The sequence below is a fragment of the Oncorhynchus tshawytscha genome, linkage group LG12, assembly GCF_018296145.1.
Source record: "Oncorhynchus tshawytscha isolate Ot180627B linkage group LG12, Otsh_v2.0, whole genome shotgun sequence".
NCBI classification, from domain to species: domain Eukaryota; kingdom Metazoa; phylum Chordata; class Actinopteri; order Salmoniformes; family Salmonidae; genus Oncorhynchus; species Oncorhynchus tshawytscha.
Window position 1 is genome coordinate 38,234,379 of NC_056440.1, and position 144,179 is coordinate 38,378,557.

The 144,179-nt window shown below is 43.0% G+C and overlaps 2 protein-coding genes across 6 annotated transcripts in view; one reads left to right on the top strand and one right to left on the bottom strand.

The window, feature by feature from the left end:
• The first annotated feature begins 11,481 nt into the window (after positions 1-11,481).
• On the top strand, positions 11,482-103,456 carry LOC112263146 (cAMP-specific 3',5'-cyclic phosphodiesterase 4D-like). Of its 3 annotated transcripts, none has more exons than XM_042330615.1 (14): positions 11,482-12,310; positions 72,262-72,453; positions 79,003-79,039; positions 79,235-79,311; positions 80,000-80,049; positions 88,834-88,946; positions 96,293-96,386; positions 96,614-96,792; positions 96,991-97,089; positions 97,179-97,343; positions 97,516-97,615; positions 98,834-98,988; positions 99,171-99,476; positions 99,573-103,456. In XM_042330615.1, exons 1-14 carry the CDS (start codon positions 12,225-12,227, stop codon positions 100,050-100,052), a joined length of 2,133 nt encoding a protein of 710 aa, XP_042186549.1. In that variant the 5' UTR covers positions 11,482-12,224; the 3' UTR covers positions 100,053-103,456. The 3 variants fall into 3 exon arrangements, with proteins under 3 accessions (XP_042186549.1, XP_042186551.1, XP_042186550.1); XM_042330617.1 differs by lacking the exon at positions 11,482-12,310 and adding an exon at positions 50,253-50,541; XM_042330616.1 differs by lacking the exon at positions 11,482-12,310 and adding an exon at positions 61,973-62,603.
• A 28,885-nt stretch (positions 103,457-132,341) lies between these two features.
• The window catches only part of LOC112263148 (leucine zipper putative tumor suppressor 1), a 13,341-nt gene continuing 1,503 nt past the window's right edge, over positions 132,342-144,179 (bottom strand). Inside the window, exons 1-5 of one of the 3 annotated variants that reach the window (XM_024439160.2) lie at positions 137,919-138,238; positions 136,477-136,949; positions 134,401-135,243; positions 133,984-134,178; positions 132,342-133,766 (exon numbers count right to left, since the gene is read on the bottom strand). In XM_024439160.2, coding sequence (XP_024294928.1) covers positions 133,263-133,766; positions 133,984-134,178; positions 134,401-135,243; positions 136,477-136,827 — 1,893 coding nt within the window. In that variant the 5' untranslated portion in view covers positions 136,828-136,949; positions 137,919-138,238 and the 3' untranslated portion in view covers positions 132,342-133,262. Of the gene's footprint in view, positions 133,767-133,983; positions 134,179-134,400; positions 135,244-136,476; positions 136,950-137,918; positions 138,239-144,179 lie in introns of those variants that run through there. The other 2 variants (XM_024439159.2, XM_024439161.1) reach the window with 2 other exon arrangements.

The window sequence follows — 144,179 nt, forward strand, 5'->3', positions numbered from 1 at the left end:
GGTTTGGCGACGAGTATGAAGCGAGGGCCAGCCAACGAGAGCGTACAGGTCGCAATGGTGGGTAGTATATGGGGCTTTGGTGACAAAATGGATTGCACTGTGATAGACTGCATCCAATTTGTTGAGTAGGGTATTGGAGGCTATTTTGTAAATGACATCGCCAAAGTCGAGGATTGGTAGGATGGTCAGTTTTACAAGGGTATGTTTGGCAGCATGAGTGAAGGATGCTTTGTTGCGAAATAGGAAGCCAATTCTAGATTTAACTTTGGATTGGAGATGTTTGATATGGGTCTGGAAGGAGAGTTTACAGTCTAACCAGACACCTAAGTATTTGTAGTTGTCCACGTATTCTAAGTCAGAGCCGTCCAGAGTAGTGATGTTGGACAGGCGGGTAGGTGCAGGTAGCGATCGGTTGAAGAGCATGCATTTAGTTTTACTTGTATTTAAGAGCAATTGGAGGCCACGGAAGGAGAGTTGTATGGCATTGAAGCTTGCCTGGATGGTTGTTAACACAGTGTCCAAAGAAGGGCCGGAAGTATACAGAATGGTGTCGTCTGCGTAGAGGTGGATCAGAGACTCACCAGCAGCAAGAGCGACCTCATTGATGTATACAGAGAAGAGAGTCGGTCCAAGAATTGAACCCTGTAGCACCCCCATAGAGACTGCCAGAGGTCCGGACAGCAGACCCTCCGATTTGACACACTGAACTCTATCAGAGAAGTAGTTGGTGAACCAGGCGAGGCAATCATTTGAGAAACCAAGGCTGTCGAGTCTGCCGATGAGGATGTGGTGATTGACAGAGTCGAAAGCCTTGGCCAGATCAATGAATACGGCTGCACAGTAATGTTTCTTATCGATGGCGGTTAAGATATCGTTTAGGACCTTGAGCGTGGCTGAGGTGCACCCATGACCAGCTCTGAAACCAGATTGCATAGCAGAGAAGGTATGGTGAGATTCGAAATGGTCAGTAATCTGTTTGTTGACTTGGCTTTCGAAGACCTTAGAAAGGCACGGTAGGATAGATATAGGTCTGTAGCAGTTTGGGTCAAGAGTGTCCCCCCCTTTGAAGAGGGGCATGACCGCAGCTGCTTTCCAATCTTTGGGAATCTCAGACGACACGAAAGAGAGGTTGAACAGGCTAGTAATAGGGGTGGCAACAATTTCGGCAGATAATTTTAGAAAGAAAGGGTCCAGATTGTCTAGCCCGGCTGATTTGTAGGGATCCAGATTTTGCAGCTCTTTCAGAACATCAGCTGAATGGATTTGGGAGAAGGAGAAATGGGGAAGGCTTGGGCGAGTTGCTGTTGGGGGTGCAGTGCTGTTGACCGGGGTAGGAGTAGCCAGGTGGAAAGCATGGCCAGCCGTAGAAAAATGCTTATTGAAATTCTCAATTATGGTGGATTTATCAGTGGTGACAGTGTTTCCTATCTTCAGTGCAGTGGGCAGCTGGGAGGAGGTGTTCTTATTCTCCATGGACTTTACAGGGTCCCAGAACTTTTTTGAGTTAGTGTTGCAGGAAGCAAATTTCTGCTTGAAAAAGCTACTTTAGACCCACCCATCTCTTTAAGGATTCACATCTGAGGCTATGTACTAAACAACCAAAGATTTCAAGACTTAAGGCTGGTTTATACTACGGGTGTGTTCATAAATTTAATCTGGAGTGCCAGAGTGTGCTCTGGGTGTTTGTAAACTCAGAGCGTTGTCAGATTGTCGATTCGTAAATTCAGATAGCCAGAGCAAATTTACCAGCTATGTCTATCGACAGTTGTTGCTGTGACATCATAAACATTCTTTTGAGTAGTTACTTGCATTGTGGAGTCTTTTGTTTAGACATGTAGCTAGCTAGCGAAACAATGAATCATAATCCCAATTTATAACGTTACTACCCTGCATGAATCTGCAAGCAGCTAACCAACCAGGTTCAATGTTTGTTAGCTAACATTAGACTATAACTAGCAATGCAAATGGCTCTGAGTTACGAATAATATTACTACACAGATCATACACCCTAACTAGCTAGCTAACAGTACACTTTAACTTGAAATGAAAATTACTTTCTGACAAAATTAGTAATGTGTAATATCTGAAAATGTAACTAGCCAGAGTATCTAACCCATATACATGGATGGATGCTTCTCGCTCTCTGTCACGGATGCCATGACTGCCCTTAGTTTGAAGATGTAATCCGGAGATGTGTTTTATACAACAGCCTTCTGTGTGTTCTCTTTTCGACTCGTCTGCATACTTGCAATCAACCATACTTTTCTACATCTCCTTAGCTATCATACGCTAATTGCACTTATTTCAAAACTCGATCCTGCAGAAAGTGGGGAACAACACTTATGCAGTTCTACTCCCTGATATCTTAAAAAAAGCTGTGTTAGAAAGGATTACCTACACATACTGACCATCTCGTGTTATAGACAGAAGTGTGCTACATGGCAGACCAATCCCAACTAATCTCTTGGCATGTCCAGCCCACTCATTATCTCAACTAATCAAAGCTAGCGGGAAGGCTGCTCGCTTTTTCCGTGACTGAACCAGCTAGGCTCATAATGTAACAATTTATTTGTATTTACAGATGGCATACAGGTTTGTTATTAAGGCATATGTAAGTTCACATGTTCTAGAAGGCATTTCTGCCACAAAAAAAGCATTTACATTTAAAAAAAGTTTACTTTCAAATGGTGCTCCTGTGAACTAGTAACGTGCGTCATATGACTAGTTTCCTGAAACGAGTCACATATGAGAAATGTTTTGTTCAATGAATTGCCATTATGCAAATAGCCCTCAGACAGGATTATTTCATTCACCGAACCACATTGTTCTCTAACAAAGAGCCTGAACCAGGTCTAAATGAGTTGAGGATTTCCTCCTGCTTCACTCTGCTCTTCCCTGGAAGGACAGGACACACAGTTATAGGGTTGAAGGAAGAGGTCTAGTCAACTTGCCAGCTGTTACTAGGCAGGATCACCACATATTTTGCAAGTCTCACAGTACCAGTGTCAACCACTGATGGTTTTGCAAAATAACATCTGATTCTATCACGTATCATATGAGTTTATCATCATATGAAGAAAATCAAATCCAAACATGGTTTTGCCATAGCATTTGATGTGAAGGAAATTGAAGTTGCACATAGATACTGAGGCAACATTTTGGCTTGCCCCTCCAAATGGTAATGGTTAGGATTTCAGGAGGGAATGCTGATATAGTAGATCTGTTCCTAGGGGCAACTTCATCCTACTCCTTTGATTATTACCATATCCTGGAGATCATTGGGAGATCATTGCATCACTCTAAGGCAGTACTAATCACACCCAGATAGATGAGTGAGGCGATTCAGAACCATGTGGTTGGTCAGTGATTAAAATCCAGACTGAGAGCAGTGCTGGGAGAAGTAAACCAGCATCAGGCAGGCAGGGCTGCCGTAATGACACAAAACTGGTGCAATGCAAGAAAAAATGTATTTTTAAGGTGGGGGGGTCTGGTTCCGTCATAGGACAGAGAGTGAAAGCTAGGAGTGGAGGGGTGATGGGGGCTGTAGGCCCGAGGCTGGAAGCCAGGAGGGGTAGGCTCAGAGCTGGCTATAGCCAGGGATAGAGTAGGGTTAAAAATGGCAGCATAGACCTGAGCCTTGCACTGACCTCTTAAGTTGCACACTGACACCACCTGCCAAACAATGGATGTGCCCTCTGTCACCCCAACTGAGATAGAGATTCAGATTGGCCACAGCTCACACTTCCAACTGGTCCCGACTGAATTAGAGGGAGAGTACGTCTTATTGAGATGCAGCAGCAACTGTTAGTTAGCTGCAGCAGATGGTACTGTTCTGGAGATTGCCTGCAGTCATGGCTCATTGATATTTAAACAGCTTCCCATCTGTACCTGCTCCAGGGAGAGGCAGAGAAAGAGATGAACAACAGCCAGGGAACTGCAAACCAGTTCCTCTCCCGCATGGTGCTTGATCACGCCATACGATTGTGTTTTAGCCACTGAAGCAGTATCTTTCTCATACCACTTGCTTAAGTCTGTGAGTCTACTGTATGCAATGCATACGTCAAGGCCTGAATGTTAGAGGATCTATGGGGTAAACGGTGTGCTATTAAAATGATTCAAGTATTTGTCCCAATGTTTTCCTTTTGGTGCCAAAATGAACTTTTCAAATGTGACTGCTGTCTTCCTAACAGTGACAGGGATTTTTACCTGAGCCGTTAAGAGTGGAATACATTTCTTGTCGGTCTGCAACTGAAGTCTATGCCACATCTAGTATTGGGACCCTCAAACCCATTATTTCTCCAACCAGCGCTTGATGCTACCAAACCCCAGATTAGGTTTTGTGTGTCTAAACACCAATGTATAATTTGATGGGTAAAGGAGTTAACGCTTAGTGAAATGCCACCTCATCACAGGCTATGAATGACAAGGAGGGTGAGTGGGGGCCTTGGCATTTCTACAGCTACCCGTTTGACGGACATCTAGCCAAGATAGCCCACCTCCATCTCACCCTCTCTCAGGCCTGATGGACAGAGGGTCCGGCACTCTTTCTCATCTGTACTCACATTTCTCTTGTATTTCCATTCGAAATTGAGATGAAGAATACTTTGATAGATATGGCAGCCCCTTGCATCTGTCAATAAGCCAACACCACCTTGTGGCGACTGAGAACTGAGCAATGACATAGTGAGAGAAATACTTCTGTGTAAATTACTATATCATGCCCTATGGCAATGGAAAGGCATTCTACTATATTGTACTGTATGTACCTTTTCTGTTGTACTGTATGTACCTATTTTGTTGTACTGTACCTTTTCTGTTGTACTGTATGTATGTTGTCTGTTGTACTGTATATACCTATTTTGCTGTACTGTACCTTTTCTGTTGTACTGTACTTTTTCTGTTGTACTGTACCTTTTCTGTTGTACTGTACCTTTTCTGTTGTACTGTATGTACCTTTTCTGTTGTACTGTACCTTTTCTGCTGTACTGTACCTTTTCTATTGTACTGTATGTACCTTTTCTGTTGTACTGTACCTTTTCTGTTGTACTCTATATACCTTTTCTAATGTACTGTATGTACCTTTTCTGTTGTACTGTACCTTTTCTATTGTACTGTATGTAACTTTTCTGTTGTACTGTACCTTTTCTGTTGTACTGTACCTTTTCTGTTGTACTGTACCTTTTCTGTTGTACTCTATACCTTTTCTATTGTACTGTATGTACCTTTTCTGTTGTACTGTACTTTTTCTGTTGTACTGTACCTTTTCTGTTGTAATGTACCTTTTCTATTGTACTGTACCTTTCCTATTGTACTGTACCTTTTCTATTGTACTGTACCTTTTCTATTGTACTGCATGTACCTTTTCTATTGTACTGCATGTACCTTTTCTATTGTACTGCATGTACCTTTTCTATTGTACTGCATGTACCTTTTCTATTGTACTGCATGTACCTTTTCTATTGTACTGCATGTACCTTTTCTATTGTACTGCATGTACCTTTTCTATTGTACTGCATGTACATTTTCTATTGTACTGCATGTACATTTTCTATTGTACTGCATGTACCTTTTCTATTGTACTGCATGTACCTTTTCTATTGTACTGCATGTACCTTTTCTGTTGTACTGCATGTACCTTTTCTGTTGTACCGCATGTACCTTTTCTGTTGTACTGCATGTACCTTTTCTGTTGTACTGTACCTTTTCTATTGTTTGTACCGGCACTGTTCTCTCAGCTATTGATCTAGAGATGAATAAAGAAAAGGACTAAATGTCAGCGCACATGAAATCGATATCCGCTTCCCCTGGCATCCATTTCCGTTCCAAGTGTAGGAATCCATAATGTGCTGTTTTGTTGTGTTAGCAGCATGGCTGGTTTAATGAAAGTGCTGCTGTAGAATGAAATAAGATTTCATGTTTCATAAAATAATTTTTTGTCAAGTTCTGACGATCATTATATTCAGATGATAATCTGTTGTCAAAATGTGAGTTGATGGAATAATAATAATAATAGTAATATTATGGTACTAAAGGATATAAATAGGTTTTGTCACTGACAAATGCTTGTTTTTTCTTCTGTGGTTTTGAAAAAGCTCAAAGACTTGCAAGTCTCCCTCCCTCTCCCCATCCTGCTCTCTCTCCCATCCTTAAATATCTCCCTATCCCTCTTTCTCCTCTTCTCTCTCCCCATCCCTCTCTCTCTCTGAGCCTTGCAGTCGATCTATGTTTACCCACTGTGACCTTTCCCATTTCCCATTTCTCCAATCTCCAGTCGATCTATGTTTACCCCACCCTCTTTCTTTCTCTCTCTGTCTCGGTACCAACCACGATGGCCTTTTCCATCTCCCCTGTCTGTCTGTAGTGTGGCAGGCTGCAGGATGGCTAGTGACAGCTCATCATGTTCAGTAAAGCAGGGGTACAGCCCCACAACTGGGACCTTCGTTATGTAACAACACCACAGACGGACAGGGACAGGCTATTTATAACCTGGACCCACCATCAATTTAAACACAAAGATGCTAGATGAGATAGAGTACTGTTTGGATGATTGTGTGTGTGCGTGCAAGTATATGTGTGTCTATAATAAATCAAAATATTACAGTTTACACAGTACACTATGTATTATAGTCAAAGGAAGGAAATTCCTCTACTTGGTTACTTCCCAAATTAACCCTTTACCACCCCTTCTTTCCACTCCTTTCACCCCTCCACCCCTCTCTCTCTTCCTCTGACGGGTGGGTGATAGAGAGGGTTTCTGGAGGGGGAGGGGCAGTCTGACTCCTGGCAGGATTTGAGAGACTGCTGATTTGTGCGTTGGGCAGGATGTGTGTAAGAGGCAGGACTGAATCCTATATTTCAGAGCACAACAATTGGCTGAGAGCCAGGGCTGTTTTATATTTAAACACCACTTTAAATGTCTACATGACACTAGAGGTTGACCGATTATGATTTTTCAACACCGATACCGTTACCGATTATTGGAGGGCCAAAAAAATGGCTGATAGCGCTTAATCGGCCGATTAATAAAAATAAAAAGTGTAATAATCACAATTACAACAATACTGAATGAACACTTATTTTAACTTAATATATTACATCAATAAAATACATTTAGCCTCAAATAAATAATGAAATATGTTCAATTTGGTTTAAATAATGCAAAAACAAAGTGTTGGAGAAGAAAGTAAAAGTGCAATATGTGCCATGTAAGAAAGCTAATGTTTAAGTTCCTTGCTCAGAACATGAGAACATATGAAAGCTGGTGGTTCCTTTTAACATGAGTCTTCCATATTCCAAGGTAAGAAGTTTTAGGTTGTAGTTATTATAGGAATTATAGGACTATTTCTCTCTATACGATTTGTATTTCATATACCTTTGACTATTGGATGTTCTTATAGGCACTTTAGTATTGCCAGTAACAGCACAGCTTCCATCCCTCTCCTCGCCGCTACCTGGGCTCGAACCAGGAACACATCGACAACAGCCACCCTCGAAGCAGCGTTACCCATGCAGAGCAAGGGGAACAACTACTCCAAGTCTCAGAGCGAGTGACGTTTGAAACGCTATTAGCGCGCACCCTGCTAACTAGCTAGCCATTTCACATCAGTTACACCAGCCTAATCTCGGGAGTTGATAGGCTTAAAGTCATAAACAGCGCAATGCTTGAAGCATTGTGAAGAGCTGCTGGCAAAACGCACGAAAGTGCTGTTTGAATGAATGCTTACGAGCCTGCTGGTGCCTACCATCGCTCAGTCAGACTGCTCTATCAAATCATAGACTTAATTATAACATAATAACACACAGAAATAGTCTTAGGTCATTAATATGGTCAAATCCGGAAACTATCATTTAGAAAACAAAACATGTATTATTTCAGTGAAATACGGAACCGTTCCGTATCTATCTAACGGATGGCATCCCTAAGTCTAAATATTGCTGCTACATTGCACAACCTTCAATGTTATGTCATAATTACGTAAAATTCTGGCAAATTAGTTCACAATGAGCCAGGCGGCCCAAACTGTTGCATATACCCTGACTCTGCGTGCAATGAACGCAAGAGAAGTGACACAATTTCACCTGGTTAATATTGCCTGCTAACCTTTTTTTTAGCTAAATAGGCAGGTTTAAAAATATATACTTCTGTGTATTGATTTTAAGAAAGGCATTGATGTTTATTGGTAGGTACATGTTGGAGCAACGACAGTCCTTTTTCGCAAATGCGCAGCGCATCGATTATATGCAACGGAGGACACGCTAGATAAACTAGTAATATCATCAACCATGGGTAGTTTTAACTAGTGATTATGATTGATTGGTTGTTTTTTATAAGATAAGTGTAATGCTAGCTAGCAACTTACCTTGGCTTCTTACTGCATTCGCGTAACAGGCAGGCTCCTCGTGAGGCAGGTGGTTAGAGCGTTGGACTAGTTAACCGCAAGGTTGCAAGATTGAATCCCTGAGCTGAGAAGGTAAAAATCTGTCGTTCTGCCCCTGAACAAGGCAGTTAACCCACCGCTCCTAGGCCGTCATTGAAAATAAGAATGTGTTCTTAACTGACTTGCTTTGTTAAATAAAGTTGTAAAACAAAAAAAATTAGCGGCCAAAAATACAGATTTCCAATTGTTATGAAAACTTGAAATCTGCCCTAATTAATCGGCCATTCCGATTAATCGGTCGACCTCTACATGACACTGAAAGAAGATTTCCCCACGGGAACAATAAAGTCAGTAAGGGTGATGGTTTTAATGCTCAGCGCCATTTTAAGGTACTGTAAAACCTCTATTAAACACTGAGTCTCAGATTGTTGCATGTCCTTTCTAATAGCCGGGCATCGGCACAAATTTCAGCTTATAAATGCCGGGTCTAAAGGAATTGTTTATATTTCTGTACATTAGTAGGCACTCTTATCCAGAAAAACTTCCTATACACTTTCATACTGGCCTCCCATGGGAATCGAACCCACAACCCTGGTGCCACAATCGCAATGCTCTACCAACTGAGCTACATTGGAGTTGAGGTTACCACAGTGCTGATATTCCCACTGTCATCTGCATAAAACATAAATAAAACTATTTTGTCATTGTTGCTAACCATAGTGCCACCAAAAGGAAAACACAACATCAAATTCAAGCTCTCCATGGTGAGGAAGCACAAAATAGGCTGGGTGTATGATACTGTATGCAGCCTCTGCGAGTCTGATCTGCAATGGATTTGTTATTATAATCTTTATACTGGTCATACTGGTCACAATAAATAGTGTGGTAATCTTTTTTTAAATTATTAAGCGCTAATGCTGTTTTGTTTAATACCGGAGCTTCGAGTCACGCGTCGAAAACGCTAAGGAACTAACTTCGAAGCAGTGTGCCGATGCGTGTATCAGTTGATCAGAAGTACGTCATCAATGATGTCCGAAGCTTCGTTTGATCATATGCTTTTTCAAACCGTGTGTTGCAAAATGGGAGATTCTATGGATTTCGCTGTTCCCGTGCTTTCTTCGAATCTATGCTGCTTTCAAACTTGAATCTCTACTGAACACCGTAGAAGCATCATACAAAGTGAAAGCATCATACAAAAGGTTGGTTGGGTTGTGTATCGGAGGACGCATGACTTTCAACCTTCGTCTCTCCTGAGCCCGTACGGGAGTTGTAGCGATGAGACAAGATAGTAGCTACTACAACAATTGGATACCACGAAATTGGGGAGAAAAAGGGGTAAATAAATAAATAAATAAATCCATAGATTCCATTTTTGAAAAATAGTCAACTTGAATACAAAAAAGGGATGCATGATATATATAAGATGCAAACCTGGTATTCCAACTGATTATAGGCTACTGAAGCGAACAACTTACCATTGCGCCACGGAGTTTTGATGAAAACAGTTGTGGGGGAAAAAAACTCGATCTGATAATCATACAAATTATTGCTGACCATCAGATGTCACTAATGTGCATTGTGAACAGACAATGAAGCTCAAGAGTAATCAACTATTTTTCGCCACACATTGGTGAAATCACCGAAGCCTTCAGAAAGCCTTGGTTTCCCATCACTAACATTCGCCGGTTGTGTTCAGTGATTGAAGCAAATAACACCCGGGCTAATATTTGAAGTTTTATGACAGTACATTTTCTTATTATTTTTATGTTTGAAAAAATCTAATATTGGTGATTTATAGCCGCCACCTGCAGTGCTGGAGTCTTGAACCAAATCTTGTTGTTCATTTATTGTGGCCACTAGATAACGGTCATATAGCTTAAAGCCATTTACAAACTAGGGAAACCAATTTACAAACCAATACAATGCTCTGATCATTGGCTGATCGCTTCCAACCCATAGTAATCCCCACCCAGTTCACTACTTTAAAATGTCTATGCAAAAATGTGTTATTTCTATGTAATGATCTACATACCTCTCTATGACACGCACTCTCACACACAAGAGAGTGAGATGTCTACAGTCACAGATGTCTACAGTCACAGATGTCTACAGTCACAGATGTCTACAAGGTACAGCATATTTTACATGCTTATTGATGGAAACACTGTCCTGTTTCACTATTCTTTTGTCCTATTTGACATCAAGAATTGTAGTACATAAACTCCAGGGTATGTAAAATCATATGTAATCAGGGGTTTGAGATTAGTGCCTGGAATTGAATGAGTTTAGATATAGTTAGGCATCTCTCAGAAGACAACTACATTACAGAGAGATGGATGTTGCCTTGGTTCCTGCTAAGAACATACCTAAAGAGGCCCAATGCTTGATAGTACACACACATGCACTTGCACATGCCGACACGCAAACACACACACACGCACGCACGCAAACACACACACGCAAACACACACACGCAAACACACACACGCAAACACACGCACGCACGCAAACACACACACGCACGCTAACAGAAACATACAGATGCAGAAACATGAGCCAGCATTAGTTCTGCAGTCTGAAATGTCATGGTTCAATGGTGTGTGGGCACACAGTGAGAGAGAGAGAGAGAGAGAGAAGGGAGGAGTAGGGAGAGAAAGTGTGTGTAGAAGGGTGGACAGATAGTGAAGGAAACATGGTGAGAGAGAGAAAATAAGTGATAGAAAATTAATTCCCCAAATGATGGATGTCACCACTTCTCCACACACACACACACACACACACACACACACACACACACACACACACACACACACACACACACACACACACAGGTCAGCAACACCAAGCCTCAGAGGACTGGAAAGCTTCCCTCCTGCTTTCTTCTCTCCTCTCCCTGCCAGTTGTAAGCTGAATGAAGCCCGTGAGCTGTGAGTTCTAAGAGGATCAATAGGTTTAACTCACTGTACACAGGAGGAGCAGGCACACACATAACAGGGTCAGGACATCCCACTGACTGACTGCCTGTGAGGGTGGGAGGGAGGGAGTGAGAGAGTGAGAGAGCGATAGGGAGAGCAGGGACAATAGCGCAGCGCTCCACTCATTTTCTTCCCCCTTTCCCTTCCAACCCCGGGAGCTCATGGGGACAGGCAAGATCTAGACATAGCAAAAGAGAGGGAGATAGCGATAGACAGAGAAAGAGGGAGAGAGAAAGAGAGAGTGTGACATGCCCTGTCACGCTAGTGTCGACTGCTCCCGTGCCGACCGTCTTCCCTGTCTGTCAGGAAAAGGAATGTTTTCCGGAGAGATGAATCCCTGAACCCGTTCACCATGAGGATGTGGGACAGCGATTTCCAGATCCTCGCCGGAAGAATCCCTCGGAAAAAAGAGCAGCCGCCTGAGAAGCTAGTAGCTGATCCTGTGTGGACTCCTGGGTCACAGTGCTGAGGACTCTCTTCCATTCACACCGCTGAAGCATTACAGCACTGCTTTCTTGTTTTGCTCGTTGTCATATTTGGTGGATTTTGTTAATAGTTGTGTTTACCCTGCATTTTTTTTTTGAGGATTTGTTATGCTCCAAACTGCTTTTGTTAATCCAAGCTGGGGTGGCCTTGCATTATGTAGTCCATTCATATTCCAGCTGCTGACAACATGACTCCATAAAGGCTGACTTTGTGCCCAACACTGGAATGACTAAATGGACCTCCAGTGCCATTACTATGGTATAGAGCACAGAGCCGTCTAAGGGGCAGGCAGGCATGATGTTGTTTTGGGAGTGGTCACAGTGTGTGGAGGGCAGTGTGTGTAGATAGTCTTAAAGGTTAGAGGGAAGATTCATCACGCGGCTTCATGAAGCCTGGACTCTGCCACGGGGCGAGGGAGAGGACTATGATGCACCTCAGCAACTTCCCTTTCAGGAGGCACTCATGGATTTGGTGAGTTTGTGCATCTGTGTGCGTGTGTGTGCGCGCATGTGTCCAACATGGCGGCAACCGTTGTGGACATGAGTTCTGTTCTCCTGCATGTTCTCCTGTGTCCTATCTGTTCCCGCTGGCCTGTACCATTCCAGGATGGTTAGAAACCCCGACAGGCAGCCCAGTTCTACTCTGGAAGATTTCTTGTTCAATGGGCCAGACATTTCCTGCCATTTTCTCCCACATAAGCCTGTGGAGGCTTATGGAGCTAGCTAGCCATGGCTCCCCTGCTTTTGATTCCCCCTCTGCACTTTTCATCAGCCACTTAAATAGAGGCTCCTTTTGGGATGTGGCTTTGTCAGGGCCATGACAAGATTCCTTGCTGATTGCTATCTTCAAATGGTTTGTTATTAGAGCTAGTCATATAACAGTGACTCAATTTTTGGACCATAAGGGTCTCTGTCAGATTATTGACCCATACCTCAACGCTCCTGCTTCCTTCCTGTCCAGTATTAACATGCAGTACACTCTTCAACACAAACAGGCTTCTGCTTTTCTTTGTGCAATGACAGAAGTGTTCTGGAGAGTGAGCTCAAACGCTGGCTGTAGCACACGCTGTGCAGATTCATACTGTAGACATCATTTTGCTTCTCTACGTGTGCGCAGCCAAGCATTGTCTCAGGTCAGGAAAACTCCATACAAGACAATGGAACAATAATATAGCACATTTTTCTCAATCAATTTAGAGCGAACACATGTATTCGGTATAGGTGGCCGACGTGGGAATAAAACCTCTAGTGTCAGCTGTTGAGTTTCTCTAGGTCAGGTCACATGGTTAGGAAAATATGTACAGTAGTTCCAACTCATTGTTTACTTGATCAGTATTAGATTAGAGGCAGTGGAGGGATGCCACTAGACTGTGACCTTTAGAGAGGCCAAACCAGAGACTGTGGCTGTCTGAGGGAACAGCTGACAGACAGACAGCGGTCAGGAGGAATGTTCCTATCTAATCCAGTAGTAGCTACTTGAAGAGAAACAAACTATCTCTCGCTCTCTCTCTCTCTCCTTCTCTCTCACTTTCTCTCTCTCTTTCGCTAAAACACACACATGCTCAGCATTGCCGCAAGTTATCCTTTGATATCGCTAGCTAAAGTCACACTTCAAACTTGAAGTTGATTACTTTTGTCATACAGACGTGACATCATAGGGTTGCTGAGAAAGTATTTACCATGACATGCTATAATTTGTGAGGGCAACTTTGAAAGAGTTGACCTTGTCTGAAAGACTGTGTTGCAGATGCTTAAGGGTACCTCAAGATTTGAAAATACCAAGCCAGAAATTATAGTAAAATATTGAATTGTTTAAGGCTGTTCTTCCAGGAGGTGCTATCTAATCCTCATCCTCAAATCCATGGCAGTACAGTTAAGTAGGGGGATGTATAGTAGTGTACATGTAGGTGTGGGTCATAACACCCTCAGGTCACTGTTGCCTTCTATGTTTGCATCCCAAATGGCACCGTTCTGACCCGTGGTGTAAAGTACTTAAGTAAAAATACTTTCAAATAATACTTAAGTCGTTTTTTGGGGTATCTGTACTTTACCTTACTGTTGATATCTTTTCCTAAAGAAAATAATGTACTTTTTACTCCATACATTTTCCCTGACCCCCAAAAGTATTTGTTACATGTTGAGATGCTTAGCAGGACAGAAAAATTGTCAAATTGACACACTTATCAAGAGAAAATGCCTGGTCATCGGCTCATCCCTACTGCCTCTGATCTGGCAGACTCACTAAACACAAATGCTTAGTTTGTAAATGATGTGTGAGGGTTGGAGTGTGCCCCTGGCTATCCTTACATTTGAAAAACATTTACTTTTGATACTTAAGTATATTTTAGCAATTACATTTACTTTCGATACATAAGCAGATTTTAAAAACTTTTAGTCAAGTAGTATTTTACTGGGTGGATTTCACTTGTACTTTTTCATTTTTATCAAGGTATCATTACTTTTACTCAGTATGACAGTTTGTTACTTTGTCCCCCACTGCTTTTGACCAGGGTATATAGGGCTCTGATCAGAATAGTGCACTATGTAGGGAATAGTGTGCTGCTATTTTGGACATAGACTATGTAGGGGAGTTAAATAAGGATGCTTAAGCCTTTCATTTAGTCATGAATTGATGCTCATTATAGAGATTTAATGTTTTGGCTTTAGCAGGCTACTCTTAATGTATGGCAATAATTTGGCATTGCCATGTTAATTGGTTAGATAATCTAAATGGGTAATCATTCCTCCTCAGAGTTTCAGTACACAAGTACCGTTCCAGTATAGTACAAATACATAGTACAGTACAGAGTTTCAGTTTAGTATAAATGTTTTATTATTTTTCAATCATGTGTTTCCCCTTTCATGGATAGTCCCAGGGGTTTGGTGGGATATAACAGACAGATTGAGTGACAACATGGCCACGTTGTCATGGTTGTCTGAACAAAGACTTTCTTCTCATTCCTTTAGTGATGAGCTGTCAGAACTCATTTTGACGGTGTGTCTGTTTGCTGCAGGGGGGACCGAGCACTGTTTCAGTCCCCATAGAAGAGGAATGCACCATCCATCCCCTACAGTGTGTGTGTGTCTACAGATGAGCTTTCAGATGGATGGTGCATTATTTATCACTAGTCTTCAAACTTCTTGAGCTGGCAGCACTTTGGCACTGTTTCTCTATGGCTGCATTCATCTAGCAAGAGGGCAATATTTATGTCTGGGAGGGGGGGGGGGAACACCTTTCAAACCAAATAATCTAGTACATAAAAGTATAATAAAACATAAACAAATTTGATGATATCATAGTAAATTCATGACGTGAATGAATAAGCCTTTTCATACTTTGTAAAATGTCTATATTATACTGAGCAAAAATATAAACGCAACATGCAACAATTTCAAAGATTTGACTGAGTTACAGTTCATATAAGGAAATCAGTCAATTGAAATACATTCATTAGGCCCTAATCTATGGATTTGACATGACTGGGCAGGGGTGCAGCCATGGGTGGGCCTGTGAGGGCATGGGCCCACCCACTTGGCAGCCAGACCAATCCTAATTAGTTTTTCTCCACGAAAGGGCTTTATTACAGACAGAAATACTCCAGCAAGCGACCGTTGTTTGGTTAGCGATGTTTCTGTAGCACTCGTAATTACGGAGTTTGCAAAACAGATGGCCACTGGATTTATGTAAATAATCCTGATATCATTCTGCCAGGTAGGCATAGGCTACTTTGTAGTTAACATTGAATTGAGAAGGCTTTTGGCAAAACCTTTCCGTCTCTACCAGAGGAATGTTACCATTAGCATCATCGCTAATGGCACACGCACAGAGAGAGACATGGGCATTCATGTGTCATTTCAGAAAGTTGCAGGAAAACGTTAATCACATGCATTTTGTGGGCAAGTGAATGAATGTTCTTATCAGTTCCATAGATTTAGTTGATTTCCTACTAAGTTCAATACATTTTGAATATTGTTGAATTCCATTATAATGTCTGTATTCCGTGATTCTGTCTTATAGGGTCCTAGGGAATAATGGCCATAATGCGTTGAGTCTGCCTCCAGCATAAAAAAAAGCTTTGGACTTCCATACAAAATTACTTCTTCACTTATTTTAGGTTAAGGAAGTTTGTACAGTAGGCATCATTCTTTATCACACAGCTGTATAAGTTATATGTATAGATCCGTGTGCTAGAGACGAAAACAACGAGTGGTCTGTCTTCGCTCTGCTGTGTAACAGAACGTTTACGCTATACAAGCAGCACTCACCTAGCCATGCTATCCTCACCTTCATGTGGGTGCTAACAAGCTAGCATGCAAGCTAGGTAGTGTTACGTATCAACAGCCATTGCCAGCCAATCCAGTAGCGGTTGGAATCTATGGTGAGCTTCAAATGGTCACTTGCGTCGCAATATCATAGAGGATTTGTATAAAGTCCCACCCTGTTCAGCTCCCTCGCCCATCCATCCTACATAGCTCAACGGTCCCCCACTCACTCCACTTCTCTCTTTCATTCCATTGAAAGTGAATGGGTTCCAATGTTTAACCTTGCGATGTGGTTGTGTAGTGTGAATGCACTGTAAGGGCTGCTGGGGAGCAGACATTTTCTAAGCACCACTCACTTGAAGAAGCTGGGTGGTGACATCAAAGTTTTCAAACCCAGAGGCACAACATCACGATACTTCCGGAGCAGACTCGACAGACCAGACTGGGGTTTGGGAAGTCAATGGGAGAAGTGAAAAATGTGTCCTAATATGCTGACCAGACCGGACACGTCGCGTGTGCGAGCGTCGAAAAAGTTATTCAATTATTGCACCCACACAGCTCGCGTGCGCCAATGAGTGCCTGCGATGCCAAGGGCTAAAATAGAACTCCTTTCTATCTCTGACGCAGATCGCGCTGAAAGTCCTGCCTCTCCCATCTCATTGGTTTATAGAAGCAAAGATGAACTGTTTTTCCGGTAGTCGTGGTAATACTATGAAAGTTTAGATGCCAATCACCATATAAGTTAAAAGATGAAAAAGCCTGGAAGGAGGAGAGGTGACTAGAAACGATTCGGTTGGCCGTTTTATGTGTGGATTAATTGGCGGAGTAGAGGAGCTTGTGCATTTCAGGTAAAATAACTCAATGTTTATATCCCAGGACAAATTTGCTAGCAACAGCAAGCTAGCGAAATAGGACAAATTAGCTAGCAAGCTAGCTAGCTAAATTGCCATACATGTCCCCAAATTAATGTAATTGGTTCAGAGTTTGTTTTGATATTTTAACCTGCGTGTCGTGATCGCGTTTGGTGTTGGGGAACAAAATAAATGTATGCACGATAGTGCATGATGGCCACACGCGCAGCCGGTTTGGGTTCCGTATTAGGGAAACATTTTCTGGAATTCTGAAGGCAAAACCTAGATACATGTCTTAAGTAGTCAAACCTGTCATTACTTAAAGTTTGCGAAAGTGACAAACTGAAACGTTTTCATTTTGGTCAAAAACAACTTTTTATCAAATGAGTGCCTTTTAATATGTTTAGGTTCATTATTATTATTATCATCCTCATCTTAGAATTTTAATTGTTGGACCTAAAATTCCAGAAAACACTAGGAAATCAGCTCCAACTGATTTATATTTTGTAGTATTTTATGTCCAACAATGAAAATTCGAAAACAATAATAATAATAAACCCAAAAATATTTGCTCAGAAAAATTGGTAAGTATTCCCACTGTAACGCTCGTCGGAAGAATTGGACCAAGGTGCAGCGTGGGAAGTGTTCATATTTTTATTACAACTAAACACTAAACAAAACAAAAGAACAATGAACGTCACGTTCTGAAGGCTACACAGAGCTAACAAAAAACAACATCCCACAACGTAAGGTGGTAAAACAGGCTTCCTAAGTATGATTCCCAATCAGAGACAACGATAGACAGCTGTCCCTGATTAAGAACCATACCCGGCCAGAACATAGAAACACAAAACCTAGAAATAAAGAACATAGAATGCCCACCCAAAATCACACCCTGACCAAACCAAAATAGAGACATAAAAAGCTCTAAGGTCAGGGCGTGACACCCACGTATAATAATGAGACACATGTTATTTTATACTGTCACGTTGTATAAAAGATTGGAGACAGGGGCAGGAATACGTAATAGGGGGTTTTAATACTCCACCCAAAAATATACAACATGCCATGAAAAGGCACGGGGACGAAGCCCAAAACAAACACGTATACAAAAACACAGGGATGTAACCCAAACAAAAAAGTGAGGTTAAACCTCTAATAAAATACACGGACGAGACCCGTAATAACACTACACGGGACAAGACCCGTAATAACAAGCGTACAACAATACACGGGACAAGACCCGTAATAACAAGCGTACAACAATACACGGGACAAGACCCGTAATAACAAGCGTACAACAATACACGGGACAAGACCCGTAATAACAAGCGTACCACAATACACAGGACAAGACCCGTAATAACAAGCGTACAACAATACACGGGACGAGACCCGTAATAACAAGCGTACAACAATACACGGGACAAGACCCGTAATAACAAGCGTACAACAATACACGGGACGAGACCCGTAATCACAAGCGCACAACAATACACGGGACGAGACCCGTAATAACAAGCGTACGAGAATACACGGGACAAGACACGTAATAACAAGCGTACGACAATACACGGGACAAGACCCTTAATAACAAGCGTACGACAATACACGGGACAAGACCCGTAATAACAAGCGTACGACAATACACGGGACAAGACCCGTAATAACAAGCGCACACGACAATACACGGGACAAGACCCGTAATCACAAGCGTACAACAATACACGGGACAAGACCCGTAATCACAAGCGCACAACAATACACGGGACGAGACCCGTAATAACAAGCGTACCATAATACACGGGACAAGACCCGTAATAACAAGCGTACCATAATACACGGGACAAGACCCGTAATCACAAGCGTATGACAATACACAGGACAAGACCCGTAATAACAAGCGTACAACAATACACGGGACGAGACCCGTAATCACAAGTGCACAATACACGCAGCACGAAAGCCGAAACAACAAAGCACAGATACTCATAAGACCAACGGATATGGGAACAATAACCGACCAAGAAAATGGTGAACAAAGGGCACAATTATACAATTACTAATCAGGGGAAATGGGAACCAGGTGTGCGTGACGCCTAGAGGCCGGTGACGTAGACCTCCGGAACATGTGCACAGAATGAGCAACTGTACCGGGGGAATCCATGACATATACAAAAATAAGCAAGATTTGAAATTATTATATTTTAGTCAAATATTATATCTGTTTGGGCTTCTTGTGATTAATTTGCAGTGAACAAATTATTTGTAATTATGTTCTGGCCCCCGAACATCCACTCAAGAAAAAATTTGACCGTGGCTGAATCTAGTTGATGATCCCTGCTCTAGGACAAAGTCACCAAAAACAGAAGCTCCTAACATACGTCAAGTTTTTTTGCATTCTGACTTTGAATAATTATCATCAGTAATTCTAGTGCCCAATTTCAGGTACTGTAGTCTTAGGAGGTTTAATAATGGACCAGCCTAATCCTCTCTGTCCCTGGTTTCCCAACACTACCAAGCCCCTGCTGACTGAATGACTAGAACTTCACCCCCCTCATCTTGCAATTGTTTTACGGGATTAACATGAGGCTTTAGTTTTCCTCTTTACTTAGGTCTATCTCTTCAACATTAATATATTCAAATTCAGTCTTGCTATTCAAGGTATATTTATTTAAAGATCTCAAAGTACATGTTGCGCTCTGAATTCAAGCCAGTGTTGTAATTTTCTGAGCGTGTCGTGTTGTTAACATGTGCTCTGCGGTACAATAGACTAGAGTATGTATCTGAAAGCCCCATGGCTCCTGGTCCAGTAAGACATGAGCACAAGCAGATGCCAGACTAAATCTGCCATTTACCTCCATGACAATAAAGCCTCACCTGGCTAGAGAGAGGCTGATTGGCTGTTACACAATCCCAGTTCACCTTGGATTTGGCACTCAGCAGGCAGGCACACACACACACACACACACACACACACACACACACACACACACACACACACACACACACACACACACACACACACACACACACACACACACACACACACACACACACACACACACACCTACGTAGGAGAGTGATTTTTCATCTATACTCCTCAGACCAGTGCTATCTTTGTCAACAGAGGACGCTCGGTTGTCTTTGTCATAAGAGGACGTTGGGTTTAGAGCAATAGTTTGTCAGTTAGATAGTCGAGACTTCACAGCTCTCATTGAAGGGATTAATGAGTGGCTTAGTGTTAGGTTGGCAGACTCACTTTTCATTTGTCACAAACACATTTGTCGCCATAGTGATTTTTTTGGGTTGGACTTCGGAGAGCTAATTACTGTTCTTGTCTTTCTCTGCCGATGTTCAATATTATTACATGGCTATAAATACTTGAAGACAGAGCATTAGTTTCAGGAACAGAGTTAATGTGGGAATAATAACATTATTGTAGCTGGCACTGACAATTTGACTCAATCTAAAGGCATTTTCATCATGCATCACTATTTGTCATGTCCTGTTATTACCATTTTTGTGGGCTTGGGTCTGAGCACTCTAATAATGGGAATGAAATAAACATTGTATGTGGATTTCTATTTGCAGAAATATGAAATAATCAGAAATGTAACAACAGCTGCAGTGTACCTACAGTAATCATATACAGTGAATCCTAATACACTTTGATGTACTGAGCGAGGAGAGGAGAGAAGAAATGTGAGGTATATTTTTAGATACTGTACCATGGTACAGTAGGAGTTGAGATGGAGCTCTGCGCTTTATTTGCTCCCAGAGGTATTGGCACTGTGAGGCCTCAAGAATCAAGTCAGACAGGTGGTGAAACTGGATGAAATGAGCTGCTCCCTTTCTCCCCAAGAGCTCTCTTTCTCCCCATTTACTCTTGTGCAGGATCAAATAGTGTATACCCAAACTTAGAGAAAATTGCCTCACTCTCAGTTACTTTGCTGCGACCCGAGGTGGAGGTTAAGAAAATTGGCTTTTGGTGACGTCGTAGCGCTGCCAGAATCGCATCCTTCTGGAGGCAAAGCCATCACTCAGTGTACCCATAGGACCAGCAGAGACGAGAGAGAGAGAGAGAGAGAGTGTTGCTGACGCCTCTCCTGCAGCATCAATCTCTGTCATCCTGCCGTGCTGCTTGTGATACTCAGATCTTTATTAAGGTGGGCTATATAGAGCCAGAATGGGGGGCAGTCTACTGCAGAGCTGCATGGGGGCAATAGACAGCTTGTTGGAGAAGTGTGTGCGTGCCGTATGCATGTGTTGCACGTAGTGATGTTCCATGGAAAATGACTGTTCGTCTGGATAGGAGGAGCATCAAAGCAGCATAATACTGTGCCATTTCTAAACAATAAAATACTTTCCTTGTTACTCAACTCGCTACTCACCGCCTATACAGTAACTGTTGTTTGCACATTCACAGCTTGTTTTGTGTCTTTTGGTAGAGGAGTGTTTCATGCCGGGGAGTGAGTCAGTCAGTCAAAGCTGGCATTAGTCTTCTTACCAGATGTGAAGCTCGTCGTTCTCAGGATGTGCTGTTCTCTCCTCCTTATCCCTCTCTTTCCCTCACACACGCACGCCGAATGCACTCACAAACACACACACACACACACCTTTTCTCTCACTCTTATTTCACTCACTCTCACACACAGGTACTCAGACTCAGACACGCACGCACGCACGCACACACACACACACACATACTCAGAGCTTAAGTCAAAGGAGGTGCAGTGAGCCATGGCTGGAGATAATGTTCCCTTTACTCACGATAACCAGCAACAGCCAAGATCTAATGACTCATCCAGCACCCCAGATCTGCATCTTTTTTTATGTGTGTAGTGTGTGTAAGTGCGTGCACGTTCGTGTGTGTGAAAGTGAGCATTTATCAACCATTGTACTGGACAGAATATGTGCTTGGCAGGGCCAGTTCCTTTGAGTAACCATGCATCACTTTGTCTGGGATCCACTGTCAGATTCAATACTCAGTATATTTTCCTTAAAGGTGATAGCTTTACAAAATCAAATTGTATTTTTTTAACTAGGCAAGTCAGTTAAGAACAAATTCTTATTTTCAATGACTGCCTAGGAACAGTGGGTTAACTGCCTGTTCAGGGGCAGAATGACAGATTTCTACCTTGTCAGCTCAGGGATTTGAACTTGCAACCTTTACGGTTACAAGTCCAACCCACTAAGCTACCCTGCTGCCCCGCCATATTGCTCACATACACATATTTAGCAGATGTTAATACGGGTGTAGCGAAATGCTTGTCTTCCTAGCTCCAACAGTGCAGTAGTATCTAACAATTCCCAACGATACACACAAATCTAAAAGTAAAATAAATATATAAATATTAGGATGAGCAATGTCGGAATGGCATTGACTAAAATACAGTAGAATACAGTATATACATATGAAATGAGTAAAGCAGTATGTAAACATTGTTAAAGAGACTAGTGTTCCATTATTAAAGTGGCTAGTGATTCCATGTCTATGTCTATAGGGCAGCAGCCTCTAAGGTGCAGAGTCGAGTAACCGGGTGGTAGCCAGCTAGTGATGGCTGTTTAACAGTCTGTTGGCCTTGAGATAGAAGATGTTTTTCAGTCTCTCGTTCCCAGCGTTGATGCACCTGTACTGACCTCGTCTTCTGGATGGTAGCGGGGTGAACAGGCCGTGGCTCGGGTGGTTGATGTCCTTGATAATCTCTTTGGCCTTCCTGTGACACCGGGTGCTGTAGGTGTCCTGGGTATATACATATGAAAGGTGTCCTGCAGTATGTCCTAAAAGTGTTCTACAAAGACACCAAATTAAAGTGGCTAGTGATAAATCAATATCAATAATTATCAGCAGGATATTACTAACCGGGTCAATGATGATATAAAAACGTTTAATTCATTTTGATAATGAGATATAGAATTTTTCAGTACAACCGTCCATTTCACCTCTGACCTCGTCTTCTGGAATGGGAGAAGTGACAATATGCACGTGGAGAGGTGGTTGATGTCCTTGATAAAACCACTTAGCACCTCGGGTGATGGAGTAGCCACTATTAACCACGAAAAATGAGTGATGTAGGTGAAAACAGTGGCAGTGATGTACAAAAAGAATAGTAGTGATGTAGGGCTGAAAACAGTGGCAGTGATGTCAATAATTGAAAACAGTGGCAGTGATTTATGGTAGTGATGTAGGTGAAAACAGTGGCAGTGATGTAGGTGAAAACAGTGGCAGTGATGTAGGTGAAAACAGTGGCATTTGATCTGAGGTGAAAACAGTGGTAGTGATGTAGGTGAAAACAGTGGCAGCCCATAGGTGAAAACCAGTGGCAGTGATGATGGGTAGAAAACAGTGGTAGTGATGTAGGTGAAAACAGTGGTAGTGATGTAGGTGAAAACAGTGGTAGTGATGTAGGTGAAAACAGTGGTAGTGATGTAGGTGAAAACAGTGGCAGTGATGTAGGTGAAAACAGTGGCAGTGATGTAGGTGAAAACAGTGGCAGTGATGTAGGTGAAAACAGTGGCAGTGATGTAGGTGAAAACAGTGGCAGTGATGTAGGTGAAAACAGTGGTAGTGATGTAGGTGAAAACAGTGGCAGTGATGTAGGTGAAAACAGTGGTAGTGATGTAGGTGAAAACAGTGGCAGTGATGGCCATGGAGAAGGAGCAGCTTCCAATGAAGAAAATATTGATAAAAAGGGTTCAACTGTTTCAGTTATTTGAAAGTGGTTTGGCTTTTTGAAGTCCGATAAAGAGCAGAGCAATGTTCGGTGCAAATTGTGCCGTAGACAGGTGGCTACGAAGTAGCATGTGAAGCAAAATCAACATCTAAAGCAAAATCACTCTTTGGAACATGCTGGAAGTTTGAGTTTGCGCCACGGTATTGATAAATTCTCCTCAAGCACCAGCTAATCTAGGGATGTTCGCCCGAAGCAGTCAACACTGGCAGCATTTATGCCCTACAAGCAAACATCGGAAAGACAAAGACATCACAAATGCTATTATGCATTGCATTGCTATGGACATGCTACCAATTAGCACAGTCAAAAAGGAAGGTTTCAAGAGGCTTATCAATTTAATTGACCCCAGGTACCCCTGGCCGCAAACATGGAACAATTTTTCTTGGGGCAGCAGGGTAGCCTAGTGGTTAGAGCGTTGGACTAGTAACTGGAAAGTTGCAAGTTCAAATTCCTGAGCTGACAACGTACAAATCTGTCGTTCTGCCCCTGAACAGGCAGTTAACCCACTGTTCCTAGGCCGTCATTGAAAATAAGAATTTGTTCTTAACTGACTTGCCTAGTTAAAAAAAGGTAAAAAAATAAAGGTATAATTTTATGTGTACCTCACATATTTTAAAAACAATGTAACCTTTATTGAACTAGGCAATTCAGTTAAGAAAAATGTATTAATTACAATGACAGCCTATCCAGGAACAGTGGGGTAACTGCCATGTTCATGGGTAGAATGACATATTTCTAATTTGTCAGCATAGGGATTTGATCTAGCAACCTTTTGGTTGCTGGCCCAATGCCATAACCACTAGGCTACCTGCCCAGTGGTTTGTTCAGGCATTAGGCATTCTTGAGTCTGAAGCAGATATACACCTTTTAAACATTACTTGATTAATATCGTGATAATTATCGTTATCGTACGAAAAAATATATTATTTTACATATCACCCAGCCCTACACCATAGACCATATATGCACTATTTGACTGTCAGGTTGTCATTCTAATGATTTTGGCTGCAAGGCCTTTTTAATGCATGTCCCTGTACTTACTATTGAGATGTGTGCAGCCATCCTCATACAGAAGAGAGCCATTGCGACTGCATAGCCCCAACCCTCACATCCATTTTATTGAATTCCCTCTGCTCTGTTTCCCATGTATCCCCAGTAGCAGATGTAAGATAGAGCATTCAATCTTCTGTATCTCTCTGGAACATTTGGAACACAGCAGTCAGATCAATAAAAATGCAACCCCGGTGTCAGATCTGTCAGAGGAGAGTAGAGATGGCCGCAGGTGGTTCATGACTAAATTCACCATAAATCAGATCTATCTTTTCTATCTCTGTGTCTGAATGGTTGAACCTCAGAGCAGGGGCACAGTAGGCTGGCAGGCTGGCATCATGTCATCTAACAGCATGACACCTGCCCTCTGCCCAGAAAGGGATTGGAGATACACACAAGGCAAATACAAATATGAGCACGATTAGAGATTAAGCTCCTCCTTAACCCAGTCTCACAGTAAAGGTGCTACAGCCTAGTTGTCTGGTATCTGTTCATATCATTAGTGAGTGTGAGGTCAGAGATCTGGTGCTGTGTCCATGCGTACGTCACCATTAGACCCCAACAATGGCCATCGGATCTAATCAGACAGGCCTTTCCTGCTGGAACAAAAAAAAAACACTGAGACCGGTGGCCAATAGCAGTCACACCTCACTCACAAAATAAACAGATGTAATGAAACAAAAGCGTTGATTTCATTGACTTTGAAAAGGCTTTGACAGTATAGACCGAGAGAAGCTGTGGAAAAGTATGGCACAATATGGAATCCCACCCAAATTCATCAACATCATTCAGCATACCTACCAAGGAATGCAATTTCAAGTCCATCATGAAGGAAGTCCAACAGAAAAGTTCCAAGTCCTTAATGGCATGCGGCAGGGCTGCCTGCCCTCTCCCTTCCTCTTCCTTCTTTGCGTAAACTGGATCATAAAACAAACAACCAACAATCAAACCGGTATTCAGTGGAGCCTGACTGAACAGCTAGAGGATCTAGACTTGGCTGATGATTTGGTACTATTAGCACACACTCACCAGCAGATAGAGAAAAATCCCATACTCCAAAATAGCGATTCTCAACTGGTGTCTCGCAACCCAAATTTGGGACGCAGGAGGTATTGAATGGGTCTGAGAAAAAAAAATCTAAATATATCTATATTCTTTTAATGAAAAATACTCCTGCATGAACTTAGACGTGTTAAGCCTCCCCCTACTTTTCGGAAATTCTGTTAAAAATCGCGCAACATTTTGGCGTCCTGCTACTCAGGCCAGGAATATAGTATATGCATATGATTAGTATGTGTGGATAGAAAACACTCAGACGTTTCCAAAACTGTTTAAATCACGGCTGTGACTATAACAGAACGTCTGTTTCATCGAAAAGCGCAGGAAAATCTGATCACTGGAGATGGAAAAAAATATCCATGCGCCACTTCAACCCATTGTTAAAGGTGAACCGTATTAAATGAGGCCGAGGTTGCAGTACCTACAGCTTCCACAGGATGTATAGAGTCTTCTCATTTGATTCTGATTTGATTCTTGGTAGAACCGACCAAAGGGAACCGATTCCCTCCGACCACCAACTTGAGGCATTGTCTCTGTGTTTTTCCGGACATTTTTCCACACGACCAGCTATCGAATTTACATCGCCTCCTGATGATTTTTATAGCTTATTAACGTGTAGTAATACCTAAAGTTGCATTAGAAAGGTATTTCGAAGTGTTTTGTGAAAGTTTATCGTCGACTTTTTAACTTTTAAAAAATGACGTTACGTTATGAAACGCTATTTTTTTCCGTTTATCACACAGTCTTCATAGATCGATATCTAGGCTATATATGGACCGATTTAATCCAAAAAAGACCCAGTATTGATTATGGGACATCAAGGTGTGCCAAGAAAGAAGATGGTCAAAGGTAATGAATGTTTTATATTTTATTGTGCGGTTTGTGTAGCGCCGACTATGCTAATTCTTTTGTTTACATCCCCTACGGGTCTTTTGGGGTGTTGCATGCTATCAGATAATAGCTTCTCATGCTTTCGCCGAAAAGCATTTTAAAAATCTGACTCGGTGGCTAGATTCACAACGAGTGTAGCTTTATTTCAATACCAAGCATGTGTATTTTAATGAACGTTTGCGTTTTAACTAATACTATTAGCGTGTAGCGTAGCGCATTTGCATTTCCAGAGCTCTAGGTGGGACGTCTGCGTCTCAAGTAGGATCAAGAGGTTTTAAACCAGGTCGAAAGTGTATAGAAATTAAAACGAACTTATATTTTGTAACAATTTTATATTTTTTCTTCAATCACAGTATTTTCAATATAGAATTATTAGAAGCGCTATTTAGCGTATTTGTTTGATTTTGTGGTCTCAAACCATTGAGTTTAACATTCTTCATCAAGAATATGGGCAAAATTGAATTATTGACAATGAAAAAGGTGGGACTGTCGTTGCTGGTACATGAACCACACAGTTCTGAGTAGTTAGAACATTCTGGAAAATGTAAAGACATCCTATAGCCTATATCCGGTATCCTAACCAGGATTTCTGGAAAACCTGGGAATTTTTTGGAAAGTTACAGGAATTTTTGCAACCCAAGCTGAGTCAAATCAGGGCAAAGCAGAACATTCCAAACAATAGGCCTACTGGTCATCCCTCTTGTCCCAGCCCTTCAGGGTAGGTGGCTTACTTGTTTGTGAATGTAGGTAATTTGGGAACAGAATGTGAACAATGGATCGTTCAGCTGATCTGTTATACTGACGTCTGTATCGTCCGATTGTTTCTATCCGTTGGCCTGAGTGTTACATCACTGGGCTAATCACGTTAGGATTCACCTGCAGAAAATGTTTATGAGAACAGCAACAATAGAGGCCTATTGCTTATGACGAACAAGGTGATTAGGATCAGTGTGATGGCAACAATGGACGGAGTAGCTTACCTTGGCTTATCATCAGAGAAGGAGTCTGTGCCGATGACGTGGATGTCGATTAAGGCAGCCCTCCCCGAACTGCTTTGATTCAGAGGGGTTTGGTTAAATGCGGTAGACACGTTTCGGTTGTATGCATTCAGGTGTGCAATGCCCTTTCCCTATCCCCAAACACGCAGACATGATATGTCCATAATACAGCACCAGTGGGCTAATGCTATAGTCAGGTACATAATTATTGGCTCCCTTGATAAAAATGAGCAAGAAAGACTGTATAAAATAAATTATACAAATAGTGAGACATATTGTACTGTATGCTCAATTAACAATATATATATATTTATACTAATACAATTGCTCAGCAAAATAGATTTTTTAAACAAGTTAAAAAAATCTCAAAAAGATATGGGTCAAAATTATTGGCACCCCTGTTTTCAATATCTTTCAGTCCCTCGCTTTGTGTGGATAACGGCACTGAGCCTTTTTCTAGAATGTTTAATGAGATTGGAGAACGCTTGGGGAGGGATCTTAGACCATATCTCCATACAGAATCTTTCAAGTTCCTTGATATCCTTTGTCTGCGCTTATGGACGGCCCTCTTCAATTCAAACCACAGGTTTTCAGTGGCTTTTTAAGTCCGGAGACTGAGATTGATGGCCATTGTAAAATGTTGATTTGGTGGTCAATTAACCATTTATTTGTGGGTTTTGATTTATGCTTGGGGTTAGATTCCGGACCTTTTAGCCAAAAAACCTGGTTACTTCTGCCAGGAGGCTGAATCTTGGCCGCAAGTGGATCTGTACTGGAGAGCTCTTCTTTGTCTATACCTTTTCAACATCATTCACACCCTCTTAAGCCCCACAGATATCTTTAATGATTCGCATGTGAGTAAGTAAGTGTAGTAAAAAACCAAAGACTTCAAGACTAAAAGTGGTGAAAGTAGTAGCCTACAATAAGGAAAAACTCCGGGTAAAAAAATACACTATCTAGTCCTTGGCCTATATCCTCATCTGACTTTAATGCAGGTCATGTTGTTCTTCACATTACTGTCTCTGGTAAACACACACTATATCAAATACAATCTTATTGGTCAAATGCACAGGATACATAAGGTACAGTACAATGAAATTGTTACTTGCATATTTCCATAGCAGCAATATCAAAAATAGAATTTGTATTCTATAATCACTTTATAATTATTAGATGATGCTTACCCAGACACACTTGTCTAAATTGATGGGTCATGTGAAATAAATGATATAACCACTCCTCATCCACATCTAGCAAAGTGGATGGGTCACTATTGTCTGGACATGTACATATTTTCATGAAATAGAATAGATGACCGTAATCACTTCAGACACACCTGGCTAACTTGATGGGTCACGTAATCAGTCTTTTGTTTAGACATGTAGCTAGCTAGCTAAATAATGAACCACAATCCCAACCCATACTACTAGCGATAGAAATGGATTGTCATGAAATTAATCTTCAGCTAGTTAAAGCTAACCAAGTAAGTGCAATATTAGCTAGCTGCGAACAGCTCATTCCATCTCATCCAACTCACTGTCATATTCAAAGAGATGCTCTCCACTCCTCAATTTTGCAGCATTGGTGATTGCGTGCCCATTGGAGACGCTTTTTCTTGTTTTTAGCTGATAGGAGTGGAACCCTTTGAGACTACAACAGCCCATCTGTGGACCGACGACTTGTATGTTCCGAGTTGCCGTTCTGTGCCATTATTTGTATGTTTGAGGTCCGCCTGTTAGCTTGCATGATTCTTGCCATTCTCCTTCGGGCTTCTTTCATCAGCAAGCAGTTTTTGCCCACAGGATGGCTGCTGACTGGATGTTTTTTGTCTGTCGCACCATTCCCGGTAAACCCTAGACACGGTCATGTGTGAAAAGCCCAGGAGGAAGGACGTTTTAGAAATAATGGATCCAGCGTGCCTGGCACCGACAATCAAAGTTGCTTAGGTCACCTATTTTAACCATTCGTTCCATTTTTTTCCCTTCATTTTTAAAAAACATTTAACCTTTATTTAACGAGGCAAGTCAGATAAAAACAAATTCTTATATACAATGACGGCTTACCCCGGCCAAACCCGGGCAACTCTGGGCCAATTGTGCACCGCCATATGTGACTCCCAATCACAGCGGGATGTGATACAGCCTGGATTCAAACAAGGGACTGTACTGACACCTCTTGCAGTGCCTTTGACCGCTGCCCCACTCGAGAGCATCCGAAGTGTAACAGAATGCATAGACGCCTGTCTGCCTGCTTTATATCGCAAGCCACCACCACGTGACTCACTGCCTGTAGGAGCGATACATTTTTGTGAATGGGGTGGTGTACCTAATAAACTCTCCGGTAAGTGTACAGTATATAGCTGTGTTACACTTAGAATGACATATTAGAACTCGGGTGTGACATCACAACATCTATTATAAGGTGCATATAAGGTGCATCTGCATACAACCATAGGAACTCTCAGGATGATGACCCTGTTGTCGTGTTTATGACAACAACACAGCTTATGACGAAGTATGATTACAATTACCATTGTGTCGTTGTATTATAATGATCATCATGGTGGCCCTGGTGCTCTATATTCTGTTTGGAGAACAGCTTAACCAGGCTAATCTCCAGATTATTTTGGGATCTTCGGGAATCCTTGATCGTGGCAGCCCCTTACACACAAGCACACACACACGTTGTCTGTGCCCATATGCCCTTACTCACTCTCCCACCTCCCAAACACATGCAGTGACACTACGCTGTGATGATGTCATCAGGGTTTTAAAGAGGGATTACTCTGACATCACTGAGAGGGGTGCCAGACTAAACCTATTAGCACAGGCATGTGCTGGCTCTGCTGTGTGTGTGTGTGTGTGTGTGTGTGTGTGTGTGTGTGTGTGTGTGTGTGTGTGTGTGTGTGTGTGTGTGTGTGTGTGTGTGTGTGTGTGTGTGTGTGTGTGTGTGTGTGTGTGTGTGTGTGTGTGTGTGTGTGTGTGTGTGTGTGTGTGTGTGTGTGTGTGTGTGTGTGTGTGTGTGCGCGCGCGTGAATGTTTGTTTTCCCGGAGATTAGAAAAAAAGAAAAGAGAGTGTCAGAGTTTGATTGAATGATTGATTTGATTATTAATGTCATTAATCTGTCATTACTGTTGAGGTTATTGTAATATGTTATATTGTATTTAAATTCATATATGCACATGAGGTATGTGGGAGGCTGGGGGGGTGTAACTCGTAATATGTATAGGTAATAGGAATACATCAAATTGATGTATTGTTTTTTTTACATTTCTTAAGGACTCTTGAAAGACTAGCCCTTGGGCTAAAACAGATCCTAATAAGATCAAATCAAATCCATCCATCTTGACACTTTGCATCCCATTAGCTGTGATGTGTCAGAGTGGTGTTGAGTTGATATTGGATTTGACCTGTAAACAGCTTACTGGTGCTCCATGTGCTTCTCCCAGAGACAATCAAAGATGTTCTACGTGAGGACATCACAGTGGTAAGACACTACCCCCTGTTTTGTCTGCTCATTTACTCTTCATATATTGTAATTGCAGATCTGTTGGTATTATCACCTTTTTAAAAAAATTATATGTGTTGGCACACTAGTCTTGTTGTTTTGTGCACACTAGGATTCTGTCTATCCCTGTGCACTGACTGCAGGACTGTGACTGAGTATGGGAGACTCAGAGAGCCATGGTGGTTACATGTGTTCCTGGGAGACACTGAGTGAGATTACTGTACTGTACGCCTGTCTGCGTCTGCTTTTCTCATATTCATGGGTATGGTTTTGTTTCACACCTCTGTAACACACACACTCGTTTGCACACACACACACACACACACACACACACACACACACACACACACACACACACACACACACACACACACACACACAGAGAGAGAGAGCTGTCGTCTGCCTAATCCCCTAGTGTGTTACGCTTGTCCCATCATATTTATAGACATGTCAAAAGATTTTGATACAGTTGATTGTTCTTTCTTATTGGGGAAGTTGTCTGTGTTAGGCCTTGGCACTGATGCCTGTTTGTGGTTTCAGAATTATCTTAGTGACAGAACCCAGACTATTATGATAGAGACGGGGTAAAATCTGAATTCCTTGAAGTGCTTAAAGGGGTACACCAGGGATCGATTTTGGAGCCATTGTTGTTCACGTTGTATATAAATGACATTGGGAATACTGTGAACACCTGTAACATTCATCTTTACGCAGATAACACAGTTATTTACTCCTGTGCCTCTTCAGTGCAGCAGGCCATTGGTGACCTTCAGCATGATTTTGACTCAATCCAAAAATCACTTGCTGATCTTAAATGAGTGTTAAATGCAAATAAAACCAAGTTCATGCTGGTCTCTAGATCTCGTAATGTTTATCCTGAGGACTTGCGTATTTGCACTCCAAATGGAACCTAAATTTAGAATGTTTTTCAGTATAAGTACTTGGGTATCTGGTTTGATGACAAGTTGTCTTTTGAAAAACTTGACAAAGAAGCTGAGATCTATGATTGTTGTTTATATAGAAATAAATCCTGCCTCAGTCCTGAAAATAGAAGGAAGATTGTTCAAACAACGCTTCTCCCTTTAATAGACTATGGTAATATTATTTATATGCACGCGACAGCCTCTGTTTTGAAACCATTGGACTCAGTATTTTATTACCCCTGGGGACGGTTTTAGGACTCACCATTGTATTCTTTACAAACATGTGGGATGGACCTCTGTCTGTCTGAAGAGAGCTGCACTCTCTTATTTATTTATTAACAAAGGAGTCTTGCAGAAACTTCCTTTGTACATTACTTCATTGATTCATTTTAGACCTACAAATGACCAAACCCATTCACAGGGATGGATAACTCTGGAGATCCCTTTGGTCTCTACAGAACTAGGAAAATCAGTTTTTCATTTTTTCCCCCTTATTTGTGGAACAGTACACATAATTCCTTGCAATTAGATATTCTGGTGCCTTTCAGGAATGTTCAATTATTGATTGGAGACTTATGTTACTGAATGTGATAGATTTTTACAAATATATTTAATGTTGTGTATTATGTGTTTAATTATAGTGTGTTTAATTATAGTGTGTTTAATTATAGTGTGTTTAATTATAGTGTGTTTTATTATAGTGGGTTTTATTATAGTGGGTTTTATTATAGTGGGTTTTATTATAGTGGGTTTTATTATATTGGGTTTATTATAGTGGGTTTTATTATAGTGGGTTTTATTATAGTGGGTTTATTATAGTGGGTTTTATTATAGTGGGTTTATTATAGTGGGTTTATTATAGTGGGTTTTATTATAGTGGGTTTATTATAGTGGGTTTTATTATAGTGGGTTTATTATAGTGGGTTTATTATAGTGGGTTTTATTATAGTGGGTTTTATTTGCAATGTATATGTAGGGCTGTTGTTATTTATGGATTGTGATTTATTTGTAAACGTATACAGGGCACTTTTGTAAAATAGTTTAATATCAATGTGACTCCCTGTTTAAATAAAGGTTAATAATAACATTTGAAGTGTGGAAAACGTTTTGACTGCTTTGTGAACCAGTGAGTCAGTGTAGAGACTGAAGGCTCAATTTGGCTGGCGTTAAGGGTACGCTAGTGTCACTGGCGCCAGGGTTAGTAGGGCCATAGGCAGCCTAGCAGTTAGAGTGTTGGGCCAGTAACCTAAAGTTTGCTGGTTAAAATACCAGAGCCAACAAGGTGAAAAATCTGGCAATGTGCCCTTGAACAAGGCACTTAACCCTAATTTGCTCCAGGGTCACTGTATGGCCAACTCTGTAAAAAAACAAACATTTACTACACAGATTCTGTGTATGTGACAATAAAACATCTATATCTTTTTTTTTTTACCCAACTTATTGTATATCAGCTCGCTCTGTAGGACGTGCGTACTGGCGGTAGAGAAGTCAGGCGCAGGAGAGCAAAGCCTGTGTTACAACGGTTTCATGATAAAAACAATATATACAATGGGGGGGAAAAAACAGACAAAATGTGCACAAGCACTTACAATAAACAATACCGGACAAGGACATGTGGGAACAGAGGGTTAAATACACAACATGTAATTGATGGAATTGAAACCAGGTGTGTGGGAAGACAAGACAAAACAAATGGAAAATGAAAGGTGGATCGGCGATGGCTAGAAGACCGGTGATGTCGACCACCGAACGTCGCCTGAACAAAGAGAGGGACCGACTTCGGAGGAAGTTGTGACAGTACCCCCCCCCCCTCCCCTGACTCCAGCAGCGCTTCGACACCGGCCTCGGGGACGACCCGGAGGGCAAGGTGCAGGGTGATCGGGACGAAGACGGTGGAACTCCTGCAGCATCAAAGGATCCAACACGTCCTCGACCGGAACCCAGCACCTTTCCTCCGGACCGTACCCCTCCCACTCCACGAGAAACTGAAGGCCCCTCGCCGGACGCCTCGAATCCAGTATGGAGTGAACGGAGAACGCCGGGGCCCCCTCGATGTCCAGAGGGGGTGGAGGAACCTCCCCACCTCAGAATCCTGGAGCGGGCCAGCCACCACCGGCCTGAGGAGAGGCACATGGAACGAGGGGTTAATACGGTAATTGGGGGGAAGCTGTAACTTATAACAAACCTCGTTCACTCTCCTCAGGACTAAATGGCCCCACAAACCGCGGACCCAGCTTCCGGCAGGGCAGGCGGAGGGGCAGGTTTCGGGTCGAGAGCCAGACTCGGTCCCCCAGTGCGAACACCGGGGCCTCACTGCGGTGGGGGTCTGCGTTCTCCTTTTGGCGCAGCATGGCCCGCTGAAGGTGCACACGGACAACTTCCCATGTCTCATCTGCGCGCCTGAACCAGTCGTCCATCGCAGAAGCCTCGGTCTGACTCTGATGCCAAGGTGCCAGAACCGGCTGGTACCCCAGTACGCACTGGAAGGGAGAGAGGTTAGTGGAGGAGTGGCGAAGTGAGTCCTGTGCCATCTCGGCCCAGGGCACGAACGCCACCCACTCCCCCGGGCGGTCCTGGCAATAGGACCGCAGAAACCTGCCCACATCCTGGTTTACTCTCTCCACCTGCCCATTACTCTCGGGGTGAAACTCTGAAGTTAGGCTGATCGAGACCCCCAGACGTTCCATGAACGCCTTTCAGACCCTAGACGTGAATTGGGGACCTCGATCAGACACTATATCCTCAGGCACCCCTTAGTGCCGGAAGACGTGTGTAAACAAGGCCTCCGCAGTCTGTAGGGCCGTAGGGAGACCGGGCCGAGGGAGGAAACGACAGGACTTCGAGAACCGATCCACAACAACCAGGATCGCGGTGTTACCCTGTGAGGGGGAGATCCGTTAGAAAATCCACCGACAGGTGCGACCAAGGCCGTTGTGGAACGGGTAAGGGGTGTAGCTTCCCTCTGGGCAGGTGCCTAGGAGCCTTACACTGGGCGCACACCGAGCAGGAGGAAACATAAACCCTCACGTCCACCAGTACCTCCCGCTCAAACAGCGCACTGTCCGACCGATCCCAGGATGACCAGAGGAGGGTGACGTGTGGGCCCAATAGATCAACCAGTCACGAACAGCAGACGGGACATACAGACGCCCAGCGGGACACTGGACAGGAGTGGGCTCTGCACATAACGCCTCAATGTCCGGGTCCAGCTCCCACACTACCGGCGCCACCAGGCAGGAGGCGGGGAGTATGGGAGTGGGATCCATGGGCCGATCCTCTGTGTCATACAGCCGGGACAATGCATCTGCCTTCACGTTCTGGGAGCCTGGCCTGTAGGAAAGGGTAAACACAAAACGGGTGAAAAACACTCCTTGCCTGGAGAGGGTTCAATCTCCTCGCTGCCCAGAAGTACTCCAGATTGCGGTGGTCAGTCCAGATGAGGAAAGGGTGTTTAGCCACCTCAAGCCAATGTCTCCACGCCTTCAAAGCCTTGACGACAGCCAGCAGCTCCCGGTCCCCCACATAATAGCTTCGCTCCGCTGAGCTGAGCTTCTTCGAGAAGAAGGCACAGGGGTGGTGCTGGGGTGGCGTACCCGAGCGCTGAGAGAGCACAGCACCTATTCCAGCCTCGGATGCGTCCACCTCCACTATGAACGCCAAAGAGGGATCCGGATGGGCCAGCACGGGAGCCGAGGTAAACAGAGCCCTCAGGTGACCAAAAGCCCTGTCCGCTTCAGCCGGCCACTGCAAACGCACCGGGCCCCCCTTCAGCAGTGAGGTAATGGGAGCCGCTACCTGACCAAAACCCCGGATAAACCTTCGGTAGTAGTTGGCAAACCCTAAGAACCGCTGCACCTCCTTTACCGTGGTGGGAGTTGGCCAATTACGCACGGCATAAATGCGGTCACTCTCCATCTCCAACCCTGAGGTGGAAATGCGGTACCCTAGGAAGGAGACTGACTGCTGAAAGAACAGGCACTTGTCAGCCTTGACGTACAGGTCATGCTCTAACAGGCGACCAAGCACCCTTCGCACCAGGGACACATGCTCGGCGCGTGTAGCGGAGTATATCAGAATGTCATCAATATACACCACTACACCCTGCCCATGCAGGTCCCTGAAAATCTTGTCTACAAAGACCTGGAAAACTGATGGCGCATTCATCAACCCGTACGGCATGACGAGGTACTCATTGTGCCCTGAGGTAGTACTGAAAGCCGTCTTTCACTCGTCTCCCTCCCAGATACGCACCAGGTTGTAAGTGCTCTTGAGATCTAGTTTGGTGAAGAAGCGCGCCCCGTGCATTTACTCAATCTCTGTGGCTATAAGCGGTAGCGGGTAACTATTCCTCACAGTAATCTGGTTCAGACCCCGATAGTCAATACACGGGCGCAGACCTCCCTTCTTCACAAAAATTAAACTTGAGGAGGCGGGTGAAGTGGATGACTGAGTGTACCCCTGACCCAGGGATGTGGAGACATATGTTTCCATAGCCTCCGTCTCTGCCTGTGAGAGGGGATACACGTGACTCCTGGGAAGTGCAGCGTTTACCAGGAGATTTATCGTGCAATCGCCCCGTCGATGCAGTGGTAATTGAGTCGCCTTCTTATTGGAAAAGGCGAGAGCCAAATCTGCATATTCGGGGGGAATGCGCACGGTGGAGAGCTGGTCTGGAATTTCCAATGTAGTACCACCAACGGAAACCCCTAAACACCTCCCCGAGCACTCTCGCGACCACCCTGTGAGAGCCCTCTGATGCCAAGAAACAGTGGTGTCATGACAAACTAACCAGGGTAGACCTAGCACCACAGGGAACGCAGGAGAGTCAATAAGAAAGAGACTAATTCTCTCCTTGTGACCCCCCTGCGTCACCATGCCCAGAGGAGCGGTGGCCTCCCTGATCATTCCTGACCCTAATGGTCGACTATCTAAGGCATGAACGGGAAAGGACACAGCCACGGGAACAATGGGGATCCCTAAACTATGGGCAAACTATTTATTTATAAAATTCCCAGTCGCGCCTGAATTGACAAGCGCTTTATGCTGGGAATGCGGGGAAAACTCAGGGAAAGTGACATACACAAACATATGTGCAACACAGGGCTCTGTGTGAGAATGGTACCGGCTCACCTGGGGTGGCATCAGAGCGCCCTGCCTGCTGCCTCGATACCCAGAGGAACCAACCCGGCACCGACCGGCAGTGTGACCTCTGCGGCCATAGATGGTGCATGAGCTGGAACCCCCTCTGGTCTCCCTGCGCACCGCCCCTCCCAGCTCCATGGGTATTGGAAAGGGGTGCGAGGGGATTTAACCAACAGACCCTGATCTGAACATCCGCGGGTAGCCAGCAGTTTATCCAGCCGGATGGACAGGTCCACCAGCTGGTGGAACGTGAGGGTGGTGTCTCTGCAGGCCAACTCCTGATGGACGTCCTCGCGCAGACCGCAACGATAATGGGCGATCAGGGCCCTGTCGTTCCATCCCACGCCGGCAGCCAGGGTCCGAAACTACAGGGCGAACTCCTGGGTGCTCCTCGTCTCCTGCCACAGATGGAAGAGGCGTTCACCCGCCGCTCTACCCTCGGGCGGGTTGTCGAAGACTGCCCGGAAGCGGAGGGTGAACTCCTCAAACTGGTCCAACTCTTCATCTCCCTCTCTCCACACGGTGTTGGCCCACTCCAAGGCTTTCCCGGTGAGGCACGAGACGAGGGCAGACACCCTCTCACGGCCCGAAGGAGCTGGGTGGACGGTTGCCAGGTATAGGTCCAGTTGTAATAGGAACCCCTGGCAGTTCGCAGCCGTCGCATCATATTCCTGGGGAAGGGAGAGACAAATCCCACTGGGACCAGGGGCGCGTAGTGGAGACCCCGGTTGTGCTGGTGGAGGCACTGGAAGAACTGCCTGTCTCTCCCAGCGGTCCATTGTCTGGACAATACGGTCCATGGCAGTGCCAAGATGGTGGAGCATTGCTGCGTACTCCCGGACGCGCTCCTCCACCCCTATACCCGGGTTACCTGCTCCTGCTGATGCCATAAGTTAGGTCCGGTATTCTGTAGGACGTGCGAGCAAAGACTGTGTTACAAAGGCGCAGTTTAATGATAAAAATCACTGTGAACAAAAACAATATATACAATGGGACAAAAAACCCAAACGAAATGTGCACAAGCACTTACAATAAACAATACCGGACAAGGACATGTGGGGAACAGAGGGTTAAATACACAACATGTAATTGACGGAATTCAAACCAGGTGTGTGGGAAGACAAGACAAAACAAATGGAAAATGAAAGGTGGATCGGCGATGGCTAGAAAACCGGTGACGTCGACCGCCGAACGTCGCCTGAAAAAGGAGAGGGGCCGACTTCGGAGGAAGTCGTGACAACGTGTGCCAATGTGCCAATTTCAAGCTGCTCTATTGGTGATATTCAAGGTTCAAGTAAAACTGGTCTTAGCATCACTTAAAGGAAAACTATTTTGGTATTTGTTTCATTAGTCCATTGTTGACACAGTCCCAAAAATACAGAAATCATCTACGTATGAGGTATTTTGCATTGTATGATGCTGTGTTTTGCATCATATGATGCCAAATGCATCATACAGGGATGGTTTCTGTATTTTAAAAGTTACATGTCTTGAAACTGTAATTTTGCTAATGTTTAGAAAACATCCCTAACCAAAAGAAAAAAACACATTTAAATCACAGTGAAATTATCACAAAACTACCACTAGCCGGTCCCAATCATTATCATACAGAAAAAAACTACACGATTTTCAAAATCCTAAAATCGCTGAGCCTCTCACATTGAACAACGTCTTTCTGTATAATTTTTTTGGTCTTGCCAACATAGTGATGCACACACTAAACAGTGTGACACAGACAGGGAGTCACACAGTATAAGATTCTTCATTTGGTCATGAGGATTCTTGATACCACGCTGTCTCATGAAAACAAATGATGTGATTAGATTTAACGTACTGTAGCTACAATGAGCTGTGGCTCTAAGGTCTTAATTTAAGGTTAAGGTTAGGGTTAGGCATAAGGCTAGCAGTGTGGTTAAGGTTAGGTTTCAAATCTAATTTTTTAAAGACACATTTTAGAAATAGGCAGGCTTTATGACTTTGTGGCTCTGGTAATTAGCGACAACTGGTAGGTACTGTAGGTAGCCAAGACTGTGGTAGATTGAACTGCATTAACCCCTAGCGGTCATATGCAGAAGCATATATAAATTGTGAATTCATGTCATTTTATGATAAAAACAATTTTAAAAATTGCAGTTAAAACGTTAAGAAAAGTTTTACATCCCTACTACATGTTTGTTATAATTATGCCTATTGTAGGATACTATTTAATAAACTATCTTCAGTGGATAGGACAAGGATTTATGATATCATGCGTCTGACCCTATCCTATTGTTGTTGGTTTAAAAAAAATGATTGATTGTTTTTCATTTAATTTGAATGCAGTGCAATTACTTCTGATATTTCTGGAGAAGTGCAAATATGATCTGTAAGATGGTTCCATTATGTTTATAAAACATTTCATTTGGGAGCAGTGTAATATATATATTGGCTCTTTGTCCAGCTCTTGTGAAAAGTTGGGATGTGCGTGAAAAACCCTCCATAGTCTAAGTTGCCCTGTTTGTATTTTAGTGTACGCCCATGGGGAGCAATTACAGTATGGTGCAGTATGGTACAGTATGGTGCCTGTAACTGTATTTAGACATAGCCTATTTAAAACAAGTCCTTGTTTCATTTTTATTATAATTTGATTTACAATTATACACTGTATGGTTGTCGACAATACCAGAATTTTTACTTCGATACCAATACCAGGTTTAGTATCACAATAATCGATACAAAAACGATACCGCAACAACAACAAAAGAAGGCACATTAGCCAAAGTCACAGAGTGGCACTATCCAGACAAATAATCTAGTCATTCAATCAATTTGACTTTGTTTTTTACCAATCTAACTTCAAAACAGCAGAATGGTAGTCATTTACTTGAATGGTAAATCTCTATTGATAAACTGTGTAAATCAGGATGTAGCCTAGGTCTATTCACAATGCAGGTGAATGCATATTATTCAATAAGAGTGAGTGCATGCATTGAGTTATTGAACTTGTTTTAGCTGATTTCATGGGGCTACAGATTACAAACCATCCCTTTCCATTTAGGACTTAATTTATTGGCAACTGCTAGGAGAACATATTATTTTATTGAGCTGATCAACAACATTTGCATAGAATAAGCTAAATCTTCTCTCTACCCCAGGCCAAAATGTGTGGAATTGCAGCAAACTTACGTTAAAACTGCAAAAAAAAAAAATGCTGTCAAGAGGAGTGGCTGCTAAAATGTTTTGCGCGCAAAGTGGTGGGCCCCCAAAAGACTAGGAATATTGGGCCCCCCAAAAGGCTAGGGCCGGCTCTGACTGTTTATATCAGTATGGATGTGGGTAGGCAGACAGATCCACCACTTGTTTATTCATCAAAACCCAGCCGTTTCGCGCCACTGCCAGCTACTGCGCCTATAATTTAAGTTGTGAAAATAGCTCAAATATTTCTGACGGTGTTTCGTCTGACACATTGGTGCGGCTGGCTTCCGGATTGGTGGCGCTCTGTGTTAAGAACCAGTGCGGCTTGGTTGGGTTGTGTTTCGGAGGACGCATGGCTTTTGACCTTCGTCTCTCCCGAGCCCGTACGGGAGTTGTAGCGATGAGACAAGATAGTAACTACTAACAATTGGATACCAATAAATAATAAATAAATAAAAATAAAAATAATTGAGCCCTGGGAGGTCATACAGCTTAGCTCCTCACTGAAACATCCAACTTAATGGCTGTGTTTACACAGGCAGTCCAATTCTGATATCTTTTTTTGACCAATCACATTAGATCTTTTCACATCAAATCTTTTTCAAAACACAAATTAATGGAAAAAAAATATCAAAAATGGGCTGCAGGTGTAAACGTAACCATGGCAGGTAGACTAGTCATGAACTGTCCCTGGATGTTGTGACCCTTGAAGTGTTTGTGCTTTTCACATATTGTTCTCTTCAGGAAACCTGTTTTACTTGGGAACATCTTCAGAAAATATTGATAACTGTACATTTATATCATTCATCATGTCTTGTAAACTCACTGTCAACTGTGTTTATTTTCAGCAAACTTAACAGGTGTAAATATTTATATGAACATAACAAGATTCAACAACTGAGACATGAACTGAACAAGTTCCACAGACATGTGACTAACAGAAATGGAATAATGTGTCCCTGAACAAAGGGGGGGTCAAATCAAAAGTAACAGTCTGTATCTGGTGTGGCCACCAGCAGCATTAAGTACTGCAGTGAATCTCCTCCTCATGGCCTGCACCAGATTTGTCAGTTCTTGCTGTGAGATCTTACCCCACACTTCCACCAAGGCACCTGCAAGATACCGGACATTTCTGGGGGGAATGGCCCTAGCCCTCACCCTCCGATCCAACAGGTCCCAGACGTGCTTAATGGGATTGAGATCCGGGCTCTTCGCTGGCCATGGCAGAACACTGACATTCTTGTCTTGCAGGAAATCACACACAGAACAAGCAGTATGGCTGGTGGCATTATCATGCTGGAGGGTCATGTCAGGATGAGCCTGCAGGAAGGGTACCATATGAGGGAGGAGGATGTCTTCCCTGTAATGCACAGCGTTGAGATTGCCTGCAATGACAACAAGCTCAGTCTGATGATGCTGTGACACACTGCCCCAAACCATGACGAAACCTCCAACTCCAAATCGATCCCGCTCCAGAGTACAGGCCTCTGTGTAACGTTCATTCCTTCGACGATAAACGCGGATCCGACCATCACCCCTGGTGAGACAAAACCGCAAAACCATCCTCTCTCCCTGTAGCGCTGTCTTAGGCGTCTCACAGTACGGACATGGCAATTTATTGCCCTGGTGTTAAGGTTCTTCCGTCGAAGGAGAGTCGGACCAAAATGCAGCGTGGTTAATAATATACATCTTTAATGAATATGAATACGAATGATACAACAACAACAACAACAACAACAACAACAACAAACGGAACGTGAAAACCTATAACGCCTATCTGGTGAAATACAAAACACTTAGACAGGAACAATCACCCACAAACACACAGTGAAACCCGGGCTACCTAAATATGGTTCCCAATCAGAGACAACGATAATCACCTGACTCTGATTGAGAACCGCCTCAGGCAGCCATAGACTTTCCTAGACAACCCTACTCAGCCACAATCCCAATACCTACTAAAACCCCAATACAAAAACTCACCACAAAATAAACCCATGTCACACCCTGGCCTGACTAAATAAATAAAGAAAACACAAAATCCTAAGACCAAGGCGTGACACCTGGCCACATCTGCAGTCCTCATGCCTCCTTGCAGCATGCCTAAGGCACGTTCACGCAGATAAGCAGGGACCCTGGACATCTTTCTTTTGGTGTTTTTCAGAGTCAGTAGAAAGGCCTCTTTAGTGTCCTAAGTTTTCATAACTGTGACCTTAATTGCCTACCGTCTGTAAGCTGTTAGTGTCTTAACGACCGTTCCACAGGTGCATGTTCATTAATTGTTTACGGTTCATTGAACAAGCATGGGAAACAGTGCTTAAACTCTTTACAATGAAGATCTGTGAAGTTATTTGTATTTTTACAAATTATCTTAGAAAGACAGGGTCCTGAAAAAGGGACGCTTCTTTCTTTGCTGAGTTTAGATATAGGCATATTGATTGTTGAAAATTGTTCTATGACACCTAAATGGATGGGAATACCCCATTCTCATTTATTCTGATCTTCTTATACACTCTTAATATTGCATATCATTTCCTGTAGATTTTACAACAATAAGGCTTGGGGAGAAGCCTGGTGTTCATACCCATTCATTTTCCCGTTACAGTGTCTCATTAAATGAGTGATTATTAAACCTGAGGCTGTCTCCTAGCAACTGAGGCCTGATTGGTTATCAGAACCTACCTGCCCTTCTGAATTCTGTCATTCTGCAACCATGGAAACAAATTTACAAACATTAATCTGAAAGCAGAGCTTAAAGATAGAGAGGCCCGAAAGAACCTGGTCACCTGGACAACGCAAAGGGTACACTAGAGTGGATTTCTAGTCCAGAACTTTCGGTTCCCTCAAAAGGTTTTTGATGCCCATAACTTGGAAAACTTTCCATAAGGTTTCCATTTCAGATGTCAAGCATGGCCTTATTTCTATTACAGCATATTGGATGACTGTTATTCATATTCCATTCACTCAGCTCAACGTAACATCGATATGTTTAGGCTATTACATGATACTCATATTTTCCATATACCTATCATAAGGTTGCTACAACCTAGCCTACAAATTAAAGTTTACAATGTAGGTGCACAGGTCGAGGGAGATTAGAGTAATCAAGGTGACAGACAGTTACTGCATCCAGCTGATGTAGGTTGTAGTCATTAGTCCAACAGTTGCAAACTAGGGTTTCTATTGGACAAATTCAGGTATGTTTATCCCCGATTTGTTTCGTTTTGTTTGCTTCCTTTTCAGAAATGTTTTTCAACAGAATCGGTGGAATGAACCCCTGATCACACTCAAACACAGAACTAGCAGCCACATATAAACCGCATGATCACTTTGCTCATTGTATATATAATTCCTTCTCGCATCTACGCTCTCTCCTCTTCTCACCTTTTCCCTTCAGTGCACAATACAACAGCTGTCTGTGACCAGGCGAAAAAACCTCTCCAAGCCAAACTTTCATACCATAACCACGACACACAGCCTACATTGTTTTCACCATATTAATGTCATAGTCAACATAGCTACTAGAACTAACACGTTAGTAAACCCACTAAAATAATGCAGTACAGTGTACAGCAAGCAGTGTAGCAGTTACACCGGCGGGCCCCGGTGGCAATAAAATAAAACCAAAAGCTTACCTTGACTTTACCAGTGTTGGCTAGCCATAGCTAGCTAGCTAACATAGCAGCCCTCTCTGTTTGACGGGTATTTGTGTAGACTAAACTAACTAGCTGCATTGCTAACTAAGTAAATGAAAATAAAACATATATTTCCAACAAGATACAGCTATTTCTCTCTCTCTCTGTCTCTCTCTCTCTCTTGCTTCTCCTTAATTTTGGAAGAAATTAATTTGTTCAAAACTGTTCAACTATTGTCTCTCTCTTTGAGTCAACTACTCACCACATGTTATGCACTGGGGTGCTAGCTAGCTGTAGCTTATACTTTCAGTACCTGATCCTAGGTTTTCATTGTCTGATCTTTTGATTGGGTGGACAACATGTCAGTTCATGCTGTAAGAGGTCTGATAGCTTGGAGGACGTCCTCCAGAAGTCGACATAATTACTGTTTAAGTCTATGGAAGGGGGTGAGATTCATGAGCCTCCTAGGTTTTGTATTGAAGTCAATGTACACGAAGGAGCATCCACTGATGTTAATGTTTTACTAATTTTATGAAATTCACTGAAGAGGATGGTACTCCCCTTCCTCCTCTGAAGAGCCGCCACTGATGTCAAGGATTTATTTGCATATCTTACTCTCCTTCCTCTTGCTATAGATGGCATTTTGGAGACCTACACATGCGTAGTGAATGTAGCCTAGGTCACAGGGTCACAGGGCCTGCTTGTCACAGGGCCTGTGGTGTTTGTCAGGATAAAAATAAATATGAAATGAGAAAAGCACAGGTAAAAACAATTTGAAGGAAGGCTTCCCAAGTGGCGCAGCAGTCTAAGGAACTGCATTGCAGCCTGGCCATTTCTGGGATGGCGCACAATTGGCCCAGCATTGTCCGGGTTTGGACGGGGGGTCTTTCCTTGGTTCATTGCGCTCTAGCAACTCCTTGTTGGCCGGCCAGGCTCCTGCAGGCTGACTTCAATAGTCAGTTGAGCAGTGCTTCCTCCGTCACATTGGTGCATTTGGCTTCTGGGTTAAGCGAGATGGTGTTAAGAAGCGCAGCTTGGCAGGTCATGTTTTGGAGGACGCATGACTCGGAATCTTTGCATTTCCTGAGCCCATTGGCGAGTTGCAGCAATTAGACAAGATCATAATCACGAAAAGGGGGTACATTTTTTGGGGGCGGTAAACAAGTCTCAGTTGGAAAATTACACAAAATACTAATGCTAATGCCAAAGACACACCAGGATGGCTATAAAATTGGTGTTATGTGATCCAGTCTCACTCCTGACAACAGTGCATTCGGAAAGTATTCAGACCCCTTCCCTTTTCAAGAGTTTTTTCCGTTATAGCCTTATTCTAAAATGGATTAAAAAACAAACATAATGACAAAGTCAAAACAGGTTTATAGTAATGTTTTCAAATGTATATACCATTTTTTTTTACATAAGTATTCAGACCCTTTGCTATGAGAATCGAAATTAAGCTCAGGTCCATCCTGTTTCCATTGATCATCCTTGAGATGTTTCTACAACTTGATTGGAGTACACCTGTGGTAAATTCAATTGATTGGACATGATTTGGAAAGGTACACACCTGTATAAATGAGGTCCAACAGTTGACAGTGCATGTCAGAGCTAAAACCAAGCCACGAGGTCGAAGGAATTGTACGTAGAGCAATCCCCAAGAACACAGTGGTCTCCATCATTCTTAAATGGATTACGTTTGGAACCTCAAAGACTCTTCCTAGAGCTGGCCGCCCGACCAAACTGAGCAATCGGGGGAGAAGGGCCTTGGTCAGGGAGGTGACCAAGAAGCCGATGTTCACTCTGACAGAGCTCCAGAGTTCCGCTGTGGAGATGGGAGAACCTTCCAGAAGGACAACCATCTCTGCAGCACTCCACCAATCAGGCTTTTATGGTAGTGGCCAGACAGGACAGCCCGCTTGGAGTTTGACAAAAGGCACCTAAATGACTCTCATACCATGAGAAACAAGATTCTCTGGTCTGATGAAAACAAGATTAAACTCTTTGGCCTGAATGCCATGCGTCACGTCTGGAGGAAACCTGGCACCATCCCTACAGTGAAGCATGGTGGTGCAGCACCATGCTGTTGGGATGTTTTTCAGCGGCAGGGACTGGGAGACTAGTCAGGATAGAGGCAAAGATGAACGAAGCAAAGTACAGAGATCCTTGATGAAAACCTGCTACAGAGTGCTCAGGACCTCAGACTGGGGGCAAATGTTCACCTTCCAACAGGACAATGACCCTAAGCACACAGCCAAGACTAAGCAGGAGGGGCTTTTGGACAGGTCTCTGAATGTCCTTGAGTGGCCCAGCCAGAGCCCGGACTTGAACCCGATCAAACATCTCTGGAGAGACCTGAAAAAACCTGTGCATCGACGCTCCCCATCCAACCTGACAGAGCTTGAGAGGATCTGCAGAGAAGAAGGGGAGAAACTCCCCAAATACAGGTGTGCCAAGCTTGTAGCGTCATACCTAAGGAGACTCAAGGCTGTAATTGCTGCCAAAGTTGCTTCAACAAAGTACTGAGTAAAGAGTCTGAATACTTAGTTTTTTTTTTATTTGCAAAAATGATAAAATCCTGTTTTTGCTTTGTCATTATGGGGTATTGTGTGTAGATTGATGGGGGGAATCTTTATTTAATCCGTTTTAGAATAATGCTGTAACGTAACAAAATGTGGAAAAAGTCAAGGGCTTTGAATACTTTCCGAATGCCCTCTAGGTTGAGTAGATCAGTAAGAATAAAATCAAGTGTAATCCCTTTTAGATGTAATTTTAAGGCAGCAAAATGTGAAGACTGTGTAAGGGGTGTGTAGACTTTCACTAGGCACTGTATGTTACTCAGCACTGAAGTGGGTTGTGTGCTGATTATACATGTGAGGCAGGCATCCAATCTAAGCGATTTTTTAACCCAGCTGGCCTTCTCTGCGGAGTGGGTGCTCTCTCTCTCGCTCTTTCTATACACCACCTTTGTTAATGAGTAAGTATGAGAAGTGAATGTTTTCCCAAGGCTCTGTATACAAAGACCCAAAACCCTTTATTTGAGCCTATTTTGTCAGTAGGTTGGACAGTACAGTAAGGCCCTGTTTGTTGGGTTCGTGATGGGGCCTGGTGAAGGGGTAATAGGGTCAGAGAGGAAGAGGTGGCGGGAGAGGTTTCATTCTCGCCCAAATCTGTCCAAAATAAGCCTAATGCATTTCTATGGGCTTATTTTGGACCTAAGCTTGTCGCCTGCCTTCCCGCCTTTGGGACAACGACTCCCATTGTTAGGGCGCAGACATGAGCATCTAGTCATTATATACGGATCTCTGAAAGGGTACAGCAGGGGATTGGGACACAGGAAGTGTGAAAAGGCCATCTGGAGCAGAGAGGGAGAGAGAAAAACACCGCTCCTACCTCTTCTCTTCTCTTATTCTCTGATTTCCTCACACTCTCTTGCTCTCCCCCTTTTCTCTTGCTCTTCCATTCTCAGTTACTCACTCTCCCTTCTTCCTTCACTCTCTCTCTCCTGTTGATCTGTCGCAGGTGACCTTGAGAAGATCTCAATGGTATACTCCTAGCATCCTCTCTCCTCTATCCTCGTTTCCTTCTCAAACCCCATTGAGGTGAAGGAACCTCTGGTTTTCTTGTCCAAATGGGCTTTGAGAAGGAAACAAGGAGAGTGGAGGGAGGACACAAGGAATATGCAATTGAGATATTCCCAGTGAACCGTTTCTAAGCTCCTAATGAGGTCTGTGACCCTGGGCTGTAGCACTCTGCGCCTCATAAGCCAATCACACTGACACATTCTGAGACAGCCTGGCCAATTAGGTGTCCACTGTCTCTAACTCCCTCTAGCACACTGTCTCTCCCTCTGTGTCTGTCACCACTCTCTCTCTTTCGCTCTTTCTCTCTGGTGAGCTATTGAATGTCTTGATTTAATAATACAGTTGAAGTCGGAAGTTTACATACACCTTAGCCAAATACATTTAAACTCAGTTTCACTTTTCCTGACATTTAATCCCAGTAAAAATGCCCTGTCTTAGGTCAGTTAGGATCACCACTTAATTTTAAGAATTTGAAATGTCAAAATAATAGTAGAGAGAATGATTTATTTCAGCTTTTAGTTCTTTCATCACATTCCCAGTGGGTCAGAAGTTTACATACACTCAATTAGTATTTGGTAGCATTGCCTTTACATTTTTTTATTTGGGTCAAACGTTTCGGGTAACCTTCCACAGCTTCCCACAATAAGTCGGGTGAATGTTGGCCCATTCCTCCTGACAGAGCTGGTGTAACTGAGTCAGGTTTGTAGGCTTCCTTGCTCGCACACGCTTTTTTCAGTTCTGCCCACAAATTTTCTATGGGATTGAGGTCAGGGCTTTGTGATGGCCACTCCAATACCTTGACTTTGTTGTCCTTGAGCCACGTTCATCCCTAGGAGACAGAACGTGTCTCCTTCCTGAGCGGTATGACAGCTGCGTGGTCCCATGGTGTTTATACTTGCGTACTATTGTTTGTACAGATGTGTCATGCACAAAGTAGATGTCCTAACCGACTTGCCAAATCTATAGTTTGTTGACAAGAAATTTGTGGAGTGGTTGAAAAACGAGTTTTAATGACTCCAACATAAGTGTATGTAAACTCCCGACTTCAACTGTATATGCCATTTAGCAGACAGTTTTATCCAAAGAGACTTACAGTAGGACACACATGGGTGGGCCAAGCAGGAGTCAAACCCACAATATTGCTGTTGCAAGTGCCATGCTCTACCAACTGAGCCACACAAGACCATATTTCTGATAGCACCCCACTGAGCACAGACGTCAATTCAACGTCTATTCCATGTTGGTTCAACGCAATTCCATTGGACTGATTTGGAAACAACGTTGATTCAACCAGTGTGCCCTGTGAGACAACAGCCTAACACCATTCCTGAGTGCTCACAATGTTGCAGTCAGTGATGGTCTGTGGCTGATTTGGCAGCCAGGTGTGGGTGGGTGCATGTGTGTGTTCTGTGTCTCTATGTCTGTGTGTCTGTGTGCATCACGATGTGTTTCGACATGTGCATTGTTGCATCTGTCATTGTATCACTGACTTTAAAGCAGTGGATAGCCACCAAGGACCAGTTGTCACCTGCTAGCTCTGCTTTTGTGAGCACTAGGCAGAAGCCATGACAGACAAACACAGTTGTGTGTCTGCGTGCGTGTGCTTGGTGTTCAGCTCTTACTGTCCTACCTCTTAGAAGAGACTGTCCCTTGTTGGCAACAGAAGGATGCTCATTACAAACCCAAATTAGCCTGGCAACAATGCACCTTCATTATGGTAAAATATTAGTTGAATCATCAATGTCATTGCTTGCAGCTATAACAAACGTCTTGTTCTCCCTGCTATTGATCGAGGTTATGGGAAGGATTTGGAGTTAACGGGTAGTCTAACTGAAAAAATGTGTTTTCAACTACTGTCAACTGTTAGCAATTGGTTAAATGTTAGGCGGTGATACAGTATGTTTCTATGGTGGTGCTGGTGTTGCTTTTGATAAGGCTCATGCAACGACAACATGATGGTGAATTTCAGCAAGTGCAACCCCTGCATGGTGCACTGCTGCCACCTAGCTTTGGAAGCTGGGTATCACAGCTCTTATGGGTGGACTATCACAGCACTGAGTGAGTGGGAGAATTTCAATGGAATTCCTTGATTCCTTGGTCCTCTCTCCTCGCCTCTTTCTCAAAACCCATTGGATGAGAAGGTCAGAATGTGTTTTGAGATGGAAGCGAGGAGAGAAGACACAGTGAATCAAGGAAATGCAATTGAGATTCTCCCAGTGAGTGAGTGAAGTGAGTGAGTATTATCTTCTTAGCTATCTCAGATGGTCATAGAAGCCCGTAGAGCGAGATGGTAATAGTCTCTTAGAGACAGACAGTAGTAGCGCTGGTACCATACTGTATGTGTTTCTGAGGTAACTCACATGTGAAGTATTAGTCAGTAGCTACATGTACCCACCCCTCCACACAATCATATAGTCTCTCGCTCTCTCTCTCTCTCTCTCCCCCTCTCTCTCTCTCTCTCTCCCCTCTCTCTCTCTCTCTCTCTCTCTCTCCCTCTCTCTCTCTCTCTCTCTCTCTCATTCACTCCTCCTGCCTCTCATACTAGCCTTATCTCATGCTTCTCCCTCCGTCTCTCTTTCCTTTTTCTCTTGCCTCTTAGAGGGGAGATGTCCAGTGGAGCTCTAGTAGGGGTGTCGTCCCTGGCGCGTGTGTGTGTATGTGTCTCTCTCTACTGTGTGTGTCTTCTGTAAGGGAGTGGTCCCTCACACATATGTGTGTAAGTGTGTGTTTGTTTCGGCTGTGAGTGTACGTAGAGTGTGGAGGTGTAGTAAGATGAGTCTGCCAGCGAACTCTGAGTCACTTGAAAGGATAGCACGCTACCGCCATGCCTGCTCCAACGGCTCTCCATACGCCACCAACAAGCCCATCGATATCAAGCCCAAGAGGAGAGGGTAACTGTGGGGACCGGGGCTCAGGCACTGGGGGATGGGGATGGAGGGTAGGCTACTGTGACTGTGCATTCCTGCAGTAGTATCTTTATTTGTTATTCATCTAACATTATGTGGTGTTTCTGGTTAAGTTATTATTCCAAGGGTATAGTGTGCAGTTTTGTCACAGAGACTGAGGCTTGACATGGACTAGAATGGGATTGTTGCTGTGATTCTTGCACTGTCCTAGTTATTTTACAACTGAGTGGTTGAGGTATTAGAAGAGGAAGAAAGATGAGGGGAAGTTGCGAGTGTGATTGAGTTCTATTAGCCAACTGTATTTATCAGTAACAGCTCTTTAAAGCCCTTCATCATTTTGTGTGTGTGTGTGTGTGTGTGTGTGTGTGTGTGTGTGTTTGCTCTCCTATCTGAGCCCTACCTGGCCTGCACTGATAATTCTCTCCACCGGGGCAACCCTAACAACCAGAGCAGCGTTCACATTGGAGTGCGCCACAGTGTTATGTAAAATGTCGTTGCTCCGTTTCTCGGTTGCCAGGCTGTGATAGCTTTGTGGCTTTGGTTTTTCTAAGTGATCCAGACAGCCTCTAGTTCTGTAGTTCTGTTGTTTGCTCTCTATAGATCCAGTTGCACAGGTGTTGGTCGATAACAACAGTACACATTGTGCGTGCCTGTGTGTGTGTGTGTGTGTGTGGAGCAACACGTCTGCTGTTAGATAGGCACGTAGAGATTGGTGCCATTAGAAGGGTAAAACAGTCGACAAATGGAATGAGAATGAGAGCTCCACCAAAGCCTGCACTTTACTCCATGTTCTGGAAGACGGGTCCTTTCAGAGGATTATTCAGGTTATTGGCTGCTAAAGCTCATAGCCAAAACACTTTCTTCCCATTAGTGCTAATTCTGCAGGGTTTTAGACCTTGTTATCCCCATTCACTCTCTCAAAGTAATCAGATGTGCATTATGATTATCAAAGCAGGTTTTTTCTATATACGTGTATGTGTGTGTGTGTGTGTGTGTCTGTGTGTGCGTGCGTACATGCATGTATGTGTGTGTGTGTGTCTGTGTGTGTTTGTGTGTGCGTACATGCATGTGTGTGTGTGTGGTGTGTGTGTGCGTGCGTGCGTACATGCATGTGTGTGTGGTGTGTGTGGTGTGTGTGCATGCATGTGTGCTTGCGGGAGTGTGTATGTGCGCAGGCGTGTGTCTGTAATGTAGGGTACCTTTCTCAGCACCATAACCATGTCATAAGATAAACGTCAGTGTGTCGTAATATAGATATGGGTGGAGCTCAAACCGTCGATTGAGTGGGCTGACCATCTGTTCTTAGCAGCCTCACGTCAACCTATTTATAACTTTGCACTGATAGTGAGCGTGAATAGGGCCATCTATATGTATCATAAACTCATGTTGGGAGGCCTATTTATCGCTAACAAAATCTATTCAACAAAGTGACTTTAGAATATTCGGATTCTTAGCTTGGCCTAATTCTATGGTTGCTAGGCCTACTGCAGGTTACCATGAAAAAAGGGAACTTCCGCTTTCGAATTCCAATAGCACAGGATCAAATGACTAAGGGCTCGGTTCAATTTGTAACGGTGAAGTTCATCGTTACAGCGTGATTGAAATTTAAAGGCGATGTTCCCACGTTAGTGGAGACTGAATTCACGGTGAATGCTGTATTTGTCAGCTCAATCAGAAATTACCTTTTAAATTGAGATAGTCTGTAATGCTTCAGATATACAGATTGAATCGAGTCCTACCAGGTACAGTATGCCTATTTCAGCACTAGATGGCAGTAATGCTTAAAATGATCTGTAGGCTGAACTTTTATTATACTGTACCTATACATTTACATATAACTGAATGTAACTGCTGTACAGACCTTCTTAGTTTGAGCGTTTTGTTATCATTTCTTTAAATTGTTACGCCTTTCTTGTAGTGTTCTATGCAACAATGACGATATTACAGTTTCAAATAAAAATGATAAAGCCTTTAGCCTGTAGCTATGACCCAGGGGCGTGACTCGGGGCGTCACTCATGCGCTCTCCTGAACCAGTGGATTGTGCCTATTCAACTCTGGTTCATTCACTGCAAAAGACTGACAAAGGGTTATGTAATGTGTATAGCATGGCCAGTCAGTCAGGCAGCATGAAATCAGCCACACTACCTCTGCTGTTAGAGGTAGTTGGTTTGCCAGCTTCACACAGAGGTTCATCCTCTGATTGACTCCAGTACTGGAGAAACATGGTATGCATCCCAAATAACACCATACGGTATTCCCTACAGTATGTAGTGCACTACTTTTTACCAGGGCACATAGGGCTCTGGTCAACAGTAGTGCATTATTCTGTATAGGTAACAGGGTGCCATTTGGGTGCCATTTGGTATGATCCTGTCAACAGAGGATAGGTACATAATGCTGGATGGAGAGTGTATTTATACTACACCGTGGTGGGGTGTATTTATACTATACCGTGGTGGGATGTATTTATACTACACCATGGCAGGGTGTATTTATACTACATCGTGGTGGGATGTATTTATACTACACCGTGGGGGGATGTATTTATACTACACCATGGCAGGGTGTATTTATACTACATCGTGGTGGGATGTATTTATACTACACCGTGGTGGGATGTATTTATACTACACCGTGGTGGGATGTATTTATACTACACCGTGGGGGGATGTATTTATACTACACCGTGGTGGGATGTATTTATACTACACCGTGGTGGGATGTATTTATACTACATCGTGGTGGGATGTATTTATACTACACCATGGCAGGGTGTATTTATACTACATCGTGGTGGGATGTATTTATACTACACCGTGGTGGGATGTATTTATACTACACCGTGGTGGGATGTATTTATACTACACCATGGCAGGGTGTATTTATACTACACCGTGGGGGGATGTATTTATACTACACCGTGGCAGGGTGTATTTATACTACACTGTGGGGGGATGTATTTATACTACACCATGGCAGGGTGTATTTATACTACACCGTGGTGGGATGTATTTATACTACACCATGGCAGGGTGTATTTATACTACACCGTGGGGGGATGTATTTATACTACACCATGGCAGGGTGTATTTATACTACACCATGGCAGGGTGTATTTATACTACACCGTGGTGGAATGTATTTATACTACACCGTGGGGGGATGTATTTATACTACACCGTGGGGGGATGTATTTATACTATACCGTGGTGGGATGTATTTATACTAAATCAAATCAAATCAAATTTATTTATATAGCCCTTCATACATCAGCTGATATCTCAAAGTGCTGTACAGAAACCCAGCCTAAAACCCCAAACAGCAAGCAATGCATACTACACCGTGGGGGGATGTATTTATACTACACTATGGCGGGATTTATTTATACTACACTGTGGAAGGATGTATTTATACTACACTATGGCAGGGTGTATTTATACTACACTATGGCGGGATGTATTTATACTACACTATGGCAGGATGTATTTATACTACACTGTGGAAGGATGTATTTATACTACACCGTGGGGGGATGTATTTATACTACACTATGGCGGGATTTATTTATACTACACTGTGGAAGGATGTATTTATACTACACTATGGCAGGGTGTATTTATACTACACTATGGCGGGATGTATTTATACTACACTATGGCAGGATGTATTTATACTACACTGTGGAAGGATGTATTTATACTACACCGTGGGGGGATGTATTTATACTACACTATGGCGGGATTTATTTATACTACACTGTGGAAGGATGTATTTATACTACACTATGGCAGGATGTATTTATACTACACTATGGCAGGGTGTATTTATACTACACTATGACAGGATGTATTTATACTACACTATGGCAGGATGTATTTATACTACACTATGGCAGGGTGTATTTATATTACACCACGGCGGTGTGTATTTATACACCACGGCGGTGTGTATTTATTCTACACTATGGCGAGATGTATTTATACTACACTATGACGGGATGTATTTATACTACACTATGGCAGGATGTATTTATACTACACTATGGCAGGGTGTATTTATACTACACTATGACAGGATGTATTTATACTACACTATGGCAGGATGTATTTATACTACACTATGGCAGGGTGTATTTATATTACACCACGGCGGTGTGTATTTATTCTACACTATGGCGAGATGTATTTATACTACACTATGACGGGATGTATTTATACTACACTATGGCAGGATGTATTTATACTACACTATGGCAGGGTGTATTTATACTACACTATGACAGGATGTATTTATACTACACTATGGCAGGATGTATTTATACTACACTATGGCAGGGTGTATTTATATTACACCACGGCGGTGTGTATTTATTCTACACTATGGCGAGATGTATTTATACTACACTATGATGGGATGTATTTATACTACACTATGGCAGGATTTATCTAGTGTAGTCCAATGGCGGCGAGCTTTACACCACTCCAGCCGATGCTTGGCATTGGTGATCTGGAAACCCATTTCATGAAGCTCCCGAACAGCCTAGTGATGACATTGCTTCCAGAGGCAGTTTGGAACTCGGTAGTGAGTGTTGCAAATGAGGATAGACAATTTTTACACGCTATGTGATTCAGCGGTCCCTTTCTGTGAGCTTGTGTGACCTACCACTTCGCTACTGAGCCGTTGTTGCTCCTAGATGTTTCCACTTCACAATAACAGCACTTACAGTTGACCTGGGCAGCTCTAGCAGGGCAGAAATTTGACAAACTGACTTGTTGGAAAGGTGGCATCCTATGACGGTGCCTCGTTGATAGTCACTGAGCTCTCCAGTAAGGCCATTCTACTGTCAATGTTTGTCTATGGAGATTGCATGGCTGTGTGCTCTATTTCATACACCTGTGAGCAAAGGGTGTGGCTGAAATAACCAAATCCATACATTTTGTATGCAAATGTTCACACAGGGTCCAAAAAGTGACCGGTAGAAGAGATAAGGCAAGTTTATTATCAATATACAGTACTTTGTTAACATTGCCCCCAGTTGAAACCTGTTGCATCCTGTTTTTGGGTGTATAGGCCTATTCCTTAGCTGACGTGTGTGGGTAATATCCTGCATACTGTTTGTTACATACGTACTCTACACACATTATCTTTGGGTCAGCATTGATTATGTAGAATTTACAACTCATCATGTAAGAGTGTGTGTGTGAGTATGTTTGGGATTGTTTGTGTGTGTGCTTATTTGAGAGTGTGACGTGCGGCCCACGGTGGCCTCAGGCCTGTCTCCTTTCTCTCACATAACAGAAAGCGCTTCATTTGTTCTCAAGCAGCAGAGGAAGCAAATAACCTCTCGAGTGGCCAGCTTCTCTTTTTCTCTCTCCCTCTTCTCTGGCAGAACAAAAGACAATATCCTCTGATTGACGTCACTCTGCTGTCATTACATCCTAGACTGGTGTGTGTTCTAACGACACACAATTATGCCAGGGTGTGTGTGTACGTGCATGCACACATGTGCTTGTTTGTGTGCATGTGTGTGTTGCTGTCATAGCCGGGCCTTATTACTAGCCAGGTCTTGCTATGGGGCTTTTGTTGTGTCTGAGACGTGCATCATAAGAGCAGCACTTACCTGTCCCAGTTAGACCTTAATGAGGAGCGCTCTCTCTCTCTCTCTCTCTGGCTGTGTGTGACCAGGTTATGAGGTAATTGGGTTCGTATAGCCCTGTCAGACATGTTGCCCCAGTTCTGCCATGTGGTGAAAGCCTCCATGTTTGTTGTCAAAACTCCCTCACAAAGCCCGGAGTAATATAGTTCCAACATTAACCACATTCTCTATCTGTTTGATAAGACATGTTGATTATAGACGTTGACTCCAGATGAAGCAGTGTTTACTATTACCTCACACCGAATAAAATATGATCAAGTTAGACTAAGTAGCAATAGATGGTTAAGTTACAATTGATATGAAGTTGCAGGGATTAGACTTCCTAGAATTCATGCGCTATTACATGCAACACAGTATTTTCACAACATTGGAGAATGGTCTGTGGTTAGTGGGGTCTTGTAGCTCACCCTCTCTCACTCACACCCTCTCTCGCTCACACCCTCTCTCACTCACACCCTCTCTCACTCACACCCTCTCCCTCTCACACCCTCTCTCACTCACACCCTCTCTCTCTCACACCCTCTCTCACTCACACCCTCTCACACTCACACCCACTCTCACTCACACCCTCTCTCACTCACACCCTCTCTCTCTCACACCCTCTCTCACTCACACCCTCTCTCACTCACACCCTCTCTCTCACACCCTCTCTCTCTCACACCCTCTCTCACTCATCTCACCCTCTCTCACTCACACCCTCTCTCTCTCACACCCTCTCTCACTCACACCCTCTCTCACTCACACCCTCTCTCACTCACACCCTCTCCCCTTTGACTCTCTCTCTCTTATGGCCGTCCTCTGTTCTTTTCCCACTTCCCTACTCCTCCTCTCCTCAAATATTCCTTGTCTGCCCCTCCCTCCCTCCCTCCCTCCCTCCCTCCCTCCCTCCCTCCCTCCCTCCCTCCCTCCCTCCCTCCCTCCCCCTCCCTCCCTCCCTCCCTCCCTCCCTCCCTCCCTCCCTCCCTCCCTCCCTCCCTCCCTCCCTCCCTCCCTCCCTCCCTCCCTCCCTCCCTCCCTCCCTCGCTCCTCCATTATGCAAGTGGTTTTCACTTATTGAATTTGCTTAATTGACCCCTCATATTTTTGGATAGCAACTGTCACTAAACAGGCTCGAGTCCGACCATCCTCGGACAAGCTCACATTTCAAACACAAGGAAGCCGATGAGGGCGGTGACTGTAAATCGCTTTGGATTAAAGCGTTGGCTGAATGGCATATACAGTGGATTCGGAAAGTATTCAGACCCCTTGACTTTTTCATATTTTGTCACGTTACAGCCTTATTCTAAAATGTATTCAATTGTTGTTGTTTTTTCTCATCAATCTACACACAATATCCCATAATGTCAACGCAAAAACAGGTTTTTAGTAATTTTTGCCACAAAAAAAATCCCCCCAAAAATCACATTTACATAAGTATTCAGACCCTTTACTCAGTACTTTGTTGAAACAACTTTGGCAGCAATTACAGCCTCAAGTCTTCTTGGGTATGACACTACAAGCTTGGCGCAGCTTTATTTGCAGAGTTTCTCCCATTCTTCTCTGCAGATCCTCTTTAGCTCTATCCATCCCACCCATTATGTCATGTCCAGCCCACCCATTATCTCAGCCAATCAGGGCTAGCGCTAGTGCAACTTTTTCTGTGGCTTAACCAACTAGGCTCATCATTTAACAATTGTATTCGTATTTACAGATGGCATACACATTTGTTATTAAGGCGCATGGAAGTTCACATGTTCCGGAAAGGCATTTCTGCCAAAAAACACATTTTGATTATTTAAAAAAAAGTTTATGTTCAAATGTCTCTCCTGTGAAGTAGTGACGCTCGACATACGCCTAGCTTCTTGAAATGAGTCACATTTTTTAAATATAAACTAGTAGTAGTAGTTTAAAGGATAATTTCCAAAAACTGTGGTGAACATTGTTGCAGTGCCTTCAGAAAGTATTCATACACCTTAACTTATTCCACATGTTGTTGTGTTACAGCCTGAATTTAAAATGTATTAAATTGAGACACACAATATACCCATAATGTCATAGTGACATTTTGTTTTTAGAATTTTTTACAAATTAATAGAAAATGAAAAGCTGAAATGCATTGAGTCAGTAAGTATTCAACCCCTTTGTTATGGCAAGCCTAAATAAGTACACAAGTAACAACTGTGCCTCGATTCGTTCTTATGTAGCAAAATTAGAAATGGTGTTTTTTACATTGGATAAAAGCAGAGACTCAGAGCTAGAAAATGTTATATCATACACTGCAGTTGCGGAACAATGGGAAAGTAATTCTGCTTTGAAAGTTGATAAATGTGTAACCCCACTTTTGAGAAAATGGCCCTTAAATGCTAGCTAGCTAAACAATGAACCAGCATAATCTCAACTGATACTACTACCAATACAAACTTTGTCATAGCGGTAGTATAGCTGCAGATAGCTAAAGCTAACAAACTAGGTTCAATGTTAGCTAACTAACATTAGGCTATAACTAGCAATGCAAATGGTTTCTGATTCGGATAATATTACTACACAGATCATACACTTAACATTAGCTAGCGAGCCAGCAACCTAACATTTGCTAGCTAACTTACAATACTTGCAATAAAAATGACTTTCTGACAAAATGTGAAACTTATATCTGAAATGTAGCTAGACTCTTACCTGTATACATGGATGAACGCTTCACAGCAGACTGGAACCATTTAACTCTGTTTTGTTTGTAGCTACATTTTGTTTGGCCAGCGTTGTGTCAAGTCACTCCGGCGTGTGCAGAAAGTAGCCCATCACTTAGCACCTTCTAAATTCAGGTCATCAATGTTGTTGAGAAAAGTAGCAAAACGTTTGTAGTTCTCGATGGCTAGTTTTGTAGTTCTCGATTAGGCCATCATTTCAATAATCACTGTCAGTCATGAATGATAATTCTTCATGATTGACAGGTGAAACAACCAAGCTGCATCTGCATGCCAACCATATCAGCATAATCAGTTTAATGGGAATATGCATGTAGATCTTATCGAATTATATAAGTAAGATATATATAAGATATGAGCAAATTGTAGAGCAGATGGTGTTAACAAGCTACAGCCTACTTGTATTTTGTTGAAATCAAAACACATATTTGGCCTAGCGGCACGTCCGCTGTTAAGTTATGGCCTCATGAGGGAAAAAATGTGACTATTCAACACAATCATCCTAAAATCTCAAAGAAATGAATAGGTGTTTTTGGTCTAACAGTAACGTCATACTATGCTATTATATTCGGTGTGTTAGGCCTATGTAGAATATGAATTAATCGTTAAGTGATCTTGTGAGATATTTATTCAGCTTTGATCAGCTTTAAACTTTATTAAGTAGGTAGCATAAACGTAACCACATGTAACATATGAATTTGTATTTTTTTTATATGTTTTTTTTTACCTTTATTTAACTAGGCAAGTCAGTTAAGAACAAATTCTTAATTTCAATGACGGCCTAGGAACAGCGGGTTAACTGCCTGTTCAGGGGCAGAACGACAGATTTGTACCTTGTTAGCTCGGGGGTTTGAACTTGCAACCTTTCGGTTACTAGTTCAACGCTTAGTATTAGTATACGCATTAAAAAAAATCAAAAAAAATCAAAAATCATTTTCGTGGTGTGGTGTAATATGAACCCGGAAGGTAGCCTTTTCCCTATAATGTAAAGTCCAACAGAACTAACTTCAAATTAAACCAAATTGTTTGCCCTCATGACTACTGGTTTCAATGTAATTTTCACCAAACTGAAAAGCAAATACTTGAATTTATTGTTACAAATCAACTTGCAATGTTGCTAGCCAACTAGCCTATTACCGTTAGCCCTACTAGCCTGATAACGTTAGCTCCTACCAGCCTGCTAATGTTACGTTAGCACTGAATGAGTCAGCCAGTTGCTATCAACACCCAGCTTACAGCTATATTAATGTTAACCGGGCCCAACTACCAGAGACCAGTTAGAACACAACTAACACATAACCGAGCACATAAAGAGCAGATACTTACAGTTTGATGACTGGGGCCCACCCGAGGGTAAGATTCAGGGAAAATCCAGTAACTATAGCGTGAAAAATCCTAAATATATAGATTACAGATGTTCATCAGCTAGTGCGCTATTACTAAGCCAAGGTGGAAAAAGTTAGTAAACTCCCATAGCCTACTTCACAGAGAACATGTTGAATGTTGACAAAACAAAAAGGAGAACAGACGAGGTACTAACATAACACAATTAGAGCACACTGGTTTAAATGTCTTTTTCGTTTTGAGTCCACAGCAAAAAGTCACCAGAGCCTGCAGTGCTATAGGGTTCCCACTAGATAACACGGCCACAATGTCCGTGAAGAGCATGAGCTGTGACTAACATTATTAGCCAGCTTGGGCTTGCTACTGAGCTAGCGCATGAAATCGGTAGCACAGAGTAGATCCTCCTGATGACCTTGAGAAATAGTGGATTGTGGGTAGTTTAGAACATATCCAGGAATAGGTGAATAGATATGTAACAACCCAAAAACATAACCACGTTTCTATTTATAGGTAACCAGATTGTGACAACAACTAAGTTACTAAGTCTTTGACCACACTCTGTTGTTACATTGGTGAGTAAAAACGTGTGCTTCCTACCCTTTTAAACCAGCACCCTTCTGAGAAGTGGCGGAGTTACGCTCCAGGTTCACTCCGGCAACACTACACGCCTGGTTACAATGCTCATATTATGACCTTTTTTTGTGCTACTTTTTGTCCTTACACCTATAATAAGTCACTGTGGATGAACTCAATTGTAATGAATTTACAGTGTAAACATGCCACATGCCACTATGCTACTTCTCCAGCATGTTGTGGATAATACAACACACCTGGCGTTGTTGTTAGGTTGCTATGGCAGCAGTGGGATTGATGTTTGAGACAGCGCTGTACTATGGGATAGATCCCCACCCCTGAAGGAGTTACAACAACCTCACCAACACTGCCCACCCCAACACCAACCCCCCTCAGGCTGCAAGATAGTGATGGTCATTCAGTCTTTTCAGAAAACCGGCTAATTTGGCTCCGTAAAGGAGCCGACTCATTTGTCTCCCATATGGCTCTTACAGTAGTTCAAAATGCAAAATAATCTACCTAGAACCATGAAAAAAATTTGCAAATCTACAATGTCAAGCCCATAAGGTGGGCTACGATTATGTCATATCGTTAAATGCGCGTTCAAATACAATTCTACCTGGCCAACCATGATCAAATCAGCGTGGACCAGGTTGACACGCTCTCTCCACTATTTATTGTCTCTGCAGTGAGTATTCACCCTCTTTAGATAATTATTTTGTCACTTATCTGTAGAAAAACGTTGTTTTGAGCTTAAAAAGCAGTAGTAGCAGTATGCAAATCAGGGAGCCAACTGAACAGCTCTTTCACCGGTGCGATTCGGTTCCTGACATTCACCAAAAAGTTCAGTTCAAAAAGAGCCATTTGTTCATGAACGACGCATCACTACTGCAGGAAGGAAAGAGAGAGGAAGAGAGGAGGAAGAAATGATGAGGAGGAGAGCTTACACGTGCGGCCAGGAAGAGAGAGAGAGTCTGAGAGAGGAGAGCTAGAGAGAGTAAAGTGTCAGAAGATAGAAAAGAGGGAAAGGGAAGAGAGGGGAAGGGCTTATACTTGCTGGCCAGGAATAGTCAGTTGAGAGAGGGAGAGGAGGAAGGAGAGGGAAGGAAGAAAAAGGAGGAGAATTTACACACAACAAGAGAGGAAGAGAGAGGGAGAGCAAAGCAGGAGTGAGAGGAAGAGAGAGAGGAAGAAAGGGAGATAGAGTAGAGAGAGAGAGAGGAGAAAGAGGCTGATCCCACACACAGTGAAGGTCTGAGAGAGAGGATTCCAGTAGTGGATAGTTTTAGTTGGAACTTTAGTTGTGTGTTCTGTGACTCATCTACCAGTCTCTGTCTCTGTCTTGATCACGAGCACTCAGGTTGGGGCACAGAAGCACTGAACACGACCACAACAGGCACATTACACAACCACTCCATTGGACCGCTCCACAGGATTACTACAGTTGGAAGAAGAGGTTACTACAGTTGGAAGGACACGGTCTGAAAATAATCTTATCAGAGCTTTTTGAGATAACTATAGAAGTGAACATAACAGTTTGATGGGACCTGGAGGGGAACAAGTGGTAACAGTGGTTTGAACGCAACAGGAACACTTTCCTCTCTAGGGAGTTGTGGGTTCTGTGGTTTGACCGGAACAGCACTGTGGGGGCTGTTATCTGGACAGGGCTGTAGCATTTGGCAGATCCGAGGGGTGAGTGGGTGAGTGGGTGAGGAGGTCACACCATGACTATTGTTCTGAAGCCACGATCTCGCTCCACCAGCTCTCTACGGAACACGGAAGGAATCTGGTAAACAGACACAAACTTCTACTAACCCCCCGCTGTCCTGTCTCTCTCTGTTTCTGTCTATCTCTGTTTCTGTCGTCTCTTTCCCTCCCCTCTCTCTCAACCCTTGCTCTCTCTCACCTGCTTCTCTCTATGTTGTCCTGCTACTTTCCTAACTTTCTCACTGACCCCATTTTCAGTCCCCTATATTCTTACCAGCTGTTACTCCTCTTTTTTAGTTCTCTCTCTCTCTGTTCACCATCCCGTGTAAGGCTCTGTCATTCATTTCCATATCGTTTTCCTCCCCCTGCCTCTCCTGCTTTTCATCTCAATCCTCTCCGTTCCCCCTCTGCCTCCCTTTTCATACGGTCTACTGTTTTCTGGTTTCTCTTCCTTCCTCAGTCTCCTTCAGACTGTCAACCCCTGGCCTGTCTTTTCGTATTTGGTGTTTTGGTTTTGACTGTGGGTCACTTGGAAAGTAACTGTATGTGAGAGAGCTTCTTCTATCCTTGCACTCGATTGTACTCTGTTAACTATACAACACACTTCATGGAAGAGCAAGCATCCAGCATGGCAGTTTGTCTCTGTGCTGTCTAATTGTGCGTTACTGCGTTTCCATCAGAACTCACCGTATCAAGCCCATGAAACAGCCGATACATTCTGTCTAAGAAGGTCGTAAAGGCCTTATGTAAATCATAATCGACTCTGGAATGTGTGTCAGTCCCTTGCTGACGTCCCTAGCAGTGCCCCCAGCAGTGCCCCCTCCTTTTCCATAGAATGCACCTCTGGGGGCTGCTCTCCCTGCCTTCCCCTCTCCTCACCCTACTCTCTCCACTTGTCCTTGGCTCTTTCTTTTTCTCAGCCCTTCTGCGCTCCCATGTTCCCTGTGAGCGTAGATCTCTGTCGAACACTTGTTTGTTTCTACAGTGTTTCGCCGTGGTACTTCCATGCTGTACTTTAGCTTAGCAGTCCAGTCCAGCCCTGAACAAACACACAGCATGCTGGTTCCCTCCTCGACCCTGGCCTTTAGGTCACCCTGTTCTCACACAGTCTGCTAATTATCCACATAAGATCCCAGAGTGGGAGAAGGCCTGTGTGAACCGTGCACCATCATTAAAGCCATTGGGAAGTCTTTGAGCGGAATGAGGCTGCCACTGAAGGACAGGTGTTATGATCAGATTAACACGTGGAAGGACATCTCTTTCAGCCAGATGTCTGCCCTGAAAGTTCAACCTGGTGGAATTCTTCATGTCACCAGTGTCAGTAAGTTAGATAAACATAGCTTTGTCTAAAGCTGAGTACATGACCGTAGCGAGGGAGAGGTGGGGGATGGAAAGGAGAGAAGAGAAGGAGGAATGTCTGTGAATTGTTAACACTCTCCCCTTCACCTTCATTGATTGAGGGGGTGTGTGTGTGAGAGAGGTGCATTCCTCTGTTATCAGTAGAATAATGTAGAATCTCTCCTCTGCATGGCTGACTGCACAGCAGGTTCTACCCCAAGGGAACTCTCCATTATGTCTCTCTCTGTGACATCACAATAGCTCACCCCCTCCCAACCATGCCATGTCTTTGTGACATCCATATCACAACATCTCATCTTCCATTCCACACAGCATGTCACCCTCTGTGACATCACAACCCCATGCCCACAGACATGCCATATGTCTTTGTGGTAACCCAGAAGCCTCTGCTTTTCTTCTGTGTCTCGCAAACCTTTTTTTCTTAAACTCCTGTCACATGTGAGGTGGGTTTCTGTCCCAAACCCTTCTCACATTTTACATGTCACATGCCACATGTATCTATGACATCACAATACTCCCTCATTCTGTCAACTCTTACATGAATTCATTTTTCTGGCTGGTATGTTTATTTGTAAACTTTGGAGAATCGCCAAGGGAAAGACACACACTGCATCTCTCCTTATCCTGTCTCCTGTCTTACCTCAGAATTCAGAGCTTTTCCCACTCTGGCCTCCCTAATAGTCATCATCTAGATGGGGGGAGGGGAGGGGGGGTCTGGCTTTCAACTTACTCTTGAAAGTTGTAATAGTGGAATGCACAAGCTGCAATTTTGAAATTGGGTAGTGCATCATCAGTTTTCCTCTTGTCTTGTCTTGTCAGCCGAGGTATACCTTAGACAGCTATGTATAACATGTCAGAACTGTCCAGATCAATTAGCCCATGTCAGCAAGAAAAGTACCATTAAAACTGCTAAATGTTCTCTGGACCCTGTGACAAAATATGTAGAATTGCAGGAAATAACTTTAAATCTGCAAAACGTGTCATGAACAGTGCTTGTGTCTATAGAAATAGATGTGTGCGTTTGCAGGCATGGGGGGGTGTGCAGGATTTCCCCAAATGCTGGAAGGGGGGCCTGAGTGAAAAGTTTGGGATCCCCTGATCTAGACCAAGCCTCTCTGCTGTAGTGGTTAATGTTCTGATGAGTTCTCATTAACCGGCCGGGGAGTTGTGCCAGGAATGATTGTCAAGTGACGCAAAGATTCCCAATGGCTAGTTAGTTGGGTAGGTTTATATCCTAACTGTTATCTACAGTAATATTCTTATTAGTCAATATATACCAATTTAGTCTGACACGCTTTTTTCCTGTTAGAACATGTTTGCAACAGCAGTAGCTTATCCCAGTACTTTTCATTTGATCTGTTCTCATCTCTAGCTTGATTGAAAAGCTGGACTGGAAAGTTGGACTCGGTGGTGGAAAGTGGTCTCAGTGCTAAACATGGAGTGACCCTTTGGAAAGTGTGGACTTATAAGGTTCCAGTCGAGGTCTTTGAGTGTCAGAGTGATGCTCAACAGACTGGTTTGCTGGATGTTCCAGGCCTAAAACGCTTACCGTGACCTGTCCAGTAGGGACAGAGAATAATTGTAATCGGCCAATCAGAGCTTCTACTTTGCCCAGACCCTTTTTTACTCTTAATTGCTATGTTGCTATGTGTTCTCCCATTCATTCATAAATAGCACGAATGCAGGTACGGTATGCTGGTTGTAACATGTATTACTATCAGTTATACGCTATGGTACAGTGTGTGACATCAGCATGTGTAGGTGTTAATGACTGACTCATCTGCTCAGCATATGTTGGCCAGCTGGAGACTGACTGGCAAGATCTCTCTTAATGAGAACATGTGAGCAGTGTGTGTGTGTTTTGTACCTGGTTCCAAATTTGTTTACTAAATGTGCTGCTAGGGCGTTAGTGTAGGGAACAGATGGAGAACGTCATTTATCAGTCAGTGTGATAGCTACTTGGGAGAGTTGAGCGCTGCTTATAACAACTATATGAGGGTAGAGAGAGGGATGGGCTACATAGAGAGATAGAGTACAGAGAGGGGCCAGAGAGAGAGGGTGAAACAGAGAAAGAAGACAAATGGGAGAGATAAAGAGAAATAAGACAGAGAAAGCGATGGAGGCCGGGTACAGAGTAATGAGAACAATATGTTTTCTCTTTACCCGCTCATTACGTGAGCCTTTCAGAGGAGCTAAATCCCTTCTATGCTCGCTTCTAGGCAAGCAACACTGAACTATGTATGAGAGCACCAGCTGTTCCGGATGACTGTGTGATTACGTTCTCCATAGATTTTGGGTAAACATTCACAAAGCCACAGGGCCAGATGGATTACCAGGACGCATTCTTAGAGCATGCACTGACCAGCTGGCAAGTGTCAATACTGACATTTTCAACCTCTCCCTGACCCAGTCTGTAATACTTACATGTTTCAAGCAGAACACCACATTTTAAATTGTGTTATTTACATTGGATAAACGTAGAAAATGCTGCTGTACCTCATACACTAAAGTTGAAGAACAATGGAAAAGTAATTCTGCTTTGAAAGTTGATAAACTTGTAGTCTCACTTTTGAGAAAATGGCCCTTGAATGTTTTGGTACCTATTGGAGAGCTCCTTTTTGTCCACACTCATTCAGCATCATTCACACCCTCTTAAGCTTTAGCCCCACCCATATCTTTAAGGATTCACATGAGATGCTATGTACTAAACAACCAAAGATTTCAAGGGCTGGTTTATACAGGTGTGTTCGTAATTTAATCTAGAGTGCCAGAGTGTGTTTCATTCTCAGAGCGTTCAGAGCGCACACTGGACACTCTGGCTGAAAACTAGGGTTTATCTGAGCATTCTGCCCTAACAACAGCAGTCAAGCACCCAAGCTAACTGGCTAACGTTGGCTAGCTACTTCCAGACATAAATGAGAGAACAGCTCACTCTGACCATTTTACACACCCTATCAGAGCTGGATAGGCTGTTTTTATGTTATCCAGAGCATTGGTGACTGCAACTGTGCTGCTGGCAACAATTTAATTACACTTTTTTGCCAACGTTTACTGACACCGGCTATATTCAGCAGGTGTTGAGCGTTCGTATATTTGTCAATTATTCTTGCCTCTGGCAAACTCTGATGAGAGTGCTCTGAAATCGGAGTGGATAGCCAGAGTGAATTTGCCAGCTATGTCTATCGACAGTTAGACTATCGTAAACATTCTATTGAAATAGTTACTTACATAGTGGAGTCTTTTGTTTAGACATGAAGGTAGCTATCTAAACAATGAACCATAATCCCAACTCATAATGTAACTACCCTGCATGAATCTGCAGGCAGCTAACCAACCAGGTTCAATGTTAGCTAGCTAACTTTAGGCTATAACTAGCAATGCAAATGGCTCTGAGATACAAATAATATTACTACACAGATCATGCACGTTAGCTAGCTAGCTAACTAGCTAACTATACCGCCCCAACAGATCCACAGATGATGCTATCTCTACTGCCCTTTACCACCTGGACAAGAGGAACACCTATGTGAGAATGCTGTTCATTGACTACAGCTCAGCGTTCAACATCATAGTGCTCGACAAGCTCATCACTAAGCTAGGGACCCTGGGACTGAACACCTCCTTCTGCAACTGGATCCTAGACTTCCTGACAGGCCACTCCCAGGTGGTGAGGATAGGCAACAACATCCCTCAGGGGTGCGTGCTTAGTTCCCTCCTGTACTCCCTGTTCGCAGTCATGGGTAAGATTGCCATGGGTAAGATTGCCGACGACACGATGGTGGTAGGCCTGATCACCGACGACAATGAAACTATATTTGGAGGAGGTCAATGACCTCAGTGTGGTGCCAGGACAACAACCTCTCCCTCACCGTCAGCAAGACAAAGGAGCTGATCATGGAGTACAGGATACAGAAGGCTGAAGATGCCTCTTCCCCCTTAGGAGGCTGAAAAGATGTGGCATGGGCCCTCAGATCCTATATAATTGAGAGCATCTTGACTGCCTGCATCCACGCTTGGTACGACAACTGCTTGGCATCTGACCGCAAGGCGCTAAAGAGTGTAGTGCGTATGGCCCAGTACATCATTGGGGCTGAGCACTCTGTCATCCAGAACCTAAATACTAGGCCTAAAATGGTGAAAGACTCCAGCCACCCATTTCATAGACTGTTCTCTCTGCTTCCTCACGGCAAGTGGTACCGATGCGTCAATTCTGGAAGCAACAGGATCCTAAAACAGCTTCTACCCCAAAGTCATAAGACTGATAAATAGTTTGTTAAATAGTTAACTCAGTAGCTACTCGGACAAACTACTTTTTGGACTCATCACCATTTATTATCTGTCACTTTACTCCTAGTTATGTGTACATATCTCCCTCAATAACCTCATACCCACCATGCTCAACGACTTGGTACTGGTACCAAGTGTATATCGGAGTGGATAGTCATTTTGGATTATTATTACTTTTATTATTACATGTTTTATCTGTTTTTCTTTCTCTCTGCATTGTTGGGAAGGGCCCGTAAGTAAGTGTTTCACTGTTAGTCTACACCTGTTATTTACAAAGCATATGACAAATAAAATAGTGTAAAACTCACACATTTTACATCCAAAGGTCAGAGTAGTTAGAACTTGCCTGCTCAGTGCCTCTCTGCATCACAAGGCCTGCCTGCTCAGCCTCTCAGGCCCTGCCTCTAAGACCTCTCTGCCTCTGTTTCCCAGGACCTTCCTCTTTGCCTCCCAGGCCCCGGCTCTTGGGCCCTGCCTCTTAGCATATCTCGCTCTCTGCTTCTCAGGCCCTGCCTCTCTTCCTCTAATGGAGAAAAAACATCATTCCCGAATTACGGTCTACCATTCGTCTGCTGTTCGTTTGCCCGTTCGTTGTCTTGCTGACTGTGCAGTGTGTGTTAGGGACCACCCGCCGGTGAGCATCTGACTGCCAAACTGTTTGGCTGTTTCTACATGTAAAATCGGTTTGCTCTCAGTTTGCAAATAACAGCCAGCATTTTGTTCAGACGTGCGAAGTACTCCCTCCCTGGAAACTTTGCCGGTATGTCCGTGCCTTAAGGGCTCTCTGTCTCTCAGGCTCTGCTTCTCTGCCTTCCGGGCCCTGCTTCTCAGCCTCTGTCTTTCTGTGTCTCACACCTTGCCTCTCTGCCTCTCAGGCTCTGTCTCTCAGCCTAGGAGGCCCTGCCTGCTCGGTCAGCTGGGCCAACACTGGGCTGAGGAGATAATATACTGGTAACCACATGATTACTTATGATTTTAAAAAATATGGAATGTCATGTGTTCTTTAGGCATTCTTGAGCAGAGCACATCCTAAGATGCATCCCAGGTGCTGGATTGAGTAAACAGTTCAAGGAAGGCGAAGTTTCGGCATGCAAAGAGTCTTATTGGTTGGCATGTCCTTTGTGATTGCAAATGATAACGCCAGAACATAATTCCTGCTTCTAGGAATTCATGTAACCTATTAATTGTCTCCCACAATGAAATCGGGGATGGGGACTGTGGATCTGTCTCTGTCCATCCCTCCATCCGTCCGTCGGTCCTTCCGTTCAAAAGTTAATCACACACAGGTATCTCAGACAGCATTGACCCAATTTTGACTAAAATTGGGTGAATGATGCGTCTTGCCATAGAGATCCGACATTTACAAAATGACACTGATTGGCCAGATGGTGGATGATAAACGTTCACGTGGGCGTGGTCTGGAACATAAATGCATATTTATGTGTAGTGGGACCTATATGTACAATAGGTAGGCTGTAAATGTGGGTTTTCACCTGGGACCCAAACTGGGTTTGTTCTCAGTCTCCATGCAGGCCCCAGATGTTGCTGCCCAAGCAAGCTTTCTTAAGAGATGACAAAAGCAATTTTCTTTATAAAAGAAATTAATGTTTATTTATAGCAAATGCTCAGATCAAATGCAATTCAGGAAATCTGATTAAAGAGATAGGTCAATCAAATTACGAATGTACACATTGGTTTCCTCACCCTGTATAATATATATATATATATATTGTACCTTTATTTAACTAGGCAATTGTGTTAAGAACTGGTTAATAATGTTATTTTACGTTCCGCATGTAGCCTAGGCAGCCTAGACTAAAACAACTATAGCTTTCCAGCTCCATAGCAAAATGCTCTATCCGCACTGTGGTGAAGTAATTGAATGTCGAGCTAATGTAAAAAAATGTGAAAAAAAGAGATATATATGATTTCAGAGTTTTAAAAAGGAACAGAAAGGAACAATATATTTGAACCGGTATTTAAAAAAAAAAAAAATTGGTCGGAAAAATAATGGTGCCCCTGCTACATAGTGCACTACTTTTGACCAAAGTCTTATGGGCCCTGGTCAATAGAAGTGCACTGTGTAGGGATAGGGTGCCATTTGAGTTGCAGTCCTAGACTCCAGTGATAGATAATGGCACTATCTCTCGTACCCTCTGGCATATTGGGTTTCACATGTAGGGGCTACAACCACATGGCTGTTGTGAAGAAGGGAAGTGGGCTGTGCGTGCATGTGTGTGTGTGCGAGATAGACATGCTGGTGTTCTGTTTGTGGTATACAGTGTTATGTGGCAGGCTGAACCCATGGCCTGGTGCAGGGATATGACCCAGAGGGGAAAGAGTGTAGGCAGCAGGCCCTGATACACATACAGATGCTTCTGTCTCACTCGCCTAGCTAACAAACATTCACACAACATGCACCAATCCTTTCCCACCTCCGTCTCTCTCCAGCGCCTGCTCTGTGAAAATACATGTGCCCCTTCACGTCCAATGTATATAGTATACCTTGCAATTATGAATGCATGTGTGTCTCAATGACCTTGGTTTTATGAAAGGAGCATTGGGAGAAAATACATTGGGAAGTACGCCACAGTAAAATCACATTGGCTAGGGTGCTATAGCGACGTGATAGATTTGAATATGTGATTTGATCATAGTCCTTTTTTCTTCGTGGCGTTTGAATAAGCTCGCTGAATCTCAGGATGTGCAACCAGTCCCCACAGTGTTCTATTGCGGAAGCCTACAGTAAACACAGATTGAATCATGGTTGACGTAATGTCTTTCAAACAATAAGAATGTTTAGTAACGTCAGAATCTGCAGCTGGATGTAAACACTTGTCGTAGGGTCAAAGAGCGGGGCTCTTCATCCGGAGGATTTAGAGAATATGCTGTTCTGTGTTTTTTCGGATTTTTAGGGCTGACAGAGTGCTTACTGTGCTGTACCCATGCATAGCCACAGCACCACGTCATCAACACTCACACTGACGAACCCACACAGACACAGCTGACGCAGTCCACTCAGCTCACACTGTTCCCTCCACCACACACACAATCACACGCACGCACGCACACGTGGACACACACACACGCGACACACACACACACACACACACACACACACACACACACACACTGTGCCAAATAGCACGGGCTCCCCTATCAGCTCCACTACAGATCCTATAGGAGGATCACAACAGCTATTTTCATCACATAGCTGACACTGGTGATGATGATAGGGGTAGTGATGATGAAGATGTATTTGGTGCTACGTAGAGGGGGATCCCTCTGGAGGATAACAGTAGAGCCAGGTCTGGTTCCCCTTGTAACAGGTCAGGTCATCCTGGGTGACAGCGGTAATCTGGAGGACTCTTAGGAACGGTGACATCAAATGGGGATTGCGTCATTGTACTAAGTGATGGTGGTGACTCAATGAGTCATTGTCTTTATCACAGCTGTGCTACAGTACTGGCCTGTGTTACAGTACTGGCCTGTGTTACAGTACTGGCCTGTTACAGTACTGGCCTGTGCTACAGTACTGGCCTGTGTTACAGTACTGGCCTGTGTTACAGTACTCGCCTGTGTTACAGTGCTGGCCTGTGTTACAGTGCTGGCCTGTGTTACAGTGCTGGCCTGTGCTACAGTACTGGCCTGTGTTACAGTACTGGCCTGTGCTACAGTACTGGCCTGTGTTACAGTACTGGCCTGTGCTACAGTACTGGCCTGTGTTACAGTACTGGCCTGTGTTACAGTACTGGCCTGTGTTACAGTGCTGGCCTATTACAGTACTGGCCTGTGTTACAGTACTGGCCTGTGTTACAGTGCTGGCCTGTTACAGTACTGGCCTGTGCTACAGTACTGGCCTGTGCTACAGTACTGGCCTGTGTTATAGTACTGGCCTGTTACAGTTACCATATAAAGGCTTTTGGATATTCTTGTGGCTGTTTGAAATAATATTTTGAATCCTAAGCAACCTGCTGCTCAATGTTCTTTGCAGTACGAATAAACAAAAATGCAGACAGGTATCCTATGTTTCTAACACTCACTGTTTATGATTATGTGTAATATTTCCTCTCTCTCTGGTTGTTGTCTGACAGTTTCGATGTGGACAACGGCACATCGTCGGGGCGCAGCCCGCTGGACCCCATGGCCAGCCCGGGGTCTGGGCTCATACTGCAGGGCAACTTTGTCCACAGTCAGCGGAGAGAGTCCTTCCTCTACCGCTCTGACTCGGACTACGAACTGTCGCCCAAGTCCATGTCCAGAAACTCCTCCATCGCCAGCGACATGTGAGTTTTTTCTCTCTCTAACTGTCTCTCGGTCGTCCCCCCCCCCCTCACACACACACACACACACATACAAACAGGGTCTATCTACAAAATGTAGTACTATGTCTCTCACTGAAGAGATGGACTGTTTTCAAAGGTGTGGTGAGTGATATGATGTGATAGCTGTCAGTGCACTTGTTGCCCCTCCCCAGTTCTCTGTTTGATTGACAGCTGATGCTGAGGTGTCACAGTGACACGTCTCTATTCGAAGCCCTTTGCCCTCAGCATTAGTGAAATGTGTTTTTTTTTACGGGGCTGGTTGGTCAGCCATATCAGGCAGCTCCTCACCAGGTTGTATGTAACATGATGTCCCTTTACTTTTCCCAGTTGCCACACTGTGGTTTCTAAGGAAAGTGGAATTGGTAGACAGTTGTTCCAGTAAACCAAGTTACTGTACAGAGTGTTACTCTGGAGGCCAACTGTTACACTGGGGCTTATCATTGACCTACAATAAATTAAGAAACAGGTGTCTTTGATATATAACATGAAGGCTAAACATTGTCAATTTTTTTATATAGAATATACAAAATTGACAATCTTTGATGCACTAAATGACTCATTTTTCTTGGAAAAGACATAAAGACCATGGATGTCTCTAAGGAAATAGTTTACTGGCAGAATCTTTTAGAAATGTCCCTTGTGCTTGTTTATGTAACCAGTTATGTCTGCAGATATATATAGAAAATATATTAAAGGTCTCATGCTGGGTACTAGCATGCAGAGACCAGTGTTGGTGGCTGGGGAAAGAGAAGAGAGGAGGAAAGGGAGGCTGGAATGCAACCTCTCGCCTAATCGCTCTCTCTCCCCTCCCTCTCCCTCTCTCTCCCTCTGTCTCTCTTGTCTTTGTTATTGAGAAGTATTGAGAGTACAAAAAACTAAGAACACCTGCTCTTTTCATGATGTAGAACTGACCAGGTGAATCCAGGTGAAACTATGATCCCATATTGATGTCACTTGTTCAATCCACTTCAATTAGTGTAGAAGAAGGGGTTAAAGGTTAAAGAAGGATTTGTAAGCCTTGAGACAATTAAGACATGGATTGTATATGTGTGCCCTTGAGAGGGTGAATGGGCAAGACAAAAGTGCCTTTGAGTGGGGTATGGTAGTAGGTACCAGTTCTTGACACCGGTTTGCAATGACGCTTGGTTTTTCACGCTCAACAGTTTCCCTTGTGTATCAAGAATGGTCCACCACCCAAAGGACATCCAGCCAACTTGACACAACTGTGGGAAGCATTGGAGTCAACATCCCTGTGGAACTCTTTGTAGATTCCATGCCCCGACATATTGAGAGAAAGGGAGTCAGTAGTCCAACTGAATGTATTCAACTGAAATGTGTCTTCCGCATTTAACCCAACCCCTCTGAATCAGAGAGGGGCTGCCTTAATCGACATCCACGGCACCTGGGGGTTAACTGCCTTGCTCAGAGGCATAACAACAGATTTTTACCGTGTCAGCTTGGGGATTCAATCCAGCAACCTTCCAGTTACTGGCCCAATGCTCTAACCACTAGGCTACCTGCCACCCCTCTGTTCTGGGGTCAAAATGTCTTGTTCAATGTCTTGAACAGCAATGAAAAACATAATACTAGTGCTACCCTCACTCCTCTTTTTCTCTTTGATGTACACTGAGTGTACAAAACATTAAGAAAAACCTTCTAATATTGAGTTGCCTACCCCTCCAACCCCCCACCCCCCACCTTTTGACCCCAGAACAGAGCTTATCAATAAATATAGCCCATGTGTTCAGTCCTTGCATTTGTCTGGCCAGTCTCCCCAAGGATGATGATGATGTTTGGTTGTGTAGAGGGTGTGTAAAGGCCATGTGGATGTTGTCTCTAATGAACTCTACTATAGATTTCAATGAATGACGCCAATAGTGGTACTGTATACAGTGCCTTCAGAAAGTATTCAGACCCCTTGACTTTTTACACATTTTATTACGATACAGCCTTAATCTAAAATTGATTTTCAAAAAATCCTCAGCAATCTACACACAATACCCCATAATGGCAAAGTAAAAATAGGTTTTTAGAAATGTTTGCAAATTTATTACAAATAAAAAACAGAAATAAGTGTTCAGACCCTTTGTTATGAGACTCGAAATTGAGCTCAGGTGCATCCTGTTTCCATTGATTATCCTTGAGATCTTTCAGCTTGATTGGAGTCCAATACATTTTATTGATTTGATATGATTTGGAAAGGCACACACCTGTATATAAGTTTGCACAGTTGACAGTGCATGTCAGAGCAGAAACAAAGCCATGAGGTCAAATTAATTGTCCGTAGAGCTCTGAGACAGGATTGTGTTGAGGCACAGATCTGGGGAAGGGTAACAAAAAATGTCTGCAGCATTGAAGGTCCCCAAGAACACAGTGACCTCCATCATTCTTAAATGGAAGGAGTTTAGAACCAGCAAGACTCTTCCTAGAGCTGGTTGCCCAGCCAAACTGAGCAATTGGGGGAGAAGGACCTTGGTCAGGGAGGTAACCAAGAACCTGGTGGTCTCTCTGACAGAGCTCCAGAGTAGTGTAGTTCAGGGGTGTCAAACATATAGCCCACGGGTGATTTGAGTAAAAATATATATATATATATATACAGTACCAGTCAAACGTTTGGAAACACGTACTCACCCAAGGGTTTTTCTTCATTTAATATTTTTTAATATTGTGGAATAATAGTGGTGATATTAAAACTATGAAATTACACATATGGAATCATGTAGTAACCAAAAAAGTGTTAAACAAATCTAAATATATTTTAGATTTTAGATTCTTCAAAGTAGCCGCCTGTATTAATCTCCTTATCATACTCTGCTTCTACCAGACATTCCACTGATTTCAAAACTCGGTCAACTTCTTCCGTGACAACAACACTGTTGATTGTCGCCGTTTCTTCCCCATCGCTGTCATCAGAAGACTCTACAATATCTTATTCAATGAAAATGTTTTTAAGTAAATCAGGGATTTCCTCATCGTCTGATTCATTTTTAGAGTCAGAGAGAGTCAGCATGGCACGATCGTCCACCAGAAAGTAGTTCATCACAACTTTTCCTACTGACCTTTGTCAATAGTGCCTGATCAATTCAGGGCAGCAATGTAATTAAGAGCAGTAGCAACATATTTGCAGTTCTCCATAGCTAACGTTATATCTTTCAAAAAACTGCAGTAGAAAGAATTATCTACACATTACAAGCAGCTCATTTTATACACACAAGATGCTACACAAGATGCAGACCAATCCAAACTCATCTCTCGGCATGTCCAGCCCACTCATTATCTCAGCCAATCATGGCTAGCGGGAAGGTTGCGTTTTTTTCTGTGGCTAAATCAACTAGGCTCGTAATGTAACAATTGTATTCGTGTTTACAGTTGGCATACAGGTTTGATATTAAGACACATGGAAGTTCACATGTTCGAGAAGGCATTTCTGCCCCCCAAAAAACATTTTGATTTAAAAAAACATTACGTTCAAACGGCTGTCCTGTGAAGTCGTGACTTGCGACATAGTTTACTGAATCGGGTCACATATTGTCACGCTGTATAATTATATGAGACAGGCACAGGAATACGTAAAAGTTTTTTTGATTTCTCCACCCAAAATAAAGTACGTCATGAAAACGACGAGGACGAAGCCCAAAACAAACACGTACAGTTGAAGTCAGAAATGTACATACACTTAGGTTGGAGTCATTAAAACTAGTTTTTCAACCACCCCACAAATGTCTTGTTAACAAACTATAGTTTTGGCAAGTCGGTTAGGACATCTACTTTGTGCATGACACAAGTAATTTTTCCAACAATTGTTTACAGACAGATTATTTCACTTATAAATCACTGTATCACAATTCCAGTGGGTCAGAAGTTTACATACACTAAGTTGAGTGTGCCTTTAAACAGCTTGGAAAATTCCAGAAAATTATGTCATGGATTTAGAAGCTTCTGATAGGCTAACTGACATAATTTGTGTCAATTAGAGGAGTACCTGTGGATGTATTTCAAGGCCTACCTTCAAACTCAGTGCCTCTTTGCTTGACATCATGGGAAAATCAAAAGAAATCAGCCAAGACCTCACAAAAAAAATTGTAGACCTCCACAAGTCTGGTTCATCCTTGGGAGCAATTTCCAAATGCCTGAAGGTACCACGTTCATCTGTACAAACAGTAGTACACAAGTATAAACACCATGGGACCACACAGCCGTCATACCGCTCAGGAAGGAGACTCGTTCTGTCTCCTAGAGATGAACGTACTTTGGTGCGAAAAGTGCAAATCAATCCCAGAACAACAGCAAAGGACCTAGTGAAGATGCTGGAGGAAACAGGTACAAAATTATCTATATCCACAGTAAAACGAGTCCTATTTCGACATAACCTGAAAGGCCGCTCAGCAAGGAAGAATCCACTGCTCTAAAACAGACATAAAAAAAGCCACACTACGGTTTGCAACTGCACATGCGGACAAAGATCGTACTTTTTAGAGAAATGTCTTCTGGTCTGATGAAACAAAAATAGAACTGTTTGGCCATAATGACCATCGTTATGTTTGGAGGAAAAAGGGGGAGGCTTGCAAGCCGAAGAACACCATCCCAACCGTGAATCACAGGGGTGGCAGCATCATGTTGTGGGGCTGCTTTGCTGCAGGAGGGACTGGTGCACTTCACAAAATAGATCATGAGGACGGAAAATTATGTGTAAACTTCTGACCCACTGGGAATGTGATGAAAGAAATGAAAACTGAAATAAATCGTTCTCTCTACTATTATTGTTACGGTTTTCTTGCGGTGAAAGAGAGTCGGACCAAAATGCAGCGTGGTAATTTTGATACATGTTTAATAAACGAATAAACACGATAGTACAAAAACAAGAAACGGAACGTGAAAACCTATACAGCCTATCTGGTGACAAAAAACACAGAGACAGGAACAATCACCCACGAAACACTCAAAGAATATGGCTGCCTAAATATGGTTCCCAATCAGAGACAATGATAATCACCTGCCTCTGATTGAGAACCAATTCAGACAGCCATAGACTATGCTAGAAAACCCCACTAAGCCACAATCCCAAAACCTACGAAAAACCCCAAGACAAAACACACCACATAATAAACCCATGTCACACCCTGGCCTGACCAAAATAATAAAGAAAACACAAAATACTAAGACCAGGGCGTGACAATTATTCTGACTTTTCACATTCTTAAAATAAAGTGCTGATTTTTTAGTAGGGAATTTTTTAGTAGGATTAATAGTCAGGAATTGTGAAAAACTGATTTTAAATGTATTTGGCTAAGGTGTTTGTAAACTTCCGACTTCAACTGTATATACACATACAAATCAGGGGGAATGGGAACCAGGTGTGCGTAATGAGACAAGACAGTCCGGGGTTGGTAGTAATGATCCAGTTCAGTGACACCTAGAAGGCCGGTGACGTAGACCTCCGGAGCTGGTGAACGGAATGAGCAGCAGTACCGGGGGTATCCGTGACACATATTTTGATTTGGTTACTACATGATTCCATATGTGTTATTAAGCCCTTGAATGAGTAGGTGTGTCCAAACTTTTGACTGGTACTATATATATTTTTTTTTATCGTGCGAAAAACGGTCTTAATCGAGATTGAAATGACTTAAACCAAATCGACAATGTGTAGCCTTTTCAATTCGGCCAGCTTGCCAACAGTCATTGTAACGAAAGCATAACAATCAAGGAGCATCGAAAATAACAAAAACGATGGATAGAGAACTATTTTTTGCACATTTTGATGGCAAGGAAATATAATACATTTTAAGTGAGACCTTCCCGACTTTTTTGACACCCCTGGGTCTTGTTACTTTAGACAGAAAACGAAAGTAGCGAGGTTTCTCGGGGTGGATCAGAGGGTGTAATCCGCAACCGTCTATCAAACCAAAGGTTGCGTGTTCGAGTCGCGTCGGGGACTACATTTCCGTTAACCCTTCCCCTAACCTTTATTCTAAACGTAACCCAATTCACCTAACCTGCTACGTAAATTTACCTAACCTTTGTTGTTTTAGTTCCATGACCTTTCACGTAAATTATCCTAACCTTTGTCGGTAGTTCACCTAATCACCAACGTAAATTCCCTTTTGTTGTTACTATGGAACAAGCAACCTGGTCTCAGAGAAAGACGTATAAATTAATACCTCTTCCAAGAAGTTAAGTTACATCATCAAATTCATATGCTATTGTACGACTGTATAAGACCTATGATAGTATATGTCTTCTAACAGTATGACGTTTTACGATCTAACGTAACGTATCATACTAAATGGGGTGTCACAGATTTACGTGCAGAATATTATGAAATGCCCTGAGGCCACATTGTATAACCATATTACTCTAGTCTTGCCATAGTCATGGCTACAGCTGGGATCATCTCCTCTTTGTCACGCAGGGGGTTAAAATGTGAAGGTCATGTTTAGAATGTCTGTAGACAAAGGTGTGTCAAAAAAATGTAATCTAACCTCTTTTTATCTTTGTCTCTTTTTGCAGTCATGGCGACGATATGATTGTAACACCATTTGCACAGGTGAGCAATGGCACGATTGCTAAGCAAGATTTATTGTGTTGTTGCCTAATTCCTTCAGGAAACCACAGTAGAGTATGCTATGCTGAAATTGTGCAAAAGACCCAGGCCCATTGACCAGTTTAGATTGGATGGGGCAATCAATGTTCAAGAGATTAATGTGAGGTTTTAATGTCAATCTGTCCTTATTTCCTCCAGGTTCTAGCCAGTCTAAGAACTGTACGGAATAATTTTGCCGCATTAACCAATTGTACACAAGACAGAGTGTCCAACAAGTAAGTCTTCGGAAGCATACACTGCATGTACCTTATACACAATTCATCTGTAATTACTGCTGTGTAGTAGTCTAGAGCAAGGCACACAGCTACCCTAATTATAGCTAAATATTAGTGTTATTTGGGGATTTTGAGGCTATATATTGGATATATATGTATTTATATGATATCTCCAACTGAAGTCACTCTTTATGGTGTTATGTTACAAACTGCTTCAGTATTCCCCATGTCATCTCTCTTTGACTGTGTTTACACAGGCAGGCCAATTCTGATCTTTTTGCCACTAATTGGTATTTTGACCAATCAGATCAGATATTTTGCCCTGGCCTGCATGCTGTACCACCAGACACATGCTGCTGCATTTGACACAATGTGTTGGAGAAGATGTGAATCCTTTGCTGCAGTTCTCCCCCTGCTGGTCTTCACTGGGACTACAACAACAGCAGTCCCACTCAGTAAAGGGTCCCCCCGCCATAGCGCTCCTGTTCAATGCGAGATCTGTGATGAATGGGGACTGATTCAGCTGGAAAGGGTGCAGCAGATTTACCTCTGTTAGTGAGATAGAGTTGGGAGAAAGAGAAGGTGGAGAAAGACAGGAGGAGTTAGATAGGAGAGAGATAGAATGAGGTAGAACAGTAGTCGTGTTTTGGGAGGAGATCAATGTGTATTTTGTTTCTCCCCACACCAGGAGATCACCCATGTGTAATCCACCTCCTTTCACCAAGACCTCATTCACAGGTACGCTGATAGTCTTTATCTGTGTGGTCTTTGTGTTTGTTAGTGTGTGTGTCAGTGGAGGCTGCTGAGGGGAGGACGGCTCATAATAATGGCTGGAACGGAGCAGATGGAATGGCATCAAACCATGTGTTTTATGTATATTATACCATTCCACCGATTCTGCTCCAGCCATTACCGCGAGCCCATCCTCCCCAATTAAGGTGCCACCAACCTCCTGTGGTATGTGTGTGTGCGTGTGTGTGTGTACTGTATGAATATGTTGATAGTGAAAGGAGGGAGAGAGAATACTCAGCAATATCATCCATTCTATCCATTCTATCCGGTGTGACCCCTTACCTTTCGCCCCCCACTGTAGCAGTGACCCGGTATACAGTGATGGGAATGACATCTAAATCAGTGTCTAACTAACACCATGAAACGAATCGGCCATTCATTAGCAATGTACTTAATAAGCCAGAGCCAACCAACAGAACAACGAAATGAACAATATCAAGTTTGCTTTCATTTTAGTTTTGTAATCATCTGTAAGCAATCTGAAAGACACAGATTGTTGGTAACCTTTGTCAAAGAGGAGAGGAGAGTGGTCCCCTACTACTTCAGAATAGGGCTTCTCTCTCAGGTGTTTTATTCAGGAGATGACACAGGGACCAGAATAGACCTGTTCTTGAAGGGCACTTCTCGTTGCCCTCTAGCACTATGTAGGGCTGGCAGTGTGTGTGACAGGGTGAGCAGCCAACCATGTTAGTAGGTCCTGCTAGTAGGTCCAATACTAAGTCAGTAGGTCCCATACTATGTCAGTAGGTCCAATACTATGTCAGTAGGTCTCATACTATGTCAGTAGGTCCAATACTATATCAGTAGGTCTCATGCTATGTCAGTAGGTCCAATACTATGTCAGTAGGTTCCATACTATATCAGTAGGTCCCATACTATGTCAGAAGGTCCAATACTATGTCAGTAGGTCTCATACTATGTCAGTAGGTCTAATACAATATCAGTAGGTCCCATACTATGTCAGAAGGTCTCATACTGTGTCAGTAGGTCCCATACTATGTCAGTAGGTCCCATACTGTGTCAGTAGGTCAAATACTATGCCAGTAGGTCCCATACTATGTCAGAAGGTCCCATAATGTGTCAGTAGGTCCCATACTATGTCAGTAGGTCCCATACTGTGTCAGTAGGTCCCATACTAAGTCAGTAGGTCCCATACTATGTCAGTAGGTCAAATACTATATCAGTAAATGCCATACTATGTCAGTAGGTCCCATACTATATCAGTAGGTCCCATACTATATCAGTAGGTCCCATACTGTGTCAGAAGGTCCCATACTATGTCAGTAGGTCCCATACTATATCAGTAGGTCCCATACTATGTCAGTAGGTCCCATACTATATCAGTAGGTCCCATACTATATCAGTAGGTCCCATACTGTGTCAGTAGATCCCATACTATGTCAGTAGGTCCCATACTATGTCAGTAGGTCCCATACTGTGTCAGTAGGTCCTATACTATGTCAGTAGGTCCCATACTATGTCAGTAGGTCCCATACTGTGTCAGTAGGTCCCATACTGTGTCAGTAGGTCCCATACTATATCAGTAGGTCCCATACTATGTCAGCAGGTCTCATACTATATCAGTAGGTCCCACACTATGTCAGTAGGTCCCATACTGTGTCAGTAGGTCCCATACTGTGTCAGTAGGTCCCATACTATGTCAGCAGGTCCCATACTGTGTCAGTAGGTCCTATACTATGTCAGTAGGTCCCATACTATGTCAGTAGGTCCCATACTGTGTCAGTAGGTCCCATACTATGTCAGCAGGTCCCATACTGTGTCAGTAGGACCCATACTGTGTCAGTAGGTCCCATACTATGTCAGTAGGACCCGTACTGTGTCAGTAGGTCCCATACTATGTCAGTAGGTCCCATACTATGTCAGTAGGTCCCATACTGTGTCAGTAGGTCCCATACTCTATCAGTAGGTCCCATACTATGTCAGCAAGGTCTCCTATACTAGGTCCCACACTATGTCAGTAGGTCCCATACTATGTCAGTAGGTCCCATACTCTATCAGTAGGTCCCATACTATGTCAGAAAGGTCTCATACTATATCAGTAGGTCCCACACTATGTCAGTAGGTCCCATACTGTGTCAGTAGGTCCCATACTATGTCAGTAGGACCCATACTGTGTCAGTAGGTCCCATACTATGTCAGTAGGACCCGTACTGTGTCAGTAGGTCCCATACTATGTCAGTAGGTCCCATACTATGTCAGTAGGTCCCATACTGTGTCAGTAGGTCCCATACTGTGTCGGTAGGTCCCATACTCTGATAACAGGTCCCATACTCTGTCCCATATCCTGCTCCTCTCATTCTCAGAGTGCTGTAGATCTTGTATTTGGGCCATACATAAGAATCCACAGGCTCTTATTGCCCTGTTAAAACAAAACACATGTGACAAGCCAAACCCATGTACAGTATGCACTAGTGTAAGGTGCCATGACATTCAAAACCTCCTTTTCTCACAAAACATTCCACTATCTACCCGGGAACATGTGTAGCACACAGTGTGTGAATAATTGATGACATTGCACTATATTTAGAAATTATTAGAGTGCATCCATTATGGCCCTGGCCATAAAAGAGTGTGAGTCATGGGACTGATTGTTTGAGAGAATTGACTACTTGTAATTCATGTGAAGGCCTGTGCTGGCAGTGTCATCCTAGCCTGGGTCCCAGTATCTTTAGCTAATCCACTCTCTGTGCTTGCTCCATGTCATGTGCCAGAGACTTGCCTTTCTTGCATCTTCAAATATGAACATTGTATCGAAGCTCGAGGAGAACTGAGGATTTGATCCGGGTTCATCACCCTCACAGCTATTCTCCAATCATAAACGATGGTGCAAATACTGAAACTCTGTCTTTTCTCCACAGAACACATTGGTATCTGGTTTCTAAGCAACCGTATTTTGTTTGTCCAGTTGAAGCCAGCCTGTCAAAAGTTGCTTGCTCAGTCTAAATTTTCAAACTGAATACATACTGCAAATCCAACCACAAAACGTCTTAGTTTTGATTTTGAGCCTCAAAATACAACATGTTTTTTAGCTAACAGCTAAATGTTTTTTTTTAAACTTTGTTTTACATTCTAATTCCATTTTTTGAGGCTCCACATGTTATATTTGTTATTTCCAACAACCAACCGAGCAATTCTCTCGTAAATCCAGTGCCGAAAGGCCAGCCTCTTTGGGAATGACAAGGATTGTCAAGGAGTGAAATTTGATCTAAAGATTCTGGTGCTATCCTGCTGAGAAGGACAATAAAGGAGGTCATGTAGAACCGTCCAAATGGGACATGGAGAGGCCATCGGGGCATTAGACGAGCCCTGCCATGAGTTGCACATGACATTTAGGCTGCTCTCTTTCAGCTCCGTCCCCCTCCTCCCTCCCCTATCACTTTATTTATTAGACATCTGTCCATCAATGTATCGATTGGTTGGTGTTTGAAGACGGCTATTTTTAGTGTGGGATAAGAATAGACTGGATGAGGAGAATAGACCAATGAAGAGTGCTGTAGCTGTGTGAACTCTGACCTGAGGAGAAAAGATAACGCTCGTCTTGTGATCCAGACCAGGTGGTGAGGGAATGGAACAGCTGTCCGTTTATTAATGGTTAATTGCATTCTTGTTACGATTGCATTCTTGTTATCATTGCATTATAGTTACAATTGCCTTCTTGTTACCCCTGCACACATCTATTGCTATGGGCACAAGCATTGTTCATGACACAAACTGTTCACACCCCTCTTGTTGGCCCCTCTTGTTGGCGCATTTATTGCAATGCTATACATTTTGGGATGGAGACTTTTTGCCATTTTAAAGCTAATTTCCTGCAATTCTATTCATTTTGCATGCCTTATGTGTGTTCATGTCATATTTGAGTGACTCAAACATTAAAACAAAATCAATGGGCTAAAAAAAACATAGCTAAAAAATGTTAGCTGACTAATTGATCTGGACATTTCTGACCAGTTATAAATGGCTCTCTACGGTCTGCAATGACTGACGTGACAAGAGGAAAACTGCTGATGAACAAACCAATTTTTCGAAATTGCACCTTGTGCATTCTGCCATTACAACTTCAGAAGCCCCGCCGTTTGGGAACCACTGGTATAAGGGACAAAGTATCGCCGTGTAGCTGTAGCTCTCAAATGAGTTTCCTTCTGCTTTAATCTCATGAAGATTGGACATAAAAATATAATGGATTTCAACCAATTTGGGTTTTGATTTCATTGTGGCAAAGTTGGTAGAGCAAGGCGCTTGCAACACCAGGATTGTGGGTGTGATTCCCACAGGGGACCAGTACAAACAAGTATGAAAATGTATGAACTCACTACTTACTGTAAGTCACTCTGGATAAGAGCGTCTGCAAAATGACTCAAATCGAAATGATAATGATGATTTCCAAAGCAATGGCGACATATATTAAAACAACAACATGTCCTTGCTGGCGGTAGGTACAGGATTACCCCTCTCTCACTTCCAGTCCAGCTCCAGTGTTCCTAGCTGCTCCGGTCCAGTGTTTGGTAGCAGCCTGCCGTCTGTGCAGCAGAGTGGTCTCTCTGTGCGCTGGTGTCTGATGTCGCACTAAGCATGAGAAGAATGTCATTGACGTCAGTGCAGTCTCTGTCAGAGAGAGTGGCACCCCAGCCACAGACAGAGAGAGGGAGAGAGAGAGAGAGAGAGAGAGAGAGAGAGAGAGAGAAAGAGAGAGAGAGAGAGGCACCCCTGCCATTGAGAGAGAAAGAGATTGATGCAGAGAGGGAGAGATACAGAGAGGGAAATGTAAAAGAATTGAGCTTGAAAGACAAAGGAGAATGACAGAGAGATTTAGGGCCAGTTACAGTGATGCAGTGCTGATGTTTGAGGCATGCTGGGAAAATTACTGTACATGTTGCACACACATAGCCTATACTGTACTCATGTAGGGAACTTCCATACTTTGAACCGTATTACTGTACATTTGGCACATAGTACATATGCAGACACCAGTGGCAGTCGGTGCCATTTAAGATTAGGGAGGACAACAGATTTGTTTTATGAGCATGGTCTTATTTTTATTACACCATATTGGATGACTGTTATTCATATTCCTTCACCCAGCTCAATGTAACACCGATATATTTACACTACTACATGATACTTGAATTTTCTCTATACCCATCATGAGGTTGCTGCAACCTAGCCTGCAAATGAAAGTTTACAATGTAGGTGCGCACAGGTCGAGAGGAAAATGTGAGTAATGAAGGTGACAGACAGTGACTGGTTCAGTACCGCCTTGCACACCCTTAACTGCATCTAGCTGATCTAGGGTGGAATCATTAGTCCAAACAGTTGCAAATTTTAGTTTCTATTGGATAAATACAGGTAGGTCTATCCCCGTTTCATTCCGTTTGCTTCAGTTCAAGTAACTTTTTCAACAGAATCGGTGGAATGAATACACCCATGATCACCCACACACACAGTTCAACTTTCATAGCAGACACATACACACAAGCTTATTAACTAAAGTGGATCAATTGAAAGTGTGGGTTCACAGCTCCAATCCAGATGTGTTGGTCATTACTAAGACATGGTTAAGCAAGAGTGTTTTGAATACGGATGTTAACCTTTTTCGGCAAGACAGATCTTCCAAAGGTGGGGGAGTGGCAGTCTTTACAATCAATCACCTTCAGTCCTCGGTTGTCTCCACCAAGTCTGTCCCCAAACAATTTGACTTGCTGGTTTTAAGCATTACACTTTCAAATAGCTCTTTGTTGACTGTTGCTGAGTGTTATCGTCCTCCATCAGCACCGGCCTGTACCCTACCTTCCCTAAACTCTCTCCTGGCCCCTTACACTAAGTCTGAATTTGTCCTGTTAGGTGACCTAAACTGGTCATGCTGAAACCAACTGACCAAGTCCTAAAGCAATGGAACTCCCTAAATCTTTCTCAGATTATTACCAATACCCACAAGGTATGACCGACCCATTATAGCTGAATATAAATCCTTAATAATACATATATTATCACCTAATGTTGTGTTAGATCTTTTGATCAACTTTTGAAAAAAGGTTTTGAACTTTTATTTGCTATTTATGGTCTGTAGGCCTCATTGACCTGAGCTCATACAACTGTTTTTTGAGTTTTAAAAAAGTAGTCACAGACTACTTTGTGTCAAAGTTTAACAAGGACTCTCTAATCCTCACCAGTGTCATGATCAAAGATATGATCAAGAGCCTCACATACAGTATATTGTTTGGTCAATTTGCTGCCACAGAATGAATTGTGAGAAGGGCCTCAAAAAAGCTTTATATACCAGCTGCAAGAAAAGTTATATACATTATTGAAACAATGTTGCGATTGTTTGTGAGAATTCCAACAGGTATGGTTCCCATGGGGGAAAGATTCTATTTGGGGAAAAGTTCCTGTGGGGGTTGCCATGGAAGCCAAGAAAGGGAGTGAGGTGTGTGTGTGTGTGTGTGTGTGTGTGTGTGTGTGTGTGTGTGTGTGTGTGTGTGTGTGTGTGTGTGTGTGTGTGTGTGTGTGTGTGTGTGTGTGTGTGTGTGCGCTCAAACACACATGTACCGTACGTGGGGGTCTGGGAGAGGAAGTGGGGAACTTAATTTTATACACTAATTATAGTCTCACCCATTCATTTCTAAAGACCAGAGATTTTTGACCGTGAACACCACAGGTGTACAAAAGTTAAATAAAGCACCCAAAATGTTTTGAAAATGATCCAAATGTATTTTGTGTGTTCAGATGTCGTGTAGACAAAGTCGTGGAACCGTATGACAATCAGAATAAATGAACTACATTTCTCAGAGAGAAAACTTGTAAATCGGTTCAATTCGACCGGAACACAGCAAGAGGGTTAATTGGGTTTTGAGAAGGTGACACACTCTACTAATGAATGACTGAGAGAGGCTTCAGTGCATTGCTTACATTTGCAATGGAAATAAGGAATATGGAATATAATAGAAATTACAAATATTTGATACACTGTTGTTTGAGGTTTGAAAGGGGTTAGAATAGACTACTGATACCTCACCCTAACATAGTTTGAAATTGTCTGACTTTACAATCATTATTCAGAGATTATTCCTCTTTAAAAAGCATCACTACCCATAAATCTCTTTCTCAGTCATCTGTCTCAGACACATACTGCATACGATACATCAGAGAAACTGCAGTCGCTTGAAGGGTCTGGGAAAAACCTGTGAAGCTCTGTCTCTTTCTCCTCTCTCTCCCTCTCTTTTTCTTCATCCCTCTTTCTCTTTGTCTCCTCTTATCTGTCCACCTATTTTCCCTCACCCTTCTCTCTTTCTCCGTTGAATGGACACGCCAACTCCAGCTCCACTGCCTCATACTCCAGGCCGGGCTTTCTGTGGGGTCCTCCCCTATCCACAGTGCAGTCCTCTCAGGCTTTAGGTACAGCTCTGAGGAAGAGCAGCGATCTGCCGTCTGGATACCAGGGATGCTACACACACATCATCTATAGGACGGAGCCCAGACTCAACACACACTCATTGGATTATAGCGTTGGCATGTAGCGTTTCTGCTGCAGGGAGGCTGAGGCAGAGTGATGTGTTACGGTTAGCTCTCCATCTGGTGTGTGTGTGATTTGTGTGTGTGTGTGCGGTAAGCACGCACCCCACAGCTAGCCAGTCAGTCAGCCAGCCAGCCAGCCAGCCAGCCAGCCAGCCAGCCTGCCAGCCAGGCAGCCAACCAGCATGCTACAGTGTGCTCCCCTTTGTTCCAGCCTGGTGATGAAACCCTCCTGGTTGTGAGATTCTGGACAGCGTCTGGACCTACTGCCCCTCCTCCACCCCCATCCCTCCCTCCTCTCATCTATCTCTCTGTCTCTCCATCCTTCTCCTGGGCAGACATGGGCCTGCTATCCAGACTGCACTTCATCCTTCCCCTGGGCAGACATGGGCCTGCTATCCCTCTGTCTCTCCATCCTTCCCCTGGGCAGACATGGGCCTGCTATCCCTCTGTTTCTCCATCCTTCCCCTGGGCAGACATGGGCCTGCTATCCAGACTGCACTTCATCCTTCCCCTGGGCAGACATGGGCCTGCTATCCCTCTGTCTCTCCATCCTTCCCCTGGGCAGACATGGGCCTGCTATCCAGACTGCTCTTCATCCTTCTCCATGACTGGAATTATATCTCTTCTATGGACTGTATACTGAACCTCAGACACACACATCACTGAGAGACTGGGATTCTGTGTGTTGTTGTGCGTATGTGTATGTCTGTGTGTGTGTTTGTCTTTGTCTCTGTTTTGGTGTTGTATCGTATCCAAACCTAAGGGGCACTCTCCATATTCTCAGTCTCTGCTGTGATTTTAACTGTTGCTGTATTAGGGGTGCTTGGGCTTCAACAGCCTGGTGCAGGGTTTTGGGCTAGGTTTAGGTTCCAGGACTATACGCCCCTGTCATTCCTCCAAAGGTTTGGACAGTAGGACTATTGGACACGGAGGGGGTCTCTGGGATAGGTTTCAGGACTCTAAACCCCTCTGGTCTCACCCTATCAGGGTGTCTGTCTTGGGGTGGAAATCAGACTTGTGACTTGGCCTCACTCTCCTACTGGCCCCTCTGCACCAGTATGAAGAGTCACCCATGCGTCCACTCGGGGCATCTCAGCATTGCTGTGTGTGGGGAGGCAGACCGCGGGCCAGCAGTCTGCGCTAGCCCCCTGAAGCGCCTCCGTACTGACCCCCTGCCCCCCTGTCTTGCCCCCCCAGAGGAGGCCTATCAGAAACTGGCCACTGAGACGCTGGAGGAGCTAGACTGGTGCCTGGACCAGCTGGAGACCTTGCAGACCAGACACTCAGTCGGCGAGATGGCCTCCAACAAGGTAAGGACAAGAACCTTTTACTTATTATTGTGTGTCATATTTAGTTGCCGGTTGAGTAAGTCTTTGTTTAAAAAAACATGGAGGTGAGATCTTTCGCAATCAAGATTGTTGGCTTCCTACACTGTTGGGGAACAAACTTTGACCAGTGTCTTGAGGTCAGAACCTCTTTTCCCAGAGAGATCTAGTAAAGTGTGTCATCTATCTATGGAATGATGTGTCCATTTGACCAGGGCGCTCCTGTGGGCTGTGAGTGTCTGGAACTACATGATCCATGTTGCCAAATACTGGGTTTTTCCTTACTGTACTGTTCTGTGTATCCAGTTATGCTAGAGGAAAGGTCTGTTGAGGTAATGTAAGGATTGCCTATCCATCTCTTCACGCATACCTGTGCATAATTGAAGTGTTTTAGAACTACACTACACTACTGCAATGCATTCGGTCCCTCTCAGCTGGGAACATGACTCTACTGTATGGAGTGACCATTGACAGGTAGCCTAGAGGTTAGAGAGGAGGAGGGCCTGCCACCAGAGAGTTGCCTGAGTTGGGAGTTTGACAGCTTTTCAAATGTGTTCTAGCCAAACTGCCATCTTGAATTCATACTTGGATTGATTGTGAGGAAGGATACAAGGAGAGGGAAGTGACTTTAGACTATTGATATGCACCCCTAGTACCCCCATTCTCTTGCTCGCTCGCTTTTTCTCTCACTCACTCACTCACTCACTCACTCACTCACTCACTCACTCACTCACTCACTCACTCACTCACTCACTCACTCAGACCTATTCCTCCTCCTTCTACAACAGTAGTATATGTACTAATATGGAAAATGATATAATGAATCATACTGTCTTTCACATGGTATGGGGAGATCCATTGTATCAGTATCTGTTGCTGTATCTAGCGTTATCATGCAGGGAAGGGAGATGTGCACGGAGAGTGCTCGGCTCGGCTCTCTCCAGCATGTGCCTGACGCCCTGCATGCTGAGCAGCTCTGGGCTCTGCTGGAGAGGCTGCCTCCCTGGCTGGTGATGTCACACCCCATGATGTCACAATAGGGTAGATGGGCGCAAGATAAAGGAGAGGCAGGTCGGACAGACAAAAGGACACAGTCAGACACCGATCCTGTAGCTGTAACACTTGCAGATGGTAGTACAGCCACGGACAGACAGATATGCATTGACCCTATACAGGGGTGAGAAACACAGGCTATACACAGGCTATATGTCACCCTGTCTTATATGAGCGGCTAGCACACACAGCTATCCCTGGTTTCCATAGCAACACACCTAGTTGGCTTGCCGTCTCACTCCAGTGAACACACACACACGACAGACAGACGGGCTATGTTACTCTCCGAGAACACACCATGTACACAACTGTCACTCCTCCTCGGTTATTATCAACCTCTGACATGGCTATTTTTTTACTAAAACATCAACATGAAGTATTTCATTTTGGTGATACAGAACAGTAGCATTGGGTACCAGTATCATCCACATACCATTGTGTTACTTTGTGCTGTTTGTATTCACTACATGCAATTATAGCAGGTTGTAACATGTGCATTAGCTATACAAGGCTTAGGTAAAACGCAGAACACAGGCTGGGGAGGGTCAAAAGATGTAGACGGTGGAATTGCATGTATTGTATGTAATGGTGACATCACTGTTATTGTGACGAGTGATCTCATTCGCTGGACCCAGCTGGCCTCGAGCATTATTTCCCCCCCACCTATTTGATGATGTCAGTATCACATATCATTACTGTCTCTGATCCATCCTGAAGTTGAAGAAAGACATAATGGGTATTGGTATTTGCAAGGGGCATGTTGTGTTAATAAGGGGCATGTTGTATTAATAAGGGGCATGTTGTGTTAATAAGGGGCATGTTGTATTAATAAGGGGCATGTTGTGTTAATAAGGGGCATGTTGTATTAATAAGGGGCATCTTGTGTTAATAAGGGGCATGTTGTGTTAATAAGGGGCATGTTGTATTAATAAGGGGCATGTTGTATTAATAAGGGGCATGTTGTGTTAATAAGGGGCATGTTGTGTTAATAAGGGGCATGTTGTATTAATAAGGGGCATGTTGTGTTAATAAGCATGGGCATGTTGTATTAATAAGGGGCATGTTGTATTAATAGGGGCATGTTGGGGCATGTTGTATTAATAAAAAGGGGCATGTTGTATTAATAAAAAGGGGCATGTTGTTTTAAAAAGGGGCATGTTGTATTAATAAGGGGCATGTTGTATTAATAAGGGGCATGTTGTATTAATAAGGGGCATGTTGTTTTAAAAAGGGGCATGTGTGCCATTATTTACCATTATGTTGTACACTGTGTACATGTTGTTAGCTTTTACATACACACACACACTTTCTTTTCCTTCACCTAGGAAAGGGAAATCTGCCACCAAAATAAATGTTAGAGATCAAAAAATAGCTCTAGATATGAGATCCATTTTGACTGGGTCTATATTCAGTGGGGAATTGCTGTTTTGTGCCACAATTCCCCAAAACAAATGTTCTACCTAAAGGTGGGTGTTTCAAACCTATTTGCTGAGTTAACAATAGCAGACTGCCTAGCTAGCCGGCCTGTGTGCACGTGCTTGCCTGTTTTGTGGGCCTGTGACGGCCTGTTCCTAGTCTCCCGGACACAGGCGGAGGCGCTATATCTCTCTTAATGGGAGACCAGCAGTCTCAGCTGCTCCAGCGCTGCGACCCACAATGCCTTCAGGGACCCAAGGTGGAAGGTCATCTGAGACATGACCTGTTCCAAAAAAGCCAAAGCAATTATAGTGTCTCTGTATGCTATCTACTGAGAGGGTATTTTGATTGGTCCAAGGCTTAACTTAACTTTTTTAGGTAGGAAACGTATAGTGTTGTCGTCTTTTAGTGCATACCCCACGAATATAGTTTACAATTAAGGTGGCATGTTTATTTAAGCAGATAAATAGCCTGCTCTCTTTTCCTCTGTTAATGCCTTTCAGTGTGTTCTGTCTACCATCCATCCATACTGCATCCGAGCTGCTTCAGAAGCACACATACAGCACAGTGTTCATGTACCCAACCCCAGTTCAGAGAAAACACAGCCAGGTTATTGCTCATCATAAAAGTCATGACCAAAGACATGTCCCAAATGTCACTCTATTCCCTATATTCAGATTGTCTATCTTAATTTGATCACTCTGTTGTCGCAGAGAAATTTCCTGCGCTGGTAGCGTATCAAACCCTACAAAAATAGCCATTAATTATAATCCACATAATAATTCACATGTCCTGTTGCTGCAGGACTATTTTCTTAACGCAAGAAACTGCTTTGCAGTGCTAGCTGTGCCACTATCGCGCTCCAGCGACTCCTGTGGCGGGCCGAGCGCATGCATGCTGACACGATCGCCAGGTGTATGGTGTTTTCTCCGACACATTGGTGCGGCTGGCTTTCAGGTTAAGCAGGCATTGTGTCAAGAAGCAGTGCGACTTGGCTGTGTCGTGATTCAGGGGACACACAGCTCTCGACCTTCGCCTCTCCCGGGTCCGTACGGGAGTTGCAGCGATGGGACAAGACTGTAACTACCAATTGGATTCCATGAAATTGGGGAGAAAAAGGGAGACAAAAACTAAAGATAGGCCTCATAGTCAAACAAATATAATACAGCATCATTCATGACCCTGAATGAAGTGCCACACAGTATTCTCTGTGCTGTACAAACTGTCCCATTCAGACATGTTCCAGACAGCCCAGTGACTGACCCTCGCGCCTTGTGCAAATTGAATGGGATTTATAAATGTATTACACATATTATTTTCTGTGGTCTTCTCTGACTCAACTCCCAGGAAATTAGCCCGAACTATCTCCAGTGTGAATATTGCATGACCAGGATGAGACCATCGCCGCTTCCAGCAACAGTGTCCCACAGATTACCTCAGCTAGATGACACACATCAAGAGTACACTCACACTCACACTCATGACACACAACACACAGTAGTGCCATCAAACACACACACACACACACACATGCACACACACACACGCACACACGCACACACACACACACACACACACACACACAAACAGGTTCGGGTAGGAAACTGATAATGTAGTAGTCTTTTGTCTATGCATCAATGTAGTTAACAATGTAATACTTTCAGGTGCCATGTTTATTTAAGCAAAACTATAGCCTGTTCTCTCTTCCCCTGTTAATGCCTTTTAATGTGTTCTGACTACCATCCATCCATACTGCATCCAAGCTGCTTCATAAACACACATACTCTGGTGCTGTATTAGTATTGCAAAATGTCAATAAATTCCCTGGTTTTCCAGAAATCCTGGTTGGAGGATTCCGGATTTCCTGTTTATTCCCTCCTGACTCACGACATGGAGTAGTAACATCAAACACACACACGCTTGGCTAGGAAACTGATAGTGTAGTAGTCTTTTAGTTTTTACAGAGATCCTGATTGGAGGATTCTGGATTTCCTGCTTATTCCCTCCTCATTCCTGGGATCCTCTAACTGAGATTTTGGGAGAAGCAGGGAATTTATTGAAAGTTCCCGGAATTTTGCAATTCGAGCTGTACCCAACCCCAGTTCAGAGAAAACCCAGCAAGGTTATTGCTGATCATGAAAGTCAGGACCAAAGACATAGGATGTGCCCCAAATGGCACTCTATTCCTTATATACAGATGTTCTGTCTTTATTTGATCACTCTGCGCCACAGGAAATTCAAATTTGTAGTGTATTCTACTTTTAAGAAGACTTCTAAAGTTTGTAATTTCCACTTTAAATTGTCGGACTTGATTTGCCCTAATGAAAAATGTATCAACCCCTACAAAAATCCCCATGAATTATTATCCACATAATAATTCACATGTCCTGTAGCTGTAGGATTTTTTTCCTACTATGAGAAACTGGTCAAATGAAGATATCAGATCTGTAGTGCACTACTGACCAGAGGACAAAGCCATGGCCTCATGGTCAAACAAATAGAATACAGCATCATTTATGACCTTGAATGAAGTGCCACACAGTTTTCTCTGTACTTTAAAAACTGTCCCATTCAGACATGTTCCAGACAGCCCAGTGACTGACCCTCGCGCCTTGTGCAAATTGAATGGGATTTATAAATGTATTACACATATTATTTTCTGTGGTCTTCTCTGACTCAACTCCCAGGAAATTAGCCTGAACTATCTCCAGTGTGAATATTGCATGACCAGGATGAGACCATCGCCGTTTCCAGCAACAGTGTCCCACCGATTACCTCAGCTAGATGACACACATCAAGAGTACACTCACACTCATGACACACAACACGCAGTAGTGCCATCAAACACATGCACACACACACACAGTACACGCATACAGTATGTCCCCATCCCGCTGCACTGCAGAATTCAAAGAAAATGTGGAAAAAACAACTTAGCAGAGGAATTACCTTCAACCTCAACCAATCACACAGAGAGATGAGCTCACTCTGCTCCAGCCCAGCCAATCAGCTCTGGTGATCAAGCACACTGTTTTCTCGATCCTCTCCCTGATAGGCTGGGTGTGTGTGTGTGTGCGTGTGTGTGAGGGGCAGAGGCCGCCTTATTTAGAAGTCGTTGAGAGGAGAGCTTCTCTCTCCAGGACCACTGGCAGCATCCAGGCATCCTCCTCTCACGTCATCTATTATTCACACCTCCCGGTAGTGTCTTTAGTGTGTGTGTGTGTGTACGGGTTTTACTGTGAGTGTGTTTGTCCGTGTGTGCGGGAGGATGCTCTCACCCGAACCACGGGCAGCCAAATGCTGTCCCCAGCTTCCCTAGAGCGCAGCGCTCCAGTCAAAACCCTGGACTATGGCTTTCCCCATGCAGAGGAACGACGCAGAGGAAGAGGCAGATATGACTGACTCTGTTCAGTGAATGGATCTGCAACACACCTCAAGGCCCCTCTTATTCTTGGACTCTACTTTCACTGTATTGAGCTGCTTTTGCTGGAGGTGTTGTTTTTGTTCCTCTCCCTCTTTGTTGGCGGTTCTGTCATTCTGAACTGTAGCTGGCTCTAGTCTGCCTGTTCTCTTTATATTTGGACCACATATTGATTTTTTTTTCAAAATGCCTGAGGTCAACTACCTGCACTCTGTGTCCTGGGGATTTCTAAAGGTAAGATGTCAGGTGGATTTTGTTACTTGAAATGCCATGAATATGTATTTTTCTGATAAAGCAAGTCGTTATTCCTCCGATGAGGTGAGAATGATGTCCTTGCCAGATGAAGGAAAAGCAAGGCTTGTCCCTGACAAACCGGTGGACTTTGTTTATTTGAGCTGCAAAGAGAGAGACAAACGTGTTGTTGGACGTAGTCCACCTGTATTGCTGGTGTTATGAGTTAAATGGTTGTATGGCTGGGTGTGCAGTCTGTGGCTCTGATATAGATGGCCGCCAATTGTTTTGATGCTCTTACTGCTGGCTGCATGTTCACAGGACTTATAGCTTATAGCATACAAGGGCCGGGTTTTTTTTTTTTGTATGAAAATGCAGGGATAGAGATATGCTGTATGTGAAAGGTGATTGAGTGCATTGGTAAATATTTATAGGGCTGTATCAATGGCAGTCACTTTAACAAAGAGTCTTATGTCAAAGTCCAACTGCACAGTAAGTACTATGGGTTTATAATGGCCTCGGATATTGATCTATATTGACCATTCACATACATTATGCATGCTGGCTCCCTAACGCGGGGCGCCACAATTGGCAGGTTGAGAATGAAATGTAAATGTGTGTGTATTCAGATAGTGTCAGCACCACAGCCTTCAGCCTGGTTTCGCAAATCACTGTTGTTTTACGAGTTCTCCTCCACCTTCCTCTTATTGTCCTCCAAATCAAAGACCACATCTACATTTGGGTCTGCCACTCCAATCAGGAGAGAGGGAGCGAGCGACGGAGGGACAGAGGGAGCGAGGGAGAATGATAGTGGTTGACAAAGAATTGGGTTACCGATGACATCAGTGGCTAGTGGGGGGGAGCAGCGAGTATCTCACCTGCTCTGTACCGCTTCTAGCCTCTCAACTGTGTGTGTGTGCGTGTGTCATAGCACGCTGTAGTAGTATTGATTCAAGTGTGGAGTCTCATAGTGTCTGCCATTTCCCTTCTAAAATACTTTTCGGCCTTTATAAATGACTTTGGCCCTCAATGGCAGATATGGTCAGAGTGAATGCTCCAATATGTGCTCCAGGATTCCGCCATCTTTGTCCCAAGTCATACAAAATCACGAGTGACACATCCAGTGCAGAATATAACTCCATTTTCCCTGTTTTACTACAAACTCTAACCCCTTCTCTCTGTGTTTGTTTGTCTGTGTGTTGTGTTCCAGTTCAAGAGAATGTTGAACAGGGAGCTCAGCCACCTGTCTGAGATGAGCCGCTCTGGGAACCAGGTGTCGGAGTTCATCTCCAGTACCTTCCTGGGTGAGTGACCACAGAGACCCCTGGGCTCCTCCCTGCTCATCCGGGGCCCTGTAGAGACAGGATCTGTGTCCCAAATGGCACCCTATCTCCTATATAACCCAGTACTTTTGACCAGGTCTCATAGGCCGTATTTTGTGTTGTTAATACAGACAGTTTGGACATCCCACTCACGGTCTCTTGTTCTATGTTTTTAACACATAGTCTCTTCTTTATTGTGTTTGACACAGACAAGCAGCACGAGGTGGAGATGCCAACTCCGCAGACGCAGAAGGAGAAGGAAGACAAGAAGAACAGGCCCATGTGTCAGATCAGTGGGGTGAAGAAACTGCAGCACAGCTCCAGCCTCACCAACTCAAACATACCCCGCTTTGGAGTCAAGACAGAGACAGAAGACGAACTGGCTAAGGTGGGCAGCAGTGGGAGAAAGGGGGAGGAGAGGGATTGGGAGGAGACATGATGAGAGAGGGTAAAGGGCAGAAAATTGATGGACAGAAAGAGATTGATGGGAGGGGTAGAGAAAGAGGGGAAGACAGACAGAGCGATGCTCTTAAACAGATGTTTACTACTGTATATTGGTGTGTGAAGGGTTGGTTTCCCTTTGCAGGAGCTGGAGGATGTAAATAAATGGGGCCTTAATGTTTTCAAAGTCACTGAGTTCTCTGGGAACAGGCCCCTGACCGTCATGATGCACACTATATTCCAGGTAATCATCACATTTGATCTGCTCTATTTATGTTGATTGTACTTACATGACTACTAGAATACACAATAATGTTTTGCTTTTTCTTATAGGAGAGAGACTTGTTAAAAACGTTCAAAATTCCACTTGACACCTTTATAACATACCTGATGACCTTAGAAGACCATTACCATGGCGACGTGGCCTACCACAACAACATCCATGCTGCTGATGTCACCCAGTCCACTCACGTGCTGCTATCCACCCCCGCTCTAGAGGTTGGACCCCTCAATCAATCAGTCAATCGATTCATCAGTTACATACTTCAGTTTTTATTTGTCAGATTGTAACTGACAGATTTCGGATTGCTGTTATTTGGTGTGTTACTCACCATCTTATCATGTTTGAATGGCTGGTGTGACCCTGTACTGTCCTCTCTGCTGTTCCCAGGCTGTGTTCACCGACCTGGAGATCCTAGCTGCCATATTCGCCAGTGCTATTCATGACGTTGACCACCCTGGAGTCTCCAACCAGTTCCTCATCAACACTAGTGAGTCTGAGTACAGGCCTGACTTAATAGCTACGTCAATGGCTGGCTGGTGCACGCACACACACATACACATAAAAGCCACTCATCAGAGCATGCACGAAAACGTAGACACACACACACGTGCCCACCCTTACACACATGCACACACACTCGAATGAACTGTAGAGATCAATGATGGATGCCCTCTGTCTCTCCTGCGCATCTGGGATCAACACTCACGAGATTCAACCGCCCATGTGCACACACACCAGATACCTTCCCCCTCCCAGCTCTGGGACAAATGCTTGTTCTTGGAAGCTCTAAGTACAACAGGAATTGCATCACATACTGTAGAATGCAGTACCAAATAGTATAGTGTAAACACTAGCTTCATTACAAGTGGAAATAGTGTCCTTATTCTACAAATGATCGACCTCTGCAGATGTGTTAAAGAGATTCTCCGGCACTTTTGTATGCTTTTTAGCTGGTAGTTCCGAAACCAATTGTGTACTACGTCACATATGTGCACCACATCATTGCTCTCTCTCTCTCGCTCTGCTGTGTGTGCATCTTGCTAGCTGTCACTCAGATGGCGAGGGGCTGAAGCTCATTGGCTAGAACTCGAATTACTAGGGGGCTAGCCCACGTGTGGGAAATGTAGGGAAAATGGCTCAGCACAGCTTCCAGATAAACAGTCACGTTCAAACTAGGGATTTCATGGCTAATTGATGTAAGCCTGTAATTGTGTTCATAGATTAAGCATGTTTATAAATTGGGTCATTCTGAATGCTCGTTGGCTGAAAGATGTGGTATATGAGACAATATACCACGGGTATGACGCAAAACTACTTGTTTACTGCTCTAATTACATTGGTAACCGGTTCATAATAGCAAAAAGGCACCTCAGGGGTTTGTGGTATATGGCCAATATATCACAGCTAACGGCTGTGATATATTGTCGTACATAAGAACAGCCCTTACCCATGGTATAGCCATGGCCTTTTTGCTTAAATTAATTACACATTCACACATCAAGCCCAAAGCGGTAGGTTTAAAAAATACTTAGTAGTCTCCAAAGTTCCAGAGCATGTGTTTTAAAGTATATATTTCTGTTTTATATATTGACTGGTGAGGCAAAGGACCTCAACAACGCCTCTCCACCGAACCCTGTTTTGTGGATATAATATCACGTTATTTATGTCAAGTATCTGAGTCAGTGTATGTGTGTTTGTCCCCCAGACTCAGAGCTGGCCCTCATGTACAATGACTCGTCAGTCCTGGAGAACCACCACCTGGCTGTGGGCTTCAAGCTGCTTCAGGAAGAGAACTGTGACATCTTCCAGAACCTGACCAAAAAACAACGACAATCACTGCGCAAGATGGTCATCGACATTGTGAGTGACTGGATAATCATCAGTAACCAATACGAACGTCTGTGAAATAGTCTCCAATCAGCTTAGAAAATGTCCATGGTTGTACTTGATTGCTTCTGTTAACTTCATATGAAAGTTCTGTTCTATTGCTTTGTCCCTGCCAGTATTGTGACAGCCTGTGTTGCATCTCTGGTGGTCCCCAGGTCCTAGCGACTGACATGTCCAAACACATGAACTTGCTGGCTGACCTAAAGACCATGGTGGAGACCAAGAAGGTGACCAGCTCTGGAGTTCTACTCCTGGACAACTACTCTGACAGGATACAGGTACTGCAGAACATGGTGCACTGTGCGGACCTGAGTAACCCCACTAAGCCCTTGCAGCTGTACCGCCAATGGACCGATCGCATCATGGAAGAGTTCTTCACCCAGGGGGACAGAGAGAGGGAGAGAGGCATGGAGATCAGCCCTATGTGTGACAAACACAACGCCTCGGTTGAGAAAAGCCAGGTACCCAAACACACCAGACACATTCACAAACACACACTCGCACATATCCTTACTGTTGTTTTTAACTAAACCTAAGCCTCCCTCTCCTCTCTCCAGGTAGGCTTCATAGACTACATTGTCCACCCTCTATGGGAGACGTGGGCAGACCTGGTGCACCCTGACGCCCAGGACATCCTGGACACACTGGAGGACAACAGGGAGTGGTACCAGAGCACCATACCCCAGAGCCCCTCACCTACCCTGGACGAGCCTGAGGATATCAGCCGCCCCCTTGGAGGGGACAAGTTCCAGTTTGAACTCACCCTGGAGGAGGACGGGGAGTCGGACACGGAGAAGGACAGTGGCAGCCAACCCGAGGAGGAGGATGAAGAAGAGGAGAATAGTTGTAGTGACTCGAAAACACTCTGTACGCAGGACTCTGAGTCGACAGAGATACCACTGGACGAACAGGTGGGGGAGGATGTGGAGGTGGAAGTGGAAGGAGAATCCTCTTCATCGCAACCATCTGTAGTCGAAGAGGAAGAGGAGGGGGAGGATGATGAGAAGAAGGGAGAGGAGAAAGCAGCCGATACATAGCAGTGTATGGACGGCAACTAAACTGTTCTTCTTAGTAACCAGAGATTATTATTTATAGAGTATTTTGAGGTTTTGTGGAGTGTCTGTCTGTTTTTTTAGATATATATATATGTTTATGGTTCCAAAGCGCACGCTGCTCTTCACCCCTTGGTCCCTCCTCTCTCCTCATCCTATTGGTCAGCTTCTTAGACACGCTCACTGGTACTTCTACAAGTTTTTTGCACTCAGGAAAACCCTTTTCCATTCACATTTGTACTGGAGTTGTCTGTGTGTTATTTAACTTTAAACCCTGTCCAACTGTGTTGAAGTTACATTAAGGATTTTGATCAGCCGTTTAGAGTGTGTATAGTGCTGTTTATATACAGTATATCTCCTCCTTTCAGCCTTGCCTGACTGATGGCAGTGTTTCTGTGTGTTATTAAGTGCCGTTCTGCAGAAGTTGCTATAGAATATTTTTTTCTTAGTTCTTTGTACTCCTCAGCAAAGCCAGTGAAGCAATGTGCTAAGTTGCTGTGTGGTCTGGATGAATGAAAGCCCAACAGGACACGTCACCATGCAGAGAGGAGCTGCAGCACATGGAGAGAAATGCATTGTGGGAATTTATCAAGACACTTTTCTGAAGTTGAAGTCTTCCTTGAAAACCTGACTGAAAAAAAGGCTAAGATCTTACTAATGCTAGGTTTGACCTCTAGAGTTTTTGTATCATAATGTACGTATCTTTTTTAGGTTTTACTTTTGCTATCCTAGGTTTTACTTTTGTTAACAAAAAGAAAAAGAGAAGTGACTTGAAAGTCAAGTGAAATCTGTTGATGAGAATACCTCATCTGCCACTGCTTTTCTGTGTGTAAAAGGGTCATTTTCTAGTTATTGTATTTGGGTTAGTATTGGGGAATATTTGCACTCCTTTAAATATATCCAACCTGGCCTCAGGGTAATATGTAGCATCTGGGACAGACATTTGCCCCTTCCATTTAGTATCATATGTTACATTACAAATGGAATAGTGATTGTACAATATTATACAAATTGGAGGATGTGTAGTATCATAAGTCTTACCTGGTCAAACAATATCATACAAATTGTATTAAGTAAGTTATCGTATGTCTTGGAGGATGTATATGTCTTTGTCTGAGACCAGGCTGCTTGTTGCATTGCAGGATAATTTACTTTGCTGGTTAGGAGAATTGACAACAAAGCAGTGGTTAACTTGAGCAGGAGCTCACCAGAGCAGAGTACCGGTACACAAAAAGCTTCTACTGCTTGAGCTTCTGTTCATTTTATAGAATATTAGCTCAAATGTATTGTGGAGCTCCTGCACTGAAATATAAACCATACCGCCACCCAAAATGAGTACCAGAACCTATTTCAGTCTAAGTCAAGCACTGCGACAAGAATGTATGTAAAACGTTAGAAGGTCCAGGCTGTATCACATCCGACCGTAATTGGGAGTCCCATAGGGCGGCGCACAATTGGCCCAGCGTCGTCTGGGTTTTCCCGGAGTAGGCCTTCATTGTAAATATGAATTTGTTCTTAACTGACTTGCCTCGTTAAGTAAAGGTAAAAATAAATGACAATACAAGGTAAGAATTAGGTTAAGACTGGGTAAAGGGTTGGGGAAGTGTTAGCTAAAATGCTACACATTACTAGATGGTTGCGGTTTACGCCCACCTATCCTTCCCGAGCAACCACATTTCGTTTCTGTCTTAAGTAACCAGACCATTATTCCATTTGTAGCATAACTGAACTTATCATTTTATGTCAAATAGCAAACGTCTAAATTATGAGTCCAGTTTAATATATCGCCCAATTCCAAATCAACCCCCAGCTCCTACCCTCTGTCTACGCACTTGATCTGAGAGGATTGGATATATAGTAAGAGTTTCAAAAACCTCTCATATCTACAGGAGTGCCTAGGGGGCAGGTGCTCGGGCTTGATTTTGTCGATTGCATGTTTATCAAAAGTAATTTACACTATTACTCCCATACCACTGTCCCCATGTTTGGTTGTAATAACCATGTAACAATTATTTCCAAGAATGTTTTCGCTGAAAAAAAATGACACATGTTGACATATAGGCCTACTTTACTTTACGTTCAATGACATAATTTTGTCTGACTGACCAGAAGGACGCCTTTAAGTTCTACTTGTTGTTGCCTGCAGAAAATGTGAGCAAATGTCATCCGACAATGCAATGCTTGTATTGGATATAAGAAGCACCTTTGGTTAAAGGGTTGTGGAAGTCTGGGAGGGGGGATTGTTAGCTTTTATATATATATTTAGTGTGTTGCGACACTTTTTGTGCTAAGCACACAGTAACCTTATTTCCCATTTTCTGTCAATCGTGTCTTCGCTTTCTGATTGTGGTGTAGGGATGTGGTCGATTCTGTTTCTCATTCGGGAAGCAATTTGTTCAAAAATAGTGGTAAGAATATATTTAGCGTTGAAATCCCTCAGATAAAGTAACAGCTTTGTGATATGTCTGAAATATGAAAAGTGACAGTCATCATTACAATTTTGTCATGGCTTATAAGAAACAAATCAAATTCCAATTCAATAATTGAAAGATCCTCATTTAAAATAAATGTCTCTTTTCATCTCTTGAATGGGGAACTAATATTACTATCCTGAATTTACTTGGAATGGAATTGACCGCAGCCGTTACTGCAGGTCAGTAATATTTACCAACGCAACTACATGGTTGATGTTTTCACACGTTAAGAAAATGCCTGTCGTTGTCATCACACTATCCTTTTTGATTTGTTTGTTTTGACCAAGAACACAAGACAATCAGCTCCATGGTGTAGTAGTGGTCTCAGAAGAAGTATAGTCGGCTATAGTTAATGCACTGATGTTTTCATATCTCTCTACTTTGCTATTTGATTTCAACTCGCCAAAAACTCACCTGCACATTTAGGCTTGAACAATACACTTAATCCAAGAGACTCTTTCTTTTCCACATTTTCTATTGTTGTTGTTGTTGTTACAATTGATGTTATTATTTATTGCTATGTTTTTCTATTTGTTGTGTCCTTCTTGCCGTATTAGGGTGGGACAGTAAAGCTTTTCACTGCAGCATAGAACGCAGTACAGGCTTGCCAGTTACTATACCCAAATATGCTGTTTTTCTAACTATGTACATACAGTATAAAAAAAAAATGTTGAAATGTAAAATATGACTTGCAGTAATGAACATGTCTTTTTAAAGAGTGCTTATTTTAAAAGAAATGTGTCGTTTCTAATGTTTGATTTCATTCTTATTTCCTTGTGCCAAGTTTTTTTTTCTCCCCATTCTCACCGGATGACCTTCCCATAATACAGTTTTTCTGGTTGTATCTCTGTTTACAAACATATATTTATTGTGCTGTAAATACTACCATTACTATTATTATTATTCTCCTCATGATGCTGTTTGTTGTAAGTTGATTGACTCATCATCCCTTATGGTGATGGTGTGGCTGTATCATGTCCCTCTTGTTGAGAGAATGTTTATTACACAAAGATGATCCATTGATATCGGTTTTCTGAGAAGCTTGCTTAGAGTGGAGGAGGAGAGGGGAAAGCCAAATTGTTTTCTAGAGGAAGCTGTTCCTTGGCCCATGGGCTGTGCCTTAAATTCAACATGCCATTTTTATGTCTCTCGTTTCTTTTTAATTCTCCTCATTTGCTGCATTAGAGAGTCTTGGGGTTTGAGCTGACCTCACCCAGACAATGGCCTCCAGTTGTGAAAGGAACTCATTAAATAATGTTGCCTTTTTACTATTACAGCCAAATCAGAAATATTATGTGAACATGGAAAAAAAGGCAGTACGTGCTATACATTCTGTTGTCAAGGGTGAAAACGGAGGTCATGGCGGTGGCTTGGCCAAGCTGGATACGTGGGGTTGGTTGGTCCTATGGGGTTATTAAGCACCAAGATTTAGAGACGCATCCACGTGTTCAGTCACTGCTGCATTTATTTAGGCTGAAACACTCACGATGTGTTGCTCATCCATGCTTGGCAAGCACATCTAACCATACAACATGCAATATCTAAAACCACTAGCATCTTTCTGCCTGGAGAGGAGAAGGCTAGTATTTATATAGTAGGGGGTCATCCTAAAAACACATCCTTCGATGGGGACTCTTATTTTGACACACATACTGTAGATTATTAACAGCCATGGACCAATGGAATCAGTGGTTTCTTTTGTCATTTTGTGTTATATTTCTATGGTATGAAAGGAATACACAAAATGTACGTAACTTCAAAAAGGTCTTCAGGACAATTATTTTTGGGTTATGTCTTTAGAATGCCAACTTGTCTTGAAGTTTCACGAGACAATATAAAGTTATTTTAATGGATTCCTTGTCAATTGCAGTCTATTGAATAGCACTGTAGATCATAAACTTTCTGTAAAAAAAAATATTTAAAAAAGTGAAGAAAAAATGTTTTTTATATGCAACAGATTAAATAAAAGCATGGGTTGATTCTGCCTACCCGTTGGTCTCTTCTGTATCATTATAAAGGGAATTGTACGGTATATTTAGTAAAGATAGGCAGGTCGTTCCAACAATTTGGTGCCTTTTGAGAAGTTTAAATTGGTCGAAAAAAAAAGTTTGATTTCACCTCATTTTAACATTCTGTCATAAAGAGCACACGTTTTCTCATCCCAAGAGGTTAAATTTAAAATGTAAAAAACACTATCAGTGTCAGTGGAGGATCCTCAAAGGAGGAAGGGGAGGACCATCCTCCTCAGTGAATTTCCTAAAAATATTGAAACATTAAAAAAAAATGTTTTAGATAAATCTATACTAAATATATTCACGTCACCAAATTGTCACACCATGATCTGTTTCACATGTCTTTATACTTGTCTCCACCCCCCTCCAGGTATCACTCATCTGCCCCATTATCCCCTGTGTATTTATATCTGTGTTTTGTCTTGTCTTGTCAAGCATACCAGTGTTTTTCCCATACTCCTGTTTTCGCTCTAGTCCCTGTTTTCTAGTTTTCCCGGTTTTGACCATTCTGCCTGCCTGTGAGCCTGCCTGCCATTCTGTACCTTATGACACGGCCCTGGAATACTGACCTGTACTTGTCCTGAGCCTGCCTGCTGTTCTATACCTTTCAAACTCTGCTCTGGATTACTGACCTCTGCCTGCCCTTGACCTGTCGTTTGCCTGCCCCCTGTTTTTGTAATAAACTTTTGTTACTTCGAACTGTCTGCATCTGGGTCTTATCCTGAGGTCTGATACAAATAATTGATTAAAATGCACTGTTTTGCAATGAAGGTCTACAGTAGCCTCAACAGCACTCTGTAAGGTAGCACCATGGTGTAGCAGCTAGTTTCTGTCCTCCAACCTATCAGAGCTCTTGCAGCATGAATTTACATTTTGTCCACCCAATCAAAGGATCAGAAAATGTATCCAGCTAGCTAGCGCTGCATTGCATAAAATGTGGTCAGTCGTTGACTCAAAAAGAGAGAAAGACAATCGTTGAAGCGTTTTGAATAAATGAATTTCTAAAAAAAGGAAGGAGAAATAAACGAGAGAGAGACAGAGAGATAGCTATATTTTGTTGTATTTTTAAAAAATTTCTTTCACTTAGCTAGCGAATGCAGTTACTCAAATACTTGGCTCAAACAGTAAGGGATGCTATGTTAGCTAGCTGGCTATGGCTATTCAACACTGAAACTCGTTCAAGTCAAGGTAAGCTTTTGGTTTTATTAATTTATTGCCACCAGGGTCCGCTGGTGTAACTGCTAAACAGCTTGCTGACTGTACACTATGATTGTAACACGTTTACTAGCTATGACGTTAGCTAATATGGTGACAACGATGTATACTGTGTGTAGCAGTTAGCAGTTATAATACGAAGGTTTGGCTTGGAAAGGTTTTTCACCTGGTCACAGACAGCTGATGTGTTGTGCACTGAAGTCCACAAGCGAAGGGAAAAGGTGAGAGGAGGAGAGTGCGTAGTTGCGAGAAGGAATTATACAACAAGCAAAATGATCATGTTTGTATATGGCTGCTATGAAAGTGAACTGTGTTTGTGTGTGATCAGGGGTGTATTCATTCCACCGATTCTGTTGAAAAAAGTTTCTTAAATGGAAGCAAACCGAACGAAATGGGGATAAACATATCTGAACTTGTCCAATAGAAACTCTGGTTTGCAACTGTTGGACTAATGATAACACCCTATATCAGCTAGATGCAGGCAAAAGTGTGCAAGGTGATATTGAATGTGTCACTGTCTGTCACCTAGATTACAAAAACAAATATCTCAACCTGTGCACTTACGTTGTAAACTTTAATTCATAGGTTAGGTTGTAAAAACCTCATGATAGGTACTATAGGGACAATATTGGTATGATGTAGTAGGCTAAACCTATTGATGTTACATTGAACTGGGTGAATGGAATATGAATGACAGTCAACCAATATGCTGTAATATAAATAAGACCATGCTCATAAAAATAAATTGTCCTCCCTCATCTTAAACGTCACAGACTGCCACTGGGCAGTGCTTATTAAGTGCAAAATAATGTAACTGGTTTAATGATTTTACTTAAATCAGCTGTCAATAGATAAGCATGCTATTTTCGGATGATTATTCCCTATTGGAATTTGTACCCACTCTTAAGCCAGATTTCACCATAAAGCAGGTTTTAGTGGCTGGCATATGGGCCCTTGAGCCATAAAATCAGCCAATGGTTTCTTTCAGTGATTAAAATGTTTCAAATGTGTAGTCTATTCAAACTCAAGGTCTCTGCCTTGATTCAATACTTTGGCACCAGGCACGGTAGGATGAAACAGCGAACAGATAAGGAAAGGTATTTAGGTCTGCCCTCCCCTTTCGACTGTGGTAGATTTCCTCTTAGACGATATGCATACGTCTGTCTATTAAACCTTTAAATATAAAAGTTGTTTGCCTTGTCTTTTGCATCCAGCATTTCTCCACACCGTGACCAGTTTTCAATTCGTAACAAAATCCCCTTGTGACAGAGGGAATGGAATCTTGTGTTCAACAGGGAGTGGTAATTGAATGCCAGCTTCACAGAACTGATTTTCATTGTTCAAACATTTCTAGTCTGTCTATCTATGGGTAACATGATTGACATGTTATGCTCAATCCGCTCAGTTTTCCACCACAAAACACCAGAAAATGGGCAAAAAGAGAAGAACTAGCTCACCTGCTTTTACACTATGATTCGATTAGATGTTGAATGTTTCTTTAAGAATTTATTTGTCTTAAAAAGGAATCATTTCACGATGTAGATGTAATGTTCCCTATATAGGGGACTTTGAGCAGTTCTGGTCCAGTTCCGACTGACATTTCGGTGTACAAAGTGCTCTGTGAAGGTTGTAGAGTCCAGTGCCTTATAAGGCCAGAAAGCCCTATCTGTCTGCTCTCCTACCACTTGAAGTGTCAGGTTTCACATCCCACATTTGCATAGGGAGTGACGTGTTACAATGTGTTGTCCCTCTGAGTGAAAGAGCCCACAGCCTGGGTGACGGCCTATGAAGTGGGACGGTCTAACGAACCAATCAGTTGTGGTTTCATCTCGGATTTAGAGCTCTCATCATGAAAAAATACAAAACAATGCAATAGAACTGAAACACGACCACTTTCTCTTGGAAGCCCTGTTTATACCCAGTTCTAACATGCATCTGTTGTTCTGATCTTGTACACATTCTGATTGTGCCCACATTTCTCGACAGATGTAGACAATCAAAAGACGCATTGTGATCTGATTGTGATTAGATCTTCATGACCACCTCCGGATGTGTCAAAGACGCTTCTTGCACATATATCCTTGAAGTGTAAATGAATCCTGACAACGAAAGCATATACATTTGGCCACCATCATGGTTGTCTATCAAAAAAATCACACAGGCCAGTTGAGGGATAATTATGGACAATGATACCTCTACAATTCCTCCAGAATTAAGATCTTGGTGTGGTCGGATGACACAGTCCAATCTAAATTAGATCAAGTATATAGACATATAGGTATGAAGATATATATTTGGGAATGAGAAAATAAAGGGTTCTCCTGTTCCCACATCCAATGTCAGTGCAAAACCAAATATTTTAAAACATCGTACAGAAAGGCCAGGGACTGTAATAGCAGGACTGGGAATGGGAGAAACCAATGCCCATTTTATTCAAAGCTGGACACGGTATTGGGTGACCATCTCACGGCCCACCACCCACCGTCCCAAGCATCCACAATATATTGTAGTTCAGTCTAAATTCTGTAATGCTAGTATATCAATGATCAATCATTTGGAGGAAACCAAACCAGGTTGTTCTCCCAGCATGTCATATTTGTTAACCTTTTAGGTAGGCTACTGTTAAGGGCTGCACTAAATACGAATCTGACCCCTGGTATATAATGCAATCCTGTGTATTATATTCTGTGAATGTTTGAGCATTTTCCAGACAAATTGCTATGGCAATAAAGTGCAGACGATGTCCGAACTGATGCGTAAAGGCGCATAGCTTCTTTAGAGAGCATAAAATATTTACCTTTTCAATCATGAACATTTTTATGAAAACAACGTAAAAACAGTGCCTTTAGAAAGTATTCACACCCCATTTCAACATGTTGTTATGCTACAAAGTGGGATTAAAATGAATTTAATTGTCACTCTTTTGTCAACGATCTACACAAAAAACTCTGTAATGTCACAGTAAAAATTTTAAAAAGAATAGGAAAAATAAACACAAATATATCTTGATTACATACTGTAAGTTTTCAACCCCCTGAGTCAATTCATGTTAGAAAATAGTCTCTAAGAGCTTTCCACACCTGGATTGTGCAACATTTGCCCATTATTCTTATCAACATTCTTCAAACTCTGTCAAATAGGTCTTGCCTTAGATTTTCAAGTAAAATTAAGCCAAAACTGTAACTCGGTCTGGCAGAAACATTCACTGTCTTCTTGGCAAGCAACACCAGTGTAGATTTGGCCTTCTGTTTGAGGTTACTGTCCTGCTGATAAGTATATTAATCTCCCAGTGTCTAGTGGAAAGCAGACTGAACCAGGTTTCCCTCTAAGATTTTCCATTTAGTTTATTTTTTATTCTGAAAAACTCCCCAGTCTTTAACGATTACAAGCAAACACATAACATGATGTAGCCACCACTATGTTTGAAAATATGGAGATTGTTGTATTGGATTTGGATTTGCCCCAAACATAACAGTTTGTATTGCTTTGCCACAATTTTTTCAGTGTTGCTTTAGTGCCTTGTTGCAAACAGTATGCATGTTTTGGAATATTTTTATTCTGTACATGCTTCCTTTTTTCACACTGTCAGTTAGGTTGGTATTGTGGATTAACTACTATGTTGTCTCGACCCCACCCTGTGAAACTGGGTCCTGGACTTCCTGACGCGCTGCCCCCGTGTGGTGAGGGTAGGTAACAACATCTCCACCCCGCTAATTCTCAACACTGGGTCCCCACAAGGGTGCATTCTCAGCCCTCTCCTGTACTCCCTGTTCACCCACGACTGCGTGGCCATGCATGCCTCCAACTCAATCACCAAGATTGCAGACGACACTACAGTGGTAGGCTTGATTACCAATAACGACCAGACAGCCTACAGGGAGGAGGTGAGGGCCCTCGGAGTGTGGTGTCAGGAAAATAACCTCACACTCAATTTCAACAAAACAAAGGAGATGATTGTGGCGGGACAGTAGTGGAGAGGGTGGAAAGTTGACAGGACAGTAGTGGAGAGGGTGGAAAGTTTTAAGTTCCTCGGCATACACATCACATCATTCTTCTTGCCAATGCCAATGTCCAGTCTCTTGACAACAAGGTTGATGAAATCCGAGCAAGGGTAGCATTCCAGCGGGACATCAGAGACTGTAACGTTCTATGCTTCACGGAAACATGGCTCACTGGAGAGACGCTATCCGAGGTGGTGCAGCCAACGGGTTTCTCCACGCATCGTGCCGACAGAAACAAACATCTTTCTGGTAAGAAGAGGGGCGGGGGCGTATGCCTTATGACTAACGTGACATGTTGTGATGAAAGAAACAGGAACTCAAATCCTTCTGTTCACCTGATTTAGAATTCCTCACAATCAAATGTAGACCGCATTATCTACCAAGAGAATTCTCTTCGATTATAATCACAGCCGTATATATCCCCCCCCCAAGCAGACACATCGATGGCTCTGAACTAACTTTATTTAACTCTCTGCAAACTGGAAACGATTTATCCGGAGGCTGCATTCATTGTAGCTGGGGATTTTAACAAGGCTAATCTGAAAACAAGACTCCCTAAATTTTATCGGTTGCGCAACCAGGGGTGGAAAGACCTTGGATCATTGTTACTCTAACTTCCGCGACGCATATAAGGCCCTGCCCCGCCCCCCTTTCGGAAAAGCTGACCACGACTCCATTTTGTTGATCCCTGCCTACAGACAGAAACTAAAACAAGAAGCTCCCACGCTGAGGTCTGTTCAACGCTGGTCTGACCAAGCTGACTCCACACTCCAAGACTGCTTCCATCACGTGGACTGGGAGATGTTTCGTATTGCGTCAGACAACAACATTGACGAATACGCTGATTCGGTGTGCGAGTTCATTAGAACGTGCGTTGAAGATGTCGTTCCCATAGCAACGATTAAAACATTCCCTAACCAGAAACCGTGGATTGATGGCAGCATTCGTGTGAAACTGAAAGCGCGAACCACTGCTTTTAATCAGGGCAAGGTGTCTGGTGACATGACTGAATACAAACAGTGCAGCTATTCCCTCCGCAAGGCTATTAAACAAGCTAAGCGTCAGTACAGAGACAAAGTAGAATCTCAATTCAACGGCTCAGACACAAGAGGCATGTGGCAGGGTCTACAGTCAATCACGGACTACAGGAAGAAATCCAGCCCAGTCACGGACCAGGATGTCTTGCTCCCAGGCAGACTAAATAACTTTTTGCCCGCTTTGAGGACAATACAGTGCCACTGACACGGCCTGCAATGAAAACATGCGGTCTCTCCTTCACTGCAGCCGAGGTGAGTAAGACATTTAAACGTGTTAACCCTCGCAAGGCTGCAGGCCCAGACGGCATCCCCAGCCGCGCCCTCAGAGCATGCGCAGACCAGCTGGCCGGTGTGTTTACGGACATATTCAATCAATCCCTATACCAGTCTGCTGTTCCCACATGCTTCAAGAGGGCCACCATTGTCCCTGTTCCCAAGAAAGCTAAGGTAACTGAGCTAAACGACTACCGCCCGTAGCACTCACATCCGTCATCATGAAGTGCTTTGAGAGACTAGTCAAGGACCATATCACCTCCACCCTACCTGACACCCTAGACCCACTCCAATTTGCTTACCGCCCAAATAGGTCCACAGACAATGCAATCTCAACCACACTGCACACTGCCCTAACCCATCTGGACAAGAGGAATACCTATGTGAGAATGCTGTTCATCGACTACAGCTCGGCATTCAACACCATAGTACCCTCCAAGCTCGTCATCAAGCTCGAGACCCTGGGTCTCGACCCCGCCCTGTGCAACTGGGTACTGGACTTCCTGATGTGCCGCCCCAGGTGGTGAGGGTAGGCAACAACATCTCCTCCCCGCTGATCCTCAACACTGGGGCCCCACAAGGGTGCGTTCTGAGCCCTCTCCTGTACTCCCTGTTCACCCACGACTGCGTGGCCACGCACGCCTCCAACTCAATCATCAAGTTTGCGGACGACACAACAGTGGTAGGCTTGATTACCAACAACGACGAGACGGCCTACAGGGAGGAGGTGAGGGCCCTCGGAGTGTGGTGTCAGGAAAATAACCTCACACTCAACGTCAACAAAACTAAGGAGATGATTGTGGACTTCAGGAAACAGCAGAGGGAACACCCCCCTATCCACATCGATGGAACAGTAGTGGAGAGGGTAGCAAGTTTTAAGTTCCTCGGCATACACATCACAGACAAACTGATTTGGTCCACTCACACAGACAGCATCGTGAAGAAGGCGCAGCAGCGCCTCTTCAACCTCAGGAGGCTGAAGAAATTCGGCTTGTCACCAAAAGCACTCACAAACTTCTACAGATGCACAATCGAGAGCATCCTGGCGGGCTGTATCACCGCCTGGTACGGCAACTGCTCCGCCCTCAACCGTAAGGCTCTCCAGAGGGTAGTGAGGTCTGCACAACGCATCACCGGGGGCAAACTACCTGCCCTCCAGGACAACTACACCACCCGATGTTACAGGAAGGCCATAAAGATCATCAAGGACATCAACCACCCGAGCCACTGCCTGTTCACCCCGCTATCATCCAGAAGGCGAGGTCAGTACAGGTGCATCAAAGCTGGGACCGAGAGACTGAAAAACAGCTTCTATCTCAAGGCCATCAGACTGTTAAACAGCCACCACTAACATTGAGTGGCCGCTGCCAACACACTGACACTGACACTGACTCAACTCCAGCCACTTTAATAATGGGAATTGATGGGAAATGATGTAAATATATCACTAGCCACTTTAAACAATGCTACCTTATATAATGTTTACATACCCTACATTATTCATCTCATATGCATACGTATATACTGTACTCTATATCATCGACTGCATCCTTATGTAATACATGTATCACTAGCCACTAACTATGCCACTTTGTTTACATACTCATCTCATATGTATATACATACTGTACTCGATATCAGCTACTGTATCTTGCCTATGCTGCTCTGTACCATCACTCATTCATATATCCTTATGTACATATTCTTTATCCCCTTACACTGTGTATAAGACAGTAGTTTTGGAATTGTTAGTTAGATTACTTGTTGGTTATTACTGCATTGTCGGAACTAGAAGCACAAGCATTTCGCTACACTCGCATTAACATCTGCTAACCATGTGTATGTGACAAATAAAATTTGATTTGATTTGACGGACAAATTGAAATGGTCCACCCACACAGACAGCGTGGTGAAGAAGGCGCAGCAGCGCCTCTTCAACCTCAGGAGGCTGAAGAAATTTGGCTTGTCACCAAAAACACTCACAAACTTTTACAGATGCACAATTGAGAGCATCCTGTCTGGCTGTATCACCACCTGGTATGGCAGCTGCTCCGCCCATAACCGTAAGGCTCTCCAGAGGGTAACGTGGTCTGCACAACGCATCACCGGGGGCAAACTACCTGCCCTCCAGGACACCTACACCACCCGATGTCACAGGAAGGCCAAAAGGATCATCAAGGACAACAACCACCCGAGCTACTGCCTGTTCACCCTGCTATCATCCAGAAGGCGAGGTCAGTACAGGTGCATCAAAGCGAGGACCGCCTCTATCTCAAGGCCGTCAGACTGTTAAACAGCCATCACTAACATTGAGTGGCTGCTGCCAACATACTGACTCAACTCTAGCCACTTTAATAATGGAGAAATTGATGTAAAAAATATATCACTAGCCACTTCATATAATGCTTACATACCCTACATTACTCATCTCATATGTATATACTGTACGCTATACCATCTACTGCATCTTGTTATCTTGATGTAATTAAATGTATCACTAGCCACTTTAAACAATGCCACTTTATATAATGTTTTCATACCCTACATTACTCATCTCATACAGTGGGGAGAACAAGTATTTGATACACTGCCGATTTTGCAGGTTTTCCTACTTACAAAGCATGTAGAGGTCTGAGATTTTTTATCATAGGTACACTTCAACTGTGAGAGACGGATCTAAAACAAAAATTCAGAAAATCCCATAGTATGATTTTTAAGTAATTAATTTTCATTTTATTGCATGACATAAGTATTTGATATATCAGAAAAGAAGAACTTAATATTGGTACAGAAACCTTTGTTTGCAATTACAGAGATCATACGTTTCCTGTAGTTCTTGACCAGGTTTGCACACACTGCAGCAGGGATTTTGGCCCACTCCTCCATACAGACCTTCTCCAGATCCTTCAGGTTTCGGGGCTGTCGCTGGACAATACGGACTTTCAGCTCCCTCCAAAGATTTTCTATTGGGTTCGGGTCTGGAGACTGGCTAGGCCACTCCAGGACCTTGAGATGCTTCTTACGGAGCTACTCCTTAGTTGCCCTGGCTGTGTGTTTCGGGGTCGTTGTCATGCTGGAAGACCCAGCCACGACCCATCTTCAATGCTCTTACTGAGGGAAGGAGGTTGTTGGCCAAGATCTTGCGATACATGGCCCCATCCATCCTCCCCTCAATACCCCATGCTTCACAGTAGGTATGGTGTTCTTTGGATGCAACTCAGCATTCTTTGTCCTCCAAACACAACGAGTTGAGTTTTTACCAAAAAGTTATATTTTGGTTTCATCTGACCATATGACATTCTCCCAATCTTCTTCTGGATCATTCAAATGCTCTCTAGCAAACTTCAGACGGGCCTGGACATGTACTGGCTTAAGCAGGGGGACACGTCTGGCACTGCAGGATTTGAGTCCCTGGCGGCGTAGTGTGTTACTGATGGTAGGCTTTGTTACTTTGGTCCCAGCTCTCTGCAGGTCATTCACTAGGTCCCCCCGTGTGGTTCTGGGATTTTTGCTCACCGTTCTTGTGATCATTTTGACCCCACGGGTGAGATCTTGCATGGAGCCCCAGATCGAGGAGATTATCAATGGTCTTGTATGTCTTCCATTTCATAATAATTGCTCCCAGAGTTGATTTCTTCAAACCAAGCTGCTTACCTATTGCAGATTCAGTCTTCCCAGCCTGGTGCAGGTCTACAATTTTGTTTCTGGTGTCCTTTGACAGCTCTTTGGTCTTGGCCATAGTGGAGTTTGGAGTGTGACTGTTTGAGGTTGTGGACAGGTGTCTTTTATACTGATAACAAGTTCAAACAGGTGCCATTAATACAGGTAACGAGTGGAGGACAGAGGAGCCTCTTAAAGAAGAAGTTACAAGTCTGTGAGAGCCAGAAATCTTGCTTGATGGTAGGTGACCAAATACTTATTTTCCACCATAATTTGCAAATAAATTCATAAAAATCCTACAATGTGATTTTCTGGATTTTTTCCCCCTCATTTTGTCTGTCATAGTTGAAGTGTACCTATGATGAAAATTACAGGCCTCTCTCATCTTTTTAAGTGGGAGAACTTGCACAATTGGTGGCTGACTAAATACTTTCTTGCCCCACAGTATACATGACAATAATAATAATAACAAAAAAACATAATTCTGTTTGCTCAGGGTATAGGGCAAGCTGTGGTCTGTAGGGTGTTACTGTAGAATCAAAATACATGTCCATATGACCTTTCAGACAAGAGGACCATTGTTGGCTTCTTAGTGTCATCTTCTGTTTGCTCAGGGTATAGGCTGTGTTCTGCATCGCTACAGTAGAATCACACTTTCATGTGAAATGTTTATAATGCTTTTAAATACGTTTTATCTTCCTACCCAGGGACTGCAGTTGGAAACGAGTTTGCAGACTGAATGTGGCCTTATTTTGTTGACATTGTAAATGTAAAACCACCCATGTCATCGACAGACTGGAATGTCCATTGTGCAACGTGTTCTACTTTGGATGGACAAAAAGACATCTCCAGGATTGCATGGCTGAACGTAAATACCCCATACATGTAGGTAATAAGTACTACCTCATGGGAGACACTACAAGTCCTTGCACCAAAGCAATACTATCTCTTTACCCAGACTATTTGGCTAAATGGCTACCCAGACTATTTGCATTGACTATTTGCATTTTTCACCATTCTTGTAGGGTTTGAGAGCGTTATGGCTGTATGGCTATATACAGTATATATATGTATTTTTGCTGTCATCTACTGGACTTTTTACATACTGTTCTCTTTCATGGCTAACACTTTATATTGTTCTACTACTACTTACCTAATGCTACTACTACTATTATAATGCCCATACGGTTATGGTATCACATTTTATGTATAAAACACAAGATATTGTTGTTGTAATTCACTATTATTTTGGGCTGAGTTTTCCAAGGCTTTCAATTGGGAATTGTGGCAGGATCGCAGCCATTTGTGTCGCAACACTCAAGGAAGATGCCTGTTACAACTCACCCTCTCCTCCTGTCTCCTTTTTCTTTATTCTGTTTAACAGGTATCAGTGGAGGCTCCTCAGAGGGGGAAGGGGAGGACCATATCCTTTTTAGATAAAACTATACTAAATATAATAACGTCACCAAATAATTGATTAAAACACACTATTTTGCAAAGAAGGTCTACAGTAGCCTCAACAGCACTCTTTAGGGTAGCACCACAGTGTAGCTGGAGGACATCTAGCTTCCATCCTCCTCTGGGTACATTGACGTCAATACAAAACCTAGGAGGCTCATGGTGTTCACCCCCTTCCTTAGACTTGCACAGTAATTAAGACAACTTCCGGAGGATGTCCTCCAGCCTATCAGAGCTCTTGCAGCATGAACTGACATGTTGTCCACCATATCAAAGTATCAGAGAATGAATCTAGTGCTGAAAGCATAAGCTACAGCTAGCTAGCACTGCAGTGTATAACATGTGGTGAGTAGTTGACTCAAAAAGAGAGTAAGACAATAGTTGAACAGTTTTGAACAAATACATTTCTTCCTAAATGAAGGAGAAGCAAGAGAGAAAGTTTCACTTACTTAGCTAGCAAATGGAGCTAACTAAACTCAGCAAAAAAAGAAACGTCCCTTTTTCAGGACCCTGTCTTTCAAAGATAATTCGTAAAAATCCAAATAACTTCACAGATCTTCATTGTAAAGGATTTAAACACTGTTTCCCATGCTTGTTCAATGAACAATAAACAATTAATGAACATGCACCTGTGGAACGGTCATTAAGACACTAACAGCTTACAGATGGTAGGCAATTAAGGTCACAGTTATGAAAACTTAGGACACTAAAGAGGCCTTTCTACTGACTCTGAAAAACACCAAAAGAAATATGCCCAGGGCCACTGCTCATCTGCGTGAACGTGCCTTAGGCATGCTGCAAGGAGGCATGAGGACTGCAGATATGGCCAGTGCAATACATTTCAATGTCCGTACTGTGAGACTCCTAAGACAGCGCTACAGGGAGACAGGACGGACAGCTGATCATCCTCGTAGTGGCAGACCACGTGTAACAACACCTGCTCAGGATCGGTGCATCCGAACATCACACCTGCGGGACAGGTACAGGATGGCAACAACAACTGCCCAAGTTACACCAGGAAAGCACAATCCCTCCATCAGTGCTCAGACTGTCCGGAATAGGCTGAGAGAGGCTGGACTGAGTGCTTGTAGGCCTGTTGTAAGGCAGGTCCTCAACAGACATCACCAGCAACAACGTCGCCTATGGGCACAAACCCACCGTCGCTGGACCAGACAGGACTGGCAAAAAGTGCTCTTCTCTGATGAGTTGCGGTTTTGTCTCACTAGGGGGGATGTTCGGATTTGCGTTTATCGTCGAAGGAATGAGCGTTATGGTCTGGGGCAGTGTGTCACAGCATCATCGGACTGAGCTTGTTGTCATTGCAGGCAATCTCAACACTGTGCGTTGCAGGGACAACATCCTCTTCCCTCATGTGGTACCCTTCCTACAGACTCATTCTGACATGACCCTCAAGCATGACAATGCCACCAGCCATACTGCTCGTTCTGTGTGTGATTTCCTGCAAGACAGGAATGTCAGTGTTCTGCCATGGCCAGTGAAGAGCCTGGATCTCAATCCCATTGAGCATGTCTGGGACCTGTTGGATCGGAGGGTGAGGGCTATGGTCATTCGCCCCAGAAATGTCCGGGAACTTGCAGGTGCCTTGATGGAAGAGTGGGGTAAGATCTTACAGCATACACTGGCAAATCTGGTGCAGGCCATTAGGAGGAGATGCACTGCAGTAGTTAATGCAGCTGGTCGCCACACCAGATACTGACTTACTTTTGATTTGACCCCCACTTTGTTCAGGTACACAATATTCCATTTATGTTAGTCACATGTCTGTGGAACTTGTTCAGTTTGTCTCAGTTGTTGAATCTTGTTATGTTCATACAAATATTTACACATGTTAAGATTGCTGAAAATGAACGCAGTTGACAGTGTGAAGACGTTTCTTTTTTTGCTGAGTTTAGTTTAGCCTACTGAAACAACCTGCTCAAACAGAGGGATGTTATGTTAGCTAGCTGGCTATGCCTTTCCAACACAACAGGTATATGTCACTAGTCACCCCCAAAGCCAAATCCTCCTTCCAGTTCTCTGCTGCCAATGACTGGAACAAACTGGAAAAATCACTGAAGCTGGAGACTCATATCTCCCTCACTAACTTTAAGCACCAGCTGTCACAGCAGTTTGCAGATCACTGCACCTGTACATAGCCCATCTGTAAATCAAATCAAATGTATTTATAGAGCCCTTCTTACATCAGCTGATATCTCAAAGTGCTGTACAGAAACCCAGCCTAAAACCCCAAACAGCAAGCAATGCAGGTGTTGAAGCAAATAGTCCATCCAACTGCCTCATCCCCACACTGTATTTTTTTTTTTATTCTTGCTCCTTTGCACCTCAGTATCTCTACTTGCACATTCATCTTCTGCACATCAATCCAGTGTTTAATTGCTAAATTGTAATTACTTCACCACCATGGCCTATTTATTGCCTTTACCTCCCTTATCTTACCTCATTTGCACACACTGTATATAAACGTCTTCTACTGTATTATTGACTGTATGTTTCTTTATTCCATGTGTAACTCTGTGTTGTTGTATGTGTCATACTGCTTTGCTTTATTCTTGACCAGGTCGCAGTTGTAAATGAGAACTTGTTCTCAACTAGTCTACCTGGTTAAATAAAGGTGAAATAAAAAAATAAAATAAATAAATAAAAAGATATCACCTATCCTAACTGACATTGGTAGTAGAACAGTGACTGTGTGTATGTGTTCACAGATTCATCTATGGAGCCAATACTTGGAGACTTACAAGGTGATGTGATTGAGTCCAGACCGACAGACAAGCTTGATACTCACGTCTCTGAATGGAGAGGCACTTTAACACATCCACAATGTGGGGCTGAAGGTGATTAATAATAATACAGTACAGCAGAAATGTCCAGAATTAGCAACACCCTTTTAATTGAATTTGTCACTGATGAACTCTGCCTCAACTCTGCCAACTCTGCAGATGGAAAGGACTGTAGATGCTTTTGCCAAGACTCCTGCCTCTGTTGTTTGATTGGGAAACCATTGGGTAGGTTTTATTTGACCTGTTCAAACTTCAAAATAGTATATTTAGTGTGTCAGATATTACCTATCCTAACTGCCATTGATAATAAAACTGTGTTCATGTGTCAGATATTACCTATCCTAACTGCCATTGATAATAGAACTGTGTTCATGTGTTAGATATTACCTATCCTAACTGCCATTGATAATAGAACTGTGACAATGTGTGTCAGATATTACCTATCCTAACTGCCATTGATAATAGAACTGTGACAATGTGTGTCAGATATTACCTATCCTAACTGCCATTGATAATAGAACTGTGACAATGTGTGTCAGATATTACCTATCCTAACTGCCATTGATAATAGAACTGTGACAATGTGTGTCAGATATTACCTATCCTAACTGCCATTGATAATAGAACTGTGTTCATGTGTCAGATATTACCTATCCTAACTGCCATTGATAATAGAACTGTGTTCATGTGTCAGATATTACCTATCCTAACTGCCATTGATAATAGAACTGTGACAATGTGTGTCAGATATTACCTATCCTAACTGCCATTGATAATAGAACTGTGACAATGTGTGTCAGATATTACCTATCCTAACTGCCATTGATAATAGAACTGTGTTCATGTGTTAGATATTACCTATCCTAACTGCCATTGATAATAGAACTGTGACAATGTGTGTCAGATATTACCTATCCTAACTGCCATTGATAATAGAACTGTGTTCATGTGTTAGATATTACCTATCCTAACTGCCATTGATAATAGAACTGTGACAATGGGTGTCAGATATTACCTATCCTAACTGCCATTGATAATAGAACTGTGACAATGTGTGTCAGATATTACCTATCCTAACTGCCATTGATAATAGAACTGTGACAATGTGTGTCTGGAGACTCATATCTCCCTCACTAACTTTAAGCACCAGCTGTCACAGCAGTTTGCAGATCACTGCACCTGTACATAGCCCATCTGTAAATCAAATCAAATGTATTTATATAGCCCTTCTTACATCAGCTGATATCTCAAAGTGCTGTACAGAAACCCAGCCTAAAACCCCAAACAGCAAGCAATGCAGGTGTTGAAGCAAATAGTCCATCCAACTGCCTCATCCCCACACTGTATTTTTTTTTAAATTCTTGCTCCTTTGCACCTCAGTATCTCTACTTGCACATTCATCTTCTGCACATCAATCCAGTGTTTAATTGCTAAATTGTAATTACTTCACCACCATGGCCTATTTATTGCCTTTACCTCCCTTATCTTACCTCATTTGCACACACTGTATATAAACGTCTTCTACTGTATTATTGACTGTATGTTTCTTTATTCCGTGTGTAACTCTGTGTTGTTGTATGTGTCATACTGCTTTGCTTTATTCTTGGCCAGGTCGCAGTTGTAAATGAGAACTTGTTCTCAACTAGTCTACCTGGTTAAATAAAGGTGAAATAAAAAAAATAATAATAATAATAAAAAGATATCACCTATCCTAACTGACATTGGTAGTAGAACAGTGACTGTGTGTATGTGTTCACAGATTCATCTATGGAGCCAATACTTGGAGACTTACAAGGTGATGTGATTGAGTCCAGACCGACAGACAAGCTTGATACTCACGTCTCTGAATGGAGAGGCACTTTAACACATCCACAATGTGGGGCTGAAGGTGATTAATAATAATACAGTACAGCAGAAATGTCCAGAATTAGCAACACCCTTTTAATTGAATGTGTCACTGATGAACTCTGCCTCAACTCTGCCAACTCTGCAGATGGAAAGGACTGTAGATGCTTTTGCCAAGACTCCTGCCTCTGTTGTTTGATTGGGAAACCATTGGGTAGGTTTTATTTTACCTGTTCAAACTTCAAAATAGTATATTTAGTGTGTCAGATATTACCTATCCTAACTGCCATTGATAATAGAACTGTGTTTGTATGTCAGATATTACCTATCCTAACTGCCATTGATAATAAAACTGTGTTTGTGTGTCAGATATTACCTGTCCTAACTGCCATTGATAATAGAAGTGTGTTTGTGTGTCAGATATTACCTATCCTAACTGCCATTGATAATAGAACTGTGTTCATGTGTTAGATATTACCTATCCTAACTGCCATTGATAATAGAACTGTGACAATGTATTAGATATTACCTATCCTAACTGCCATTGATAATAGAACTGTGTTCATGTGTTAGATATTACCTATCCTAACTGCCATTGATAATAGAACTTTGTTCATGTGTCAGATATTACCTATCCTAACTGCCATTGATAATAGAACTGTGACAATGTGTGTCAGATATTACCTATCCTAACTGCCATTGATAATAGAACTGTGACAATGTGTGTCAGATATTACCTATCCTAACTGCCATTGATAATAGAACTGTGACAATGTGTGTCAGATATTACCTATCCTAACTGCCATTGATAATAGAACTGTGTTCATGTGTCAGATATTACCTATCCTAACTGCCATTGATAATAGAACTGTGTTCATGTGTCAGATATTACCTATCCTAACTGCCATTGATAATAGAACTGTGACAATGTATTAGATATTACCTATCCTAACTGCCATTGATAATAGAACTGTGTTCATGTGTTAGATATTACCTATCCTAACTGCCATTGATAATAGAACTGTGTTCATGTGTTAGATATTACCTATCCTAACTGCCATTGATAATAGAACTGTGACAATGTGTGTCAGATATTACCTATCCTAACTGCCATTGATAATAGAACTGTGACAATGTGTGTCAGATATTACCTATCCTAACTGCCATTGATAATAGAACTGTGACAATGTGTGTCAGATATTACCTATCCTAACTGCCATTGATAATAGAACTGTGTTCATGTGTCAGATATTACCTATCCTAACTGCCATTGATAATAGAACTGTGACAATGTGTGTCAGATATTACCTATCCTAACTGCCATTGATAATAGAACTGTGTTCATGTGTTAGATATTACCTATCCTAACTGCCATTGATAATAGAACTGTGACAATGTATAAGATATTACCTATCCTAACTGCCATTGATAATAGAACTGTGTTCAATGTGTTAGATATTACCTATCCTAACTGCCATTGATAATAGAACTGTGTTCATGTGTCAGATATTACCTATCCTAACTGCCATTGATAATAGAACTGTGACAATGTGTGTCAGATATTACCTATCCTAACTGCCATTGATAATAGAACTGTGACAATGTATTAGATATTACCTATCCTAACTGCCATTGATAATAGAACTGTGACAATGTATTAGATATTACCTATCCTAACTGCCATTGATAATAGAACTGTGACAATGTATTAGATATTACCTATCCTAACTGCCATTGATAATAGAACTGTGTTCATGTGTTAGATATTACCTATCCTAACTGCCATTGATAATAGAACTGTGTTCATGTGTCAGATATTACCTATCCTAACTGCCATTGATAATAGAACTGTGACAATGTGTGTCAGATATTACCTATCCTAACTGCCATTGATAATAGAACTGTGACAATATATTAGATATTACCTATCCTAACTGCCATTGATAATAGAACTGTGTTCATGTGTCAGATATTACCTATCCTAACTGCCATTGATAATAGAACTGTGTTCATGTGTTAGATATTACCTATCCTAACTGCCATTGATAATAGAACTGTGTTCATGTGTTAGATATTACCTATCCTAACTGCCATTGATAATAGAACTGTGTTCATGTGTTAGATATTACCTATCCTAACTGCCATTGATAATAGAACTGTGACAATGTGTGTCAGATATTACCTATCCTAACTGCCATTGATAATAGAACTGTGACAATGTGTTAGATATTACCTATCCTAACTGCCATTGATAATAGAACTGTGACAATGTGTCAGATATTACCTATCCTAACTGCCATTGATAATAGAACTGTGACAATGTGTCAGATATTACCTATCCTAACTGCCATTGATAATAGAACTGTGACAATGTGTGTCAGATATTACCTATCCTAACTGCCATTGATAATAGAACTGTGTTCATGTGTTAGATATTACCTATCCTAACTGCCCATTGATAATAGAACTGTGACAATGTATAAGATATTACCTATCCTAACTGCCATTGATAATAGAACTGTGTTCATGTGTTAGATATTACCTATCCTAACTGCCATTGATAATAGAACTGTGTTCATGTGTCAGATATTACCTATCCTAACTGCCATTGATAATAGAACTGTGACAATGTGTTAGATATTACCTATCCTAACTGCCATTGATAATAGAACTGTGACAATGTATTAGATATTACCTATCCTAACTGCCATTGATAATAGAACTGTGACAATGTGTTAGATATTACCTATCCTAACTGCCATTGATAATAGAACTGTGACAATGTGTTAGATATTACCTATCCTAACTGCCATTGATAATAGAACTGTGTTCATGTGTTAGATATTACCTATCCTAACTGCCATTGATAATAGAACTTTGTTCAATGTGTCAGATATTACCTATCCTAACTGCCATTGATAATAGAACTGTGACAATGTGTGTCAGATATTACCTATCCTAACTGCCATTGATAATAGAACTGTGACAATGTATTAGATATTACCTATCCTAACTGCCATTGATAATAGAACTGTGTTCATGTGTTAGATATTACCTATCCTAACTGCCATTGATAATAGAACTGTGTTCATGTGTCAGATATTACCTATCCTAACTGCCATTGATAATAGAACTGTGTTCATGTGTTAGATATTACCTATCCTAACTGCCATTGATAATAGAACTGTGACAATGTATTAGATATTACCTATCCTAACTGCCATTGATAATAGAACTGTGTTCATGTGTTAGATATTACCTATCCTAACTGCCATTGATAATAGAACTGTGTTCATGTGTCAGATATTACCTATCCTAACTGCCATTGATAATAGAACTGTGACAATGTGTGTCAGATATTACCTATCCTAACTGCCATTGATAATAGAACTGTGACAATGTATTAGATATTACCTATCCTAACTGCCATTGATAATAGAACTGTGACAATGTATTAGATATTACCTATCCTAACTGCCATTGATAATAGAACTGTGTTCATGTGTTAGATATTACCTATCCTAACTGCCATTGATAATAGAACTGTGTTCATGTGTTAGATATTACCTATCCTAACTGCCATTGATAATAGAACTGTGTTCATGTGTTAGATATTACCTATCCTAACTGCCATTGATAATAGAACTGTGACAATGTGTGTCAGATATTACCTATCCTAACTGCCATTGATAATAGAACTGTGTTCATGTGTTAGATATTACCTATCCTAACTGCCATTGATAATAGAACTGTGTTCATGTGTTAGATATTACCTATCCTAACTGCCATTGATAATAGAACTGTGTTCATGTGTTAGATATTACCTATCCTAACTGCCATTGATAATAGAACTGTGTTCATGTGTCAGATATTACCTATCCTAACTGCCATTGATAATAGAACTGTGATCATGTGTTAGATATTACCTATCCTAACTGCCATTGATAATAGAACTGTGACAATGTGTTAGATATTACCTATCCTAACTGCCATTGATAATAGAACTGTGACAATGTGTGTTAGATATTACCTATCCTAACTGCCATTGATAATAGAACTGTGACAATGTGTGTTAGATATTACCTATCCTAACTGCCATTGATAATAGAACTGTGACAATGTGTGTCAGATATTACCTATCCTAACTGCCATTGATAATAGAACTGTGACAATGTGTTAGATATTACCTATCCTAACTGCCATTGATAATAGAACTGTGACAATGTGTGTCAGATATTACCTATCCTAACTGCCATTGATAATAGAACTGTGTTCATGTGTTAGATATTACCTATCCTAACTGCCATTGATAATAGAACTGTGACAATGTGTGTCAGATATTACCTATCCTAACTGCCATTGATAATAGAACTGTGTTCATGTGTTAGATATTACCTATCCTAACTGCCATTGATAATAGAACTGTGACAATGTGTTAGATATTACCTATCCTAACTGCCATTGATAATAGAACTGTGACAATGTGTCAGATATTACCTATCCTAACTGCCATTGATAATAGAACTGTGACAATGTGTCAGATATTACCTATCCTAACTGCCATTGATAATAGAACTGTGACAATGTGTCAGATATTACCTATCCTAACTGCCATTGATAATAGAACTGTGACAATGTGTTAGATATTACCTATCCTAACTGCCATTGATAATAGAACTGTGACAATGTGTTAGATATTACCTATCCTAACTGCCATTGATAATAGAACTGTGACAATGTGTTCAGATATTACCTATCCTAACTGCCATTAATAATAGAACTGTGACAATGTGTGTCAGATATTACCTATCCTAACTGCCATTGATAATAGAACTGTGTTCATGTGTCAGATATTACCTATCCTAACTGCCATTGATAATAGAACTGTGTTCATGTGTTAGATATTACCTATCCTAACTGCCATTGATAATAGAACTGTGTTCATGTGTCAGATATTACCTATCCTAACTGCCATTGATAATAGAACTGTGTTCATGTGTCAGATATTACCTATCCTAACTGCCATTGATAATAGAACTGTGTTCATGTGTCAGATAATACCTATCCTAACTGCCATTGATAATAGAACTGTGACAATGTGTGTATGCGTTCACAGAAACATGTGTGGCGCCAGCACGTGCAGACTTGCAAGATAATGTGATGAAGTCCAGACTGACAGACGGGCTTGATAGTGATGTCTCTGAATGGAGAGAGGCCTGACACTCAGCATTAACATTTAAGTAGACAACTTTTACTTGTATTGTATTTTTTGTATTATTGAATTGAATGGTATCAGTCAATATGAGGAGAGAAAACCCCTGTGTATTCTGCACCAGGATCAGGGAACTCCTGTTGTATAAGGGTAACCACAGAGGAAGGTATGACCATTCTGTTTGCCAAGGTAGGCCCTGTACCACCAGCCAAATGTCGATAGGCACAGTGTCTGTATCAGCTGGGAATGACTATGGAAGGTGAAAGGTGCACATTGCTTCTATGGTATTATGTAAAGGTTTGTTTATTTTATATGGACCTGTTACTACATTTGAAAGGGTTCAAAACACTTAGTTTAGAATATCTACATTCAGCAATTGCATTCTCCTCATATTACTCTGCAGGTTACAGACCTATTCAAAGCTTCCTCTGACATATGCCTATAAATATTGAACTCAACTTGCAGGAGGTTTGTTTGTTGTGATTGAGAGGGGGGAAACAGCTGCGCGCAAGGTTCTGACAGATGGTTGTGTCTTAATAGTGGTAAGTCGCTCTGGATAACAGTATCTGCTAAATGACAAAAATGTCAAATGTAAATGTTTAACATACCGATCTCATTATATTTAATTATTATTATTTAATTTGACTGTGTAAAACCTTGCAGGACTACTTATTTCTCTGAGATAGGACGGATATACAGCATTTAGCAAAAAAACGATTATTTTCTCTTTGAAATTAAGCTATGAAGTGATACAGTTCCAGCAAATGCAAGTCTGTCATTGAACAACCACATACCATGATTAGATAGTGAAAAAACACACCAATCCTCTTTCATAATCTCTTTAAACATTAAAGCTAATTTTCTAATATTTATTCAAATGAATATACAGCGTTTAATCATTTGTTGATTCCACATTGTTATCATATGGAGAATAACTGTGCAAAGGGCAGAGTTATTCAGTCCTTTTCCCACTTCCATATCCCAACCCTAGATGGCAGCAGCAACTGGGTCAGTTGCTGAGTTAGTTCTGCCAGCAATGTGATAAATTTGACGATTACTCAGGTTTTGGCAATCAGTGAGAGAGGTGGAGCCTTGGTCTAGCGGTCCTTGCCTGCATTTGTTTGTGTGGATACTTTTCTTTTGGAATTTTTCTTTGTATTTTCCTTTTTTGAATATTATTATTTTGTCACCGAAACTTAAATGTTAATGAACAAACTGATTGGGCTGGCCAACTAGGAGAGTCAAGACCGAGCTAGCCGAGTACCCGCATACCCTTACTTCTCATGTCAACGCACACATTCAGCAAAGGTTACGTATAATTTAGTCAGGCATAAAACCCCTAGACGACTGTGTAGCAAAGCAGTAGGCTGGCTAGCTTCGACAGCAACTAGGATACTGAAATTACGTTTATATTTAAGATTGCGCAAGGTTCCGATGCCTGGTGTCCTTGAGCAATAAGACTCAAAGTGTGGGTTTTCATCAAAACAACGTTTCCTGCCATAAAAGGACTATCCATAATCTCTAGGAACAATATTTAGCGTCGGGTTGAGTGTGTCCCTAGCTATCAACTAAGTGTTTAAAACCTGTTTTTATCCAGGGTCTTCCATTTTTCATCTGTAGTTTTTTTCAGCTCGTGGGACTGCGTGGTCTTCAATGGCAGCCCACAGACAGAAAATGGTGCTATCTGGAGGAAAGTTTCATCAGAAGTTTATTTTTCAGATATTCACACGTTATACAACATGTACATGATTACGGATTATAGATATCCCTTCAGTGGCGTGATTTAGGCTGGTTAGGCTATAGGCTGGCTAGGTGATTTTGTAACAACATGAATTCTGAAACTGAGAAAAATCAATTGCAATGGGAAGTCTGACTGGGAAAATGCCAGTAGGCCTACACTGAATTTAGCGTACCAATTACCAAATATGCACTACATGACCTTCTTGTTGAACATCTAATTACAAAATCATGGGCATTAATATGGAGTTGGTCCCCCTCTGCTGCTATAACAGCCTCCACTCTTCTGGGAAGGCTTTCCACTAGCTATTGGAACATTGCTGCGGAGACTTGCCTCCATTTAGTCACAAGAGCATTACTGAAGTCGGGCACTGATGTTGGGCGACTAGCCATGGCTTGCAGTCAGCGTTCCAATTAATCCCAAAGGTGTTCGATGGGGTTGAGGTCAGGGCTCTGTGCAGGACAGTCAAGTTCTTCCACACCAATCTCGACAAACCATTTCTGTATGGACCTCACTTTGTGCACGGGGGCATTGTCATGCTGAAACAGGAAAGGGCCTTCCCCAAACGGTTGCCACAAATTTGGAAGAATAGAATCGTCTAGAATGTCATTGTATGCTGTACCGTTAATATTTCTCTTCACTGGAACTAAGGGGCCTAGCCCGAACCATGAAAAACAGCTCCAGACCATAATTCCTCCTCCACCAATCTTTACAGTTGGCACTATGCATTCAGGCAGATAGAGTACTCCTGGCATCCGCCAAACCCAGATTCATCCATCAGATTGCCAGATGGTGAAGCGTGATTCATCACTCCAGAGAAAGTGTTTCCACTGCTCCAGAGTCCAATGGCGGTGAGCTTTACACCACTCCAGCTGACGCTTGGCATTGCGTATGGTGATCTTAGGCTTGTGTGTGGCTGCTCGGCCCTGGAAACCGATTTCATGAAGCTCCCAACAACAGTTTTTGTGCTGACGTTGCTTCCAGAGGCAGTTTGGGTCTCTGTAGTGAGTGCTGCACCCGAGGACAGACAATTTTTTCTCTCTATGCGCATCAGCACTCTGCGGTCCCGTTTGGGGAGCTTGTGTGGCCTACCACTTCGCAGCTGAACCGTTGTTGCTCATAGATGTTTCCACTTCACAATAACAGCACTTACAGTTGACAGGAGGAGCTCTAGCAGGGCAGAAATATGACGAACTGACTTGTTTCAAAGGTGGCATCCTATGACGGTGCCACGTTGAAAGTCACTGAGCTCTTCAGTAAGGCCATTCTCCTGCAAATGTTTGTCTATGGAAATTGCATGTCTATGTGCTCAATTTTGTACACCTGTCAGCAACAAGTGTGGCTGAAATAGCCAAATCCACTCATTTGAAGGGGAGTCCACATACTTTTGTATATATAGTGTATTTAGGCCTGGTTGCTATCTCTTCAAAGGAAGTTGCTACATAAAGTCCAGTATAATATGCTCTATTAAATATGCTTTATACAGTGCATTCGGAAAGTATTCAGACCCCTTCCCCTGTTCCAGATTTTGTTACGTTACAGCCTTATTCTAAAATGGTTTAAATATTAAACAAATCCTCATCAATCTACACACAACACTCCATAATGACAAAGCTAAAACTGTTTTTTAATTTAGAAAAAATCTAATTCATAAAATAAAACAAATAACTTTAATCAGATCCTCCGTAGAGCTTCAGGACTGTGTCGAGGTTTAGATCTGGGGAAGGGTACCAAAACATTTCTGCAGCCTTGAAGGTCCCCGGGAATACAGTGGCCTCCATCATTCTTAAATGGAAGAAGTTTGGAACCACCAAGACTCTTCCTAGAGCTGGCCGCCTGGCCAAACTGAGCAATCGGGGAAAGGGCATTGGTCAGGGAGGTGACCAAGGACCCGATGGTCACTCCGACAGATTCTCTTTTGTCGTAATGCCAATCATCACATCTGGAGGAAAACAGGCACCATTTCTACAGTGAAGCATGGCGGTGGCAGAATCATGTTGTGGGATTTTCAGCGGCAGGGACTGGGAAGCTAGTCAGGATCGGGGGAAAGATGTATAGAAAGATCCTTTATGAAAACCTGCTCCAGACTGCTCAGGACCTCAGAATAGGGTGAAGGTTTACCTTCCAACAGGACGATGACCCTAAGCACACAGCCAAGACAACTCATGAGTGGTTGTGTACAAGTCTCTGAATGTCCTTGAGTGGGCCAGCCAGGGCCCGGACTTGAACCCGATTGAACATCTCTGGACAGACCTGAAAATAGCTGTGCAGCGATGCTCCCCATCCAACCTGACAGAGCTTGAAACGATCTGCTGAGAAGAATGGGGTGGTAGCGTCATACCCAAGAAGACTAGAGGCTGTAATCGCTGTTTAAGGTGCTTCAACAAAGTACTGAGTAAAGGGTCTGAATACTTATGTAAATGTAATATATATATATTTTTTATCGGATCTTCGACCTTATGACTTGCACTGACATGCACTGTCAACTGTGGAACCTTTATATAGACCGGTGTGTGTGCCTTTCCAAATCATGTCCAATCAATTTAATTTACCACAGATGGACTCTAAGTTGTAGAAACATCTCAAGGATGATGAATGTAAACAGGCTGCACCTGAGCTCCATTTCGAGTCTCATAGCAAAGGGTCTGAAAGGGTATTTCTGTAAAAAATATGCAATTTTTTTTTTTGCAAAACATTATTAAAAACAGTTTTTGCTTTCTCATTATGGTTTATTGTGTGTAGATTGATGAGGAAATACAACAACAATTTTAGAATAAGGCTGTAACGTAACAAAATGTGGAAAAAGTAAAGGGGTCTGAATACTTTCAGAATGCACTGTATATGATTCAGTATAGTGGGCTTCGGGAAATTATGAAGGTATGTCCTTTGGAAAGTGGTTAAAATTTGTTTTAAAAAATTACGGTAGCATAATAAACTATAGGAAATATACATCAAGTATTAGGCTAGCCAAGCAGGCTCAAACCTCCAGCGACATAGCCATGTTCGAGCAGATGGTCTGTTGACAGCATGCTTCTAACGTTAGCGTCTATTCACAAAGGTATCTTCCGTCTGGGGGGGTTCGTTAACATCTTCGGCGCTCGGTCCGAAATGTTAATATGCATCGCATGCTGTATGGTTTTGGAAACATTATCTTTCATATCAGCTAGAAAGAATAATAAACTAAATGTTAAATTACAACACACCTTATAGGGTTAGGGTTTCCATATGGCCATATTTCCATGTTACAGCGATTTGTTTACAGAAGACTGAGGTGACCACCTGTGCTAGTTAGCTATCTAGCGTGCTCTGAACACCTGTGTGTAACGGAAGGAAGTACGCCAGAATAATGTAACTGAAAAATACAGGCAGATGCAACCGTGTTAAACCGGGTTAAAATAGTGTACAGTAAATGTATATTTAGCGTTTGTGAAATTGGTTTTATGTGATATGCAAGTAAAGGGCTTCATTTTTCTAGAACCATATCGCATTTGAGAATCGATTTACGTTTAGATGGAGTATTTGACCGGTTTGGCAGCCAGAGCCATTCTCCCTCTTAACCGAGCATATACAGTAAGGTCCTTGGAGGGTAAGGAGTAACGGTATGCTCGCCTACGCTCCTTAACAGTATATTTTCAAACTATTGCCAAGCTAGAACCCTATGGAGGATATCCATCCATCCAAACTACAGCCATGTTTATGCTAACTTTGTTCTAATTAAGTACTAATGTTATAGGACCAAAATACCAAAACATGTCCTTTTAGCCTGTGGTGCCTAAGATCATAAGATCATTTGTAGAACTTTATTAATTATACATGCACTTGTACATATACCAAATTGTATATAATATATATAGGGTATTTTGTTTCATAATTTATGTGTGGATTTATTGAGTGCTTTGTTATTATACATCTGCAAAACAGCTAGTTCTTCTATGACCAGAGACCATAGAAAACAGCCAGTGTCTTTCTTTTGTACGTTGCACATGTGCTTCCCCCTGCTAATTTATTCAAACCTCTTTGTGCTTGAATGTTGTCTGTCCATCAGAATCACAGCAGGATAAGGCTCCCTCATCAGACTCATGAGCTTAACTGCTGTCCAATTACTAATACAGACTTTCTGGAAAAGTAGATTTAAAAACATCCATGTGATTTGCAGAGATCTGAGTACCCATGTATTATATATGATTAACTACCTGTAACCCTTAAAGGTATGTAAACGCTATTGCTATTCTCTCTGTGTTTGTGTTTTCATTGGTTTGCATTGCATGTCAAGCACATCAGATTAAGGTTGGAATGATGTTCTCAGCCTGGTGACCACATTGTTCCATTTACAGCCTTGTGGGCCTATATCCGAACAATAGTCCTTAATTTGATTTCAGCCTTGATACTGTAAGTAACAATCAGGCTAGGCTGAGAGGGAACAGGATTTAGTGCCAAATGTACCTCTGTGAGATATCTGTACTAGTGAGACATTCTCAGTGTAGTGTAGGATGCACTTTGAGACAATCATGTTCTCCTAGTCCCTCTTACAATGGAAGTGCATTGATATACATTCTTTATCATCTCAGTTTAATTAGTCCCTTTCAAATCAGTACAATACTGCGTTGAACGTTTGTGTCCCTTATATCAACAAATAATACTGATGATAATTCACAAAATATACATCCAGTGGTTTGACACTTAGGCAAACTCAGCTATACAGTTACTACAAAGAGTGGGGAGACTCCCAACAAAAAGAAAGACTGTGACACAGGTGGCTGCACTCCTCAGCATTTGTTGCCATGCAGCTACTATATCATGTTTCAGGAGAGAGATGTGAACTCCCATACACGTGCAGATGCCAGTATCTGTGTGGGTGCTGACGAGGGCATTCTCTTGTCTCACACCCTCTGCAATATCTCTGGCCACGGTGATGCTTGGGATCAAAAAGGTTAAATAAAAATAAATTGGCTCTCATATCGCTGAGTCTCAGTGGTTGTTGTGGAGACTTGCAACATTATATGTAGGACTTGACACATGCAGAACGAATGCCTTAAGTTAACTATAGTACTGGGAAAATACTCAAGAGGAATAAGCATTTCGTAGACTACTGTCAATTGAACATTATGGGGCGGTTTCCTGGACAAAGATTAAGCCTCGTCTTGAATGTTTTTGTTGGTCCAAGTCTAGGTTTAATCTGTTTCTGGGAATCCAACCCTATTGGTAACATAACAAAAGCTTAAAGCCTGCTTTACATGGTCATAGAGAACTACAGTGATTTTAGTAGTCAGGCCTGACATCAATTCTGTCATATCGTGCAGCAGTATGTTAGCCAACTTAATTATCTTTAAAACGCTGCCCCTGCCAAGGCAACAATGGATCATCTGTTTTCTGGATAGATATAACCAATTATGTGTTTAATATGATTGTTTAATTACCCTGTTGTAACAGTTGATGCTTTTTAAAAATTATTCTCTGTGAGTTTCTCCCTCAAATTTCTGTGGCTATCATATCCTCATAGTGTAACCCTGAGCTGTGGATGTCCACGTCGAGCTCCGGCCGACTCTCCAGCTCCACTGTGAGCTCCTGCAGGATCCTCTCCAAGTCTTGGTTCTTCTTGTGCATCTGCAGATAGTTGAGCTGAAGCTGGTTCTGGTACTTGATGACTCTGTCCTTCTCCTTGTTCCACGTCTGTCTTTCATGCTCAAAGCTGTTCAACAGCCTCTCCTGAGTCTCTCTCTCTTCCCTGAGCTCCCCTTTCAGTCTCTCCACCTCTCCCTGGAGGGAGTCAGTGCTCATGCACCCTTCTCTCCCCACACTCTGGTCTGTCCTCTGCTGGGCCTGGGCCTCCATTTTGGCCTTCTGCTGCTGCCTCTGTTCTTTTGCCAGGGCCAGATCCTTTTTAATTCCTTTGATGTCTGTCTCTAGTATACCCACCTTTTCTCTTAGAAGATCAGCCTCGTTCTTCTTGCGCTGGAGCTCATTGTGACATACCTGGGGTGGAATAGATGAATTGTGTCATTATAAAATGCAGTTTGCCGTTCAACATGGAGGCCTAGTAGATAATGACCTAGATTCAGCATTGTCACTCACACTTAAATAATTTAGATCTGCTCACCACTAGTGCAGCTTCTGTACTTCACTAAAGAAATCTATTCTGTATGTATATCATACTACATCTGATTTTCTTTTGACAAAAGAGACCCAGTACCTCAACCTCCACGCTGCGAGAGTGTATCTTGTCCTCTTGTTCTTTGTTCTGCTGCCCCAATGTCTCCATTTTTGCCCGAGTCTCCTTCAGTGAGACCTTGAGGCTTACGATGTCATTCAGCTTGTGAGTGACATCAGCCTGGGAGTCTCTGAGATGCTGCTTCAGCAGGGAGATCTCCCCAGTCTTTTGACATACCTAGTAAAGAATGAAAAAAAAAATTGCGTTGAATTACTGGCTGCTTTTGAGAAATTTTACAAATTACATTCTCTCTGGCCTGTGCAAACCCTGTGCAATGCATTTTCCTAGTGACCTGACCAGGAAATATTTTGGGCCCACTCAGTCACAACTAGGGCCCTGATTTTCATGGTAAGGCCATGTGGTCAGGAAAAATTAATGAGACATGCTGGCCACACTCACCTCCCACTGGGTCTCCTCTAAGGTGGGCTCGAGCTGGGTTTTCTCCCTCTCAAACGACCTCAGTTTGATCTCTGTCAGGTCCTTTTCCTGGGTCATCCTGGCCAGCTCATCCTGGAGCCTCTGCTTGTCCTGTTGCAGCTGACTGACCTGCAGTTGCAAGGCCTGGTGGTTCCTTACGGCCCTGTGCGAGACCTGCCTGAGCTTGGTGGAGCACCTCTGCTTCAGGCCCTCCATCTCCTCAACACAATACCTCTGCCTCTCCTCGAACAGCTGGCAAGTGTTCACCTCTTTTTCCTCAAAGCTCACCTGCAGCTCCTGCAGCTCTGTCTCACTCTCCAGCAGCCTCTGCTCCAGCAGCTCAATGAGGGACTCGTCCATTGAGATGGGAGAGCGATTACAGCCTCCCATCTCCTCCAACAGAGGAATAGGCTGCTGAGTGGACGGTATGGAGATGTCATCCTTGTTAGCCTTCACTGCCCCTCCATTGCTTGGAGCTGCAGCCCTAGCACTGGCTCTAATGCCATTCCCATTGGTCCATGTAGAGCGGGGGGGCTGCAGGGGATGGGCCATGCCATGGGCTGAGCCTCCTGCACACTGAGACAATGGGCCTGTGGAAGCACCCAGGCTCCCATTGGTGCTTTGAGTAGGCAGGCTGGACATTGAATCCTGCCCAGAGTCTGAGAGGGTCACTGAAAAGGTGTCCTGTTTGGGCCCCTGGGAGTCTTTGGTCCTTTCTGGGGGAATAAGCAGGTGGGTGAGATTGTCGCGACTCTCTGTGGAAGAGGTGCTCCTAGGGATGACTGGCTTGAAGGCTGTGGGCCGGATCAAACCGTTCTCGGTATTCTAGAGGCAGAGGAAGGAGAGCAAATAGTCAATCGGAGAACCTGTTGGTTTTAGTTTTCAACCTTCCTTTTAGCAATGGAGATGATCATGTAAGCAAATAGTGCTACCAATGAATAATCAATTATTTAGTGCTGACGAGAACAGATAACCACCCATAAATTGGAGATTTGTACATGTAGAACTGCAATGTAAGAATATACAGAATACATGAAACTGTCATGAAACATGAAACATGAGCTTATTCCATATGTCCCATCTGTGCTGTCTGGAAAGATCACCAGTTATACCCAACCTCCTCCTCCACCCTGTTGTACTGTCTGAGAAAAGATGAATTGCCCTACTCTGTGATATTAATAATGTGTTGCACTGTTTAAGTGTGAGCATTAATCCTGTGGACTCAGCATTCCTGTCCAGTGACTTCATGCCTGGAAAGCACTTTCTCTCTTGGGGCATAAAGGCCTATTCAGAGAGCAGGACTTGGATAAGACAAGATAGCATCACTGATGACATCTAACAAACGATCAAGGCATAGCAATCTGCAGTATTTACTGATTTGAATTACTAAAATATAGCCTATCCATTCATTCTTAAGGAATATAACTTATAATGCCTCGTGAGGGCTCCTAGGTGGCGCAGCGGTCTAAAGCACAGCATCTCAGTATTAGAGGTGTCACTACAGACCCTGGTTCAAATCCAGGCTGTATCCCAACCGGCCGTGATTGGGAGTCCCATAGGGCGGTGCACAATTGACCCAGCGTTGTCCGGGTTAGGGTTTGGCTGGGTAGGCCGTCATTGTAAATAAGAATGTGTTCTTAACTGACTTGCCTAGTTAAATAAACATTTTTTTTAAATGAGCGTAGTCCAACCCAATCATTGTTTGTTTGTTTTTGCTGTCATTTTAGTCTTTCTAAAGTAATAATATATAGCTTAAAATATGTTTAAAATTCTAATTTAAATCTCTTGGACAGTCAGTCCTTGCATCTAGCTCTGTCTATGACTTGGAGTGTGGTTACACACATTTGCAGTTAGGCTGAAACCCAAACTCAAAATTGTGGCTTAAGTCATCAACCTTGGCGATGATTAAAAGGTCATGTTTTTGTTTGCTATCTATTGTGCTTGTCTGATCTTGAAGTTGTGTTTGGAATTGCCTCCCTGGCTATCAATTGTACAACACAGAAATATTGACACAGGCAAGTATGTTGAGCAAGTATGTTGAGCAAGTCAGAGACTCACCTTCTCCAGTTTCCCAGACATAGGCAGCAACTTAGTTGGCACTCTACAGTCTGGTTCCGTATCAGTAAAATGTCCCTGTTCTAAAAGGTTCTCTGTTAGGATGCCTCTCTGGTGAGTAGTCCGCGGCTTGTGGCTCACTTTTATGTAAAAGAAGTCTTCACTCCTGCCTGCCTGAGAGATGGCTTTAGATGTGTTGTTGGAGGACCCCTGTGCAAAGCTATACTTCAGTAGGCCATCCAGGCTCCGGCCTGTCTTCCGGTGATGGCCTGCTTTCTTTAATTTGTACTCCGTGGCCTGACAGTGCTTGTTGTGAAGACTGTGACCTGAGACGAGGCTGCTGACGCTTCCCATGGTCTCTGAGCATAAGGGAAAGCAGAATGGATGTCCTGACAACTTTAACGTATTTTGTTGAAGAGGTACTTGTAGTGCGGGAAAAACTCATGACCCCAGGGAGATATTGTCATCGTTTCCATCTGAAGGGAAGAAATTGAGATTCAACTTGAGATTTTTTGTTATACTTTTCTCACTATTACTTTCGCAACAAACCATACTGTAGACATACCCTCTCTTCATAATCCCTGCCCCGGGAGATACAAGGTCCCAGATGTTGCTAGCCATGATCTCAAACCCTCTAGGGAACAGACTTAATGCCTTTCAGTTGTCACTAGTTACTAAGTAGCAGAGGTCTCCAAAGTGAATGAGATTGCCCATGGGCTCCCCAACCACCTGGTGTCCTTTCTTTAAGCATAATGTCGACAGGAACAAAAGCATGGCTCAACGGGCCAACTATAATAGTCACATTAAGTAGTACGTATCTGACAGCTAATCCGTTGCAAATCATTCTTAACACGGCGTGGCTGGCGTGGAAGACATGCATAGCTGTCACTGTTAGTGTTTTTTTTTGTTAGAGTATGGTGCAAGTGCAGTTGTTTTGAATGAATAAGGAGTGTTAGTATTCCACTGTTTGTCTCTCAGGAAGAGATGAAAAAACGGACAAAACAGGCACCTAGTAAGAACTCTTCTGCTCACCTTATCTTTTCATAGAAAATGCAATAATAGCTATGTGAACAGGGACTAGAATCACAATGGACGAAACAGAATACAGCCTCTTGGTCACAGCATGTCAGAAAAAATTGATATTTAGCTTCGTTCAGGAGAAGGATATTTTTTACATGTTTACATTGTTTGACATGGTACTGTTTGGCGTGATACCTCACAATTTTCCTCAAATAATAGCTAATTATTGTTTTGATTTGTACCTTTTCAAGCACAGAACAATGCCAGATGCCATATGTAAACAATCTTTGACATCACCCCCCCCGCACACACACACACACCTCCCGCCTATCTGTCTGTCTGACATTCTTTCACAATCCCTCTCAAAGTCTAGAATTCACCACCAAAATTCATCACAAGACTAGAAAATATTCACTTTGACTTACTGCCATGGCAAAGCATCCGTCTAGAAGACTAACGCGCAGCAATCCCTTCAGTCCTGGAAATACCACGTAGCCGTGTGTGTACGAGTGTGCGTCCCTGAATGAACCATTCATGCAGTGAACACACCACCACTATCACCAGCCAAGAGGGTACTATTCTGAGGGGGTGGGTCTTTCTTTGCTTTATTCAGAGGCGGCCCGGCCCGGCTTTGCATAACTGACATGTAAATTCAGCTAGACGGGAGATGGGACCTTGGAAGCCCCCCAGGGAATGGGGTGTATGACATGTGCTCCTTTTACCCTGGCACACGCCGCTCAAGTGATTAACTCCTTTTCCTCACAATGGATTCTTTAAACCCCCCCCGTACACACCCAAACTCCCTCCGCCCCCTTTTCTCTATCAACTGACTGTGTAATACCCCCCCCTTCCCTGTTCCTCCCACACTGCCCCACATCCACTCTGAACAAACACCTCTCTGGCTGAAGAGAAATAACCCCTCTTTATCTGCTGAAGTGTGCCATTCTTTGTGTGGACTTTTGTCTGGTATTTGATTTATTCCTACTGAACAGCAAACACCATATTTGAGTGTTAAATAAATGGCTACACTTTAGAATAAGGGGCAAATTGTGCAGTAAGAGTGATTTACTGCTGAGGGCTTTGAGTTGCTCTTAGTGCTGCTGTATCAGTTTCAGCTTGCCCACTTTCTCAGCCTCTCTAGGAATATACTGTAAAAGTCAACCCTTGTTTTAGGCAAGCAGCCTAAATTGATTCAATCTTTTAACACACAAACCTTAATTGATCAACTTTTTTGGTTGATCAAGGAAATATTTTGTGCAATGTTCACAGATGGAACATTATTGATTTTAGGAATATTAATTTCAAATTTCAAAATTAATCAATTTGTTGAGATTCAACTACTGATAAACAACAGGGCACAACTGCATTAGCAGTAGGGAGATATTTCCCCCAAAATCTGTAGATAATTGCTTTCATTTTAGTCTATCATAGATATTCAAGGTAATGTACATGAACTGTCTTTACTAAACCATACCAGAGGCTCTTCTTGTATTTAGGAAGATTTTGTAATTTCATCAAGATTACATAATTGAAATATATTATACAAATCCATCTGACCCTCGGGCCTCCTAGGATCACAATGATGTAAGGCCTTCAGTCACTGGTGAACAATTGGGGGTATTTGGAGCTACATTGAGAATGGGGTTTGGGGGAGTGATCTCTTTGCTTGAGTGTGTGCATAGTGAGGGGGAGGGTTTGCTACACGTGCCCCCACCAAGCCACAGCTGACCTGCCTGACACAAAAGCCTGCCACACAGCGGACCAGCTGACACTGAGACACACAGTGACACGCGTAGCCAATCCATTACCTCATAGGCGAGAGCAGGGACATACAGGGCAGTATTTATACCTGTCCCACAAGGAACGAGCTGCTCTGCTCTGCTGTACCTCTTTAGCAAGGGGTCCTGTTTCGTACCTCGCCCCTAGGCTGGAAACCTGTTTATACCGATCTAAAACAACTCTTAAATCCGTGATGCTAGACACAAGCGGTAAAATGCCAGAGGAAGCCGCGACTCTGGTGCACATGGAAATATCTTTGATTTGTCTCTATGACATTCAGAAGCTGAGCTATGACCTAGTCAAGGAGTCAATTGGAAGTCATCTTCTACAATGTGTGACTCTGTCACTAATCCATTTTTTGTATTTTTATTTATTTAAGAACAATAATTAAGAACAAATTCTTATTTACAATGACAGCCTGTTTAGTGTTCAATTTCTTTATTAAAAATATGGACACTTACCACGCTGCGCATTGGTCCTCACCTTCTTCCACCGACGACCGTTACAGAATCACCCACCAACCAAGGACCAAGCAGCGGCAGAAATCTCAAGACTCCTGGACATGGGAGGAGATTCTGGACGGCAAGGGACCCTGGGCACAGGCTGGGGAATATCGCAGCCCCAAAGCAGAGCTGGAGGCAGCGGAAGCTGAGCGGCGGTGGTATGAGGAGGCAGCACGGCAGTGCAGCTGTGACGAGAGGCAGCCCCAAAAAGTTATTGGGGCACACGGGGAGTGTGGCTAAGTCAGGTAGGAGACCTGAGCCAACTCCCCGTGCTTACCGTGGAGAGAGGTGGACCGAGCAGGCACCATGTTATGCTGTGAGGCGCACAGTGTCCCCGGGGCGCAGGCATAGCCCGGTGCGTTACAGCGCAGCACCTCGTATCGGCCGGGCTAGAGTGGACATCGAGCCAGGTGCCATGAAGCCGGCTCAGCGCATCTGGTCTCCTCGGGCCGGGGTACATGGCACCAGCCCTACGCATGGTGACCCCGGTTCGCCAGCATAGCCCAGTCCGGTCTATTCCACCTCGCAGCACTGGCCTGGCTACGGGGAATATCCAGCCAGGTAAGGTTGGGCAGGCTCGGTGATCGAGACCTCCAGTGCGCCTCCACGGTCCGGTCTATCCGGTGCTTCCTCCACGCACCAGGCCTCCGGTGGCAGCCCCCCGCACCAGGCTGTCTCTCCGTCTCCTCCCTACAGCTGCTCCCGCCTGCTCTGCGCTGCCAGAGTCTCCCGGTCTGTCCTGAGCTGCCAGAGTCTCCCGGTCTGTCCTGAGCTGCCAGAGTCTCCCGGTCTGTCCTGAGCTGCCAGAGTCTCCCGGTCTGTCCTGAGCTGCCAGAGTCTCCAGGTCTGTCCTATCCATTCGGGACCCGTTGCTAGGGTCCCCAGCCTGAGGTTGGTGGCGAGGGTCGCCGCTCTAAAGAGGCCATAGAGGCGGGTAAAGAGGCCGGCAAAGACTATGGTGGAGTGGGGTCCACGTCCCGCGCCAGAGCCGCCACCGCGGACAGACACCCACCCAGACCCCCTTATAGGTTCAGATTTTGCGGCCGGAGTCCGCACCTTTGGGTGGGGGGTACTGTCACGTTCTGACCTTAGTTCTTTTGTTATGACTTTGTTTTAGTATGGTCAGGGCGTGATTTGGGTGGGTTGTCTATGTTCCTTTGTGGTGTTTTTTTGTTTGGCCTGGTATGGTTCTCAATCAGAGGCAGGTGTCGTTAGTTGTCTCTGATTGAGAATCATACTTAGGTAGCCTTTTCCCACCTGTGTACTGTGGGTGATTATGTTCTGTTGACTGTTTGTATTCTGCACCAGACAGAACTGTTTTGTTCATTCACTTTGTTGTTTTTGTTCAGTGTTCAATTTCTTTATTAAAAATATGGACACTTACCACGCTGCGCATTGGTCCTCACCTTCTTCCACCGACGACCGTTACAGACAGGCTAATTGACATTATTTGAGTCAATTGGAGGTGTACCTGTGGGTGTACTGTATTTCAAGGCCAACCTTTAAACTCAGTGCCTCTTGGCTTGACATCATGGGGAAATCAAAAGAAATCAGCCAAGACCTCAGAAACAAAATTGTAGACCTCCTCAAGTCTGGTTCATCCTTGGCAGCAATTTCAAAATGCCTGAAGGTACCACGTTCATCTGTACAAACAATAAAACGCAAGTATAAACACCATGGGACCACGCAGCCATCATACCGCTCAGGAAGGAGACGCGTTCTGTCTCCTAGAGATGAACGTACTTTGGTGCGAAAAGTGAAAATCAATCCCAGAACTACAGCAAAGGACCCCGTGAAGGTGCTGGAGGAAACAGGTACAAAGTATCTATATCCACAGTAAAAATGAGTCCTATATCGACCTAACCTGAAAGGCCGCTCAGCAAGGAAGAAGCAACTGCTCCAAAACTGCCATAAAAAAGCCAGACTATGGTTTGCAACTGCACATGGGGACAAAGATCGTACTTTTTGGAGAAATGTCTTCTGGTCTGATGAAACAAAAATAGAACTGTTTGGCCATAATGACCATCAATATGTTTGGAGGAAAAGGGGGTGGTTTGCAAGCCGAAGAACACCATCCCAACTGTGAAACACGGGGATGGCAGCATCATGGTCTTGGGGTGCTTTGCTGGAGGAGGGACTGGTGCACTTTACAAAATAGATGGCATCATGGGGGTAGGAAAAATATGTGGATATATTGAAGCAACATCTCAATACATTAGTCAGGAAGTTAAAGCTTGGTCTCAAATGGGTCTTCCAAATGGACAATGACCGCAAGCATACTTCCAAAGTTGTGGCAAAATGGCTTAAGGACAACACAGTCAAGGTATTGGAGTAGCAATCACAAAGCCCTGACCTCAATTTCATAGAAAATGTGTGGGCAGAACTGAAAAAGCATGTGCGATCAAGGAGGCCTCCAAACCTGACTCAGTTACACCAGCCTTGTCAGGAGGAATGGACCAAAATTCACCCAAATTATTGTAGGAAGCTTGTGGAAGGCTACCCGAAGCGTTTGACCCAAGTTAAACAATTTAAAGGCAATGCTACCAAATACTAATTGAGTGTATGTAAACTTCTGACCCACTGGAAATGTGCTGAAAGAAATTAAAGCTGAAATAAATCATCCTCTCTATTATTCTGACATTTCACATTCTTAAAATAAAGTGGTGATCCTAACTGACCTAAAACAGGGATTTTTTACTAGGATTAAATGTCAGGAATTGTGAAAAACTGAGTTTAAATGTATTTGGCTAAGGTGTATGTAAACTTCTGACTTCAACTGTGGATTGTGAGTGTGTGTATGTGTGTGTGAATGTGAGACACCATAAAGGACAACAAAAACCTTTCCAGAGTTTGATGAGATGAATAATTGAAAAGGAAGGCCCTGTCTCTATATTTGTATGCTGTCAAGGATTCTCCTCACATAGCTTGACATTGTTCCTTGGGCATTGTGTGGCCAAGTTGAAAGTAAGAGTTATCTTCGTTAAACTAAATGACACTCTGCTGGGAATGATGTGGGAGAAGAGACAAGCATCGATCTGTCACTTTCCCTCTTATTCTCCTGCTATCCATCCATCCAGGCTGTACATGCCCTAGTGTGATTTCTCCTCAGAGCATACAATGGAAGCTAATTGGATAATCCACTTAGTACATTGGTGAGGAGGCTGTGAGTGAATGACCCTCAGCTCTGAATAGGGAATCGCACACGCTCATTCCTACTGCCATTGCGGGAAGAGAGAGAGTTTTTGTGTGTCTGTGTGCGAGTGAGTGATATCAATGAAAATGTCAACATTATGTTTGAAGTGAGTATGGGTATTTTGTAGGCTACCCTGAGTGCCCTTCAATCAATCCTTTTGAGTGGTGGAGGAAAGGGCCTTGCGTGGATGGGGGGGAAAGTTAAATGACTGGTTGTGGTGAAGTGAGCATGTGCTAGTCATTAATGAAACATCATTGCTTTTCATTAAGGTAAGAACAGCCAGGTCCGTTTTAATAGAGGCCTATCTCTGAAATTAGAATGCTTGCCTGAAGTGATTCAACCCTTTCAAATTAGACATTAGGCCGACAAACAATCAACCGTTACTCTACAAAGGTGATGCTCATTCTATGAATTTGCATTTCTGGGGTGCCCGGTGATAACATTCTGAAAGGCATTTGCATAAGCCTAGCAGCTGGGCTCCGTACAAGGAGAAACGTGTTTTAAATTGCATCCAAATGGTACCCTTAATTAATGACCAGGCCAAAGAAAGTATGTTTGTAAGTGACAAGGCTTTATGCCTAATGTATTATTACATATCCTTACTGAGACACACTATCCACATTCTACATCGATTATTGCTCTCTGATGTCTGTACACTTAATGTTCCTGAGTACTGAAGTGGCTGGAATCTATCCAAAAACTATTTTAGAGAGTTGTGTGCATCGTACATTAGATGCTACAGATCAGTAGCCTCTCCGTAATCATAAAATATTTACTTCTTAGGCTTTTATCTCTGAGTCAGACTAAAAATGAAAGGCCACAGTTAAAAGCAAGGCAGCAAATAGCTGTATTTGTCTACCATTATCGAAATGGGAAACTGTAGAGACCCATACTACTTGCATCCACTTACAGATAAGTAGTAACTTTCAAAGTAAGTTCAGTAGGTAAAAGTATCTCTGGGCCTAACCTTCTTCAATAATGTAGGACCACAGATAGAAAGCTTGTGAACCCCCCCAAAAAAATTAGAAGCCCCCAAAAAGTGACAAGAGTGTCTTCTGAGCGACATTAGAGGGGAAGTGAATTTAGCGCCAAACTTTCCAGCCTGGCCTCAAAGATACAGTGCTTCTACACCTGCATTGCTTGCTGTTTGGGGTTTTAGGCTGGGTTTCTGTACAGACCCTGTCTCGGAGCTCTACGGACAATTCATTCAT

What these genes read in the sequence shown, in the direction of transcription:
- LOC112263146 (XM_042330617.1), top strand. Translation starts at nt 50,423, where the DNA reads ATGAGTCTGCCAGCGAACTCTGAGTCACTTGAAAGGATAGCACGCTAC. An exon ending in CAGAAGACGAACTGGCTAAG is followed by an intron (nt 96,793 to 96,990) that starts GTGGGCAGCAGT and finishes TTCCCTTTGCAG; the next exon opens with GAGCTGGAGGATGTAAATAA. An exon ending in CCAGTTCCTCATCAACACTA is followed by an intron (nt 97,616 to 98,833) that starts GTGAGTCTGAGT and finishes TTTGTCCCCCAG; the next exon opens with ACTCAGAGCTGGCCCTCATG.